At 45.7% G+C, this 144,179-nt stretch overlaps 1 protein-coding gene across 1 annotated transcript; it reads right to left on the bottom strand.

Moving 5' to 3' along the window:
- Nucleotides 1–76,609: 76,609 nt before the first annotated feature.
- Nucleotides 76,610–136,438, bottom strand: LOC147898857 (uncharacterized). Its single transcript, XM_087379240.1, has 7 exons — nt 136,232–136,438; nt 134,001–134,054; nt 110,591–110,635; nt 110,216–110,467; nt 84,218–84,370; nt 83,518–83,669; nt 76,610–76,754 (listed from the first exon to the last, which is right to left on the bottom strand). Exons 1-7 carry the CDS (start codon nt 136,436–136,438, stop codon nt 76,610–76,612), a joined length of 1,008 nt encoding a protein of 335 aa, XP_087235366.1.
- Between the last annotated feature and the right edge of the window lie 7,741 nt (nt 136,439–144,179).

Genomic DNA, 144,179 nt, shown 5'->3' with positions numbered 1-144,179 from the left:
CCTTCCCCAAACGTCCCACCACTCTGATCATCTGCTAGTAAATCCCATCAAGAATCCCATCCATCTTAGGGTCTCTCTCAGTGAGCGGATGAAGTAGGCCTCCAGGTCCTACACGGTACCGAGGTGCATGCTGCCTCGCTGCATCATCATCCTCAAAGGGACACCAGTCCGAGAAAACTGCTCCAACCAAATGATGTCCCTCTAAACACGAAGTCCCTCCCACCAGGACTCAGGGATGGCTAGGTCGATCTCTCTCATCCGCTGCCTTGCCCCTCGCAGATGTGCTATGGCACCAAGCCTCGCCTCTGCCTCCATGGGTAATCTGCTCCATTTGCCAAAAGACCCGACAGGACCACTTTCCCACTGTGCCGAACCAATGTGCATCGGTTGTCCAAGCATATGCCCCTCTTGATCTCGGATCTCTAGGTGCCACATAAGGGGCTGACGCTCGAACTCCTCTCTGCATCTGGGCGGAGTACGAATGAGACCCCTTGCTAGTCTCTTCCAGAGACCCTGTGAAGGCTCTGCATCCCTTCCCTGTAAGGGGGGCCTCTGAGAAGATCCACCTGTGTGAAGGCTGCCACTGTCTTAGGGTGTGTGGGGTGTTCCTAAAAAGCCCTCTCTGTAAGATGAGCTTCCAAGGCTTTGGACCTGGGGTGAGGCCACGAACAACCAACTTGCCCAGAATGGCTCTACTCTGCATCTCTGGATCTATGATACCCAAGCCTCCCAGTGCCTGTGGATGATCACTGTTTGCCAAGCTACCCGAGCTCTAGTATTCCGCGTGCCGTCCGATCCTGCCAAAAGGAAGTCCCAAACCAACCGTCAGAACTGCCCAATGCATCCTCTGTGAAAGCACCAGCAGGAGGCGCTATACCAGGCCGTGGCAAGAAGGACCTGGTTTGCCACTAAGGCACGTCCTACTAGGGAGAGCTTGGCCGAGCTCCAGTAGCGAAGCTTGCGCCAAACACTCTCAAGGACTAGGGCGATCTGCTGCTCTGCTATAATGTCAATACCAACCTGGCAACGGAGGTATCTCGCTGTCTGGCCTCACGGTATCCATCTGAAGCCAAAGTCTCTCCCCCACTCACGGATCTCCTGTGTCTCCTCATAGCCCGTGAAGAAACCTATAGACTTTGTCTAGGTGATCCATGCACCCAAGGCCTCGCAGTAGATAGCCAGGGTTCCCCTGACTCTCTCCAAACTCGCTATGGTGCCCTCAACATACAAGGCCGTGTCATCTCCGAACTCAAAGTCAAGAAGTTCCTCTTCCTGTCGGATTGAGAGCCTCAACCTTGTGAGGCCCGCCACCTGTGATCTCGAGTAGTAGCCCAAAGCCTCCGCCACGAACAAGAAGAGGAAGGGAGCTCCAAACTCGCTGTGGTGCCCTCAACATACAAGGCCGTGTCATCTTCGAACTCAGAGTCAAGCAGTTCCTCCTCCTGTCGGATTGAGAGCCTCAACCTTGTCAGGCCCGCCACCTGTGATCTCAAGTAGTAGCCCAAAGCCTCCGCCACGAACAAGAAGAGGAAGGGAGCAAGTGGGCAGCCCTGACGGACCAGGCGCGAGAAAGGAGAGGCCTCGCCCGTGTGTCCTCTGATAAGCATCTGGCTAGAGCTCCCTGCATAGAGCAATGAAACTCCTCTAACCCATCTGTCCGAGAAACCCAATCTCCACATAGTGCTCTTCAAGAAGGACCACTCCACCCTGTCGTAGGCCTTCTCAAAATCCAAGAGAAGGATGGCCAGCAGCTGTGACTCCTCCCTGAACCAATCCACTGCCTCCCAAAAAGTGAAGATGTTGTCCAGGATGCTGCGCTCCTGGACAAACCCTGTCTGTGTGTCGTGGATGATGTTAGTAAGATGGGGCCGTAATCGCAAGCTCAAGACCATGGCAAGGATCTGTAAGCGGTATCAAGCAGAGTGATCGGTCTCCACTGCCGGATGTCTGACCTATCTCCCCCTTTCGGGATCAAACAAATCCACCCCCTGCTCAAGGACTGAGGGAGGGAACCTGTGTCGAAAATCTCCTGGCATGCTAGTCGGAAAGGGGTGGAGATAATCTCCCAGAAGTTTGGGAAGAAGGCCGAAGTCGACCCATCCTCGCTAGGACACTTCTGGATCGGGAGAGCCTTGAGGGCTTCCCAGAGCTCCTCATCTATGAAAGGCTCCTCCAGCCTGGCTGCATATATCTTGTGAGACTACTGCTGGAACATGATCCCAAACTACCTCTCGGGCCACAATACCAACTGGAGTCATCCTCTCTGTCTGAAAGAGCTAGCTGTAAAAACCTGTGGTTAGGTCTAATATCTCCTGCGGGTTAGTGTGCATGATGCCCTGCAGATCTCGGAGACGCTACAGCTGTGTGCATGCCGATTGGGGCCCAGTGGTATGGAAGAACTGCTTCGTCATCATGTCCCCCTGCTGTACCCACTGGGCCCGAGAAGAGTGATAGGAGGACTCAACCCGCCTAATCTCCGTGTCCTGAAGCTCAAGGCGAGTGCTCTCAAACTTGTCGCTAAGCCATTGAGAACCTGGGTCCTGCTCCCTAAGCCGCTCTATGGAGGCGAGATCTCTCCTCAAAGCCCACTCACGCTCCTAAAGCATCCTCCTCCGCCTAGGGGCGTGAGCCTGTAACTCCTCACTGCTCCTCTGGATTGCATCGGCCACCCACGAAGCCCAGCCCTCGCCCGGTGTCACCTCTGACTGCTCCCAAATCCTTGCCATGACCTCATGGATCTCCTCGTCCTGCACAAGGTCTTCTAGAATGCGGACCCCGTTCTGGGGGAGACCTCAATGAGGCTGATCTAAGTGAAGTACTATGGGAGAGTGGTCTGACATTGTGGTACCTGCCAAAATCCCGATAGAGCCGCCTCTGTGCAATGCCCAATCCCCAATGTAGAAACGGTCTAGTCTCTCAAGCAGTCCATTGTGTCTCCTCTGTCCGAAAGAGAAGAGAAGGCCATCTAGTATCCTGCTCAAATTTGGCTCTCGCCACGAGTCCCTGCCAGTGATCATGAAAATGAACTGCTCCTAGGTGCTACGTTGTGCTGCTGGCATCTCAGAGAAGGAGGCGCCGCCCTGCTTGTCTTCCCCAAAATATTGAAGTCCCCTCCAACAATCCAGGAGTCTACATCCGGAAGACACTCTGTTAGCCTCCTCCAAAAGGTGGGGCGGTGCTGTCTGCACACTGGGGCATACACGTTTGGGATCCCAATCCTGAACTCTCCTGTCCTGACTCCAATCCAAACTGCCCGTCGCTCGCCTTGATCGTAGACCTCTGGAGCCAAATTCTGTGAAACTGAAATGCAGACCCCGTCGCTCCATCCTACTGCAGGGGACCACTCCTCCACACCTCGCTCTGGGAGGAGGTGGTGATTCCGGTCTGATATCTGCTGCTGAGAACATATGCTCTTGGATCAAAAGGATGTCCATTGTCTGTCCTACCATTGCCCTCTGCAACTCCTGTCGGAGTATCAGGTACTACGGTTGGCTATGAGCACGGTCGTGGAGCCCGTGCACGTTCCAACTCACTATGGTCCAGTTGATGAAGACAAAGGTGCAGAGAACAAGGCTCTCTTGTGAGTGGGTGCATGTTCAAAAAAGACTGCCTTATGTGACTTTGTCGAGGGTTTGGAGGGCGAATAGTCCGTGTCAGTACGACGATGTACTAAGGTGGATATCGGCTCAATGTCGATCTTCCGTGCCCACTTCATCATGAAGGAGACTTCCACCTCGAATCGCTCTGCACACTTTTGTGGAGGGGCCAGTAGTATGCATGATCCACCGTTGCCTCAAGCGGCAATCTGATAACTCCTACCGCCAAACCACACATCGGCTCCTCTCGCGTGAAGCTCAATTGAAAATTCACCTCCGCACCATGGGCGTACCATCATGCGTGAAATCTGATCTCCCATAATAGCTTTAAACACCTGTGGGGTCCACTTCTGCAACCCTATGGAGGCAAACTGGAAACTCCAAACGGGGTGTGTCTGAGAGCCCACTGCGTTGATCAAACCCCCCTTCTGTGGCTGTAGGATCATAAGCGTTACCTCCACCGGTAAAGGATAGGAGTCCCGGATCTCTAAGTAATTCCAGGGTCCCAACCTCCAGAAGTCCCGCGGTAAGGGACGCCCAGGCTAGAGGTGGGGGGCTACTGACCTAGAGTACCTAGAGGACAAGCCCCGTCCCTCTGGCTCCCTCCCTGAATGGGCCTGATGCTGCGGCGAGGGAACAGAAGGGAACGTCGTCTTACCCTTGCCTGCTGGCAGGGGTGTCAAAGCAGGGTACGGGAGGGAGGTTGAGGAACCTGCTACGAAGATGGAGAGGAGGTGGGGGACCGGAGGGAAGGGGGCGGGTGGTGAGAGTGATCACAGCAGGGTGGGGGGAACCCAAGGGGGGGAGTGGAGGGGAAGAAGGGGGAGGGAGAGGGGGGGGAATAGGGGCGATCACAGGCTCCCCCTGCTGATCAAGCTCACTGGGGCTCTGGATCCGCTCCTCAACCGCTGTCTGGCTATCGTCCGCCATTGCCACATCAGGAACTCCTGAGGCTCGCTATTGATGCGAGAGTGGATGCAGACGCTACACCTCTACCACGTGAGGATCATCTGGTTGGGCGGTGGATCCCCACGCAAGGGCTCCTGCTGTTGTTGCTCCTCCTCAGGTGCCTCGTGGCGGATAACCTTGTCTCTCTCTCTCTCTCTCTCTGCATTTGGCCCTCTGCTTGCGGCGCTTGCGAGCCTATTTGCTTGGTTTCTTTTTCTTTTTAACGTGGGTCTAGTCCCCTTCGGAAGGGGTCACCTAGGGGGTCTGAGACTCATGTTGCTCTTGTCTGAGGGGGCGCGAGACTCTGGTCTGCTGGCTCTGCCTACTCTGTGGGGGAGGGGAGGGACGCGCTCGGCCATGGCCACGGGGGCAATCTCTGGCTAGGTGACCCATTTGTCTGCACCGAAGACACTGGCCTGGTAGCCTAGAAATCTCCACACGCTGGTAAAGTGTGCCTCCTTCAAGGGTCTCTAGGAAGTCAACTCTGAGAGGGACTCAGGACTCATTTACATCTCCCTATATATGCAATTGTTCACGACTCTGGCGCGAATGATGATTGTTGCTTCCTTGTGTTCATTCTCTAGACTTCTCTTTCTGATGTGGCCATCACCACCCTTGCATAGTACACTCATATAACGCGATTCACTGCATTATAGCCTACGACACCAGCACACCCTTGCATAGGGCACTCATACAAGGCAATCCACCACATTAGAGCTTACGACACCCATATGCTCTCTTTGCTTGTCACACCATGAAGAAACATAGTCGTAGGGAGAGAAGCAAGCTAACACTAGGAACGGAAAGGAAAGATAGCAAGCATCATAAAATGGAAAGGAAATGAAAGCAATGAACAAGTACTCACATGTAGACCAAAGTAGCTTGTACTTGAATGAGTTGAGTGATTTGACAAGTGACAAGTACAATGCCTTTATAGGATAGGCACACACACACACACAAAGTACCAAATGTATATGGGATAACTCCCAATATAACACGTGGCACTCCTAGACACCTAGTACTATAAAACTCACACTAGGACTCACTAGAACACACAAAAAATGACTCAACTTGACTCCATTTCCTAACACTCCCCCATGGAGGAAAGGTGAGTGACAACTGGAATGGTACCAAGAACATGACAATGACATCGAATTGTGCAATGAGAACTAGACATGGCTCCCATGCTAACTCAGAGGCAAGTGAGCATGGCTTAGAGACTAGTGAGCATGGTATAGACTTAGAGGCTCACCTAGCATGGCTCAGAGGCTCATCATGCATGGATGGATGACCAACTCAGAGGTCTAGGAGACCAATGCATCAACATCCTGGAACTCACATGCCAGGCCTGATAAATAAGCACATCCCCCTCCTGGCTTCAGGGACTAATGAGGGACATGGAGCCACACACCATAAAAAAACCCATACATCATTTTAGGATTGACTCAACACACATGATTTATTGTATTCATTTTTAGGAACATCCCCAGGGCAGAGTACCCAAATACAACATGCTTAGAAAACAAATGGATCATCATCTTTATCGTCCTCTGGAGGGAAAGAAAGAAAGAAAGTGTATTATTGTCCACTAGAGGCCAAAATGGGCCCATGGGACATCAAGAACTCTGCATACAAGATAGCACAAAATCAACGTGCCCCAAAGAAGAGGCATCGTCGAATATCATCTAAGTGCTACGCAATATAATGCAAGTGAAAGTACATAATGTCAAATCTGAGCCTAAATACAGAGTAAACTAGATGCAAGGAAACCGCCCCCGGGTGCAAAATGGGGGGGATGAGCACAATATGCCAATGCAAAGATACAAGTCCAGGTGTCACGGAGTCTGAGAACCAAAATAATACTGGAAATCCTGTCCATCGACTCTGCCTCCTGCTATGAGAGTACAAATCTGGGCAAAGGTGAGGTGAGCGGCTGGTGGGGCGAGATCTCCATGAGTAAGTCTCCTCCGAAATGCTGCCATCATCCTGGATCGTCTGGAAATGAAGCGGCGAGTACGTCCCCTATGTAACAAGATCCTGCGGCGTCTACAAACCATCTCATATGTACATCCACATGGTGGAGGCATGTGTCCTGTGTGGGCTCTGCCGTCCTCGTGCTCCTCCTGGTCTCTGTCCTCTGGTATGGCGTGTGCCTGAGCTCTATGAGGCTGGGCTCTATCACGCTCCGGTCTGTGCTCTCTGAGGTAGTCTCGCCGAAGCATAGTGGCCTCCCTGACATAAAGGGCTAGGCAATGCTGATCCTCGTAGTCCATCACTCGTGAGAGAGGTCCAAAGCCATCCGTGAAGAGACAGTGGAATCTACCTCTGATCTCATAATATAGCGGGCATCTGCAAATGAAGTGCTCCTCTGACTCCACCTCTCCCATGGTGCAACAAGGGCAGATCCTGGTCTCTCGGCCTGGTCGCCGTCCATCCTCCATGCGTCGCATCCTACCAGCCTCTATCTCGAGCTGATGCGAAGAGACTCTAAGCTGGCCGAGGGCAATCCTCAGTGAGTGGGACATGTGGGTACCTGTATAGCCTGGTGGGATGACAAATCCATCCTCTGAGATCCGAAGGAAGTGGTCACGATATGTGGCCATCTTCACCGGAAGCTGCGTGGGATAAATCCAAGTGCGATACGTATGAAGCTGCAGCAAGTCTGCTCTCGTGACCTGGCTAAGCTCGTGGCGAGTCAACTCGAGATGAGGGGCATCTATGCTGTATCGGAACGGAGGCAGTCTATCCATGTCTAGTCCAAGGGATGTGAGCCACCTAGTGAGTCTGAAGTACCAGCAGTATCGGGTCCCTGATCGTGCCAACTCCATAGAAGATGCAAGTGCTAACCATGGCAACCGAGCTCTGCCTGCTGCTGAGTCCCCAAACTCCCTGACCCTGTGCAGATACATGACCGACTGAAACGCTGCATCCAATGCAAGGGGAGTAGCTCCAAACTCTGCTAGCATGATCTCGTGCGGAACTGTAGCCTTGGCCCTAATGAGCCGAGAGAACATGATGATCTGTAACCTCTCTACTCGTCTCCAATCTGCAGCGCCGAGGTCTCCTGCCCAGAAAGGAGCTGCATACATCGCAGCTGGTCTCACCACTGTATCAAAAAGCAAGGATTTCGTATCGGGATGCTGAAAGTGGGACTGAAAACACTGACGCTCAAGATGAGCCAACGAAGCATACCCTTTACTAATCCTATCTCGTGCTGCATATGTCATGGTGAAGACCGGTCCCCTGAAAACTGCCCCCAAATAAGTGTACTCTCTAACAAGCTCAATGGGCTGTCCGTCATAAGTGAAGCAAAACTCATCCGTGCTGTAAATACGATCAGAGGTGTTGAAAACCATAACCTTGGTCTTGCCAAGGTTTACGGTCAACCCCCTGTCCTGGCAAAACCTGTGGAGTGCCTCAATATGTGCCTGGAGGCCTTGAGCAGTAGAGGAAATGAGAACCACATCGTCCGCATACAGGAGGATAGGAATGGAGGATCCTGAGAGAGTAGAGCCCACACTGCCTGTCATCTGTACAAACATCTCTAGCTCATCAATATATAATCCAAAGAGAGTAGGAGAGAGCGGGCAGCCCTGCTTCACCCCAATCGTGCTGCATACCTCCTCTGAGAGCGCCTCACGTGTCCGAGCCCGACCAGTGACCCTCTCATACAAAGCCATGATAGCCCACTGTATCTCTCCACTAAAGCCCATCTGGCGAATCCTCTGAAACAATCTGAATCGCGGAACTGTGTCAAATGCCTTCCTGAAGTCCACGAAGCAACAATAAAGCCGTTGCCTTCGTGACTTCGCCTCCTCCACCAGTGCCCTAAGTGTGAGGATGTGGTCAAGTGTCGAATGATCCCTACGAAATCCAGCCTGCCCTCTGGCTCTGAGTCCTGTCGTCTCGGCATGGTCATTCATACGGCTTTCCAAAACTGATGCAAAGATCTTGGCCATAACGTGGCCGATCATGATGGTCCTGTAATTCGACGGCTCCATAGGGTCCCCCGACTTGTGGATAGGTACTATGGTATTGCCTAACCAGGACTGTGGTAGGCCTGTACAAACAGACTCATTAAAGAGACGGGAAAGAACAGAATCCAAGGCATCAATCCCATGGATTACATACTCCGCTTGCAATCCATCATGATCCTTAGCTCTCCCGTTCTTCAATCGGTGGACTGCTGCACGGACACTCTCTGGTGTGAAAAGAATAGATGAAGCTGGCCTAGGGGAATGGGATAAATCGATGGCTGGCTGATCTGGAACATCGTATAGAGCTGAAGTATATGCAGACCAGACACGTGGATCTGTAAGGGGGCTCTGAGACTTCGAGCGGAGGAATTTTCTCCAGAATTCCTTGGAGTCACAGCTGAAAAGCAAGCTTCTCAGCTCCTCCTCATTCTGGGCTAGAAATTGGCGTTTCTTGCGCCTAACCAACCACTTGTAGTCTCTCTTGGTTTCGGTAAGGAGGGGAGACTTCTCCTTGGTCTCAAGGTGAAGTTTCCTGCGGAGTTCCTTACACTCCTCGTCATACCAACCATTGCAAGGAACAAGACCAACCGGTGGGGGACTAGACGAATGACACGTGGCAGGGAAGGACATGTGGGCGGCAGAAACGAGTGAAGAATGTACAAGTTCCCACCGGTCCTGCGTGGATGGTAGAGCATCTAATAGATGAGGACGGAGTAGGCGGCTGAGGTTCTGGCTATATACATCATCGAACTGGTGGTCGAAATGAACCTCATAATAGGATTGGCGGTCGTGATGACGAGGGGGGGGTGGGTCATGGGAGACATGAGTCAAAGTAAAGTGGATGAGTGCATGGTCGGCAGAGGGCATGAAGGGGCTAACAGTAAGGCTATGGATGGAAGGGACTAGAGTCGGGGGACCTATGATGTAGTCGATCACGCTAGTGCCACGCCCAGAAGCAGAAGAGAATGTAGGCATGGAAGACTGTGGCCACCTGGACAAGCCGTTATAAATGACCATACTGTGCGAGGTGAGGAGCTCCAGTAACTGACGTCCCTGATCTGTGGGCTGTACTGTGCAGTCTGATGAAGTCCGACAGAGGCTATCATTGTGAGATGCCGGAAGTATGACCGGATCCTCCATGAAGTCATAAGTGAGGGCCTGTCTGTTTGAGGTCCTCGCGTTGAAGTCTCCTAAGAGGATGACTTCTCCGCGATGTGAAAAATCTGCAATGTCCGCTGAGAGATCCTCAAATATGGACTGGCCTGGTCCAGTGGAAGAATAAAACGACTGCGCCGGGGGGAAGTAGCAAACTGCAATAAAGAGATCTCGCTGAGGGACTCTGCGGTGGATGCGTACCCACAAGAATCGGGCATGTGAATCCGCTCTCTCCACTGTGATGATCCGATCGAGATGCTCTCTGTACAAAATGGCCACTCCTCCAGATCCTCTCACTCCAAATGTTCGAGTGTGCTTTCTGAAGGCAGATCTCCATGTATATCCTGTCACTCGTGGCAAAGGTCTCTCTGGACTCTCGTGTGTCTCTGTGAAAAAAATGATCTCTCTCCCAAAGAAAGCCCCCCGTAGATTGCCTGGCTGTGCTGTAAAAGAACCATTGCAGTTCCATACAGCGATGCGTAGACTATCTGACAGGTGGTGTGTCCCATGAGCCCTGTCCCGTCAGGCGGTCGGAGCAGGAGGTGGAGGTGGGGCCATATCTGCTGGTCTGTCATCCCTAGGCACTGTGGGAGCACGCCTCAAGGTGCCTGTGATGAGTCTGCCATCCCTGATCACTGCCCACTTGCCCTGAGCTCGGGTTGCGTCTCTCTGAGGCATGAGCGCCTTGCGCTCCTCAACCTGTATCTGAGTCAGATCCTCGTCCATGGAAATCTGTGGGTGGTCTCTGAGTGTCCCTCTCCTCCTGAAGGCAGCTAGACGTGCCTGGGCATCTCTGAATCTGATAATGAGGGGCTGCTCTCTAGTACGATCTCTCCCGACTCTATATGCTCCTACTATGCCATGATCCTGTAGTCCCAATGTCTGAGAGACAAAGGTCACAGCCTGTGTCATCGTGGACTCTGTCTCCGAGGGCAAGATACCACGAATGCGAATGTTGAGGGCCTTTGTGGCCCTCTGCTGTGACTCGGCCAATGTAGCTGATACAGTCAATCTCTGAGGCTGTGATGGTTGACGGCGGACGACATCCACCCACTCTGTGGCTCTCTGGACCTCTGTCTGAAGGGAGGTCAAACGCTCCTCAACCGCTGCTACTGCTGTAGTGGGAGATGTGTCTAAGTGCTGAACGCGAGTCTCGATCTGTTGCACTCGCTCTGTGTGTCCATGAATCTCTCCAGCAAGAGTCCTATGAGTCGCCTGTAAGACCTGAAGATCTGTTCTAATAGACAAGATCTCCCGGTCCTGCTGTGTCACTCGATCAGTAAGAGATGCAACCTGAGCTGTAAGTAGAGCAATGGTCTCGTCCTTCCTGTGAAGTATCTGAAGGGCATCTCGGAGGTGGGACTGAAAGTGCTGAAGCTCTGGTAGGATGTGCTGGCAAGGACAAACAGTGCAAGGCATGGAAGGAGAAAGAGAGGGAGAAAGGGGGGAAACCGGTAAGGTGGGTAGCGGGGATGAGGGAGAAGGCTGGAGAGGGAGAGAGAAAGCGGGTACCGAGGATGGAGAGGAGGGGAAGGCTAAAGTTGGAGAAGGGGTAGGAGAAGAAGGGACCTGAGAGGGGAGGGGTGAAAAAAACTGCGGGTACAAGGTGGCTATGGGTGGAAGATGAGATAATGGGGCTGAAACCGGTGTACCTGTGACTGGGAGTGCGGCAAGTGCGGGCACTGCGCTGGGCGGAAGATGAGATAGTGGAGCTGAAACCGGTGTACCTGCGACTGGGAGTGCGGCAAGTGCGGGTACTGCTCTGTCCTTTGAAGAGGATGCAAGTCCTCTTCTACTATAGTGCAGCATGTCGGTCGTGGAGGCCATTGATGTTGCTGCTGTTGCTCCTTCTGTAACATGCTCGGCGATGTCGGCCATGTTTAATTACGGGAAACGGGAAACCGGCGGCATTGAAAAGCGGGAGATGGCGAGCGCTGCCAATGCGCGATGAGCGGGTGAGCGGGGTGGGGGGCCTGAGCGGCTGAGCTGCGAGGGGAGGGTCTGAGCGGGGTGAGCCGCTGCGAGGGGGAGGAGCTGCAAGGGGCGAGGGGCTGGGAGGGGGCTGCGAGGGGCGAGGGGCTGGGAGGGGGGTAGGGGGGAGCTGCGGGGGGGGAAGGGGGGGGGGGAGCTGCGAGGGGGGGGGGAGGGGCTGCGAGGGGGGGGGGGGGGGGGGGGCTGCGATGGTGCGAGGGGCTGCGAGGGGAGAGGTGGGAGCTGTGAGGGGGGGGGCGAGGAGCTGCGAGGGGGGGGGAGCTGCGAGGGGGGCAGGGGCTACGAGGGGGGGCTGCGAGGGTGCGAGGGGCTGCGAGGGGGGGAGGGGTGAGCTGCAAGGGGGGGGTGAGGGGCTGCGAGGGGGGGAGGGGTGAGCTGCTAGGGGGGGCTGCGGGGGGGGGGGAGGGGCTGCGAGGGGCTGCGAGGGGGAGAGGTGAGCTGCGAGGGGGAGAGGGGAGCTGCGAGGGGGGGGTGAGGGGCTGCGAGGGGGGGGAGGGGTGAGCTGCGAGGGGCTGCGGGGGGGGAGGGGTGAGCTGCGAGGGGCTGCGAGGGGGAGAGAGATGTCGGATTTGAGCAGTGAGAGCATGAACTTGTGTCAGAGAGTCATCATCTTCATCGTCGCTAGTGGTGGCTACAACCCAACTAGCATGGTCCTTAGTTCGCTATTGGGCAAGCTTCTGGTAGCATCTGTCCTCCGTAGTACATGATGAATAGATTGGAGATTCTTTGTTCTGGTGATCTTTTTCGAGAAGAAGAGTCACCATATCATCAAAAGTAGTTGTAGCAAGCCTAAGTACTTCAAGAGTGTTCTCAAAACAAGTGATTCCTTCCATACTCTTCATGAGGACAGCCATTTGGTCCTCATCTTCCGGGAAACACTTCAGGCTGAAAAGTTGTTGAACAAGAGATTACATTTTTGTTAAATGTGCACTCAAGGTATCACTATCCTCCATTTTTTTTTTTCAAGAAAGAAACTCGCTAGAGCAAGCTCTGTGCGAAAATACAACATGCTAAGCATGTAATAAAAACACCTCAGAGGAATGAGGTAGAAAGAAAGAAAGAAAGAAAGTGTATTATTGTCCACTAGAGGCCAAAATGGGCCCATGGGACATCAAGAGCTCTGCATACAAGATAGCACAAAATCAACGTGCCCCAAAGAAGAGGCATCGTCGAATATCATCTAAGTGCTACGCAATATAATGCAAGTGGAAGTACATAATGTCAAATCTGAGCCTAAATACAGAGTAAACTAGATGCAAGGAGACCGCCCCCGGGTGCAAAATGGGGGGATGAGCACAATATGCCAATGCAAAGATACAAGTCCAGGTGTCACGGAGTCTGAGAACCAAAATAATACTGGAAATCCTGTCCATCGACTCTGCCTCCTGCTATGAGAGTACAAATCTGGGCAAAGGTGAGGTGAGCGGCTGGTGGGGCGAGATCTCCATGAGTAAGTCTCCTCCGAAATGCTGCCATCATCCTGGATCGTCTGGAGATGAAGCGGCGAGTACGTCCCCTATGTAACAAGATCCTGCGGCGTCTACAAACCATCTCATATGTTCATCCACATGGTGGAGGCATGTGTCCTGTGTGAGCTCTGCCGTCCTCGTGCTCTTCCTGGTCTCTGTCCTCTGGTATGGCGTGTGCCTGAGCTCTATGAGGCTGGGCTCTATCACGCTCCGGTCTGTGCTCTCTGAGGTAGTCTCGCCGAAGCATAGTGGCCTCCCTGACATAAAGGGCTAGGCAATGCTGATCCTCGTAGTCCATCACTCGTGAGAGAGGTCCAAAGCCATCCGTGAAGAGACAGTGGAATCTACCTCTGATCTCATAGTATAGCGGGCATCTGCAAATGAAGTGCTCCTCTGACTCCACCTCTCCCATGGTGCAACAAGGGCAGATCCTGGTCTCTCGTCCTGGTCGCCGTCCATCCTCCATGCGTCGCATCCTACCAGCCTCTATCTCGAGCTGATGCGAAGAGACTCTAAGCTGGCCGAGGGCAATCCTCAGTGAGTGGGACATGTGGATACCTGTATAGCCTGGTGGGATGACAAATCCATCCTCTGAGATCCGAAGGAAGTGGTCACGATATGTGGCCATCTTCACCGGAAGCTGCGTGGGATAAATCCAAGTGCGATACGTATGAAGCTGCAGCAAGTCTACTCTCGTGACCTGGCTAAGCTCGTGGCGAGTCAACTCGAGATGAGGGGCATCTATGCTGTATCGGAACGGAGGTAGTCTATCCATGTCTAGTCCAAGGGATGTGAGCCACCTAGTGAGTCTGAAGTACCAGCAGTATCGGGTCCCTGATCGTGCCAACTCCATAGAAGATGCAAGTGCTAACCATGGCAACCGAGCTCTGCCTGCTGCTGAGTCTCCAAATTCCCTGACCCTGTGCAGATACATGACCGACTGAAATGCTGCATCCAATGCAAGGGGAGTAGCTCCAAACTCTGCTAGTAGAAAGAAACCAAGGCTGAGGCTGAAAATGCCAACTCAACCCTATAGAAGTCTCAGCAAAGAAGGGAGAGTGTCTCCAATCTCTGAGAAAAGTAACTCTCCTGGAGGAGGCTGCACGAGATGATCCCTGCATGGTCACCCAAATGGCCATCAAAGTGTGTATCGTATCTGTCCAAGTACTGGTCAAGATCTGAGAAAGGTGAACCTGAGAACCCTCCAAAGCCTTAGTGCATCTCGCTCTCCAAATGTGCCATGCTGCAATGCTAGCTAAGATCTTCCATGGAGAGTCAACTGAGGAATGAGCAGCCCTGAAGAGAGTGGCCAGAATATCCTCTAGAGAGCACGACTCCACAAGGTGTCGTTGGATGTGAAGAGCCCAAGAGGAGTCAAGTCTCTCAAAGAAGACCTGGGGCCCTGAAAGAGTGAGCCAAGCCACTGATCCCCAGATCATATAGAAAGGTAGGCGAATAAAAGTGCTGAAAAGTCTTGCCATCCCCTTCCATATGATTCTCCCCTGTCTGCAATCCCAAAGGCAGTGCTGTATTGTCTCCAAAGCAGAAAGGCAACGAGGGTCCTCAATAACATCCCATACCAAGTAGGAAATTCTTCCAATGCCAAGTAGGAAATTCTTCCCCCGTGAACTTCTCCACGAGCAATGAGGTTCAAGAGAGAGGACTCATTGTGGGAAATGCCAACTTCAGTCTTCAGTTATACAAGGAATGTGCCAGGCTGTTTCAGCACTTTAGGAGTGGGAAAGCATGATGGGCAGACGAGCAATAGTGAAGACGATCATTGAGAGCAGTTTGCTGCTGTATATGGCGGACAGAAAGCAGTTAGCTGAACAGGAATGGCGGGCTGTAAAGGGCGGACAGGTGGAGCAAAATGACGAGCTGTAAATGGGGGACAGTCGGGCAGAAAGACGTGCTGTATAATGGGCAAAGATGGCAATGAGACTGACAGAGAATGGTGGACTGGAGTTGCAGAGATGGCAGGATAGAATGGCAACCAAATGGGCAGCACGAATAGTTTCAGCGGTCGAATAGGATTGAACAGTTGAAGTAGCAGTCAACGCAGCTAGTTGCCAGCGCCAAAGTGTCTTCAATGGCACCTCCAATGTCGATGTAGATCAGCTCATGGAGAGGCTAAGGGTGAGGGAAGGGAGCTCTATCTTGGAAGAGAGGGTAGCTTTCATTTGCGGGCCTTCCTCATCCTCTAGATTGAGCATGGAGAGTAGGGGAAGGGCTAGATACATAGCTATGATACCACATGAAGGAACATAATGGTAGGGAGAGAAGCAAGCTAACACTAGGAATGTAAAGGAAAGATAGCAAACATAATAAAATGGAAAGGAAATGAAAGCAATGAGCAAGTACTACATGTAGACCAAAGTAGCTTGTACTTGAATGAGTTGAGTGATTTGACAAGTGACAAGTACAATGCCTTTATAGGATGGGCACACACATACTAAGTACCAAATGTATACGGGATAACTCCCAATATGACACATGGCACTCCTAGACACCTAGTACTATAAACCTCACACTACGACTCACTAAAACACACCAAAATTGACTCCATTTCCTAACACACCAATGACCTCTGGCCTCCGGTAACACCTCCCGAAGGGATAGGATTGATGGAACTAGATAGGAGGCATGCTAGGCTAGGCTAGATAGAAAACATAATGAAATGGAAATGGAAAGCAAAAGGAAATGAAATGCTAGAAAGAAATGAACAACCTAAGGAAAGTACTCACATAACCAAAGAGGCTTGAGGCTTGATTAATTTGACAATTGAAAGTGCAATGCCTTTGTAGGATAGGCACACACACACACTTAGTACTAAATATATATGAAATAACTCCCAATATGACACGTGACACTCCTAGACATCTAGTACTATAAAACTCACACTATGACTGTCACGAGGACGTGAAGTTATGAACCGTGACTAACTTTGGCTTAGGGGGCTAGCCCAGGGGAAGTGACACTTCCCAGAAGTCCCTAGGTGCACACACTAGGCCTACTTGCTAGGGGCAAGGCAAGGTTTAGAGGGGTCTTAAAGTTAGGCCAAAGGAAACCAATGTTTCATTGGTTAAAAGGGGTTAGGACTTTAATATGAGGGGCAAACCAATGTTCCATTGGTTTGTGCGGATTAGAGCATTAATGAGGGGGCCATGTGGCAGCCCCTCATGCACACCTACCCCCCTTGCTCTCCTTCCACCTTGGTTTTTTATGAAGGTACGGGTTTTTCAACGTAGTTTTTCTCTCTCCCCCCCCCGTGAGCATTGGCACTCATTTGAAGGTCGTATGGAAATCTCACGCATCTCGAGGCAGAGTCCGTACGGCTGTACAGACTGTAGGAACTGGATTTAATGTATCCGTACTTGCTGTAGTCCTTTCAACACTGCTGTACGGGATCCAAGGCTGATTGTACGGCCTTTCAACGCAGGCCATACGGGATCTTTCACGTTGCACGAATCCCAAGGCCATAATTGCACGTTGCACGAAGCATTTGCTACTGTTGTACAACCTTTGGCTACTGTACGGACGGATTTTCAGATTGTATGGGCTGTTGTACGGTTGATCGTATGATTCCTTGCACACACCCCAAGGCAGGTTGCTAGCTGATCGCTTTCCTCTCCTACCCGTGATCCTCTTGTTCTTTCTCTCTCTCTCTGATTCAAGTCCATTATCTCTCTCTTCCCTCCCCTCTCCAAGCTGCCATTTCCTCCTGTTAGCCTCTACATTGGATCTGTCGCACATGGAGGTTTCCTGGACTGGATTGGAGTTCCTCGGAGCTGATCTAAAGCTGGATTGAAGTTGTTTGAAGTTGGTTTGAGTTCTCTTGTCGCTATCCCTTTCATGTGATTGCATTTGGTGATTTTTGGAAGCTTGTTGTTGCTCCATTTGTTGTTTGGAGCTTCCTCTGGACCTTACAGGCTTAAGCAGACACTCAGTTACAGAGGGTGTGCCTAGGAGAGTGCCAAAGGGGCAGTGTAATGCATTTGGAAGCCTTGGGGCTGCTTGAGCATTTTGGGAAGTGTATGGATGCCCGGTCATTAACAGTTGGTTACAATCTTTGTGGAATGCTTGGATACCTTTACAATTGGTCATGGACAAATGGTGAATGCCTTAGCTTTGCCTTGGCACTTGGGTACTAGTGTGTGCACTAGGATGGAATGCAGGTTATAGCCAAGGTTTGGCATGGACGGTGGAATAGCCCGTGGAGCAGAGCACAAGGGTGAGCCCTTGTTGGATGTCCAATTTCATTCCTAAAGAATAAATAAATACCGGAAGGGGCACCAAGTGTTTGGGGCCAGTGTGGCGTCTTGTACTTCGTTTCATTGAGCAGGGGCACTCTAGCCTCCATCCAGTTATTTCTCAAGTTGTTTCTAAGTGGTATTGTTTAAAGTTTAGTAGTTGGAAATGATGGAATGTGGCTGTGAATAATGAACATACAATGCAAGTTATGGTCTACTGCCCTTTAGGAAACTGAAGGCCGGTTACAATAACTCACTAAAACATATCAAAACTGACTCAACTTGACTCCATTTCCTAACACCCCCCCATGGAGGAAAGGTGAGTGACTACTGGAATGGAACCAAGAACATGACAATGACGTTCATTGAACTATGCAATGATGGTCTAGAATTAGACATGGCTCCCATGCTAACTCAGAGGCAAGTGAGCATGGATCACATGCTCAGAGGCTAGTGAGCATGGGATAGACTCAGATGCTCAACTAGTATGGCTCAGAGGCTCATCATGTAAGAGTGCTGGCATCTGTGACAAACAGCCGGAGCAATATGTCTGTATGCGAGTAACTGGCCAGATGGAAAAATGCCAAGGAGAACTCGCCAAAGGAAAAGCTGTTGCCGAAGAGGGACTTTGTAATGCCAAAGGAGATGCAGCCTTTTTCTCCACCACTTCATTGGGCGATCCATATGCCAAACAGTATTTGCTCTGTGAGAAATCCAAGGCGGAGGTAATAACACTTTATACAGAGATGACACTGTGATATGTGAAAGCTTCAAAGGACGGGCGTATGAGAAAGAAGAGCGTAAAATCCAATCCTCAAGCCTATTCTGAAGTTCCAAACAAGGTACCCGCAAGTACGGTTGAAGCATTGCTGAAATCCTATGCCATAAAGGACGATAATGAGCTCCCAAGCCGTATTTGCTAGCAGCCATAGAAAAGGATAAAATTGTGCCATCATCCTGAAGTACATCCGCCACAGATGAAATGCCTTTGAAGGAGAGAAAATAAGAACGTATGGGTTCTTGTATGGCCAAAGGAGGGTGGAATCTTTTGACTAAAAAATATTCTCAGCCCTCAAAGAGTTTCCCGACAGAGAATCTCTGCCATGCCATTCCAAGTGGGATAAGATATGTTTCCAATCAAGAAGCAGGCGAGAGACAAATGGGCAGCCTCTGATCTTGCCTTGGATAGAGCCAAATAAGAAATCCCACTGAGTAGGCTGCCAATGCCCAAAGGCAAAGGTATGAATATGTAATAAGAAAGAACGGATCATGAAAGCCCAAGGCTGATCTCCTTGCATAAACTGTATCATCATTTTCCCTTTGTGAGCAAGTAAATGCATTTGAATATTGAGAATATTCAGACCCCCGTGCATCTTTGGAGAACAGAGACGATGCATAGAGAGTAATCTGAGACTTTTCTTGCCATTTTTTGAACACCAGAAAATTTCCATGATAGTTGACATGAAAGAAGCTAGATCTGCCTTAGTGAACATAGTGAGAGGCAGATAAAATTGTATGTATGCTATCAAAATGGATTGCGTAATTCGCAAGCGAACATGTAATGGCTAAGTTGCAAGCTTCCAATATTCAAGTTTTGCCCTTAACTTTGTTAGCACCCAATCAGTTTGTTGGGAATGGGTGAGTCCCCAACCTAGAGGATAACCAAGGTGTCGAATGAATTAAGAAGCGGGGACAATTTCCCCAGGCCACAGAAGGCTGTGCCATTCCTGTGCATGCAACGGCAACAATTTTGATTTCTGAAAATTGACCCGAAGACCAGCAGCCAATCCATATGTAGAAAGAGCCTGCATAATCATGGACAGATCAGCCCGCGTATTTTTTGGAGTAAAGAATGAATCATCAGCATATGCCTGAGCGATCATGCCATGACTACCAGGAATCTCCAAACCGTGCAATTGGTTAGTGTCCAAAAGGTGGTCCAGATATTGAAGCCTTGGATGAGTGGCCATGGCAAAAAGTAAAGCACTTAGGGGACATCCTTGCCTAACAGAACAGCCAAGAGTCCAGGATGGAGAAATATCCCCTGAAAGTATGCAGCAGCTTTACTATCTTGATATAGTCAAGTGATGAGTTGCTGCATTTTTGTGCCAAATCCCAATGCCTGCATAGTCAATGAAATAAAATCCCACTGAACAATATCAAAGGCTTTGGCAATATCAACTTGCAATAACAAAACATCCTGCTGCGTGTATTTGGCATATTCGATTCCAACATAAGCATTAGCAATGTTATTTGTGATATGCCTACACTTGACAAAGCCATATTGGGCAGGATGCAACCCATCATGTAAAAACCCCTTTAGCCGGTCAACAATCATTTTGGTAGTGACTTTGTAAATGACTGGCATAAGAGTGATAGGTCTCCAGTCTGCTAAAGACTCACAAATTTGCTTTTTTGGAAGGAGTTTAACAAGACCTCTCTTCCATGTGTCTAGAATTTTCTGATTTTGCCATGCAGCATTTACCATATGTAGCAATGTATGCTTCAAAATAGGCCAATATTCGAGAAAAAACTCGACTGTTAAACCATCCCATCCTGGAGATTTCCATCTGCCACAGGATTTGATTGCATCTGACAGTTCCCTCTCAGTAAAGGGTTCCTCCAATTCCAAAGCTTGAGTGGTGGAAATAATAGGAGAAACATGTTGCAACAGTAAATTTCGTGCAAGCAAAACCTGTTGTGAGGGAGGAACTGCAGAACCAAATTGCTGAGAGAAAGATGCACACAAACAGAAGCAAGCTGTGACCGTGAGGTGGTCCATGATCCATCAGGCATAAGCACCCTGCAAATTTCTGTTTTGAGTCTCCTCTGATGTAAACTTTTGAAAAATTCTTTGGAAGAGCAACCTTTATCTGTAAAGGCTCTTTGTCTTGCTCTAGTCTCCCATTTGGCCAGTTTCCTGTAATCATTTAATTTAAGACAATGTCTGGCCTGGCATAGTGTTGTTTGCTCATGCATGGACAACGAACGATGATGGCTGAGTTTAGTGAGGTCTTGACAAGCGGATTTGGCCTAAGCAATGGTTTCCCTCAGAGTCTTCATGTAAGACTTGCCATAAGCTCTAATCACAACTTGCATTTTGGAAATAAAAGAATCCCAGGCATCATCAATATGAGTATGGCTGCTAGAGGACAGACAATGAGATGCTTCAGTAACCATTGCCTTGAAATCAGCATGTTGCAAATAGCTATTGTTTATGATTAGATGTCTCCTTTGTGGCAATCTGTCATCTGGCATATCATGAAAGGATAACCGCAACCAAAGAGGTGCATGGTCTGAATGCACAAAGGCATAGTCAATCCACATTTTACATGTAAAATCCCCATTTTGTTGTGGAGCTACACTATACCATCGATCCAGACATGCCTGATAAGAAGAAAGGGCATTATGTTGAAATGTGTAGCCAGGTGACAAAGGCTGCAATTCTTTCCAAAGGTCAACCAAATCCAGATGCAATAGTAATTGAGACCATGCATGCCTTTCAGAAGTTAACATATGGTCATGTCTGGAGGTGTTGTCACCCTGTTGTGGAGCATTATTGAAATCCCCACATATATAGGCATGATATCTCCATGGATATTGTTGCATGGCATCCCAAATTGCAATTCTTTCTCTAGAGGACTGAGGTGCATAAATAGAAGCAAATTCAAACACCTCTCCTCGAATAATGCATTGAAGAACAACCCATCTGTCTTTGTTGTCATTTAAAGCAATAACTGGTTGAAGCTCATGTTTGATCAGAAGGACTACCCCTGAGAAAGAGTGCTCCCCAGCATAGAAAATATCATAACCACAGTGGTGTCCTGTCTTTCCTGCATAGACATGTTGGTTGTGTTCTTGTAATGCCACTATGTCAGGCTGAAATCTATGGATGTACAGCCACACAGATTTCCATTTCCTACTATCACACATCCCCTGGCCATTGAGTGTAAAACATTTGATATGAGCAGTCATACTTACAGATATTTATAGTAATATAACAACTATGTACAGCAGCAAAATTTATGGTGTCAGCCTTGCATTTCTATCTCAGGGTCAAGGCCTCTCCCCTGAGAAGAAGTAGCCACTTGAGGAGTAGACAGCAAAGCAGCAACCTCTTCTTCAAGGAAGAGTGTTCTGCTAGCTGTTACTGCAGCCCATGTAATCCCAATTCCTGTATTTACCTCTGGGGTATTTCCACTAGTAGACGCACCATTCCAAGTGCGGGGGGGGTGGAATTCTTCGAGCAGAAATAAATTTTCTCGGACTTTGCCATCCATCAGTTGGAGGTTTTTGTCCTTTAGTCAAGGGTTGAATAGCAGGAGGTGAATGTGAAAAAACATTCCCATTTGAAACCACTGAAGCTTTGCCTTTATCCTGACTTCCAGAAGGCTGTCTATTACCTTTGTTTTTATTTGCAACTGAAGTAGGAGCATCCTTAGTAGGTATTTGAACCGGCAAAGTGGTATGAGGCATTTTATGCTGATTTATTGGACACTGTGAAGCCATGTGTCCAAATTTTTTGCACTCAAAACAAGCCCCTGCAAATAAACCCCATTTGAGTTTATAAAAAGCACACTATCACACATCCCCTGGACATTGAGTGTAAAACATTTGATATGAGCAGTCATATTTACAGATATTTATAGTAATATAACAACTATGTACAGCAGCAAAATTTATGGTGTCAGCCTTGCATTTCTATCTCAGGGTCAAGGCCTCTCCCCTGAGAAGAAGTAGCCACCTGAGGAGTAGACAGCAAAGCAGCAACCTCTTCTTCAGGGAAGAGTGTTCTGCCAGCTGTTACTGCAGCCCATGTAATCCCAATTCCTGTATTTACCTCTGGGGTATTTCCACTGGTAGACGCACCATTCCAAGTGCGGGGGGTGGAATTCTTCGAGCAGAAATAAATTTTCTCGGACTTTGCCATCCATCAGTTGGAGGTTTTTGTCCTTTAGTCAAGGGTTGAATAGCAGGAGGTGAATGTGAAAAAACATTCCCATTTGAAACCACTGAAGCTTTGCCTTTATCCTGACTTCCAGAAGGCTGTCTACTACCTTTGTTTTTATTTGCAACTAAAGTAGGAGCATCCTTAGTAGGTATTTGAACCGGCAAAGTGGTATGAGGCATTTTATGCTGATTTATTGGACACTGTGAAGCCATGTGTCCAAATTTTTTGCACTCAAAACAAGCCCCTGCAAATAAACCCCATTTGAGTTTATAAAAAGCACTTCCCATGTCCACATTATTCACCGTGACTGAATAAGAGTCTGGTGTGGGATTATCAGTATCCTAGAGAATGCAAAATCTGTTCGAGTTGCCATTTGGCCGTGGTGGGCAGACCACTTTACCTAAAGATGCTGCAATTTTAGGCAAGAGTGAGGCCATACATTGTGGAAAGTCGACAACTTGTACCCAAACCGGGCATCTGTGTCGGATTAAAGCTTGAAAATCCCTTGTGGGAGACCATGGCAATACATGCACCATTTGCTGCCCAAAAAAAAGAGAGGTGAATGTTCCAAAAGCATTTGTCTGTGTATTTCATCCACCATAATAACCTCAAAAAAGCCCCTGGCTGCATAGTGGACTTTATGAACAAACGAGCCAGCCAGCGTGCGTGTCAACCAATTGCCTACCTCTGCGGCAGGGGGCATCCGACCTGGAAAAAATAATATGACTGCATTCTTAGCATATTCTCTGACTGGATCCACTATTTCATCTACCTCAACCATGAGGCCAACTGAAGGAACCGAGTCTTTCCACTCTTTCCTCGTGTCTGCAAATCCTTCATGCATGACATCATATACCAGTTGGGCCTCAAGAGTATCATGCATCAGGTCATGCTGACCCTCAACCTGCTTTTGCTTCTTGCAGTGAATTGAATGCTCCTTTTGAAACATTTTTTCATAGGAATATTCAGCCATAGCTTTGTAAGAGATGGAACTCAGGAATGAAGTACCTGTAAAAGGGTAGTGGAAGCAAAAAAAACCAGTCCCAAAGAAATATCCACACGAAGCCCACGAAGAAGAGAAAAAGAGTATATTGGTAAGGAGATAGAAGAGAAAGAGGGATGTAGAGGTCGAGTGAAGATAGTAAACAGTCTTGTAGAGGAAAAAGAGAGAAAAAAACAGTAAAAAAACCCCAGATGAACTATATTTCAGAGGAAAAGGTAAGATTTTGGCGATGGGAAAGGTGCAGTAGACCCAGGGACTGAAGAGGGGAGAAACGGGAGCGAAGGCCTGTAAGATCAGTGCGTAGCTATAGTCCGGAGGTAGAACCCTGCGTGGAAAACAGTCCAGGAGCCGGGTATGAGTTGAGAGCAGCAGACTGCAACAGACGAAAGTGGTCCATACAGGCCGTGCAGCTGTACGAAAGCTGTACGGAAATCTGACGGGCTGTACAGTGGCTGACGACTGCTCCAAAGAGCCGATTTCAGGGCGTTGATGCAGTGCAACAGGTTGCTGGTGTTCACGGGCTGGTTGCGGGGGGCTTTGGAGCTGATCTGCAAGGCGTCTCCTCTCTCTCCCAAGAGCACACACAATAGCTCTCTCTCTCTCACACACACACACACACACTTTTTTTTTTTTTTGGGTGAAACCATTAAAATATATTATGAAACATTCATTTACATCAGGGCAGTGCTCAAGAAAAGAGCCAAAGCCCTATCCATCAGAAGCAGTAAAAGAAAAGCTGAATACAAGAAACATCCAAATCTTCCTCATGTAAGGCATCATATAAAGACTGCCGCAATGAGGCTTGGAAGAACTCATAAGGATGCTGAAGGGGAGAATTCAGATATGCTTGATTTTGCTGCAGCCAGAGGATCCATAAGGCCCAGTATCTGATACATTGGAAGAAAAGAGAATATTGTGACAAAGAAGCTGATAGTTTGCCATACATCCAAAAAAACCACAATACATGCGGAATACTCTCAGGAGTATGATGAAATCTTGGACAAAGAGGTGAAGCAATCCTTCTTTGAGCCAATTTCACTCCCACTGGAAGAATACCAACAATTCATCTCCATAGAAAGAGTCTCTGCTTCAATGGCATTTTCAACTTCCATATCAATTGCAATTTTCCTTTCCACCAGGCTAATGACTTATTCAAATGCCATAGAGAATTAGCATGATGAGCAATCCAAGGAGGAGGTAATATCAATTGATAAGCCTGTATAGAAGTCAATAAATGCAAAGGCCGAGAGGATATTCTTGGACTTGAAGACTGAAGGTGCCAATCTTGAAGCCTGTCTCTTACATTCAATGTTGGAATCGGGACCAAAGGGAGTAAGAGATCGGCAATAGCTTTCCAAATAGGTCTGTGATGCATCCCAAGATTGTATTGTCGACATGCTGCTGGAAAAGAGAGAATATGTCCCTGCGTATCTACCACGTCATCAATGAAACGGATGCCCAATTTCATAAGATTGTAAGCTCTGATTGGTTGTTGTACAGCAAGGGGAGAGGAAAACACAGCACTCCAATGAATGCTTTCCATTCTGAGTGAGAAAGCTATAGAAGCAGGATGGGGAGACCATTTGATGTGAGAGAGTACTTGCTTCCAATCCTGAATCAAGGAAGTAGAAAATGGACAACTAGGGATTTTACCTTGAAATTTGCCAAGTACTACTTCCGATGGATCAACTAGCCAATGTCCATAAGCATTTGTGCGCATCTGACCACACAAAATTGCCAACATGATAGACCAAGGCTGCTCTTGTTGAAAAAATGTCTTTAGCATAGTGATCTTTCTTGCCAACACATGAAATTTGATGTTTATTATATTCAAACCACCATGCATTCTTGGTGAGCAAAGCAATTCCATTTTGAGCAACCTTAAAGCTTTTTTATGAAGCTTAGTTTTCCAAAAAATCTCCATGGCTTGAGACATAAAGGAAGTGAGGTCTCGAGATGACCAATGTAATAGAGGAAGGTAGAACTGGACATAAGCTAGAACAATGGACTGGAAAATTCGAAGCCGTACATGCAGAGGCCAAGTGGAGATCTTCCAATATTCTGATTTGTCCTGAAGTTTGTTGGACACCCATGATATTTGATGCTTATTTCTGATTTTCCAGCCAATGGGATAGCCCAAATGTCTTACTATGTTTTCCGGATAAATAATCTGGCCGGGCCACAGGATAGCATGCCAGTCACAATGCTTGAGAGACAAGAGTTTTGATTTCTGAAAATTAATTTTAAGACCAGCTGCCAACCCAAAATCTGAAAGGGTATCCATCAAGAGGCGAAGCTCCAAAGGATTGTTCTTTGGCATGAAGAATGAATCATCTGCATAGGCCTATGCAATGAAGGGTCGTGAACTAGAAATCTGAAGCCCCACTAACTGTCCAGTATCAACCAGATGATCCATATAAAGAAGCAAAGGATGTGAAGCAATGGCATAGAGCAAAGCACTGAGAGGGAATCCCTGTCGAACTGATCGTTCCAGAGTCCAAGACTCAGACAAATGATTCCCTATAAAGCATTGTGCAGTGGAATCTGAGTAAAGCCAATATATGACATTAACTAGCTTTGGCCCAAAACCAAGTTTAAACATGATTTGAGAGACATAATCCCACTGTACTGTATCAAATACCTTCGCCACATCCACATGTATGACCAAAACATCTTGAGCTGAATATTTCGCATATTCCATTGCGATGAGAGTATTAGAGATATTGTCATGAATATGCCGTCTTGGTACAAAACCATATTGCCTGGGATGAAGTCCATCATGAAGGATATACTTTATCCGATGTACCAACATTTTGGCAATAAGTTTGTATTAACCAGCATCAAAGTGATGGGCCTCCAGTCATCCATTGTCTCACATAGAGGTTTTTTGGGCACAAGCTTAACGAAACCATGCTTCCAAGCTGAGGGAAGATGTTGATGCTGCCAGGCTACATTAATGAACTTCAAAATTGGACCCTTCAATTCAGCCCAGAAGGCTACAAAAAATTCAATCGTTAAACCGTCCCAGCCAGGGGATTTATGTTTACCCAAATGCTTGAGGGCTTCATCCAATTCAATATCTGAGAAAGACATTTCCAGCATTGTAGCTTTTTGCAAAGAAACAATAGGAGAAACAAGCTCTGTAAAGCCAATGCAACCTGAGGTGTAGAAGAAGAGGGCTGAGAAAAAAGAAACTGAAAATGATCCAGACATTGTTTTTCTAGCTGAGATAAAGTCTGGGTCCAAAGACCATCTGGTTTCCTGACCCTCATGATAGATTGACTTTGTCTATGTGCATGTAAATTCCGAAAGAAAGATTTCGAGGAACAACCCTTATCTAGCATAGGTGTAACTCTAGCCCTGGTCTGCCATTTGGAAAGCTTTCGTTTATCATTGGCATCAATTATGGAGGAAGCACAAGACAATAAATGCTGCTCAGAAGCAGATAGAGACCTTTGATGGCTAATCTGTACCAAATACTGCTTGTATGATTTTGTCCACTGGATATGCTGTCTGGTTTCTGCCATGTACCATCTTCCATATTCCTTAATGACATTTTGAGTACGATGTACAAAAGAGTTCCAAGCAAAGTCCAGATCCTCCTGAGCATGGGATAACAATGGCCTGCAAGCCAGTCTGATCATTTGCTGGAATTTTTCATGAGAAAGATATAATTGATTGACCTGTAAATGTCTGACTGGAGAGAGCTGCAAGTCATCCAGAGGCATTCCAAATGAAAGGGTGAGCCAAAGTGGAGTGTGATCAGATAATTGTTGAGAATAATCAGTCCACATGTGACATGTATATTCATCATATTGCTGAGCATGAATAAGATAACATCTATCAAGCCTGGCCCAATATTCTGTAAAAGCATTATGATGATATGTAAATCCCATAACTGAAGGGTGACTTGCTGTCCATAAATCTGCAAATTGAAGCGATGAAGTCATATGTTCCCATTGCTGGATTTCAGAGGGCAGCATATGGGATTTGTGCGTGGTATTGTCCTTCCAGTGAGGAGAATTATTGAAGTCACCACAAAGTAGAGCATTTGAGGACCAAGGATATTGCTTTATGGAGTCCCACATTTGAGCTCTAGAAGCTGAATTTTGAGAGGCATACAAGGAGCCTATTTCAAAAATCTCTCCATTGATCATACATTGGATAATCATCCATCGACCACCAAGATCATTACATGCTATCCAAGGTTGCAGATCATGTCTGGCTAAAATGCACAGCCCAGAGAATTATTCAGATCCTGCATAAAATATATCATATCCTGAAAAGAACCCATGCTGGCCAGCAAAAGAATGCTGATTATGCTCTTGCAGACACACAACATCTGGATGAGTTTTATTTATATAATGCCATAGGAGCCTCCATTTATTCTGGTTGCAGAGGCCCTGTATATTATAAGAAATACATTTAAGAGAAGCACGCATGAGAATATGTACAAGAGATGAACAGTCCTCAAAAAGAAAGGAAGGCATCAAGTCTCTGCCATTGCCACAGGGTCTTGCTGACCCTCAGCATCCAATTCCCTGACTAAATCATCTTCTTCACAAAGTGGAAGACCCTTCTTGACTACATTAACCCATGCCTTTGAGATGGGGTTGCTCGAAGAGGTAGAAGGTTGTCCTGGAGAAGGAGCAGAAGCATCCCAATTACGAGATTGGAGACGTCTTTGTTTGAGAGGCACCGTCTTCTTTGCAGTCTGCCAACCCTCGTGAGAAGATGAATTATTTTCCACTAACTTATTTTTTTCTTTATCCTTATTTTGAGCTGAATTGGCCTGGCTCCCTGTATGAACTGAAGGCTTTACTCCTTTAGCTTCAGTCTTTTCCACATATGTCTTCTGGCCTCCTTTATTAGATGGCAGAGGAATGGCTGCTGGAGGAGGCGGATGAAGGATAGAGGGACACTCCGAAGCTAGGTGCCCAAACTTGTGACAAGAGAAACAAGCTCCAGCAAAAATGCCCCATTTTAAAGTGAAATATTTCTTTCCCAAATTAATACCCTCAATCTCAACTGCAATAGCAAAGGGGGTTGGTCGATCAGTATCCCATAAGATGCAAAAACGATTTTTATTACCTGTGGGACGAGGGGGACAGATCACTTGTCCCAATGTCATGGCTAAGCCTGGAAGCTCTATTCTCATGTAATCTGGAAAATCAACCACTTCAACCCATACAGGGCAATGATGCTTGATGAGATTCTGATAGTCCTTATTAGGGGACCAGGGCATGATGTGCACCATTTGACGACCAAAAAATAAAGGGGACATTTCCAGCATCTTTTGTTTTGTCAAGGCATCCAAAAGATGAACTTCATAAAATCCTCGGGAGGCAAAATAGACTCCTTCTACATAGCATCCACCTAAGGAGAGAATTCACCCATTGTCCCACATCATTAGGCGAGGGTATTTTGCCTGGGAAAAAGATGATAACTGCAGTTTGAGAGAGCTTCTTCAAAGGATGCACAAGAGAAGGCAACTTCATCTTGTAAGTGAGCTCCGGAGCAGGTAGAATCCATTCTCTTCTACTTTGTTGAAAATCATCATTCAACATGTCAAACACATAGGAAGCATCTTAAGATGAAGGAGCTATGGGGGGCGAAGTTTCCCTTGATTGTCTTTTAGGTTCAGGAGAGAGTGCTCTCTTGACATAATACTTGCTTGTTTCTGCCATGGAGGCTAAGCGATTCAGTAGGTACCAAACGGAGAGAGGCAGACGGGGCACGACGAGGACTGACAGGCTATACGGACTTATGGACTGACAGGCTGTATGGACGTACGAAGAAGCTGACAGGTTGTACGGAAGGATTGACAGGTACGGGACTGACAGGCTGTATGGAACGAAAGACAGGCTGTACGGAAAAAGTGAGGGGTGTACGGGAAGACTGACGGTGACGGTTGCACGGAAGATCTGACGGGCTGTACGGACGCAGGGAAGGTAGTCTGCAGGAAAGGTATGGCTATGCAGGCATGTACGAAGCTCAGTTCAGAGACGCGAAGAGGTAAGCCAGACGGGTGTACGGGAAGATCTAACGTGCCATACGGGAACCGTACGACGGCCGTACAGATGTACGGACGGGGAGACAGGCGCCACGCGATCCCTTACAAGGATGAACAGTAGGGGCAACGAGCTCTCACACCTGCACAGCTCTCACATACACACCACACACTTTTTTTTTTTGGTAAAACCAAGATAGTTATATTATAAAACATTCATTTACATCCAGGCCGTGCTCAAAAGAGAGCTACAGCCCTATCCATCAGAAACAGTAAAAGAAAAGTTGGATACAAGAAACATCCAAATCTTCCTCATGTAAGGCATCATATAAAGACTGCCTTAATGAGGCTCGGAAAAACTCATAAGGATGCTGAAGAGGAGAATTCAGATATGCTTGGATGCGCTGCAGCCAGAGGGTCCATAAGGCCCAGTATCTGATCCAGTGGAAAAAGAGAGAATACTGTGACAAAGAAGCTGATAGTGTGCCATACATCCAGAAAAACCTGTAGAATCTGTGTGCTGGAAATCTGAGAGATAAAAAATAGGAGATTCTATCTAGAAGGTCTCTGGAATATGAACAAAACCACAATAAATGCGGAATACTCTCCGATGCAAGGTGACATCTCGGACAGAGAGGTGAAGCTATTCGTCGTTTAGCCAATTTCACTCCCACTGGGAGAATACCAACAATACATCTCCATAGGAATAGTCTTTGCTTCAATGGCATTTTCAACTTCCATATCATTTGCAATCTTCCTTTCCACCAGGCTAATGATTTGTTCAGATGCCATAAAGAATTAGCATGATGAGCAATCCAAGGAGGAGGTAATAATAATCTATAAGCCTGTATAGATGTCAATGACTGCAAAGGCTTAGAAGAAATGCTTGAACTCAAAGACCGAAGGTGCCAATCTTGAAGCCTGTCACTGCCATTCAATGTCGGAATCGGAACCAGAGGAAGTAGGAGATCAGCAATAGCTTTCCAAATAGGTCTATGATGCATAGCCAGGTTGTATTGTCGACATGCTGCTGGAAAAAGGAGAATATTTCCTTGCATATCTACAACGTCATCAATGAACCGGATACCCATTTTCATAAGATTGTAAGCTCTGATGGGTTGTTGAACAGCAAGGGGAGAGGAAAACACAGCACTCCAATGAATACTCTCCAATCTGAGTGATGATTCTAGAGAAGCAGGATGAGGAGACCATTTGATGTGAGAGAGGACTTGCTTCCAATCCTGAATCAAGGAATTAGAAAATGGACAACCATGGATTTTACCTTGAAATTTTCCAAGTACTACTTCCGATGGATGTACTATCCAATGTCCATAAGGATGTGTGCGCATCTGACCACACAAAATTGCTAACATAATAGACCAAGGCTGCTCTTGTTGAAAGAATGTTTTGAGCATAGTAATCTTTCTTGCCAACACATGATATTTGATGTTTATTATATTCAAACCACCATGCATTCTGGGTGAGCAAAGCAAGTCCATTTTGAGCAACCGTAAAGCTTTTTTATGAAGCTTGGTTTTCCAAAAAATCTCCATGGCTTGAGACATAAAAGATGAGAGATCTCGAGATGACCAATGTAATAGAGGAAGGTAGAACTGGACATAAGCTAGAACAATAGACTGGACAATTCGAAGCCGTACATGCAGAGGCCATGTGGAAATCTTCCAATATTGTAATTTGTGCTGAATTTTGTTGAACACCCACAACATTTGTTGCTTATTACTGATTTTCCAGCCAATAGGATAACCCAAATGTCTTACTATATTTTCCGGTTGAATAATCTGGCCTGGCCACAGAATAGCATGCCAATCACAAAGCTTGAGAGGCAAGAGTTTTGATTTCTGAAAATTAATTTTAAGACCAGCTGCCAACCCAAAATCTGAAAGGGTATCCATCAAGAGGCGAATCTCCAATGGACTGTTCTTTAGCATGAAAAATGAATCATCTGCATAGGCCTGCGCTATGAAGGGTCGTGAACCAGAAATCTGGAGCCCCTCTAGCTGTCCAGTATCAACCATGTGATCCATATAAAGAAGCAAAGGATGTGAAGCGATGGCATAAAGCAAAGCACTGAGAGGACATCCTTGTCGAACCGAACGTTCGAGAGTCCAAGACTCAGACAAATGTTTTCCTATAAAGCATTGTGCAGTGGAATTTGAATAAAGCCAATATATGACATTAGATAGCTTTGGCCCAAAACCAAGTTTTTGCATGATTTGAGAGACATAATCCCACTGTACTGTATCAAATGCCTTCGCCACATCCACCTGCATGACCAACACACCTTGATCTGAATATTTGGCATATTCCATTGCGATAAGAGTGTTAGTGATATTGTCATGTATGTGCCGTCTTGGAACAAAACCATATTGCCTGGGATGAAGTCCATCATGAAGGATATCCTTTATCCGATGTACCAACATTTTGGCAATCAGTTTGTATATTACCGGCATCAAAGTAATTGGTCTCCAGTCATCCATAGTCTCACAAAGAATCTTTTTGGGCACAAGCCTAACCAAGCCATGCTTCCAAGCTGAGGGAAGATGTTGGTGCTGCCATGCTGCATTAATAAACTGCAGAATTGGACCCTTCATTTCTGGCCAAAAGGCTTTGAAAAATTCAACCGTCAGACCATCCCAGCCAGGGGATTTATGTTTACCCAAATGCTTAAGGGCTTCATCCAATTCATCATCTGAAAAAGGCGTTTCCAGCATTGATGCTTTTTGCGGGGAGACAATGGGAGAAACAAGCTCAGTAAATCTGTTACGAGCCAATGCAACCTGAGTTGCAGAAGAGGATGGCTGAGAATAAAGAAACTGAAAATGATCCAGACATTGTTTTTCAAGCTGAGAGAGAGACTGGGTCCAGAGATTATCTGATTTCCTTACCCTTGATTGGCTTTGTCTGTGTGCATGTAAGTTCCGGAAAAAAGATTTAGAGGAACAGCCCTTATCTAGCATAGGTTTAACTCTGGCCCTAATCTGCCATTTAGACAGCTTGCGTTTGTCATTGGCATCAATTATAGAGGAAGCACAAGACAATAAATGCTGCTCAGAATCAGATAGTGATCTTTGATGACTAAACTGTACAAGATACTGCTTGTATGATTTTGCCCACTGGATATGCTGTCTGGTTTCTGCCAAGTACCATCTTCCATATTCCTTGATGACAGAAACCACATTAAAGGCACAAAGTACCATCATTATCTTATCATCATTTCAAACAAAGAGTTTTAACCCTTCCAGTGAGGAGAATTGTTAAAATCGCCACAAAGTAGAGCATTAGAGGACCAGGGATATTGCTTTATGGAGTTCCACATTTGAGCTCTGGAAGCTGAATTTTGAGAGGCATACAAAGATCCTATTTCAAAAATCTCTCCATTGATCATGCATTGGATAATCATCCATCGTCCACCTAGATCATTATATGCTATCAAGGGTTGCAGATCATGTCTGGCTAAAATGCACAGCCCAGAAAATTGTTCCGATCCTGAATAGAATATATCATATCCTGAAAAAAACCCATGCTGTCCAGCAAAAAAATGCTGATTATGCTCTTGGAGACATACAACATCCGGATGAGTTGTATTTATATAATGCCAGAGAAGCCTCCATTTATTCTGGTTGCAGAGGCCCTGTATATTATAGGAAAAACATTTAAGAGAAGCACGCATGAAAATATATACAAGAGAATGATCGGTCCTCCAAAAGAGCGGGAGGCCTCAAGCCTCTGCCATTGCCACAGGGTCTTGCTGACCCTCAGCTTCCAATTCCCTGATAATATCATCCTCTTCACAAAGGGGAAGACCCTTCTTGACTGCATTGACCCAAGCCTTTGAGATGGGGCTGCTTGAAGAGGTAGAAGATTGTCCTGGAGAAGGAATAGAGGCATCCCAATTACGAGATTGGAGAGGTCTTTGTTTGAGAGGGACCGTCTTCTTTGCAGTCTGCCATCCCTCATGAGAAGATGGAATGTTTTCTCCTAACTTGCTTTTGCCTTTATCCTTATTTTGAGCTGAATTGGCCTGGCTCCCTGCATGAACTGAAGGCTTTGCTCCTTTAGCTTCAATCTTTTCCACATATGTCTTCTGACCTCCTTTATTAGATGGCAGAGGAATAGCAGCTGGAGGAGGTGGATGAAGGATAGAAGGACACTCCGAAGCAAGATGCCCAAATTTGTGACAAGAAAAACAAGCTCCAGCAAAAATGCCCCATTTTAAGGTGAAATATTTCTTGCCCAAATTAACACCCTCAATCTCAACTGCAATAGATGAAGGGGTCGGTCTATCAGTATCCCATAATATGCAAAAACGATTTTTATTACCTGTTGGACGAGGGGGACAGATCACTTGTCCCAATGTCATAGCTAAACCTGGAAGCTCTGTTCTCATATAATCTGGAAAATCAACCACTTCAACCCATACAGGGCAATGATGCTTGATGAGGTTCTGATAGTCCTTATTGGGGGACCAGGGCATGATATGCACCATCTGGCGACCAAAAAATAAAGGGGACATTTCCAGCATCTTTTGTTTTGTCAAAGCATCCAAAAGATGAACTTCATAAAATCCTCGGGAGGCAAAATAGACTCCTTCTACAAAGCATCCACCTAGGAGAGAATTTACCCATTGTCCCACATCATTAGCAGAGGGAATTTTGCCTGGGAAAAAGATGATAACTGCAGTTTGAGAAAGCTTCTTCAAAGGTTGCACAAGAGATGGCAGCTTCATTTTGTAAGTGAGTTCCGGAGCAGGTTGAATCCATTCCCTTCTGCTTTGTTGAAAATCATCATTCAGCATATCAAACACATAGGAAGCATCTTCAGAAGAAGGAGCTATGGGGAAAGAGGCTTCCCTTAGTTGTCTTTTGGGTTCAGGAGAGAGGGCTCTCTTGACATAGTACTTGTTTGCTTCTGCCATGGAGGCCAAGGGATTGAACAGATATCAGACAGGGAGAATCGGACAGGGCACAAAGAAAGGCTGGCAGGAAGTACGGATGCTGGGATGAAGCACTGTACGGACACAACAGAGAAACTAACAGAAACTGTACGGACAGATTATAGAGATTGCAAGAAGGACCGACAAGCTGTACGGGATCACTGACAGGCTGTACGGGACAACAAACAGTCTGTACAGAAGAGTTAACGACTGTAGGAATTGATTAAACAGGAAAAAGACGGACAGACTGTATGGGCTTTAGGAAGGAAAACTGCAGGTAAAAGCTGACGTGCAGGGTAGAAAGGATCGGCGATGATACGGTAATCTGACGCAGAATCCGTACGGGAGCCGTACGACGGCCGTACGATGGTACGGACAAAAGGATGGGCGCCAAACAACGACGGGCGACGCTGACCAGCAATCACGATCGACGCTCACCGTCACACACCGGCAGCCAACTCTTGTCGAGGCTCACACCACGCTCACCGTCCACCTCCTCACGCTCTCTCACGCACACATACACACACACAGACACACACACACACCACCAAACACCCTTTTATGACACACACACATACACAAACACACATCGACTCTCTCTCACACACACACTCACACACACACACACACACATTTTTTATAGTGAAATCTTTATATTTCTTTGTGGGAAACCTCAAGAGAGGTAAAAACCCACCAATAAGTACAAGGAAAAAGTTTTACAAGTAAAACCTCAGAGCAAAAGTCCTGAAGTAGCCAAGTAAAAAAGTTACATATCAAGCTGGAGGAGAATCAAACACAACATCCTCCAGCTTCAAATTGTTGCTCTGTAAAAACTGATGCAGTGATGAAACTACACCATCAATAAAAACAAGCTGTTTTTTGCCCTTATGATTCTTCTTGATATAGGCTGGTACCCGAAATTTTTGAATCAAAGGGTCAAAAATCTGTTGTAACATGGGATGGAAAGATTCCAGTAAAAAAGGTACTTCTGTATCCCTGACAGAAGAAGACTCTGACACAGGCATCAAAAGCGTAGGAGCTAACTCAACGTGTCGAAGAGGGACTTTGTAATGCCAAAGGAGATGCAGCCTTTTTCTCCACCACTTCATTGGACGATCCATATGCCAAACAGTATTTGCTCTGTTGGAAATCCAAGGTGGAGGTAATAACACTTTATACAGTGATGACACTGTGATATGTGAAAGCTTCAAAGGACGGACATATGAGGAAGGAGAGCGTAAAATCCAATCCTCAAGCCGATGCTGAATTTCCAAATGAGGTACTGGCAAGTACGGTTGGAGCATTGCTGAAATTTTATGCCATAAAGGAGGATAATGAGCTCCCAAGCCATATTTGCGAGCAGCCAAAGAAAAAGATAGAATTGTGCCATCATTCTGAAGTACATCCGCCATAGATGAAATGCCTTTGAAGGAGAGAAAATAAGAACGTCGGGGTTCTTGTATGGCCAAAGGTGGGTGGAATACTTTAGACCAAAAGAGATTCTCTACCCTCAAAGAGTTGCCCGAGAGAGAGTCCCTGCCTTGCCATTCCAAGTGGGATAGAATGTGTTTCCAATCAAGAAGCAGAGAAGAGACAAAAGGGCATCCTCTGAACTTGCCTTGGATAGAGCCAAATAAAAATTCCCACTCAGTAGGCTGCCAATTCCCAAAAGCACATGTATGAAGATGTAATAAGAGAGAGCGGATCATGAAAGCCCAAGGCTGATCTCCTTGTATAAACTGCATCATCATTTTCCCCCTGTGAGCAAGTAACTGCATTTGAATATTGAGAATGTTCAGACCCCCGTGCATCTTTGGAGAACAGAGACGATGCATGGAGAGTAATCTGAGACTTTTCTTGCCATGTTTTGAACGCCAGAAAATTTCCATGATAGCTGACATAAATGAAACCAAATCTGCCTTGGTGAACATAGTGAGAGGCAGATAAAATTGTATGTATGCTATCAAAATGGATTGTGTAATTTGCAGACGAACATGTAATGGCCAAGTTGCAAGTTTCCAATATTCAAGTTTTGCCCTTAACTTTACTAGCACCCAATCAGTTTGTTGTGAACAGGTGAGTCCCCAGCCTAGAGGATAACCAAGATGTCGAATGAATTGAGAAGCAGGGACAATTTCCCCAGGCCACAGAAGGTTGTGCCAGTCCTGTGCATGTAAAGGCAGCAATTTTGATTTTTGAAAATTTACCCTAAGGCCAGCAGCCAATCCATATGTAGAAAGAGCATGCATAATCATGGACAGATCAGCCCGAGTATTTTTTAGAGTAAAGAATGAATCATCAGCATATGCTTGAGCAATCATGCTGCGACTACCAAGAATCTCCAAACCGTGCAGCTGGTCAGTGTCCAAGAGGTGATCCAGATATTGAAGCAGTGGATGAGTGGCTATGGCAAAAAGTAAAGCACTCAGTGGACATCCTTGTCTGACAGAGCAAGCAAGAGTCCAGGATGGAGAAATATCTCCTGAAAGTATGCAGGCAGCTTCACTATCTTGATATAGCCAATTGATGAGTTGCTGCATTTTGTGCCAAAACCCAAAGCCTGCATAGTCGATGAAACGAAATCCCACTGAACTGTATCAAAAGCTTTGGCAATATCAACTTGCAATAACAAAACATCCTGCTGTGTGTATTTGGCATATTCAATTCCAATGTAGACATTAGCAATGTTATCTGTGATATGCCTACGTGGGACAAAGCCATATTGCGCAGGATGCAACCCATCATGTAAAAACCCCTTTAGCCGAGCAACAATCATTTTGGTAGTGACTTTGTAAATTACGGGCATAAGAGTGATAGGTCTCCAGTCTGCCAAAGACTCACAAATTTGTTTTTTAGGAAGGAGTTTAACAAGACCTCTCTTCCATGTGTCTGGCATTTTCTGATGTTGCCACACAGCATTCACCATATATAGTAATGGATGCTTCAAAATAGGCCAGTATGCTAGAAAAAACTCGACTGTTAAACCATCCCATCGGGGGGATTTCCATCTGCCACATGATTTGATCGCATCTGACAGTTCCCTCTCAGTAAAGGGTTCCTCCAATTCCAAAGCTTGAGTAGGGGAAATGATATGAGAAACATTTTGCCACAGTAAATTTCGTGCAAGCAAAACCTGTTGCGAGGGAGGAGCTGCAGAGCCAAATTGCTGGGAGAAGTGATGCACACAAACAGAGGCAAGCTGTGACCGTGAAGTAGTCCATGATCCATCGGGCATAAGCACTCTGCAAATTTCTGTTTTGATTCTCCTCTGATGCAAACTCTTGAAAATTTCTTTGGAAGAGCAACCTTTATCTGTGAAGGCTCTTTGTCTTGCTCTAGTCTCCCATTTTGGCAGTTTCCTGTGATCATTTAGTTTAAGACAATGTTTGGCCTGACATAGTGTGGTTTGCTCATGCATGGACAACGAACGATGATGACTGAGTTCAGTGAGGTCTTGACAAGTAGACTTGGCCTGAGCAATGGTTTCCCTCAGAGTCTTCATGTAAGACTTGCCATAAGCTCTAATCACCATTTGCATTTTAGAAATAGAAGAAGCCCAGGCATCATCAGCATGAAGATGGCTGCTAGAGGAAAGACAATGAGCTGCTTCAGTAACCATTGCCTTGAATTCAGCATGTTGCAAATAACTATTGTTTATGATTAGGTGTCCCCTTTGTGGCAATCTATCATCTGGCATCTTATGAAAAGATAACCGCAGCCATAGTGGTGCATGGTCTGAATGCACAAAGGTATAGTCAATCCACATTTTGCATGCGAAATCCCCATTTTGTTGGGGAGCGACACTATACCAACGATCCAGTCGTGCCTGATAAGCGGAAAGAGCATTATGTTGAAAAGTGTCGCCCGGTGACAAAGGCTGCAATTCCTTCCAAAGGTCAACCAGATCCAAATGCAAAAGTAGTTGAGACCATGCATGCCTTTCAGGAGATAACATATGATCGTGGCTGGAAGTGTTGTCTCCCTGTTGTGGAGCATTATTGAAATCCCCACATATGTAGGCATGAGATCTCCACGGGTATTGTTGCATAGCATCCCAAATTGCAATTCTGTCTCGAGATGACTGAGGTGCATAAACTGAGGCAAATTCAAACACCTCTCCTCTAATAATGCATTGGAGAACAAGCCATCTGCCTTTGTTGTCATTTAATGCAATGACTGGTTGAAGCTCATGTTTGATCAGAAGGACAACCCCTGAGAAAGAGTGCTCCCCATGGCCACCTATGGGGAAGGGCCTCTCCCCGCCGTCAGGCCCGGAGGGATGGACGAGGGTGAGGTCTGTGTTGGCTTCGGGGCTGCAGGTGGTGCAGGTGGAGGAGGGGGGGATTCCTTCTATATCATGCTCAAGGAAGAGAGTGGCGCGGAAACCACTGGTGCGGGGGGGGAACCTGGAGGGGGTGGGGGTCGGAGAATCGAGGAGGAGAGGGGAGGGGGGGGAGGGCGGGATGAGGGCTCAGGGGGAGGCTGGCTGACCTTCTCCTTCCCCTTCTCCTTCCCCTTACCGGGCTGCTGATGAGTAGGGATCATCTAGGGGGCTCTTGCTGTGGCTGGGAAGGTTTTTTGGGGCCTGCTTTGTTGCCCTTCCGTTTTCGTTTGACTTCCGTCCAGCCTTCCCCTTCGGGAGGGGATGTTGCTGACTGGAGCGGAGTATCCTGAGCTGCCTGACTGGGGGTCTTCTGAGGTTCCGTACCCATGAAACGAGGACATGAGCGAGCCTGGTGCTCGAAGTCGTGGCATCTCAGACACTGGTTTGGGCGACCAGTGACCAGAATGCGCTGCGTCACCACACCTGTGTCTGTCTCTATCTCGAACTCCGAGGGGATGCTCTGTGGATCAAGGACTGCCACTTTGACCCGTGGCACCCCTTGGGCTGCCGCCGCATCAATGTAGGTGTCCTGCATAGGCCAACCAAAGTGCGCCCCCAGGTCCTTGATGATCGGGCGAAGCTCGGTTGCGAGACCTGGGAAGATAAGGGTAACTGGGTGTCGAGGAATACGAAAGTGGGCGTCGAAGTCCGCTACACTGAAGCCCCTGTACCAAGGGACCATGAGAATGATCTTCCCACCCACAGAAGTAGGGGATCGTCGGACCATGTCGCTCGCAGCCTGTGATGAGGAGAGCTTAAGCAAGAAAATGCCACGTCCCATGAGTGCAACCTCCTCAATGTGACTGTCCTCGAGGTAGAGGGTGGACTGCAACCAGTCCCTGATGTCTGCTCGTGAAGGGGAGTAGCCAATGACCCTCCCATAAACTGATGTCTGGGAGAAGTCCATGGCGGCTTGCTTCACCAAGGAGACCTGGTGCTCTGTCAATGTGATGCGATAGGCTGATGGAGGGAGGGGGGTCCGTTTGGGCCACCGGTTCCGGGCACGTAGCTGCCATATCGCTTGACTAATTGCGAACTCCCAAGGTGGGGAAGGAAAAGGAAAGGAAGGGGGGAGGAATGGGAAGCGAAGCGGGGGAGGTGAGGTGAGGTGAGGCGAGGGTGGGGTGAGGTGAGTTTTTAAAAAAAAAAAAAAAAACGGGAGAGGTGAGGTGAGGTGAAAAAAAAAAAAAAGTGAGGTGAGGTGAGGTGAGGTGAGGCGAGGGTTGGGTGAGGTGAGTGGAGTGGAAATAGGTGAGGTGAGTGGAAAGGGGGTGGGGGCGTGGAGCGGAGCAGGTGAGGCGGGTGGGTTAGGTGAGCGGAGCGGTGGTGAGGTGAGCGAGCGAGCGGGCGGGTGGCGAGGCACGAGGAGCGGGCGGGAAAGGCGGGGTGGGGTGGGTGAGTGGAGCGGAGTGGCGAGGAGTGAGGCGGGGCGGGGTGAAGGAGCATGGCGAGGAGAGGGGGGGAGCGTGGCGGAGAAGCGATGAGGCGAGGGGGAGGGGGAGCGTGGCGGAGAGGAGGAGAAGCAAGGCGGAGAGGGGGCGGCTGGCTGCGCGGCTTGCTAGCGGAGGGAGAGGGAGGGGCTGCGCAGAAAGCGAGGGGGGGGGTAGACGGGGCACGACGGGGAGGGAGGGAGCTTGCAGGAGCGAAAAAACTATGGATTTGCCACTTCTTTAATTTGCGAAGATCATTTTGATGGATGAGATGAACCGCATAAGCACAAGAATCCTGTTCAGAGGAGGTGAGCTGCCTATAAGAGCTGATTATATCCATTTGTTGCTTGTGAGATTGAGCCCATTTCAGCTTAAGCCTGAGGTTTCCCATGTAACTCCGTCCATAATCTTGAATAACAGCCTGCAAACGATGGGCAAGACTGATCCAAGCGAAATCCATGTCCTCCTGAGCATGTAAGAGGAGGGGACGGACAGCCACTCTCACCATCTAATATTAATATTAATTAATAAGCACTATTGACATGGAGCAGGCGACGACCAAAAAAAGGCATATCATCTGTCAAATGTGCTATAGATAATGTCAAACATACTGGAAAGTGATCAGATAGCAAGAGGGAATGATCAACCCATAGTGCACATGTGAAACTAGAATACTGCCGAGCATGCAACAAATACCATCTGTCAAGTCGAGCCCAGTAATGAGTAAAGGCATTGTGACGGTATGTATAGCCCATATCTCTGTCCCTTGTTGAGAGCCATAAATCTTCTGCATGCAAGAAAGAAAGCCTATCCTCCCAATGTCGAAGCTCAGTGGGGATCATGTGAGAACGATGAGTGGTGTTGTCTTGGATGGCAGGTGAGTTATTAAAGTCTCCACATAAAAAGGCATTAGACAGCCATGGATATTGTTTGAGGGAGGCCCACATTCGAGCTCTTGTCGCAGAAGTTTGAGAGTCATAGACAGATGCTATTTCATAAAGATCAGCATGATAGATGCATCTGATCACCATCCAGCGACCCTGGGGGTCATTGTAAGCAACCGTGGGCTGCATATCATGTTTCACCAGCATGCATACCCCCGAAAAAGACATTCTACCAGCATAAAATATGTCATAACCAGCAAAGTGGCCTTGCTGGCCAGCCAAGAAGTGTTGGTTGTGTTCCTGTAAAGAAATTACATCGGGGTGCATTCTATGTACATAGTGCCAAAAAAGTCTCCACTTATTGACATTAAAAGACCTTGAACATTGTATGTAATACAAGTGATGGAAGTAGACATAGAACATATGTACAGCCAAACCAAAAAGCATAGTAAAAGTATAAGTTGTTAGGCCTCAGCCATGACATCGAGGTCCACCTGGCCTCCTGGATCATTGGCTCTATTATCCTCATCATTGTCACATACAGGGATGCCCTTCTTGAGCACATCAACCCATAATTGAGAAGTGAGGCTATCAGCAGGGGTAGAGGCCTGACCAGGGGTGGAAGTAGAGGCATCCCTCCAATACACACACACACTTTTTTTTTTTGGTGAAACCAAGATACTTATATTACGAAACTTTCATTTACATCTGGGCAGTGCTCAAAAGAGAGCCAAAGCCCTATGCATCAGAAGCAGTAAAAGAAAAGTTGAACATCCAAATCTTCCTCATGTAAGGCATCATATAATGATTGCCGCAATGAGGCTCGGAAGAACTCATATGGATGCTGAAGGGGAGAATTCAGATATGCTTGATTACGCTGCAACCAGAGGGTCCATAAGGCCTAGTATCTGATCCAGTGGAAGAAAAGAGAATACTGTGACAGAGATGTTGATAGTTTGCCATACATCCAGAAAAACCTGTAGAACCTGTGTGCTGGAAATCTGAGAGATAAGAAATAGGAGATTCTGTCTAGAAGGTTTCTGGAATGTGAACAAGACCACAGTAGATGCGGAATACTCTAAGAACTAAGGTGACATCTTGGACAAAGAGGTGAAGCTATCCGTCTTTGAGCCAATTTCACCCCTACCGGAAGACCCCAAATGCTTATGGACATTGGCTAGTTGATCCATCGGAAGTAGTACTGGGCAAATTTCAAGGTAAAATACCTGGCTGTCCATTTTCTAATTCCTTGATACACGACTGGAAGCAAGTACTCTCGCACATCCAATACACACTTTTTTTTTTGGGGATAAAATCCAGTGCATTGTATTTATATTGTCATAACTTTACAAGGGGGAAAGTCTCCAAGATGGAGAGTATCCCACAGATCAGAAGCATAAAAAGAAAAGCTCAATACACACACACACTTTTTTTTTTTTTGGGTAAAATCAATACACACACACACACACTACACCACACACACACACACAAACACTTTTTTTTTTGTGAAACCAGTAACTATATTATTAACATGAGATCAATGTACATGACATTAGACTCCAAAAGAGAGCCTAATGGAAGAACTCAAAAACAGTCAGAAAACACTTCAAGGTTAGTAGCATCCAAGTCCCTCGCAGCATCATAACTATCATATAAAGATTGCTTGAGGGACATTCTGAAGAAAGCATATGCCTGAGGAAACTTTTGTCCCATCCTAGAATGCAATCTCTGTGTCCAAATGGTCCATAGTACCCAAAAACGAGTCCAGTGAAAGAAAAGGAGGAATGGAGACATCTGAGATGAGAAGCATCCAAACATCCAGAAGAGTTTCCCGAATCTGATAGAGGGAAACCGAAGCCGCAGCAAATGAGAGACATGAGTGATCAATATCCGAGAGTGCGGGCAAGACCATAACAAATGGGGAACTGTCACGGTGATGAGAGCAACGGGGGCAGGAAGGGGAAGCAATGCGACGTGCTGCCAATTTCACCCCAATGGAAAAAGCTCCCACTATACATCTCCAAAAGAAAAGCCTTTGTTTCAATGGCAATTTGGCTTTCCAAATTTTCTTGAGTCGTGATTGCCACCAAGATAAAGGCCTATCCAAATTCCAAAGAGTGTTGGCATGCTTATCAATCCATGGCGGTGGAAGAAGAAATCTGTAGACCATCGAGGAGGCCAGATTATGCATTGAAAGCGAACAGGTAGCAGGAGATAAGGAAGTCAGATTCCAGTCCAGTAATCTGTCCTGTACAAACACAGTGGAGGAACAGGAACAAATGGCTGCAACATAGTTGTAAGTATTCTCCAAATGGGCCTATGATGCAAACCCAAGGGGAATGTCCTGCAAGCTTGTGGAAATAAAAGCACATAACCTTGTTGATCGACAACATCTCCGACAAATCTTATGCCCAATTTCATAAGATTATATGCTTTAATAGGTGCCTGTAAAGCGAGAGGCGATTCAAAGACCTTCCTCCAATGGATGCTTTCCAAGCGAAAAGAATTACCATGATGGGAAGAAGCACCTGTCCATTTAGCATAAGAGAGAATTCTCTTCCAATCATGAATAAAAGCAGTAGAAACAGGACAACCAGGAATTTTCCCCTGAAATGTGGTCATGACTGCTTCCCAGTGATCTGTAATCCAATGCCCATATGCATGGGACGTCATGTTTCCACACATAGCTGCTAACATAATAGCCCATGGCTGTTTTTGATGAAAAAAATCAGCAATCATAGTGCTCTTTCTTGCCAACATATGAAACTAAAGATTGAGAATATTCAGTCCCCCATGAGTCTTAGGACAACAAACAGACTGCATGGGAAGTAGTCGCAAAGCCTTTTTGTGAGATTTGCTTTTCCAAAATATCTCCATAGCCTGGGACATATAGGAAGCCAAATGCTTAAAAGACCAGGGAAGAAGAGGCAAATAAAATTGCACGTATGCCATAATGATAGACTGTACTATCCGAAGTCGAACATGTAGAGGCCAAGTGGACAAATGCCAGTATTCCAGCTTCTTGTTGATCTTTTGAAGCACCCATTTGAGCTGTTGTTGAGGGGTAATATTCCAGCCAATGGGATACCCTAAATGCCTCACAATAGTATGGGAAGAGAGGATGCGGCCTGGCCAGAGAAGTGCATGCCAATCAGCTTCTTTCAATGCTAGAAGATTCGATTTCTGAAAGTTAATATGGAGTCCAACAGCTATGCCAAAATTATTCAGAGTATGCATCAAATGAGAGAGGTCACTTTGAGAATTCCTGGGCATGAAATATGAATCATCAGCATATGCCTGTGCAAGAAACGGCTGTGCCCCTGGAATTTGCAAGCCATGAAGCTGCCCTGTATCTGCAAGATGGTCCATATGCAACAATAACGGATGAGTAGCAATGGCATACAATAGCCAACTAAGAGGGCAACCTTGTCTCACTGAGCGGGTCATAGTCCATGTTCTTGACAACCCACCACCAAGCAAACACTGCGCAGTGGCATGAGAATAGAACCAGTAAAGAATATGGACCAGCCGAGGGCCAAATCCCAATTTATGCATGGTCTGAGAAATAAAATCCCAATGGACAGTATCAAATGCTTTGGCAATGTCCACTTGTAGAATGAGAACATCTTGTTTAGAATATTTGGCATACTCAATTGCAAGCAAAGCATTGGAGATATTGTCAGTAATCTGTCTTCTGGGAACAAACCCATACTGCCTGGGATGAAGTCCTGCTTGCAAGATAAATTGAACCCTGAGGACAATCATTTTGGCAATGAGTTTGTAAATGACTGGCATAAGAGATATGGGCCGCCAATCAACCATTGTCTCACACAACCTTTTTTTTTGGATCAATTTGACAAGGCCATGTTTCCAAGGAGGAGGAAGAGATTGTTCTACCCAAGCATGATTGATCATAAGAAGCAGAGTGTTCTTGAGATCACCCCAAAATACACGGAAAAATTCAACAGTCAATCCATCCCAACCAGGAGAGCTGCCTTTACGTAAATGACTCAAAGCATCATCCAGTTCATTAAGCATAAAGTGCTGCTCCAGTGCACGAGCCTGTTCCGGGGACAATATAGGCTGAACATGCATCAGAAATTGAGACCTAGCTGCATTCATTTGCATTGAATGATCAGGCTGAGGAGAAAAGAGATGCTGGAAATGACTAGAGCATTGCGATTCCAATTCTGATTTGGAGGTGGTCCAGGTGCCATCATCTTGCCTGATCCTGCAAATGTCCTCCTTTCGCCTATCCGCATGCAGGCTTTTAAAGAAGGCTTTGGAGGAGCAGCCCTTATCCAAAAGGGGTTTCATGCGAGCTCGGATTTGCCACTTCTTTAATTTGCGAAGATCATTTTGATGGATGATGTGAACCGCATAAGCACAAGAATCCTGTTCAGAGGAGGTGATTACATCCATTTGTTGCTTGTGAGATTGAGCCCATTTCAGCTTAAGCCTGAGGTTTCCCATGTAACTCCGTCCATAATCTTGAATAACAGCCTGCAAACGATGGGCAAGACTGATCCAAGCGAAATCCATGTCCTCCTGAGCATGTAAGAGGAGGGGGCGGACAGCCACTCTCACCATGTTCTAAAATTGTTGATGAAGCAAATAAGCACTATTAACATGGAGTAGGCGACGACCAAAAAAAGGCATATCATCTGTCAAACGTGCTATAGATAATGTCAAGCATACTGGAAAGTGATCAGATAGCAAGAGGGAATGATCAACCCATAGTGCACATGTGAAACTAGCATACTGCTGAGCATGCAACAAATACCATCTATCAAGTCGAGCCCAGTAATGAGTGAAGGCATTGTGACGGTATGTGTAACCCATATCTCTATCCCTTGTTGAGAGCCATAAATCTTCTGCATGCAAGAAAGAAAGCATATCTTCCCAATGTCGAAGCTCAGTGGGGATCATGTGAGAACGATGAGTGGTGTTGTCTTGGATGGCAGGCGAGTTGTTAAAGTCTCCACACAAAAAGGCATTAGACAGCCATGGATATTGTTTGAGGGAGGCCCACATTCGAGCTCTTGTCGCAGAAGTTTGAGAGGCATAGACAGATGCTATTTCATAAAGATCAGCATGACACATGCATCTGATCACCATCCATCGACCCTGGGGGTCATTGTAAGCAACCGTGGGCTGCATATCATGTTTCACCAGCATGCATACCCCCGAAAAGTGCATTGTACCAGCATAAAAGATGTCATAACCAGCAAAGTGGCCTTGCTGGCCAGCCAAGAAGTGTTGGTTGTGTTCCTGTAAAGAAATTACATCGGGGTGCATTCTATGTACATAGTGCCAAAAAAGTCTCCACTTATTGACATTGCAAAGACCTTGAACATTGTATGTAATGCAAGTAATTGAAGTAGACATAGAAGGTATGTACAGCCGAACCAAAAAGCATAGTGAAGGTGTAAGTTGTCAGGCCTCAGCCATGACATCGACGTCCACCTGGCCTCCTGGATCAGTAGCTCTATAATCCTCATCATTGTCACATACATGGATGACCCTCTTGAGCACATCAACCCACAGTTGAGAAGTGAGGCTATCAGCAGGGGTAGAGGCCTGACCAGGGGTGGAAGTAGAGGCATCCCAATGGCGAGATTGTAACGGTCGTGGCTTGAGTGCAAATACCTTTTTGGGTTGCTGCCAGGCACCCTGGAGAGAGGCATGAGATTCTGAAACTTTGCCCTTTCCTTTATCCTTTTGCTTGGCTGAAACCTGAACCACATTTTCTTTGGGAGGGGCAGATTTAGATGCCATATCCCCCAACTTGCTAGGCATAGCCTTAGGCCCTGGACCATAACTTGGAGGGGTGAGGCTAGGTGGCCAAACTTATGACATGTGAAACAAGCACCTGCAAATACTCCCCATTTTAAGTCAAAATATTTTTCGCCCAAGGGAACATCCTCTACCTCTACCGCAATGGAAGGAGGGGTTGGGTGATTTGTATCCCAAAGAACACAAAACCGATTTCGATTACCCGAAGGACGGGGTGGGCATACAACTTGCCCCGAAGTAGCTGCCAGACTTGGTAACTCAGCCCTCATATAATCCGAAAAATCCACTACCTCAACCCATACAGGGCAGTGATGTCGAATGAGACCGTGATAATCCTTATTTGGCGACCATGGCATGACATGCACCATTAGTCTGCCATAGAATAGAGGGGACATCTCCAATATCTGCTGACGATATGAGGCATCCAAAAAGTGCACTTCATAAAAACCTCGAGAAGCAAAGTATACTCCTTCAACAAAGCAACCTCCCTGCTTGCTGAGAAAACTTTCGGAGAGGAGCGACCAATGAGGGCAGCTTCAGCTTATATTTAAGGGCCGAGGGAGGTTTGGCCCACTCCTTTCGGCTGTGATGAAATTCATCCTTGAGCATGTCGAAAACATAGTGAGCATCTACAGAGGCTGAAGTAGAGAAATCAACTTGCTGTCTTTTGGAGTCCTGGGACAGGTCCTTTCGGGAATAGCTTTTAAGATGGTCCTCCATGGAGGTAAGCAGGGCAAGATCGATGAAGTGGCAGAAAAAACCAGAGCTGTACAACAGGGTTTGTACAGGCAAACAGCACGGGAAAAATACAGGGCAAACAGTACGAACAAGATGAGACTGTACGGACTGTACGGATAAACGGGACTGTACGAGCTGTACGGGATGCTGACAGGGCACGCGGAGGCTGTACGGAGGAAGACGAATTGGACGGAGATGCTGACGGGGCGCACGGGGACAAGACTGTACGGAAAAGGACGGGGGTGTACGGACGTACGGAGGGGAATTCAGAAGGGAATAGCGACGGCGATGCACACACACACAACTGGAACGGGATTGCTCGGGGTTGCGCAGGAAGAGGCGGGCTTGTTCGTATGGCCGTACGGCACCTGTACGACGACCGTACAGGTGTACGGACAGGTGGGGGAGCTGTACGGGACCTCCTCTCTCTCATGCTCTCGAGCTCTCTCTCACACACACACACCACACACACACTTTTTTTTTGTGAAACCAGTAACTATTTTATTAACATGAGATCAATGTACATGACATTAGACTCCAAAAGACGGCCTAATGGAAGAACTCAAAAACAGTCAGAAAACACTTCAAGGCTAGTAGCATCCAAGTCTCTCGCAGCATAACTATCATACACACACCACACACACACACACACACACACACACTTTTTTTTTTTTGTAAAACCAAGATACTTATATTATAAAACATTCATTTACATCCAAGCTGTGCTCAAAATAGAGCTACAGCCCTATCCATCAGAAACAGTAAAAGAAAAGTTGAATACAAGAAACATCCAAATCTTCCTCATGTAAGGCATCATATAAAGACTGCCTTAATGAGGCTCTGAAAAACTCATAAGGATGCTGAAGAGAAGAATTCAGATATGCTTGGATGCGCTGCAGCCAGAGGGTCCATAACGCCCAGTATCTGATCCAGTAGAAGAAGAGAGAATACTGTGACAATGAAGCTGATAGTTTGCCAAACCTCCAGAAAAACCTGTAGAACCTGTGTGCTGGAAATCTGAGAGATAAAAAATAGGAGATTCTATCTAGAAGGTCTCTGGAATATGAACAAAACCACAATAAATGCGGAATACTCTCCGATGCAAGGTGACATCTTGGACAGAGAGGTGAAGCTATTCGTCGTTTAGCCAATTTCACTCCCACTGGAAGAATACCAACAATACATCTCCATAGGAATAGTCTTTGCTTCAATGGCATTTTCAACTTCCATATCATTTGCAATCTTCCTTTCCACCAGGCTAATGATTTGTTCAGATGCCATAAAGAATTAGCATGATGGGCAATCCAAGGAGGAGGTAATATCAATCTATAAGCCTGTATAGATGTCAATAACTGCAAAGGCTTAGAAGAAATGTTTGGACTTGAAGGCTGAAGGTGCCAATCTTGAAGCCTGTCACTGCCATTCAATGTCGGAATCGGAACCAGAGGAAGTAGGAGATCAGCAATAGCTTTCCAAATAGGTCTATGATGCATTGCCAGGTTGTATTGTCTACATGCTGCTGGAAAAGGGAGAATATTTCCTTGCATATCTACAACGTCATCAATGAACCGGATACCCATTTTCATAAGATTGTAAGCTTTGATGGGTTGTTGAACAGCAAGGGGAGAGGAAAACACAGCACTCCAATGAATACTCTCCAATCTGAGTGAAGATGCTAGAGAAGCAGGATGAGGAGACCATTTGATGTGAGAGAGTACTTGCTTCCAATCCTGAATCAAGGAATTAGAAAATGGACAACCAGGGATTTTACCTTGAAATTTTCCAAGTACTACTTCCGATGGATCTACTATCCAATGTCCATAAGCATGTGTGCGCATCTGACCACACAAAATTGCTAGCATAATAGACCAAGGCTGCTCTTGTTGAAAGAATGTTTTGAGCATAGTGATCTTTCTTGCCAACACATGATATTTGATGTTTATTATATTCAAACCACCATGCATTCTGGGTGAGCAAAGCAAGTCCATTTTGAGCAACCGTAAAGCTTTTTTATGAAGCTTGGTTTTCCAAAAAATCTCCATGGCTTGAGACATAAAAGATGTGAGATCTCGAGATGACCAATGTAATAGAGGAAGGTAGAACTGGACATAAGCTAGAACAATAGACTGAACAATTCGAAGCCGTACATGCAGAGGCCAAGTGGAGATCTTCCAATATTCTAATTTGTCCTGAATTTTGTTGAACACCCACGACATTTGTTGCTTATTGCTGATTTTCCAGCCAATAGGATAGCCCAAATGTCTTACTATATTTTCCGGTTGAATAATCTGGCCTGGCCACAGAATAGCATGCCAATCACAATGCTTGAGAGGCAAGAGTTTTGATTTCTGAAAATTAATTTTAAGACCAGCTGCCAACCCAAAATCTGAAAGGGTATCCATCAAGAGGCGAATCTCCAATGGACTGTTCTTTAGCATGAAGAATGAATCATCTGCATAGGCCTGCACTATGAAGGGTCGTGAACCAGAAATCTGAAGCCCCTCTAGCTGTCCAGTATCAACCATGTGATCCATATAAAGAAGCAAAGGATGTGAAGCGATGGCATAAAGCAAGGCACTGAGAGGACATCCTTGTCGAACCGAACGTTCGAGAGTCCAAGACTCAGACAAATGTTTCCCTATAAAGCATTGTGCAGTGGAATTTGAATAAAGCCAATATATGACATTAGATAGCTTTGGCCCAAAACCAAGTTTTTGCATGATTTGAGAGACATAATCCCACTGTACTGTATCAAACGCCTTCGCCACATCCACCTGCATGACCAACACATCTTGATCTGAATATTTAGCATATTCCATTGCGATAAGTGTGTTAGTGATATTGTCATGTATGTGCCGTCTTGGAACAAAACCATATTGCCTGGGATGAAGTCCATCGTGAAGGATATCCTTTATCCGATGTACCAACATTTTGGCAATCAGTTTGTATATCACCGGCATCAAAGTGATTGGCCTCCAGTCATCCATAGTCTCACAAAGAAGCTTTTTGGGCACAAGCTTGACCAGACCATGCTTCCAAGCTGAGGGAAGATGTTGGTGCTGCCATGCTGCATTAATAAACTGCAGAATTGGACCCTTCATTTCTGGCCAAAAGGCTTCAAAAAATTCAACCGTCAGACCATCCCAGCCAGGGGATTTATGTTTACCCAAATGCTTAAGGGCTTCATCCAATTCATCATCTGAAAAAGACATTTCCAGCATTGAGGCTTTTTGCGGGGAGACAATGGGAGAAACAAGTTCAGTAAATCTGTTACGAGCCAATGCGATCTGAGGTGCAGAAGAAGATGGCTGAGAATAAAGGAGCTGAAAATGATCCAGACATTGTTTTTCGAGCTGAGAGAGAGATTGGGTCCAAAGACCATCTGATTTCCTTACCCTCATGATAGATTGGCTTTGTCTGTGTGCATGTAAGTTCCGAAAAAAAGATTTAGAGGAACAGCCCTTATCGAGCATAGGTTTAACTCTGGCCCTAATCTGCCATTTAGACAGCTTGCGTTTGTCATTGGCATCAATTATAGAGGAAGCACAAGACAGTAAATGCTGCTCAGAATCAGATAGAGATCTTTGATGACTAATCTGTACAAGATACTTCTTGTATGATTTTGCCCACTGGATATGCTGTCTGGTTTCTGCCATGTACCATCACACACACACACACACACACACACACACACACACACACTTTTTTTTGTGAAACCAGTAACTATATTATTAACATGAAATCAATGTACATAACATTAGACTCCAAAAGAGAGCCTAATGGAAGAACTCAAAAACAGTGAGAAAACACTTCAAGACTAGTAGCATCCAAGTCCCTCGCAGCATAACTATCATATAAAGATTGCTTGAGGGACATTCTGAAGAAAGCATATGCCTGAGGAAACTGTTGTTCCATCCTAGAATGCAATCTCTGTGTCCAAATAGTCCATAGTACCCAAAAACGAGCCCAGTGAAAGAAAAGGAGGAATGGAGACATCTGAGATGAGAAGCATCCAAACATCCAGAAGAGTTTCCCGAATCTGATAGAGGGAAACCGAAGCCGCAGCAAATGAGAGACATGAGTGATCAATATCTGAGAGTGCGGGCAAGACCATAACAAATGGGGAACTATCTCACGGTGATGAGAGCAACGGGGGCAGGAAGGGGAAGCAATGCGACGTGCTGCCAATTTCACCCCAATGGAAAAAGCTCCCACTATACATCTCCAAAAGAAAAGCCTCTGTTTCAATGGCAATTTAGCTTTCCAAATTTTCTTGAGTTGTGATTGCCACCAAGATAAAGGCCTATCCAAATTCCAAAGAGTGTTGGCATGCTTATCAATCCATGGCAGTGGAAGAAGAAATCTGTAGACCATCGAGGAGGTCAGATTATCCAATGAAAGTGAACAGATAGCGGGAGATAAGGAAGTTAGATTCCAGTCCAGTAATCTGTCTTGTACAAACAGTGGAGGAACAGGAACAAATGGCTGCAACATAGTTGTAAGTATTCTTCAAATGGGCCTATGATGCAGACCCAAGGGGAATGTCCTGCAAGCTTGTGGAAATGAAAGCACATATCCTTGTTGATCCACAACATCTCCGACAAATCTTATGCCCAATTTCATAAGATTATATGCTTTAATAGGTGCCTGTAAAGCAAGACACACACACTTTTTTTTTTTTTTTGGTAAATCCATGATCATATTATCAGCAAAATTTACATGAGGGTCTCAAAAAAGCAGAGAGCCTCAACAGGAAATCAAAAGCAAAGAAAAACTATTTCCAGGCATGACTGAGGAAGATCTCCAGTGTGTGTGTGTGAGAGAGCGACGGAGAGAGAGTGTAGCCTGCGCCGCCAGCTCCAGCCTGCGCCGCCCGCTCCAACCTGCGCCGCCTGCTCCCCCTGTGCCGCCTTGCTCCAGCTCGCGCTGCCCTGCCCTTGCTCGTGCCACCCTGCTTCCGTCTGCTTACCCTACGCAGCCTGCTCTCTCTTCTTTTTCCTTCCTGTTTTATATCTCCTACCTTTCACTTTCTGGTCTCTTCTTCCTCCCTATGGCTTCAGATGCTGCTATCTTAACTACCTATGTGCGCAAGGAGCGCACACAAGAGGTTAAAAGACGCTGTCCTGATCTCACTTCAGACGCAAGTATGGATTTAGAGGCCCAATATGTCTTTGATACTCTCAAGGATGACTTCCTTCAATCTCGCCAGGATTGGAGCAAGCCTGTTCCCCAGGTTACCTATAAATTGCAGCTACCATCCTTGGTGCAGCCACTTAAGAAGCTTGCCCACACTGCAGTCATTATCTTTTTTCCGGGAAAGATACCATCTGCCAATGATGTTGCGCAATGGATTCAGTCCATCCTCGGAGGCTCTTTTGTGGAGGGAGTGTACTTTGCCTCTCGTGGGTTTTATGAAGTTCACCTCACCGATGCTTTGCAGAAACAGCGTGTGCTTGAATTTTCTCCTTTGTTTTATGGCCGGCAAATGGTGCATGCTATGCCATGGTCCCCTAACAAGGACTATCAAAGTCTCATTCGGCATCACTGTCCTGTTTGGGTGGAGGTAGTTAATTTCCCAGACTATATGCGAGAAGAACTGCCCGGATTGGCTGCTGCACTGGGCCAAGTTATCTGCCCTCCTCGCCCTGCTGGGAATCGTAATAGATTCTGTATATTGTGGGACACGGATACCCCTACTCTCCCCTCCATTGCAGTGGAGGTTGAAGGTTTGCCGATGGGGCAAAAGTACTTTGAATTGAAATGGGGAATTTTCGCAGGTGCCTGTTTTTCATGCCATAAGTACGGGCATTTGGCCTCTGAATGCCCTACTGTCTTGCATCCTCCTCCAGCCACTGCCATACCTCCTCCAATGGTTCAGCCAGCTCGTAAGCAAGAGACTATTGGGTCTAAGAATCAGGATAAAAATGCCTCTAAAGCTGGAAAAGTGGCTTCACAAATCCCAGCCATATTCAAAGCCAAGGACAAAGGTAAAGAGAAAGAGAAGGCTCCTGATATTGATGGCTTTTTACAGCCCAAGCGGGTTCTCAGGCAAAGACCCCTTCAATCTCGCCACTGGGATGCATCTACTCCTACTCCAGGCCAAGCTTCTACCTCAGCCACTCCCTCGCCCTTACTCAATTGGGTTGGAGTCCTTAAAAAACATATTCCTGTCTGTGAATCTGAGGAAGGGCTATCTTTTGACCCAGGGAAGGAAGGGCTGCAGCCCATGATGGCAGATGATTAGCACTCTTTGGTTGTACATTCTTGGCCCTTTCCTTTGTATATATCCTCATGCCTGATAAACTTCTCTGTGTTACTTTCAATGTACAGGGTCTCTGCAATCCCTCTAAGTGGAGGTTAGTGTGGAATTATGTTTTAACCAGGCAGCCAGACATTCTCTGTTTGCAAGAACATAACCAGCATTCTATGGCAGGCCAAGTTGGCCATTTTGGGGGTTATGATATTCACTATGCAGGTACTAAGCTTTTCTCGGGTCTATGCATATTGGTCAGACATGAGCTGCAGCCCCAGCTTGCCTTTAATGACTGTGATGGCAGATGGATGGTGATTCAATGTGATGTCAATGGTGATATTTGGGAATTTGCCTCGGTTTATGCTTCACAAACTTCTGCCTCCAGAGCCTCCATGTGGCATGCTATTGCTTCTTACCCATGGCGATCTTGTGCTCTTCTTGGTGGAGACTTTAATAACTCCCCCATGTCTTCTGACAATACTACTCAAAGATCTCATATGATCCCTTGTGAAAAGCAATCATGGGAAGAATTACTCACCACGACACATGCGCAAGATTTATGGACAGCCATGCACACTGGAATTGGGGGCTACACCTATCATCATAATGCCTTTACTAACTACTGGGCTCGCCTAGATAGATGGTATTTACTGCAGGCTCAGCAATATACAGATTTCTGCCTTCATATTGAGATTGATCATTCCCTTGGTCTCTCTGACCATGCTCCTTTATGGCTGCACATTCAGTTTGGTCAGCCCTGGGATGACATGCCCTTGCATTCCATTCGGATGAAACATATCAATAAAGGCTATCTGCAGCATGCACATTTTCAACAATTGATCCGACATGCCATAATTCCCCTTGCAGCACATATCCATTATGACAGTAATTTTGCATGGCAACGCCTTGTGGACAGGCTTCAGCATGCCATACATGAATATGGGAGTCATTTCATGCCTGATTGGAGAGCTAAAGTTCGGCATGCTAAAGCAGTGGTTCAATCTTTGACTGTACTTTTTCAGATGCAGCCCCTTTCTTCCCAACAAATGGACACTCTCGCTCAGTCAAAAGCTCTTTTGCAAGCTAATGACCGACGTAAATTGGCCAAGTGGCAGGTTCGGGCAAGGATGACTCAATTTTTGGATAAAGGATGCTCTTCTAAATCCTTTTTTCAAGGGTTACATGCTTTCAGGAGAAAGACATCTTGCCTCAGAGTCCGCAAACGGGATGGGGAATGGACTCGGTCTTTCTCAGAGCTTCAACATGAATGCTTTTCTTATTTTCAGAAGCTATTTGCACCCCCTGATACTACTTCTTTGCAAGAATTACAAGCTCGGGAGATTCTTTTGCATCAAGTGCATCCCATTATCAACCCACAGGAAGCTCTCAAACTGGATATGCCTTTCACTGATAAGGAGCTTGATGATGCCTTGTCTCATCTTAGCCCTGGTAAGGCTCCGGGGTATGATGGTCTCACAGTGGAGTTTTTCTTACACTTTTGGGAGGATCTTAAAGGTGTCATCCTACAAATGATTAATAACTCTTGGCACACAGGAGTACTCCCCTCCTCATGGAAGCATGGCATAGTTAAACTCATTCCCAAGAGGAAATTGTGTGAGCATCTTATGGATTGGAGGCCCATCACATTGATGCCCGTTATTTACAAACTCTTTGCTAAAATGCTAGTGCACCGCCTTCATCAAGTGCTCTATGAGGGCTTGCATCCTTTGCAATATGGTTTCGTCCCTCGGAGGCAGATTCATGATAATATTGGCAATGCTCTCATGGCTATTGAATATGCAAAATATTCTGAACAGGATGTTTTTATTATGCAAGTGGACTTTGCCAAAGCTTTTGACACGGTCAACTGGGACTTTATCTCACAAACAATGGCTAAGATGGGCTTCGGGCCAAAAATGGCTAATGTCATCTACTGTTTATATGCTGGCTCTACAGCCCAATGCATCCTTGGAAATCATCTTTCGCAATCTTGGTCCTTGGGTCGTTCGGTCCGACAAGGATGTCCACTCAGTGCCCTGTTGTATGCCATTGCCACTCACCCACTTCTCTCATATTTGGATCATCTTACCGCACAAGGTCTTCTCACTGGTCTTCAGATTCCTGGAGCCCCTTCCTTTATTGCTCAGGCCTATGCAGATGATTCTTTTTTTATGCAACATAATTCTCCACAGCAGTTGAAGACTATTATGGACACTCTTTCTTCATATGGCCTGGCTGCTGGCATGAATGTTAATTTCGATAAATCTAGCCTCATACCGTTGCATTCATATGATTGGCATACTCTTCTATGGCCTGGGCACATTATGCAGCCCTGTGATGTGGTCCGCCATCTTGGTTACCCTATTGGCTGGCACATCACTAGGAAACAACAGTTAAAATGGATTTTTGATAAGCTTCATGCCAAACTCCATTATTGGAAGCTCTCCACTTGGCCACTCCATGTTAGGCTCCGGATTGTCCAGTCGATTATTATGGCTTATGTTCAGTATTATTTGCCTTTGATGCACTGGACTTCTCAAGACATTTCTGCCTTTATGTCTCATGCTATGGAACTGTTATGGAAAACAAAGTCTTCTGCTAAAGCTCTAAGACTTATGAGGATGACAAAAGTCTGTTCCCCAAGGATGCACGGTGGATTGAATGTGCTGAATATTGCGCACCATGTCTTGGCCAGGAAAATTCCTCTTCTACTCACCTTTTTTCGTCAGAAGCAGCCATGGACTCATATGCTTGCAACCATGTGCACGTCCTTACGTACTACTGCACATGGTGCCTGGATCACTGATTTTTGGGAGGTCATTTTGGGCAGATTTGTAGGCTCTATCCCGGGTTGCCCCTTTGCTACTTCACTTATTAGCGATTGGCAACAGGTCCTTTCGCATGCTCATTGGGCCCCTTCCGTTTTATCTCATGCCAATTCCCTTCGGCAAGAAAGTATTTATTGGAGTGCTGTTTTTGATCCTCCATTGGCCCTCCAAGAGCCGATTCGGGCATATAATCTCAGCAAATTGGGGATCAGGTGTATAAATGACGTTGTTGATGCTACTGGTCACATGCTTTCCTTCCCTCAAGCCATGGCTTCTTATCCACTAGCCATGCATCACAGGTTTATTTGGGGAAAAATTGCTGAATTACTGCAGCCTTTTCTTCCCATCCCTCCTTTATCTAACAGGGACCGATTACATGATTGGCAGTTACACCCGGTGGGCTCAAATTCTCGTCCTGTTCCTCTTCCTAACCTAACGGTCAGCACGACATACTCTTTCCTCCAGCCGTCACCATGGATTCACTTACATGCTAATTCTCTTTGGCATATGGCAAAATCACTTGCTTGGTGGCGAAAGACTCTCCGCAATTTATGGAGAAGCAAATTGCCTCTCAAGCAAAAGCTTTTCCTATGGCGTTGTCTTACAGGAACCTTATCCGTGGGGGTCACTCTGGCTCAACGAAGGATTGCATCTGCTTCCTGTCTTCGATGCATGGCCCCTTCTGAAACGGTGTCTCATTTGTTTTGGATGTGTTCCAGCACTAAGACCTTCTTATGCAAAATTTCCATGTCGCTTCGCCTTCGTTTCCCTAACTCACCTTTTGGGAAACATTTTTGGCTTTTTGGCAGACTTCCTGCAACCCTGGTCCATTACTCTTTATTTTTGAACTGGGTCAGATATTGGGCTTTTTGGACCATCTGGCAGGATCACAACATGCGATATTTTGGGAATCTGTTCTTGCAATCTTATGAATATTTCAGACTCTCCCTACGGCAATCTATCTATGATGCTTGCCATCAAGGAGAACACACACACACACTCTTATATAGAGCACACACACACATATGAGTACCAATACATATGGGATAACTCCCAATGTGATACATGGCATCCATAGGACACACTAGACTAAACTCACACTAGGACTCACTAGAATAAACCAAAAGTGACTCAACTTGACTCCATTTCCTAACACTCCATGCCTTGCAGAGAAGAAAGGGGCCATTTTCAGATGGGGTACCAAAGAGATTGCAGCTTTTGAGAATCTAAATGAGAAGCTTTGCTCCGATCCTGTTATCGTATTGTCTAATCTTCGCAAACCTTTCGCTGTCCAAGTTGATGCATGTGGGAACAACGTAGGTGGGGTACTTATGTAGGACTGGCATACGAGAGTAGAGTGCTCCAGGGCGCTGAAATGAATTTTGGCATATATGAGAAAGAGATGTTGGTTGTCATACATGCTCTTTCAACCTGGAAGCATTATCTTTTAGGTGCTGATTTTCATGTTCATACCGATCATCACCAATCCTTGCGGTACTTTCTCACTCAAAGAAAGTTGTCTGAGAAGCATATGAGGTGGGCAAATTTTCTTTCTATGTTTCATTTTCAGATTGTGCATGTGCCTCAGAAGAAGAATGTTGTTGCAGATGCACTTTCATGAAAGTCCACCCCAGATGTAGTGTCTATTAAGCCGCAAGTTTCAGCTGTTACCATTGCATATCAGGATGAGCTTGATGCCATGAAGGATCAATATGCCAATGATGCTGATTTTGCACGGATTTATGATCATTTAGTCGATGGCTAGAGGCATGAGCACTATACTCTCAAGGAGGGTTTTCTGATGATGCATGGTAGATTCTGTGTCACGAAACACTTGAGGCCAAAAGAGTTGACAGAGAGTCATGCCCCACCCTATGCAAGACACAAAGACATTGATGCCACCATCAAAGCTATGGAGCATTATTTCTTTTGGCCAGCATTGAGGAAGGATGTCGAGGCATATGCAGGACATACATCACCTGCCAGAATGTGAAATATGACAGACAGAAGCCGGCTGGACTGCTGCAGCCATTACCTATTCCCGATCGACCCTAGCAAAGCATTGCCATGGATTTTATCTTTGATCTTCCTCGTACACCATCGAGACATGATGGAATATGGAACATTATTTGCAGATTCAGCAAGAAGGCCCACTTTATTCCTGTATGGAAGAAGATTACAGCAGACCAGATGGCGAGACATTTATGTCTCATGTGTTCAAACATCATGGGATGCCTCAATCGATTGTTAGTGATCAAGACCCATGGATGACAAGTCTTTTCTGGAGAGGTATCTTTGAGAATATGGGTACCATACTGAATTGCTCATCCTCTTTCCATCCGGAATGTATGGGCAGTCAGAAGAACCCAACTCCACTGCCCTTGATCTTCTCAAGTGTTATGTTTTGGATCAGCAATCAAAATGGGAGAAACTTTTGCCACTTGTTAAGTTTGCGTACAACCACACTGTACATTCATCTACAGGGAAAGCAGACCCTTCAAGATTGTGGCAGGAGAACGGAAGATACCTCACATTTTGCATACAAAGAAGAAGATTTTCAAAGTGGACAGATTTGTGGAAAGTTTGGATGTTGCTTAGCAGAAGGTCAAAATAGCCCTCGAGAAAAGCCAGGAGAAGCCCAAACGGGCAGCAGATAAGCATCACCACGAGTTACTCTTGAAAGAGGGCGATTGGGTGCTGTTGCATTTCCAGAAAGCATGACTCAAGAAGATGGAAGGCAAGGACAAAGTGTACACAAAGCTGAAGATGAGGTACTATTGTCCTTTCCAGGTTTCTCAAAGGATTAATGACGTAGCTTGCAGGCTGAAGCTACATGCAAATTGGACCATATACACAATGCCTTTCATGTGAGTTTATTAAAGCCTTTCCATGGCGATGTGCCTGCTGACCTGCTTCATGAGGATCAGCCCGAGGTTGAAGAGCTGGAAAGAAAAGTAAAAGGTAAGTTTATGGAGGAAGGTGATTTGGCAGAGTCACCTTAGATTTTGTAGCTCTACCTGGATGCATTTCAGCTTGAGCCCACTGCGGCTCCTATAGGTTCAGCAGAGCAGAGATTTGGAGCATTGCCTGGTGCTCGAGAGGAGGGGTAGCACCTCCCCTTCCTTGATTCAGACTGCTCATGTATCTGGAGATCGTTTGGTGGCACCGATTCACCGAGATACTGCTTGCTGAAAGTATTTTTGCCATGAGCTCTCCATGATGGGTGTTCTAGACACTCCACACAAAGGATGCATTGATGTATGGATGAACTTGCGTGCTCTCCTCTACCATATTTTCATTGCAAGGTTGTATTTTACAAATGATCTATATTCCGGTATGGGCTATTTCGGCCTGTTTTCTTTATGTCTATAAACTTTCAGCAGCAACCTGAGTAGGTTGTAGTTTTAAGAGGAGGGTAGTAGGTTGCAGTTTTAAGAGGAGGGTATGTCACGAGGACGTGAAAAGTCTAATGTAACTCAACCCAAGGTAACCCGGGGTTAACCGTCGTGGTTAAGTCAAGTAATAGTTTGGCCGTGAGGGGATGGCTAGAGGAAGTGCAAACTTACTAGAAGTTCCTAGGGTCAAATTCTAGGTGTACCACTAGGTCCTAGTAGGGGCGAGGCAAAGGCACTAGAGAGGGGTCTAAAAGTTGGGAAGGACAACCAACATTGTCCTTGGTCAGGTGGATTAGGACTTTAATGAAGGGCCATTTGTCATGCATGCACATGCATACCCTTCTCCCACCTACCATCTCTGTCCCCTCACCCCCCCGGAGCATTCCAGGCCTAGCAGAAGCTCTCTTGGCTGATTTCGACTCTCTTCCTGGCTCTTGTTGTTGCTGCTTTGGCTCTTCCTCCAGCTCCTGCACGCAAACCGAGGCATCCCAAAGGTTGGCACAAAAACCTAGGCAATGCGTGACTATTTGGCACAAACTTCTAGGCATTGTACGACACATTTAATGTAGTTCGTACAGCCGTATGGATCTATACGGACCTGCAACGCAATTTTTGAGGCTGCTGTACAGACTTCTTGGCACGCATTTAGAGGTGAGCATGGATCCCGAAGTGATTTGTGGCTGGTTAGAAGCGAGGTTCGAGGCCCGGATCCCAAGGTTGAGGCTTTGGGGCAGATCTACAAGCCTATGTTCCTCTTAAACTCCTTCCTACCAATCTTCTGCTCTCGATCTATTCTTTCTCTGTTCTCCCTGAGGCTGGAAGACACCTACACCCCACTGGGAACCTGGTTAGGGGATAGGCATGAGGATTGAGCTCGCCCTTCTACCACCACAGACGGTGGGTATTTGGTTATTTTCTTCTTTTTTATTGTTATTTTTCATTTTAAAGTTAGCTACAGTGTATTTCTTGTGTTTGGAGTCCTCTCTGGTCCCCACAGGCTCAAGCAAGCACTCAGAAGCAAAAGGGTGTGTCTAGGGAAAGCCCAGAGGGTCAGTGTGTTGCATGTGAAAGCCTTCAGGCTGCTTGAGTACAGTTTGCTAGTGACATGGATGCTTGGATGCCTTTTTTGCAAAAAAAGAGACTTCTATTAAGTAAGAAAGAAACTCGCTAGAGCAAGCTCTGTGCGGAAATACAACATGCTAAGCATGTAATAAAAAACACCTCAGAAGAATAAGGTAGAAAGAAACCAAGGCTGAGGCTGAAAATGCAAACTCAACCCTGTAGAAGTCTCAGCAAGGAAGGGAGAGTCTCTCCAATCCCTGAGAAAAATAACTCTCCTGGAGGAGGCTACTCGAGAGGATCCCTGCATGGTCGCCCATATGGCCATCAGAGTGTGTACCGTATCTGTTCAAGTACTGGCCAAGGTCTAAGAAGGGTGAACCTGAGAACCCTCCATAGCCTCAGTGCATCTGGCTCTCCAAATGTGCCATGCTGCAATGCTAGCTAAAACCTCCCATGGAGAGTCAACCGAGGAATGAGCAGCCCTGAAGAGAGTGGCCGGAACATCCTCTAAAGAGCACGACCCCACAAGGTGTCGTTGGATGTGAAGAGCCCAAGACAAGTCATGTCTCTCAAAGAAAACCTGGGGCCCTGAAAGAGTGAGCCAAGCCACTGATCCCCAAGTCATATAGAAGGGGAGACAAACAAAAGTGCTGAAAAGTCTTGCAATCCCCTTCCATATGATTCTCGCTTGTCTGCAATCCCAAAGGCAGTGTTGTACTGTCTCCGAAGCAGAAAGGCAACGAGGGCAAGTAGGGTCAGCCCCGAACCTGGATCTCCAATGGTTCACTGCTATCCCACCATGAATTGAAAGCCAAAAGAAGAGAGTGATTTTTATATTTCGGTGGGATTTCCAGAGCCTCTGCCAAAAAATTTTCTGCAAGTCTGCAAAAATCTGAAAATTCTCCCAATGAGGAGCTCTGGTGGGCCTCCAACCCCTACAGATGAGCTGGAATTTCCTGGCATTACTGACCTGTAACGAAAGAAGGGGATGCCCTTCTCTCGGTGCCCTTGATCTATCCACTCCCATTCTGTAGGGTCCACTGCAAAAACTTAATTAGGACACCTCCACAGAGCCATAGCCTCCATGAGCCCAGGGCAATGAGTAGAGTGTCAGGATCCAAGTACCACTATGAAAGAGAGCCATGCTCCATGAAGCCCACTATCCTGACTGGCTGAAACGGTACCTCCAACAATATATCGTGTGTTGACTTGGACAGCCTGCCCCCTGAAGAAACATCAAAGACTAGGGCATTCTCATGTGTGTTACGTAAAGCAATCACCTGCAAAGGAATGCCCAATCTGGAAAATGCCCCCATCCAGGTGGAACAAGTAATAGGCATGTCATCTATGTCCACCCAATCCAAGGGCAAGGCTGCATCAATCTGTTGAACTCTCCCTGCACTCCCTCTGAGATTATGAACCACCTTGGCCTGTTGGTCTGCAGGAAGCCTCCTGAAGGCTTTCCATGCTCCCACAGTAGATGCAGGGCCCCTCTCCCATCTGGGCCACTGCATGTAAAGAGAAGCTCCAAGTGGTGTGCCATGCTCATCCAAAATACTGTCATTCCACATGATAGGCTGCCTTTCAATCTCTTCACGGGTGGACGGGGGAATCCTACGAAGAGTACTCCTGAAGCTGGCCCATGCTTTCAGGATAGCAACCATAAGAGGGGAAGAAGGCGATCTGAGGTGGGCTGTGTTGAAAACCCATCTGGTACTGTGTACCCAATCATCTCCTGGAGTGGGTGTGCAAGACTGTATGCATCTGATAAAAAAGTCCTTCCAAGGCTTTTGCCTTGGCATAAGTCCTCTCACAACGACCTTGCAGAGTAAGGCTCTGCACTGTAGATCCGGGTCAATGATATTCAAACCCCCTTCTCTTGTAGGAAGAATCAAGGTCTCCCAAGCCACCCTGGCTGTAACATCAGTTGTGCCATCTAGACCACTCCATAAAAAGTTTCGTACGGGCCTCTTGAGCTGAGTGATACAATCCCTAGAGTGGCACCAACAAGAGCATATAAACCATGCTGTGGCTAGAAGAACTTGGTTAACCACCACCACTCTGGATGCCAAGTCAAGTTTGGCTGAGCTCTAGAAAAAGAGCTTTCTTCTGATGCTCTCCAACACCGGAGCAAACTGTTGTGAAGGAGAGCTGCCCACCCCAACTTGGCAGCCCAAATATCTGACGGAGACACCCCTCTGTACCCAAGTGAAACCAATATCATTACCCTAATCTGGGGTGTCATCATCGCAAATCCAAAAACCATTGGATTTATGCCAATTAATGTGTGCACCTGCAGCCGTGCAAAATAAATCCAAGGCTGTCCGGAAGGAAGTGTCTTGGGGGAGGCATCCAAAAAAACAGCCGTGTCATCTACTAACTCACTATCCAGGAGCTCTTCTTCCCGGTGGAGAGGAAGCCTCAGTCCATAAATAGCAGCTTGAGATCTAAGGTAGATACTCATAGCTTCCACCACAAACAGAAAAAGAAAAGGGGCAAGAGGACATCCCTGGCGGACTCATCTACCGATCTGAAATCTGTCCCCTCTTACCTCCCCAATAAGCACCTCTGGCTATGGGCTGATCTGTAGAGAAAGGATACTCCTCTAATCCATGCATCTGAAAAACCAAAGCGAGATAGAGTACCCTCTAAAAAATCACAGTCTACTTGCTTGGATGCCTTTCAGTTGGGTGAGGTTAGAAGTGGATGCCTACGATTGCCTTGCCAGTTGGATTTTAGTGGTGCACTTGGATTAGATTCCCAGAAGAGAGACAAAGAGCATTTGCAGAGAGGAACAGTGCAAGGCTGAACCCCTGGTGTAAAGCATTTCCATTCAAAAGCATTAAATAAATACCGAAAGGGGCGGCAAGGCATTTGGGGCCAGTGGGTGTAGTATGTACAATTTTCACTAAGCAGGGATATTCTAGCCTCCCCATTGTTGTTGTTGTTGAAGTTTATTTCGAAGTATTGTTAAGTGATTGAAGTGCCTGAAGCTTGCATTGTGGCTATTTATGAGGTTTATGACTGAGTAGACGAGGATTACTTAAGTTTCTTTAAGGCTAATTTTATCCAGATCCTTGTAACACACTTTAATTGCAGAGTCTTAACTGGAGCTTTCCTCATCCTTTAGCTCACTTACAGCCTTGCAAGGTGTATTTTCTGTAGAGGAGTCTGGGATAGAAGAGATGCATCATGGCATAAAGAGTGAGAGCACAAGTGAGGCAAAATCCATTGTATTAGAATGAAGGAATGACCTCCATTTTATAGAAAGAGAGGATGGTGTAGGCACCTCTCCCATATCAGTGGCAATCAGCCCCTACATCAGTGGGACTGGCCTAAATCAAAGGAACATCCCATGTGGGGGCCTTTGGCTTACATCATCACTTAGGTCACACACTAAACACATCATAGTACTAGATGTGCCTCTACAACACACACACACACACACACATGTGACTCCCCTAGATGCACACATGCACCATAGAGCAAGCCCTTGACCATAGTTATCCCAACATACCCCCCCTCAAGGGTTTGCCTCTTGCAATGTCAAGGATATATCTAGTCTCATAGTTTCTCATGCCATCTCATGGTGGTCACACATGGCCATCTCATGCTGGTCAAGGATAAATCTATGTCTAGGATCTCATGCTAGCAAAGGTGCCCCCAAGGGTCAAGGTTTACAAAACTGGGATAGACCAAACACATATCATATGGCCTACATCATATGGTGGCCACAGGTGATTTACAAAAGACAAAACATATGATATTCTTTTTGGAGTACTACTCCAGGCAGAGAACCTCAAAATTTGACCAAGTGATGATAAACAAAAATTCAAAGACAAGTTGCTTAAAAGGCAAAGTCCTTGTCTTCTACTACAAAGTTGGATGCTTCTTTCGCTGATGGAGTTCTCTCTTCAACCAAATTTGTCATAGTCCTCTTTTTCTCATTGTAAAACTTTTCAGAGTGATTATTCTTTTCACAGTATGAGCAAGGGTTGATTCTATAACAATCCTTCTCAAGGTGATTGTTTTTCCCACAGTGTTTACAAGCCTTGTACTTGCTCTTTGAAAACCTCACTGCAAGTGCCTTTGTATGCATTTTGCCCATTCTTGAAGTGTTCTTTCTTTCCTCTTCTTGTAAGGCACTAATGATGCCTTCTAATGAGGGTTGAGGAAGACTCTTTAAAGTCATAGTCAAAATCCTGAGGCATGCTCTTTAAAAGCACTGCCATAGCATCATCCTCAGTGATAGGGGAATTAATTGAAGCTAGTTGTGTCATAATACTTCTCATAGTGTTGACATGGGTAGCAACATTATCTCCCTCCATTTTAAGTTCAAAGAACTTAATTTTCAGATTTAATTTGGAAGTATGAGAGCTAGCACCAAACAATATGTCTAACTTGTGCCATGCTTCAAGAGGAGATTCCAAATCTGAAATGTGGTGTACATAGTCATCACCCAAACCTAATGCAATGATGGCATAGGCTTTCTCAATTCTCTTTGCATCTGCAGGTGTAGAAGTAGATTCAGTGGCTTTTCCTTTACCTTTTGTTGTAGTTGATTCACCTTCCTGAGAGGTTTGAGTTCCTTCCTTGACTAAGTCCCATAGATTTTCCTTCATAAGCATAAACTTTATCTTCATCCTGCCAAGTATGGAATCCTTGGCCTTTAAAGTTGTCAATTTTATAAGTAGCCATGAGAGGGTCTTACCTTTGTCAAGCAATGTCTACTCCCTTACAAAATGACTAATCTTGTGGAATAAAGAAATCTCCCTCACCATACAAATGTAGATTGCTAGAGATAAATTCAGAGAATCCTAATTGTTTAGCATACTCACACCCTGTTGGCTTCTCCCAAAGTTTCTTGGCTGGGGTCTTCTTCACTTTGATTAGCATTTAAAGATCCCTCAGAGCTTGGCATTTTTGACAAAAGATCAGTCCTAACTGAATTTTAAACTGAAAATGCATTCTCTGAATTGTACTTTGGCATTACTTCAATCCTCAAGCATCACTCTAGCATTTACTCTAGCATCAAATGTCCAAAACTGTCAAAAATGCATTGCAGTAGACTAGCTCAACTTGGAGGGCACAATTCACACAACTGAAACTTTCTGTGCAAAACTAAAGCTTGAAGATCAAAGTAAGTTCACCACAAACTATTGCTGAAATAATACACCTTTTTGTCTGGGAGAGTTGCGCCTTTTTTTACTGTCTTTTCTCAGATTTTCCCTTGCTCCAGCAAGCATTGGCCTTCAAAACTCATCAGCAGAAGGCTCTAGGCATGGACCAGCTTGTGCTAGGAGGGCTTAGGCAATGGTTGAGCAGAGGAGCAGAATTGCGCGTTTTTTTGTCAGAGTTTGCTTGAATCAGTGCGGGTGGAATACTCCAAATCTAGGGAAATGCTCTGGGCCAGAGGGGCGCCCCATTGTGTAGAAACTCCAGCTGGAAGGGCTTGGCAAAAGTCGCAAGGAATAGGGAGAACAGAGCTAAGCCATTTCTAAGAAGGAAGTAGGAAGAAAGCTCAAAAAGAGGTGTTGGAGAAGATGATGAGGTGGCACTACCAAAATGAGTTCTACAAAGCCTACCAGCTCTGATTCCAAATGTAGAGGAGTGTGGGATAAAAGAGATGCATCATGGCACAAAGAGCGAGAGCACAAGTGAGGCAAAATCCATTGTATTAGAATGAAGGAATAACCTCCATTTTATAGAAAGAGAGGATGGTGTAGGCACCTCTCCTATATCAGTGGCAATCAGCCCCTACATCAATGGGATTGGCCTAAATCAAAGAAACCTCCCATGTGGGGGCCTTTGGCTTACATCATCACTTAGGTCACACACTAGACACATCATAGCACTAGATGTGCCTCTACAACACACACACACACATGTGACTCCCCTAGATGCAACATGCACCATAGAGCAAGCCCTTGACCATAGTTATCCCAACATTTTCTGCATCAATTGGAGGTGTCTACAGTGGCAAATGTTGTGTATGATTAGGGTTTCACCCTTTCCTTTCCACAAGCCCGGAGACAGTATTGTTTAGGGCTGCATCAGAGATCTATCTCGTGTATCATTACTACCTTGTTGCAACCTTTTCAGCCTGTCCCGGCACCCCCAAAACCTTTATTGCAATCAAATCGCAGCCAATAAAGAGCTGTGGAGCAAATCACAGCAGCTATTTGATCACTTGGATTAGTTTGCAGCAGCAGGTTTGGAACAATTTGGCAGGCTGCAAATCCGATTCGCAGCAGCCGCACAACCATTTGGGAAGGCATGGATGAGCAAAAGGATGAATTCGCATGAAGAAAAGAAGACTGGGAGAGAGAGAAGAAGACAATACACAGCACCTTTGATGGTTCTTCTTGGACTGGTTCTGTAGGCTCTGGTCCTTGGTACTTCTTGAGAAGCCTCACATGAAAAGCATTGTGAATCTTCTAAGTCTTAGGTAACTCTAGTCAATATGCGACTTCATTTATGGGCTCACTAATCCGAAAGGCCCATAATATCTAGCAGACAGCTTTGGGTATACTTTTCTTTTTCTTTCATCTTTATGAGACAGGATTTTTCAAGCTTAAGTAACACCCGATCTCCTTCTTGGAGATTCATCTCTCTACTATGTTTGTATCTGCAGCCTTCTTTGCTTTTTGTTGAGATCTTTCAAATATTGTCCAAATCTGGAAAAAGGTTGTGTCCAAGTCTCAAACATACCGATCAGCTACAAATATCTTGCCTTTTGTTCTGAGGATAGGTGGCAAAATCACCTTCCCATAGATAACTTCGAATGGGGCTTTTCCAGTGGAGCTATGAAAGGTGTTATTACATGCAAATTCCATGAGCGGAAGATACTTTTCTCTTTCGGCTTTTTGTTCAAACACATAACACTTTAGAAGATCTAATACCGTAGAATTGGCATTCTCGCTTTGTCCTCCGTCTGAGGTGAAATGAAGATGAGAAATCCAAATTTGTACCCATGTTATCAAACAATGCTCGCCAAAACAAACTAGTCATCTTGGAGTCTCAATCACTTACAATCGACTCAGGCATCCCATGCTGTCTGAATATTTGTGCTAAAAACAGCCTAGCCATATGGTTTGCCTTAATGGTTTTTCTTACTGGGTAAGTGGGCTTGCTTACTGAACCTAGCGATTATTGTCCATATCCTATCATTCTCATACCTAATTTGGGAAGGTCAAAGATGAAGTTCATAGCAATACTCTTCCATGGTCCCTACGGTATGGGCACTGGCATGAGAAGTCCTAGGGTCTTGTGTCTGTTGTACTTCACCTTTTCACACGTGAGACATTCCATCACAAACTGGTGTATATCCTTTCGCATTCCTAGTCAAAAGAAATATCTTTCAATGGCTTGTGTAGTAGAAGAAATACCCCGATGACCCGCATAAGGATGGATATGACATTCTTTCAAAACTTTTGCTCTCATATCTTGAGTCATGTGAAGGTGATCATCTGTCATAAGGAAACCATCCTTTAGTGTGTATTGACTGGATGATTGTCCATGCTAAATATTTATCATAACCTCTCCGAAATATGGATCCTATAAGTAAAGGTCTTTCATGGCTTCTAGGTCCCTATAATGAGCTATGGTAAAATTGTTCACACGGGTTCTTCTCGATAAAGCATCTGCTACCCTATTTCGGGCTCTTGGAGTATAGAAAATCTCGAAATGAAACATGGACTATAAATTTGTCCATTTTTCATCTTCTTTTATATAAAGCTTCAAGTATTTAACCTTGCCCACCCCTAAGCATTTTATAAATACCTCAACAATTTTCTTTTCCTTGCACAATTCTTCACATTGAGACCGCATCACTTCCTTTTCCTACAAACAACCAATGAAAATCAAATGGTTTTCCTTGTAGTGCTATTTGACAAGACATATCTATACTAAAGCTTGCACAAAGAAGATCAATTTACTCTAAAATCTTCATTTGTAAGCAGAGAAAAAATATAAAATAACGAAGTCTATTCATTAGTTACAAGACATATTTCATAAACCACTTCAATCCAGGAAATTCATAGTGATAAATTAGATTCTTAAAAAATCGAAATAGGATACATCAAACAATTTTTGGAATATGACGCCAAAGTGAGTCTAAAATGAGTGTTCTAGGTAGTCTAGTGGTGTTTTATAGTCTAGTGAGTCCTAGACATGCCACGTGTCATATTGGGAGCTATCCCATTCTACATTGTGACTTTCTAGAGTCTAGTGGCACACCATATAGTGTTATACTTGTCTATTGTCTAAGATATCAGTCAATATCAAGCTCTCTGATATCATGTGAGTACTTGTCCATTGCTTTCATTTTCTTTCCATTTCATTTCCATTATGGTTGTTATCTTTCCTTTCCATTCCTAGTGTTAGCTTGCTTCTCTCCCTACCACTATGATCTTTCATGTGGTATCAGAGCCATGTTCCTAGCCTTGCTCTATCTTTCCCTTTCCCTTCCAAGAGGTTTGAGGTGAGGGAGGCCAATGAAGCCACTCTACCTCCTCCTCCTTGAAAGGCTGCCCTCTTCTCTCCTTCCTTGAGCTCTCTTCTCCACGCCATGATCTACCACCTCTCCTCTCCTTTCTTCAGCTACATCTTTCTATGACCTGCGGACGATGTGACGCTTCTATCCGAGCCATGTTCCTAGCCCTGCTCTCTCTTTCCCTTTCCCTTCCAAGAGGTTTGAGGTGAAGGAGGCCAATGAAGCTACCCTACCTCCTCCTCCTTGGAAGGCTGCCCTCTTCTCTCCTTGCTTGAGCTCTCTTCTCCACACCATGATCTACCACCTCTTCTCTCCTTCCTTCAGCTACATCTTTCTGTGACCTGTGGACGATGACGCTTCTATCTGGATCTAGAAGCAGAATCACAGCTTTGTGTCTTCAGCAAAGTTGTAGAGGAACACACACACACACTCTTGCCTCCCAAACGGGTCCATCCTAATGGAGGAATATAGACCCACTCTTGGATAAAACGGAGGCCATTCTAGGTGAGGACAAACATACCTTTGGAACAACGGTGGATCTGGGATGCCACCATGAGAGAACCAAGGATGACCCCATCAAGATACAAGCACTTGTACCACAATAGAGCGGCACACAAGTCTAAACACCCCCTAAGGGTATACACCCCATCTTATTGAGAATAATTGATGGGACCTCATGCCTATAATAGCATATTAAAAAGGAACGGAAAAGGCATAGCAACACGGCAATATCTTGAAATTAATTTCGTTTTTACATCATTGCAATCCGAGTTTTATTGTGAAAAGTTACAGCTCTTGCAAAAAGTGACGAAATTTGTTTTTGTGCGCGAATTTTGTTCTGAAGCTCAATGATTTAACATCCCAAGCATGATGCAGCCAGCTCAACGTGGAGCTATCCATCCTCTTCATCGTTGACCTCTGATCCAGTCCACCATTTTCTCCTTCTGCCCGTCACTTGATGTGAGCTCTTGACATTACATTGCGGTGACTCCTTCACATGACTACTCCAAACTTTGGTGAAGACTTCCCGAGCTAAATGTGAGTTCTCCGATACTACTCCGACACACTCCACTACAATGATCTCTCTGATTAGTGCATTACATCGAGCTTGATGTAGACCACTCTCTACATCAACAAGTGACTTCTTCAACATTGCTTATTCAATCGGTGCCTGAGGTACTTCGCATTGATTGACTTCCCAATTGGTCGTGGTACCTAAGGCTTCTACTTCGACATTGGTGACTCTCCTTCCTGCATTTTGAGAGTCATCATGTAATTGCTCCATGTAGCTACCCATGAACTTCACTGACACATATTTTGGGGCATTCCTGCCTAGCACTTCATCGACTCGCAAGGATGTGCACACATGTGCATTAGCTACTTGGAGGACATCTCTTTCACAAAGACATATTTTTATTTATTACTACACGCTTGATGTATTTTGGGATCCTCTGCCCTGGGTAGTCCCCCTAAAATGATATGTATTGAGTGTTTGGTTTTCATTGAGTCTAAAGGTCCTTTGCCTTGGATAGTCCTCTTAAAAAGATGTATTGGTTTTCCTATTTTGGTGTGTGGCTTCCTAACATTCTTGTTATGAAGCCAAGAGAGGGATGTATGTGGGAGCCATGTATTGGCTTTGATAGGTCTCGTTATCAAGCTTGGCCGAGTCCCAGGATGTTGATGTATTCCTAGACCTATGAGCTGGTCATGTAGCCATGCTATAACGTGAGTCTCTGAGCATGTTGAGTCTCAAGCCATGAGAGTGCTTGGATCAACCTCTGAACACGCTCACACTTTAGCATCTGAGTTACATAGGGTGAATAGTTTGATGACCGTCATTGTCATGTTCTATTCTTGGTTCCATTCCAATAGTCCCTCACCTTAGACCATCATTGTCATGTTCAGTTCTTGGTTCCATTCTAGTAGTCTCTCACCTTGCCTTCATAGGGGAGTGTTGGAATATGAAGCCAAAGTGAGTCTAAAATGAGTGTTCTAGGCAGTCTAGTGGTGTTTTATAGTCTAGTGAGTCCTAGACATGCCACGTGTCATACTGGGAGATATCCCATAGACATTGTGACTTTCTAGAGTCTAGTGGCACACTATATAGTGTTGTACTTGTCTATTGTCTAAGATATCAGTCAATATCAAGCTCTTTGGTATCATGTGAGTACTTTTCCATTGCTTTCATTTTCTTTCCATTTCATTTCCATTATGCTTGTTATCTTTCCTTTCCATTCCCAGTGTTAGCTTGCTTCTCTCCCTACCACTATGATCTTTCAACAATGTCCTTATGATTGCTTCAATGTATTAGAGATGTACAATGAATGTATTTTCAATTGCAGGGACTTTCTTCAAAGCGTATTCCAGATTTTTTCAATTGATCTCCAAAGTAAAATGTACTAGTCATTATGCACCATTTCATTGTCTCCTTTTGTATATTGCTCCAGATTTGGACTCATTGGTGCTACTTAAGTGATTTTGCATTTTGATATTAGGGCTTCTCCCTTCAATCATGTTGTAATTTGCATTTTGGGACAAGCTATTACTCTCCCATTCCTTTTTATTTTGGAGACATCTTTAGGATTTTAATTTATCATTCCATGAAACAAAATCCCATTCCTAAACTTGTTTTTCTTCAGAAGAGTGAAAATACTACATCTCGAGATTCCCAAACGTCCTTTTCTTGAGCAGTGTCAAAATACTACATTATAAACTATCGGCTACTACATTACAATCGTGGCAAGCTTGTAGATCGAGCATGATCCTCACCCCCCTCTCGTATTCATTGCATCTATAGTTGGTGTTGCCATTGCTTCTTGTCACCATTATTTGTTTCCTTTGTGTGAAATTTCACAAATTGTTGAAATTTTGGCATCCCCTAGGATTAGGTGAAATTTTGGCTCCAAAAGTAAAAAAATTTGCTATAATTTTGATTTAAAATAAGCTTTTTTTAGCCATTTTAGGTTATTGCCAAAAACTACACTATAGTACACTATACTAGGCATGTTCGTCACTTTTTCAAGAGGGGCCATGGAACAAAAACCTGGTCTTCATCCTTTCACTATCTCCCCCTTAGCGCTCTTGATAGCCTAAACTTGCACCTGCTGACTTCTCTCAAGGAAGAGGGGTTCTCATCTCCCTTCTTCTGGTGCAGCGAATGATGTCCTCTCCTAATGTCCTAAGGTCCTCATGAAGACTCTCAATGCGAATACCTCCAAGAGCCATCAAAATCTCACGGCCGTCAAAATACTTGTGTACTGACGACTACTTTGTTTTCAGAGGGCAAGAAAATGAGCTTTATTACTTGATTTATTTGAAGGTTTTCATAGGACTTAAATGTATTTTGGTCATACTCAGGCTGGCATAGTCAATCCGGAGAATGAAAATTACGAAGTTCCTGTGATTATGAGTGTGATCATGGTCCCACCTTCTCTTGAAAGCCAATCTCTTGGCCATTGTTGCGCCTGAAGAGAATGTTTATGTCAATTTGCAGAGTTTAGCATGTGGTGGCCTAGTAGAGACCTCCTTTCAAAAGACGAAATCAATCTCTTCTCATATTGGGGTCATAGAGGTTTAGAATCCCAATCTAAGAGCTCCCATGAGAACTATGATTCCCTACGAGCTCTGGCTAGAATCAAGACTCCGTGTGTGATAACAGTGGAAAGTACGGAGACTGAAAGTGAACTGCATACCCCATCTTGTGATCTAAGGGCACCGACCAAACAGTATGCCTTGGACCAAAAAGTATGCCCTAGTAAGAGTTTACTTGTTCTGTCACGCTTTCCGTCGTTGAGTTTGGGTTCTTGTGTAGACACATACAATGATATGGTGGTGTAGGATAGACTAGGACTTAGTCTATTTTGGTGTGTAGTACTTGGATACTATATATACCAAGTACTTGTACTTCATTTGCATTGAGCATTCTATTGGCGTTTCTGTGTGACCACTTCTTGTTCACTTGTGTTCACAACCTTTCTCCATTTGCTCCTTCATGTGCTATGAGAGCTCTCGGTTCCTGTCTTGCTTCCCGTCACCAAGCAAGTTCTCCGATGTCAGTGTGCTGCTTCTCCTTCCATCTTGCTTCCTGCTCTTGTCTGGTGTTGACGCACAGATCCAGCCCGCATTATCTATCAAGAAATCCGTACAGCTGCCATACATTTGACTGTACATTTTGCATGGAAATTCGTACTAGCAGCCGTACATCCCCACCTGCTTGTCCGCACGTCCCACCCACCGTGCATTTCGCACCTGCCCGTCTGTACAATTGTAGCCTACTCATGAATCTTGCTTTGGCCTGTGCACTTTGCTCCGCCGTGCATTCAGTTCCATCCACTCTGTTTGTGTATTGCTCTAGCTCGTACTGGTTTTCTTTGGCGTACAACTTTTCTTTGGCATACATTTTTTATTTGGCGTATAGGTTTCTTTGGTGTACAGCTTTTCTTTGCCATAAAACTTTTCTTTGGCGTACAGGTTTCTTTGGCGTACAACTTTTCTTTGGCGTACAGGTGCATTTGGGGTTTTTTCGATGAGCCCACAGGAACACATTTGCACTTGAGGTGCATTCTGTGGGTTGATTATAGAGCAGTCAGTTCCACTTTGCAGTGTTTGATGCCATACGTGCAATGATTGCACAGAGCAACCAGAGGCACTTTCCGTTCAGTTGCATTCTTCTTTGCAGGTAAATTTGCAATCAGTGTTGTTTTTGCAGTTAGGATTTCTCAGGAGAGCTTTGGTATTATGATGACCGAGGGTGATAAGTTGGAAGGATCAAACTATGCCTTGTGGTCATTCATGCTCAAGAACATTTTGGTTGGCAAGAACTTATGGGATATTGTAAGTGGTGAGGACACTAGGCCTCTTGCTGCTAGTACTAGTTCACATCCTCTACCACCACTTTTGCTACTCCTGCCACCACTTCTACTACTCCTTTTGCCGCCACTTCTACTGCTGCTCCTTCTTCAGCACTTTTGAAGGAGCAAAAGAAGTTTGATCATCGTAGAAATGCCCAGGCATTGTTCTTGATTGCCTCATCAATGAAGACGCACATTATGACAACCATAAAGTCATGCATAGATGCAAAGGTGCGTGGGAAAAGTTGGCAAACATGTATCATGTCAAGAATGAGACAAGGGTCATTGCATTGACCAATATGATCAAGGAGCAGAAGATGCAAGGTCAGACAATCATAAAGCACATTACAAAGATCACTGATCTCAGAGAGCAACTAGCAAGTGTTGATGAGGAAATAGACTAAGCACATGACTCCTAGAAAGGAGTGGTTTAAGGAAATCTCACTTGTTCATGGCACACAGATTACATGTGCAAATGATGCATCACAAGACATCACGAGAGTGGGAGATATTCCCATCCTTTTGGATTCTGGCAAGAAAAAATACATCTGTGATGTTTGGTATGCCCCAAATTTGAGAAAGAATTTAATTTCAGTTTCTTCTATTGCCCAAGATCAACACATGCTTGTTAAGTTTCAAGATGATCAATGCAGGATCAAGGATCACAAGAAAGGGTATGAAATTGTGGCAACATGTACTTATGATAAAGGGCTATACAAGCTTGATGCTCATTCCTATGTACAACAAGCTTTGGCTGTCTTTTCTTCTCCCAATGATTTATGGCATGACAATGAAATGGTTCATGGAATGCCAAAATTACAGGAATTAGAAATGAAGTGTGTGAAGGGTGTGCTCTTGGAAAATTATACCGTCTTCCTTTCAAGAAGGATGGCTCAAGTTCAATGAAAGCCCCTAGAGTTTTGCAAATCATATACAGTGATGTATGTGGTCCCATGAATGTGACAACCCATAGAGAGGCAAGGTATTTTGTTACCTTCATTGATGATTATTCTAGATTCACATGGTTCTTCCTCATGAAGACTAAATCTGAAGTGTTTTATTAGTTCAAAGAGTTCAAAGCCTTGGCTGAGAACCAAACCAATTCAAGGATACAAACACTTTGTTCACACAATGGGGGAGAGTACAAATCAAATGCCTTTGAAGGGTACTTGGAGATTGAGGCATTTGATGAATCTAACCAGCGGATACCCAATAGGGGTCGTTTGGAAACCACCTGGTTGACTCCCCCTCCCGAGAGAGAAGATTCCTACACCGCAGATTCCATCCCAGAAAACCATACTTAGATTGTGTTTCAACTATGTCAACCGTACTTAAGCAATCAGATAATTATAGTCGACGGTACAATTGTTGAAGGAAAATGGGATCAAGCATCACAAGACCGTGCCACACACATCGCAGCACAATTCTATTTTAGAGAGAAACAATAGGACACTTATGGAAATGACAAGATGCATGCTGAAATGCAAGAAAGTGTCAAAGGCATTTTGGGGAGAGGCCATTACTACAGCCACATACATATAGAATAGATGCCCTACAAAAGCATTGGTTAATGTAACACCTTTTGAGACGTTTTATGGCTCAAAGCCAAAGGTTCATCATTTCCGAGTGTTTGGCTCAGTTGCTTATGCTTTGATTCCATCTCACTTTAGATTAAATCTTGATGACAAAAGCATCAAATACATTTTTGTTGGATATAGTGCTGAAAGTAAAGGCTTCAGGCTCTATGATCCAGCAAGATAATAATCAGCAGAGATGTTGCATTTGCTGAAAATGAATGCATGCAGCCCACTAGTGTGGATTTGCCACCTTATGATGATGCTCCTTTGGATATAATTCAGTTTGAGGATGATGATATGGGTTATCCCAAGGAAACTCCTTCTTCCTCTCATACTTCAGCTAGTTTGCCACATGTTGAGGGTGATTCTTCCTCAAATGTTCCAGATGGTGAGGGAAAACAGCCCAATGTTTGGATACATTATCACCGTTGTAAAGTCAGTCAACCTCAGGATACAACTCCAAGTGGTACAGCCAACGGTAAAGCTGAGAAATCCATTCCAAAATGGGCAAGGTTGATCATTTAGGATGCAAAGGATCAGCCTACTTTGGGGAGAACAAGGGCAAGCAAAAAAAGTGCGCATGGATAGGTCAATTTCGCATCGATGACCTCCATTATGGAAGCTGAAATTGAGCCTCAAAGGTTTGAGGATGCACAAGGACATCCTTCATGGTAGCATAGTAGGCGAGGAGTTTTGAAACGCCAAGTTTCGAAACGGGTTTCGGAGTTTCGGAAACATTTCGAGGCAAACTTGAAAATCTGTAAAAACGTTTCGTGCATAATAGGATATTTAAATATCCTTTTTTTTTCAGAAATATTAAAGCATTTTAGACTATTACCAGCATCAGAAGTCCAATACAAGAAAAAAACTCATGGAGCATAGTGCACAGACATTTGATATGTCATTTAGAACTTGAAATTGGATGCTTGAAACATATTACTAATTTCTAAATTAGATAATTAACAACACATCATTGTAGATTCAAGCTTCAATGGTCATATTTCAGAATTGAGAAAGATACATGGAATCATGAATCATGATTCATGTCCGTATTGCACTTGGACAGGCTAAAGGCAAATGTACGGCTGAAGATCGATTTCAGCATACGGGCGGCGATTTGAGACGTACGGGCAGCAAAAATTCAATGCAACACCATATTTTCCAGAATAGGGGAAAATTAGGGTCTTTTGAACATTGCAGGTTTTTTGGGTGCCCCGAAACGCGGGTTTCAGATGCAAAACCATCGTGGGCATGACTTGCATCATGCCCATGATGGTCAAGCAACCTCTCTCATTTCTAACAACTAGAGTTGCATTGCCATTGGCAACAATCTTGTCTTTCATGCTCGCATGAAACACATTGAAAATCATCATCAATACATACGGGATTGTATTTTCGATGGCTTCATTGACCTTATCCATTCTTTCACTTAGGACAATATGGAGGATATCTTCACCAAAAGCCTGTCAGCACCTCCTTTCACACATCATCGATAAGGCTTGGGGATCGGAGACATTGAAATAATGTCAAGGGGGGTTGTAAAATGACATTGTTTCTTTTGTACTCCCATAGGTTGCTATATTCACAATTTCACACATGGATGAATTTGTGCAACCATGGTACTTTAGGTATAACAAGTGCTTTTGAGATCATTCCAAAGTACTTCAGCCATATCATTGATGGGAGATTTGTAGACACATACAATGATATAGTGGTGTAGGATAGACTAGGACTTATGTCTATTTTGGTGTGTAGTACTTGGGTACAATACTTGTACTGCATTTGCATTGAGCATTCTATTGGAGTTTCTGTGTGACCACTTCTTGTTCACTTGTGTTCACAACCTTTCTCCATTTGCTCCTTCATCTTGGAGTAGGAGAATGTTGATTGGTCCATGAGTGATTGAAGTATGAAGCTTGTCTCTGATGAACTTCTTGCAGAGTGGGTAACAATCATGCCCAATCCCTAGATATTTCATCTGACAATACTCATTGGCTTGGGAGAGATTGGTCAAACCCACCAATCTGGTAGTGCAGGCGGTCGCACCTTGGGTGTAGAAAGCAGGGCCACGTCTACATATAAACCAAACAGGGAGGAGTTTGATTATTTTTTCACATGAGTTCGATCTTCGGCTCTGTGGACTCTTTGGAAAGACATGAATCATTGAGTCTTTAGAGAGCCTACTTCTTCCATGTACTACTATTCCCGGATGTCGCTCAGGCAATCCTTTTATGATTTCCTGTCTATTTGTCAGTTAGATTACCCTCTCTATTGTCTTACAATGACAATTTCTGATCTTGTATTTGCTGGTCTCCATTTTGGGGACAGCCTCTCGTAATAAAAAATACATGCATTTCGCCAAAAGAAAAAGAGGTGTGTGGGTCTATGTACGGTGATGTCGATAATATGAACCAAGCATCCACTTTCTAGGGTTACAGCTAGGGCTGGTTCCTATATAACCCATGTCCCTTTGTATTTTTAGTTGTTGATGAATACACATCCTTTTGTCATGATGATCCAATCTCTTGTCTTCTCTAGCACTAGGGTGGATCAAACACCTTCAAGAAAACCAAGGAGAGCTACAAAACCCTCGTAAAGTTTTGTTTATTTTCCAGCTTTTTATTGTTGATGAACATTTTACCAACTTCAAACAAACACCTTCAAGAAAACCAAGGAGAGCTACAAAACCCTCGTAAAGTTTGTTTATTTTCCAGCTTTTTATTGTTGATGAACATTTTACCAACTTCAAAGTCTAAGCAATTGGTAGCAATTACTCGAGTGGATGATGCATAAAAAATTGGACGGTAAAACACAAACAATTCATCACCAAATGGTTTGTTTTATGCATATGAAAATAGGTGAAAACTTACCTTTGCCACGAGTTGCAGGCTTTCCAAGGCTTTATCTCGATCATGTGCTATTGACTTTTCCCTGGTTTCATACAACTCTCTTACATGCTCTATCTCAACTTGGAAATATCTGAAACATGATGCCATGAAATAGTTGCTAGAAGATCCTCCCAAAGCAAAAATACAATAGAACAACAAAGTTTTCAAACATATACATGTATTTGTAACATATACAAAACACAAATTGAAACAAAAATCAAGAACATATCTTCAAAGTAGAATAATTGTGCAACTATCCTTATAGACCAACGAAGTTTTCAAACATATACATGTATAAATAAAATATCCAAAACACAAATTGAAACAAAAATCAAGAACATATCTTCAAAGTAGAATAATTGTGCAATTCGAATGCATGCACACCAACAAGTCACACTTCCCAATCCTAATTTGAGAAATCCTTACAAAATCTTGACCAAGTAGCTATTCTCACACATAGCTTTCTATTGTAAAAAGCAACATTAGATGAAACCTCCTCCCCCCATCCCTCCTCCTCACGCACACTTTTTTGTAAGACGCAGTATTTATTAGGAAAAATATGCATTCATAGCTGTCTCAAACTGAGACAACTACTACTTAGAACTTAAAACAATAGTAAAACACTTCTAACTGGGCCAAAGGAAGGTCTCCAGAAGAATGTGCATCTTGGAGAGATCAATGCAACGAGGGACGGAAGAAACGATAAATATCCAACCAAGACTGCTCGTACAATTGAATGTTACAAGCATGTTAAAACAATCACAAAGCCCAATAACGGCACCAATAGAAGAACTGGTCATAATCAGGCCTCGAGGAATATCTGCCAAATAACCAAAACTGCCTACCAAAGGGTATCCTAGCTCTTAGTCTGGGAAGAAAATCATGAGCAGCAAGACAAGTCCAAAAAAGATGTTGCGGCAAAAAAGGTTGCAACATATATGAAAGAGTATGCCAAACCATATTGTGATGCAAACCAAAACAAAAATGCCTCCTAGCTTGTGGAAAAGAAAGGACATAGCCCTAACCAGCCACTACTATCATCCACTGTAGAAATCCCCAGACGATGCAAAAAATACGTCTTTTGAGGCTCAAGATGTGCTAAAGGAAACACAAACACCTGGCTCCAATGTATACTCTGCAAATGGAGGGTGTTACCAGAATCTAGAGGTCGACCTGACCCATACAAATCAGCCAAAAGTTGTTGCCAATCAGGTATGAGGCGAGTAGAAAAAGGACAGCCATGAATCCGACCCTGGAAAAGCGACCAAAAATAACATCCACAATAGCCGAAATCCAATGGCCAAAAAGCATGTGTGAAGATAGCAGTAACCATAGCACACTTTTTTTGGGGGGGTGAAATTTTTTATGCTTTATATTACACAAAATCTTCCCTTGAATGGGGAGCTCAACATTACATCAGCACAAGATCTCAGTATATGATGACAAGTATACATTGTAGTCTATGTAATGAGTTTGCCGACAATCAAAGAAAGATTGCTACTGCAGAAAGGGCGGGAAAAAAAGAAAGTACAGCAATGTGGCACACCACCAAGGCCATATATGTTTCAAGATACAATCCTCATCCATGAAGGTAGGATGGAGAAACAAATCTCTCCTAAGAAGGAGCCCTCTTGCCAAAGCTATCAAGTGGAGGGAAATCCATGGCCTGACACATGAGTGTGAAGAATCCCCACACTCGAGGAAGGAGAAGGAGAGGAAACCCCCTTGCCTCTATCAATGGAAGAAGTATGGAGTGCAGTAGAGGCAGAGGGCTGCTTGGATAGAGGACTAGGAGTCCGAGTTCTGCAGAAGTGCCACGACTGGCTCTATCCATGGCTATATCTTTGGCAGTAGCTGCGGCATCAGAAGGCCCCTCTTGACTTGTAATTGAAGAAACGAAAGCCTCAATCATGACCAAAACAGGAATGTCTCCTACTACGATCAAAGAAGAGCCTAAGCCACGAGAGGTGTCCTCTTGTGCTGGTGGAGTTACAACCCTAACTGCAACCCAATGGGGGACGACATAATAGCTTACTGTATTGCTGAAGGTCTAGTAGCACACAGTGCAAGACGAGGGTGCAGGGTGCCGAGGGTTCAATGCGAGGACTTGCACCCGAAGACTTCTAGGTCCTTTTTTCCTCCATGGGCAGTCTCTAGTAAAACGCCCATGGGTCCTACATATCCTGCACTGATCCTGTTTGCTTGAAATCTCCATCCTCTAGCGGAAAAATGATCCAACTGGTCGCTAAAGCATGATGTCGTCATCCATGATGTTAGGGTCAGCAGAGACAATGCCCTAACTTTAGGCACCCCATCGGCCTTAACCACTTCCATTGAAGAAGAAGGCAAGCCTGGAGGGGGGGGGGATCTCTGTGATCACTCCAAAGGAGGCTCCAATAGTGGCAAGGTGTCGATGTGCACTAGAGGAAGGCCGAGTAGTCGGATGAAGAGAGATGTGACCTAATGTCCTCCTTAACATGATCAAAACCCAGAGTGAAAGGTGACATAAAAGTCCTCCTAGAGGCTAGCGCCAAGGGATTAACCTTAAGTAGTGAAGCCGTGGCCTCAAGAGAATCAAAATCCACTACGAAGAAGCCTCGACCAAGTAATCATTCATCTGAAAGGTGGGGAGCAAGATCTTTTGGTAAGGCCGCAAGCCCAGTCCCTGGCTTGCGATCTGGAAGGATGGGACTCATGGATGCAAATGAAGAGCGAGGTAGAGCTTCCTATCTCCACATCCTTCTTGAGCTACTGCTGCAACTCGTCTGTTGAGAAAATAATTGTTTTCGTGGCCCGTGGAAGCAGTCGAGGATTGACTGACTGTGTATCCATTCATCAATCTAGGTGAGGAGGCTGAGTCGAACATGGTGAAGCTCTATCTGACAACTCCTTGCTGCGGGTGGGGATGGAAAAAGAAGGGAATGGAGCAGGACTAAGGAAGGGGTAGGGGATGAGAAGGGGGGAGGCCTTGCGGCAATCCACCTATGAAGCGAGAGAAGAGGGTGGGGTAGTAGGTAGGGGCAAGAGTGGGGGGGGCGGGGGGGAGGCTAGGGAGATGGCTAGAGAGGGGGCTGGACAGTGGAGGGGGCAGCAAGGGAGGATCAGAGAGGAGCGATTAGTGCATATGGTTTGCTATCCTAGGCTCTGAAAATCATACGTGCAACGTGAGTTTTGCAATACATGTTGGAACATGCTTATGATGGCAGTAGATGCCAGTGCTATCACTTCACTTTGTACATGTATTAGAATTTGTGGATGTGTTTGTTCACACTTACATGCAATCGAGGTCGCTTGCCATTATTAAAGAGGGGGTATGTCACAAGGGCATGAATTTTTTATTGTGAAATTGACTTGTTGCTAACCTTAACTATGTGGGCAATACTTTGGAGAATTTAGGTGCAAGATTTACGTGCCAAAGGCCCCTTGGTATTAAATGTTTGGGCCTTTGGAATGTTCCAAAGAGGGGGCAAGGGCTAAGTAGTTTGTGGATTGCCACGTGGAAGCCTCCAATTCCAAAGGCCGTATGTGCATACAAATGGAAATCAGCTGGATCACATCGCGTGGTCGAGTTGGGAATGGAGGTTCTGGGACTTGAAGATCATGTCTCGTGGGCGTGGAGTTGGAAAGGAAAGGAACTTTGACAGCCTAATGGTGGTTGCTAGAGGACACGATTTGATCCCTAGAGGGTTCTAGGGCTGGTCGGGGTCGGTGTTTTAGAGCATGGGCTGACCACCAAGGCTTGGATGGAGGTCCCGATTTGAGCGTGGAAGCCAGGCTGCTCACAAAGCTCTACCTTTTGCCCATGAACTATTTCATGAGGGGTTGGGTGGACATAAAGGCCAGCTCTATGGTTGCAAGCGGTTGGACAAGGCTACTGGTCGTTGAGCACTATCTGTTGTCACCAACTTTTGTGGGCACATGGCCAATCATAAAGGCCTGGATTTGCATCGCGGTAGTGTTCTTGAAGAGCAGGCTGGTCTTCGAGAGATGCCTTGATGAGGCACCTTGGAAGAGAGGCCCCGGTTAATCACAAGGCTCAAGCTTCAGATTGTGAATTAGCTTTGGGAGCTTGTCTGGTCACAAAGAGCCGCTCTAGTTAGCTGCGAGCTACTTTAGAGAGCAGGCTGGGCACATAAGGCGCCACCCCCTATCTGCAAACTATTTTTGGAAGAACTGGTAGTCATAGTGGAGCCTATGTCGTGCAGGGGTACTCACTAAGACAATGGAGGGACCCACTTCACACAAGCTTTGGGTGGTGTAGGACTTGCAATTGAATTCTTTTGCTCATTGTTTGGGTTTGGAAGTTGGATCCCTCACATTTATTGTAGCTCATACTTTGGCCGCGTTTGCTTTAAGATGAGGTGTTTTGTTGGAACTCACTTGTTTTAGAGGACTCTAAGATGAGGTGTTTTTTTGTAATTATCTTGAAGTACCCCACCCCCCCTCACCCCAACCCTCCCTCCCATTTGTTGATCAGTTGTATCAGTTCTTGTTTAGTCCACATGGGAAATCCTCTTTTCCACAGCATCTTAGCTAGAAAAGAACCTCAACTTGAATTCTTTTGCATTAAGATAAAACATTTTGTCAACTTTTTTGTAGAGAGAAGAGTTTGAATGGGAAGAATGATTCATACCTTAACATTTCATCCTTTTCCGCCATTTTTTTCTGCAATACAGATTTAACATGCTCAGCTGCTGTTTTTGCATCTTTTTCAACTTGTAGCTGCTCTTCAAGGTGTGAAATAGTAATATCTTGGTCTCCTATTTCTCTTTGCAAGGCCTGGACCTGGAACAAAATGTGATCTTTGAAGCAATTCTGTTTCTCAAATGCACTCCCATGAGATTCACTTTCAATCTGACCAGACAAAGCAGATAGAAATATTCTCCTCATTGTGGCATTCTTCGAAACAAATTCTGAGTTGAGTATCTAGGTCTGCGCAAAGTTCTGAAGTGTGCAATAAACACAGAACTGCCAAATCACATAGCAAAACAGAAAAATGAAATAGGCTATAGCAGGCCAGGAGAAGCATATCAAGGATTGTTTAATAAAGGAGTACGCGGGTTTTTTCCTTGCCAAGGGGTCAAAATCCCATGCTAGTAGTCTTCTGTCAAGAGTAAGGAGGCAGGGTTTTTGGTGGCTCAAATATGAAGAATCAATTGTTGAAACTTATTTATCTATTGATGATAGCTAGCATTTTCATTCCTATAGCAATGTGTCTTTCTCCCTTCTCATAGACCATTTTTATAGATATCAATTCTGAAAGAGCAGTGAACTTTCTGACTCCAATGGCCAAATATTGAAGAAACATTAAATTAAATGCCAAGTCCAAGCACCTGATCAGCTTCCTTGCACAAATGCGTTGCATAATCAGCCTCCATAGCTTCCATACTGGCAGTCTTTTCTGCTAAACATTTCTTGAGACTCGATAGCTCTGACTTCAACTCTTTTATGGTATCATTTTGGCTCTCAAGCATTTTATCTTTTATCTGTTGATAATGCAGTGCATCACATCAACAGAGGCATGTCCAATTGCCATGATAAAATAGAACGACACTGCCAACTCACCTTTCAATACTTTTAACCAGCTCAATCAAAAACGAAAATGGTTTGTCAAGAATAAGAAGATTCCATGGTGTCATGATTTTAAAAAGAATAACACAAATCCCCATACATATTATAAGAAGGGGGAAAGAAACAGGCCTCAGTCCATCTCTCAACATAAAAGCATGCAACATAGTCGCCACACTGAGAAATCCTTGTAGTATGTCTGCTATCCAATTGCCATGAAAAAAATAGAACGACACTGCCAGCACAACTTTCAATACCTCTAATCAGCTCAATCATAAACGAAAATGGTTTGTCAAGAATAAGAAGATTCCATCGTGTCATGATTTTAATAAGAATAACACAACTCCCCATACATATTAAAGGAAAGGGGAAAGAAACAGCCATCTCTCAACCTAAAAGCATGCAACATAGTCACCATACTGAGAAAACCTTTTAGTATGTCTGCTATTCATATAAGATTCAATTCTCATTACTGGGCATGAGCATGAAGTCTGAAAATTCTAGAACTACTGGTAAGTTTTGGGTTTTGAAAGTCTCGTGTCATAGAGTTTGTCGGCTCTCCCTCATCATCCGCTCCTTCTTACTTGAATTAATTCATAGTTGAGTTCTACAGGAATGGCACATTCTACGTATATTTTGACATATTCCATGTCAGGACCATTTAGGAAGAAATTGGTACGGTAGTACTTGATTTGATGAATTTTTTTGGTAGCCATGTACTTTGCCACATGAGCTGTGTTGCCTTACCCTACAATTTATATTTTTATTTTCAATATAAATGTAATATAGCCTTGTGATTCATTGCAAACCTCAAGCAAATAGGCTGGATGATAAGATAGCTCCACGCTGCCCACGCTGCTGCTGCTGCTCACGCAGCTCTAGATCTGCTGCTCACGCTGCCATCGGGATTGCTGTCAAGCTGCTGCTCACGCTACCCTTGGGATTGCTCACACTGCTGCCCGCCATTCTGCTCCAAAGAGTCGCCTCTTCTGCCTACAAGTTCCGCCAGTAAAAGCTGCCTGCCGATATCTCCCGATTATTGACCCTCTCAATGGTTGATCAGAATTAAAGTTACCGGAATGTAACATTTGGGTCTTTTGCAAGACTTATATACATTTGTTTGTGATTTGTACATTTATTCGGGAAGCTTTGCTACACTCAGCATTTGTCCTCTGATTTGAGGACTTTGACATCACATTGGTGACTCTCCATTCCGTCATTTTGAGAGTCACCATGTGAGTGCTCCAGGTAGCCGTCCCAAGGACGTCACCGACATATATCTTGGGGCATCCCTGCCCAGTGCTTCAGCGACATTGTCATCGACTTGCAGGGATGTGCACACGTGTAGTGGCTACTTGGAGGACATCTCTTTCACAAAGAGAGATTTTATTTATTACTACAGCTTGGGGTATTTTGGGGTCCTCTGCCCTAGGTAGCCCCCCTAAAATGATATGTATTGCAGATGTATTGGTTTTCATCGAGTCTAAGGGTACTCTGCTCTAGGTAGTCCCCCAAAAATGATTGTAGTTGGTTTTATTTTTGTGTGGCTTCCTACCACTTCATGTTATGAAGCCATGGGGGGATGTATTGGAAGGAGTTCTTCCATTGATGAGTTCTCCATTGTTGAGCCTCTGAGCCATGGTTGGTAGAGCCTCTGAGCCTGTTGTGCCATGCTCTCCAGCCTCTGAGGCATGCTCTTAGTCTTTTGCATCCATGCATGTTGGGCCTCTGAGCCACGTTAGATGAGCCTCTGGGTCTGTTGTACCATGCTCACTAGCCTCTGAGCCATGCACACTTGCTTCTGAGATTGCATAGGCTAATAGTTGGATGTTGTCATGGGTGTCGCTTCTCTCCTCTATTCTCTCACCTTGCCTTCATGGGGGGCTGTTGGAATATGAAGCCAAAGTGAGTCCAAAATGAAGCCAAAGTAAGTCAAAAAAAGTATATGCCACGGCAGGAGCCGGGAAGGCATTTCTTATTAGCAGCATACAGACGTGCACACCTTCTTCAGGAGGAGACTGGATGAGCAGTATTAGGTGGATTTTCACCACAGCACACCTCAGATCACCTTCGTCCCCTCTCATGGTTGCCATACTAAAAGCATGGGCCAGTTTCAGCAGCACTCTTCCGCAGATTCCTCCTCCCTCTCGTGAAAAGATTGATAGGCAACCGATCATGTGGAATGACAGTATATTGGATGATCATGGCAGACAACTTAGTGCCTCACTCTACATGTAGTGGTCCAGGTGGGAGAGGGGACCCACATCATCTTTGGGGTCATGGAAAGCTTTCCGCAGGCTTCTAGAGGAGACCAAATCTCAGTTGATAGGACATCTCAGACGGAGTGCAGGGAGGATCTTGTAGATTGAGGTAGCCCTTCCAGCGGATTGGGTAGACACATAAAATATGCCACTCACTTGCTCCACTTGAGTAGGTACTTTTACGAGAGGCGGTGTTCCTCTTAGGGTTTTAGCCTTTCGAGATGCACAGGAGGATGCTTTAGTTTTTAGTGTGCATGATGGTGACAGATTGCTCAGGTCCATGAAGGACATCTTGCTTGAGTATGCTTTTCAGCCTGTCAAGGTTGTAGGGCTTTTGGTGCAGAGATTAGATTCAGAGTGGTTCCTCGACCCAGACCCCTAGCTGGATCTTGGAGGCTTTGGCTCTACGGGGGAGTTCCCATTAGGTATTTGCAGTGAGACCCTGGAGAGTGGGAGTGGATTGACGCAGGGCATCGAGAGAAGAGCATCCTCTTCTTTTGTTACACGTTCAGTAATGCCAGGAGATTCTAGCTCAATAGTGAACCATTGGGAGACATTTGATATCACTGCGGATTTGCAGAGGTGCTTCTAGAAGAGACTCTGGAAATCCCACAGGAATAGAAAGATCACTCTCTTCTTTTGGCGTTCTATCCATGGTGGGATTGCAGTGAACCTTTGGAGATCCAGGTTCGGAGCCCACCCTACTTGCCCTCGTTGCCTCTCTGCTTTGGAGACTATTCCGCATTGCTTATGGGATTGCAGACAGGCGAGGATGATTTGGATGGGTGTAGCCAGGATTTTCAGTCACTTTGCCCACTCCCCATTCTTTATGACATGGGGCTCAGTGGCTTTCTCTTGAAGGGCCTTAGGTATTCTATGAGAGACTTGACTCCTCTCGGGCCATTTCGATTCGACGTCTTTAGGTTGAGTCATGTTCGTTGGATGTGATACCACACCTTCCTTTTGCAGCTGTACATGCCTCTGTGGATACCTCTTGGGAGATTCTAGCAAGCATAGCATCCTGGCATATCTGGAGAGCCAGATGCGCAGAGGCATTGGAGGGAACTCAGGTTCATCCCTCGCACACATTGGCTAGTATCTGGACAGACACCGTACATACTTTGATGGCTGTATAGACGAGTATGCAGGGAGACTCCCATGCAGCCCCAGACACCGTACACCACATTGGCTAGTATCTGGACAGACACCGTACATACTTTGATGGCCGTATAGACGAGTATGCAAGGAGACTCCCACGCAGCCCCAGCTAGGAGGGCTTCTTTCTTAAGGGAATGGAAGGATTCTCCTTTCTTCTCTGAGACTCCTACAAGGTTGAGGTGGCACTTTCAGCCTCAGCCTTGGTTATTTTCCACCTCACTTTGACAGGGTTTATTTATCCTCATGATTTCATGATGTATTCCGCTTAGAGCTTGTTCTCACGAGTTTTTTCTCTTACTTGATAGAAGTCTATTTCTTGAAAAAAAAAAATGCGTGTACTAGGTGTCTAGGGGGTCTTTTTTTTTTTTGCAAAAAGAGACTTCTATTAAGTATTAAAGAAAATACGGGATACACCATGCAATGCATGAAGAGCTCAAGAGCCAAAAAGAAAGGATTGGGGCTGATAGTGCCATCTCAATCCGGTAGAATCCTTTGAGAAAAAGGGAGAACCCCTCCAAAGTCGAAGAAATACAGTCCTCCTAGAAGAGGCTGCCCATGAAGGGCCCTTCATGCTAGCCCATATGGCTATCAAAGTGTGAACCATGTCAGTCCAAATACCCGTGAACACCTATGATGGTGTATCTAGGTGCCATCTAAGGCCTCTGTACATCTGGCTCTCCAAATGTGCCAAGAGGAAATGCTAGCCAAAATCTCCCAAGAGGTGTCCGCTGAAGCATGAGAAGCTCTGAAGGGAGTAAGTGGTACATCTTAAAGAGAGCAGCGCTCTATCACTTGCCAGTGGACCGAGAGTGCCCAAGAAGAAGGCTCACCCTCATACAACACCTGGAGCCCAGTAAGGGATAACCATGCCACCAAGCCCCAAGTCATGAAGAAAGGGGAAGTATGAAAAATGCTGAGTATCCGAACATTCCTCGCCTGACTGCAGTCCCAAAGACAATGTCGCACTAACTCCTTAGCAGAATAACAGTGAGGGCAAGTGGGAGCAACCCCTTTCCAAACATTCCTCGCCTGACTGCAGTCCCAAAGACAATGTCGCACTAACTCCTCAGCAAAATAACAGTGAGGGCAAGTGGAATCAACCCCAAATCGTGATCTCCACAAGTTCACTGCACTCCCTCCATGAATAGAAAGCCAACATAAAAGAGTGATCTTTCTATTTTTGAGGGATTTCCAGAGCCTCCTCTAGAAATTGCTACGCAAATCTGCAATGATGAAGAAGCTGTCCCAGTGGGGGGCTCTGGAGGGAATCCAATCCCAACTGCTCAGCTGAAATTTCATGGCATTACCAACCGTGAAACGAAAGAAGGGAATCCCCCTCTCTTGGTGCCCATGATCTATCCACTCCCACTCTCCTGGGTCCCACTGCAAGCACCTGATAGGTGCACCTCCATATAACCACAATCTCCAAGATCCCAGGGCCAAGACTAGAGGGTCGGGGTCTAAGTACCACTGCAAGCCCGCTCCATGGTCCACAAAACCAGCAATCCTGACAGGCTGAAAGGCAACCTCTAGAAGAATATCATCCGTGGATCTAGAGAGTATACCTCCATCCCCAACTTCAAAGACCAGTGCATCTTTCCCGAGACCTCGAAGAGCGATCACTTGTAGAGGAATTGCTGTTCTCGAAAAAGCTCCCATCCAAGTGGTGGAAGTAATAGGCATCTCAACTGTCCATTCCACTGGGATGGCTGCATCTATCTGCTGAATCCTACGTGCTGCCCCTCTGAGGTGACTCACAGACTGTAGTCTCTCGGTTAGAGAGCTCATCCAGGTGAAAATGACAGCTGAACCCAAGGTTGACATCCAAGCAGAGATCCAAGAACATCACCTTCGGAAAGAGAATGCTATGAAGATTCGAATAGGGGGAATATCCGATTGGCATCATGAGAATGACACTTTCGATGAGGCCATCAAAAGAATCAAGGCAGCAGTCCCGGCCATTGATTGGTCAGCAAGCCCAACTGATGACAAGAATGATGATGAAGAGGAGTCTTCCCCAGTTTATTTATTGCCCAGGAATGGACACGTTGTCATCACCTTCAACTCGAAGACACTCAGGAAGAGGATTCTACAACAATCCTATAAGCTGAAGGGGACAAAGATATGGATTGTTGAGGAGCTTACAAGAACCCAACTGAAGAACAAAGCTATCGAGCTTGCTAAGGTTCGGGCAGCCAGGGAATATAAAATTTCTTTCTTTCTTTCTTTCTCTTTGGGTTTTGTTTTCTCATGCTTGTATGATGTACTTTACCCTTAAGCTTTTGCTTTGGGAGTTTCTTTCATATGTAATAGAAGTTTCTTTCTTTGGAATAAAAAAAGAACCTATAGAAGAAACTTGGCTATTGATGTGCTAGTAGCAGTTGCATCAAGAAGCATCTTTTCACCTCTAGAAACAATATCCGACAAACCCTTGCTGCCAATCAAAATGACCTTGAGCATAAATGACCAAAGTGAATAATTGGCGCCATCCAAAGCTTTTCATGTGCGGCCTTCACGAATGAAATGCCACTAAAGGCCTAGCAGACTCTTCCAAGAAAGAACTGTCAAGAGATATTGACGCACATAAACCATTTTTTGTCACTACTATGAAATTATCACAACCGCACTCTATCCATCTTTCTAGGAGAATTTCAACTGAGGGACCATGCCTCCATCTCTCTCAAGAGGATGGATTTGTCTCATGGACAAGGGGAGACAGAGCAAACATCTACCAATTCCAACCCATCACACTGTCACATATAACTTTGTAGACCTATACCAAATCCGAGTCTTTGTCTCAAACAGCTTTGATATACAACATTGTTGACAACTTTATCTTCTCAATGCCCACAAACTACTTAGATTCCACGATCAGCATTTTTCCATTCTTTTTGAGCTTGCGAAAGATTATCATAGAGTGGACTAGAGTGTCATATCGGGCACGATGCACAAGGATAATTTTTTTGGAGAGATGGATTCAAGAAGGGCTTTCGGTACTCAAAGAGCTCAAATCATGTATTTACTAGGGGACACATGGGAGAGGCCTTCCGACTCTCAAGGTTACTACAACATGGATGGCCCCTTTTCTTTTTCTCTTTGTGGCAAAGTCCTTACACTACTATTTGGCAAAGGCCTTTGCCACAATAGCAGGATCTCTAAGCTGGCAAATACTAACACTTTGTATGCAAAGGGGAAACCTCAAGTCTAGACAAGTTTAAATGCCCTTGGATTGGGATTGTCTCATTTACGGAGCACCTCATCATCAAAGGGATCTATACACCTCTATTCATGGAGGGATTGCAATGAACCTATGGAGGTCCGAGTTCGGGGCTGACCCTACATGTCCTTGTTGTTGCCATGCTGCAGCTGCATCAGTTCACTATTGCATTTGGGAGTGCAAACAAGCGAGAACGGTCTAGAAGGGTGTTGCTAGAATCTTATGCACTTTCCATACATCACCCTTCTTCATGACCTGGGGCTCAATTGCTTGGCTATCTCTGACGGGGCCTCAAGTCTTCTTCAAGGGACATGATTCAAATGGGGCTTTTTCTATTCGACGATACATACTAGAGTCATGGTCTCTCCAGGATGTCTCGTTCAGTCCTTTCAGAGCTACACATGCTTTTGTAGACACTTCATGGGAGATTCTGGCTAGTATTGCAGCATGGCATTGGATGGATCCCAAGTTCACCCATCTTAGACATTGGCTGGTATTTGGACTGATACTATACATAAAATTAAAGGCCATCTAGGCAAGCATGGAGGGCTCATTGAGAGCAGCCTCAACACTTTCTTTTAGAGTACGGAGGGGATCGCCTTTCTTCTATGATTCTGCTTCAAGGTTGACGTGGCAATTTCAGCCTCAACCCTAGTTATTTGCTAGCTCTTTTTGAGCTTTGGTTTTTCTCATGCATGGCATGATGTACTCCTGCATTGAGCTTGCTCCTGCGGTACTTAATAGAAGTATTTTTTCGGGGAAAAAAAAGGGACCTGTACTCATCCATGTAATCAATAAAGGACCCTTTATGATGAATCTCTATATATATCCACAACTGTTTTCCCTTGGTCCTTTTGTACATTATTTGGAAGGTCATATATTTCTCTTTTTAGTGAGTTTTCGTAAAAAATATCTCGTTTTGTTGTCTCTTGGATGCGTCTCAGTCTCAGTTTCCCTTATATCTTAAGTTTCTAAGGTGTATCTACCGATACAGTGCAGTGCAAAACTAAAAACCGTGACGCACCACAGAGAACCAAAAGAAATATTGTATCACCGTTAACTATAATCTCATTCAAGCTACATGGGATTCAGCATTGGTGTCAAGATGACTGCAAAGGATTGTTGGTGGGTTTCTTTGCAGACTTGGCATTCGAGTTCTTGTTCCCAAGAGCGATGAAGGCTCTGAAACCCTGATTAGTGCTCACGTAGCATTTACACCAAGTCTCTAAGGGGGAGAAACGCCAAAGCATTTCAACAGGAAAACTTCCTTTTTTCTCATGGGTCAAAATCCCCAAAATCAAGCCTTTGTCCTTTGTTCATTTTGCAAACCAAGGATCTATTCCTCAGTTTTTATGGCCTATCAAACCGTGCTTTGGTGAATGCTAGACAATGAAAGGTAGAAGTTTGGAATATATGTGTGTGTATGCATCCATGTGCGAGGGCTCGGCATCTTGCTGCCCTCTAAACATGTAGTGCACCAATTCGGATATCCCATTGGATGGCATATTTCATTGCCACAATAGAGACAGTGAGTGCTTCAAAAGCTCTTTCATAAGATTAATTATTTAAAATTGCCTACTTGGCCACTTCACGCTCACCTTTAGATTCTGCAGTCTATTATCGTGGCATATGTGCAGTTCCATTTCCCACTTAGTCCATTGAGCAATTTATGTCCAAGGTCATGGATGTCTTTGGCACACCAAAACTGACCATAACATGCTCCACCTCATCAAGTATGGTTATGTTTGTATACCCAAGACACATGGGGGTTTGAACATCCTAAATATTCACACTAGTGTTAGTTCGTAAAGGCCCTCTGCCTCATCAAGTATGGTGATGTTTGTACGGCCAAGATGCAAGGGGGTTTGAACATCCTAAATATTGACACTGATGTTTTAGCTTGTAAGGCCACGCTGTTGCTCAACTTTTTGGAGCAACGTCATCCCTGGACGGTCATGCTTTCTTGTATGATTGGTTCTCTTCGTACATAGGCTTCGGCCATTGGATTTTGTTGGAATATGAAGCCAAAGTGAGTCAAAAATGTGTGTTCACCCATATTATCAAAGATAGCTCGCCAAAAGATAATCGAGCAGCTGCTCCTCCCCGCTCCCTTGCTGCCCCCTCTCCCTCAGCCCCTCCCTCACTCTCTCCCTCGCCCTCAGCCCCTCCTCATCCCCCTCCCTCCCTCCTCCTCCTCTCCCTCTCAGCCCGCCCCCTCCTTGCCTCTCAGCCCACCCCCTCCCTGCCTCTCCTTCCACTCCCTCTCCTCTCCCTCTCCTCTGCCTCTCAGCCTGCGCCCTCCCTGCCTCTCAGCCCGCCCCCTCCCTGCCTCTCCTTCCGCTCCCTCTCCTCTCCCTCTCAGCCTGCGCCCTCCCTCCCTCTCAGCCTGCCCCCTCCCCTTCAGCCGCTCCTCTGTACCCCCTCCCTTCCTCGCCTTCTACCCCCCACTCCCTTCCTCGCCTCCTACCCCCGCTCCCTCCTCTCCTTCTACCCCGCCCCCTCCCCATTCCCTACCCCCGCCTTCTACCCCGCTCCCTTCCTCCCCTCTTCCCCGCCCTCTACCTCGCCCTTACCCCTCATTTCCCTTCTCTCCGCCTCTACCCCGCTCCCTTCTCCTACGCCTCACCCCCCCCCCCTCTTCCTCGCTCCCTATCCCCCCCGCCTCTCCTTGCTCTCCTCTTCCCCCTTCGCTTCTACCCCGCTCCCTAGACTCAGCCCTCTCCTCTCCTAAGCTCTCTCCTCTCCTCCCTGTCCCCCCCTTCCTATCTCCCCCTTCTTTCCTTCTACTGCAGCGATTTTTTGAGCGGACGGAGCTTCAAAGGTGTTCGAATCAGCCTCCTCACCTCGATTGACGATGGATACAGACAAATCCACATGACGTCATGTGCACAGCTTCAGATTTTTACGCCACCCTTCTTACAGCAGATCCTGACTCACAGGATAGAGAGGATGCTAGATAGGTTATTTGGCAGAGCATCCCTTTGTTGGTAAAACCGGATATGCATGTTTTGCTTGATGCACCTTTCACCAACACAGAGTTTAGGACTGCACTTTCAGCCCTTCACAAGGGCAAGTGCCCAGATTCGGATGGCCTCACCCCTTCTTTTTTCATTGCATTTTGGGATATGATTGGAGACTACATTACATCAGCCCTACAGGGTATTTGGGACTCTCGTGAGATGCCCGGGTCGCTCACAGAGGATCTCATCCACCTTATCCCGAAAGGAGGTTGCAGAAATTGAGTGTCCCGGTGGAGGCCTATCACACTTTTGGGGCCATGTTACAAGATTCTAGCCAAGGCAATCAGCCTCCGATTGCAGCCCCTTCTCCTAGATCATATTCATGACACTCATACGGGATTTGTGCATGGCAGAAGCATTTTTTATAACATTTTCTCTTTTTAGCCATTCTACACTTGGATTTTGAGAAAGCTTATGACAGAGTAGATTGGGGTTTTTTGGAGGGCACCCTTCTACGTTCTGGCTTTACTGATGCTTGGATCAGAGGTGTTTCCTCTTTGTACAGATCAACCCATAGCCAGGTACTTATTGGTGGGGTAAGGGGTGAGAGATTTCAGATTTTCAGATCAGTCCGTCAAGGATGCCCCCTTGCTCCTTTTCTTTTTTTGTTCGTGGCTGAAGCTATGAGTATCTATGTTAGATCTCAAGCTGACATGTTTGGGCTGAGACTCTTATCAGAAGGGAAGAGGAGCTACTCGACAGTGAGTTGGCAGATGACACAGCAGTTTACTTGGATGCCACACCACAGACGCTCACTTCTTTCAGGACAGCATTGGATTTATTTTGCTTGGCAGCGGGGCCGCAAATAAATTGGCATAAATCCAATGGCTTTTGGATCAGTGATGAGGACACTTTAGTTTGGGGGCTTGACATAGGATTCACTTGGGTTCAGAGGGGTGTGCCAGTCAGATATTTGCGTTGCCAGGTCGGCTTGGATATTTCTTCCACGTAGCAGTTTGCTCCCGTGTTGGAGAGCATCAAGAGGAAGCTCCTTTTTTGGAGCTCAGCCAAGCTGGATCTTGCCTCTAGAGTTGTGGTGGTCAACCAGGTCCTCTTGGCCACGGCCTAGTTTGTTTGTTCATGCTGGTGCCGTCCTAGGGACTGCATCACTCAACACACGAGACTGATCAGAAATTTTCTTTGGAGTGGGCTTGATGGCACAGCAGATGCGTTAGCCAGGGTGGCTTAGGAGACCCTCATCCTCCCTACACAAGAAGGGGGTATCAACATTATTGATCCAGATTTACAATGCAAAGCTTTACTTTGCAAGATGGTGGTTCAGGGACTTAAGCCAGGGCAGGAGCCGTGGAAGGCATCTTTTATTAGCAGCATACACACGTGCATACCTTCTTCAGGAGGTGACTGAATGGGCAGCATTAGATGGATTTTCACCGCAGCACACCTCAGATCACCTTCGTCCCCTCTCATGGTTGCCATACTGAAAGCATGGGCCAGTTTCAGAGCACTCTTCAGAGGATTCCCCCTTCCTCTCATGAAGAGATTGATAGGCAACCGATCATGTGGAATGACAGTATATTGGATGATCATGGCAAACCACTTGATGCCTCACTCTGCATGTAGTAGTCCAGGTGGGAGAGGCGACCGGCCTCATCATTGGGGTCATGGAAAGCTTTCCGCAGGCTTCCGGAGGAGACTAAATCTCAGTTGACAAGACATCTAAGAGGGAGTGCAGGGAGAATTTTCAGTCACTTTGCCCACTCTCCATTCTTTATGACATGGGGCTCAAGAGAGAAAGGGGGAAGAAAAAGTGGAGCCTCAACAAATTAAAAAAAAGCTAGAAATATTTAAATAAAGAATTTAAACAAGGTGAATGATATTTAATCATTCATAAGGCCTGCAAAAGCGAAAAAGAATACATTGGAGATGATGTGTAGGTAGACTCTGGGAGATAAAGGAAGGAGAGAGAGAAGGGGGGAGGGGGGAGAGAGAGAGAGAGAGAGAGAGAGAGAGAGAGAGAGAGAGAGAGAAAGAAAGAAAGAAAGTGTATTATTGTCCACTAAAGGCCAAAATGGGCCCATGGGACATCAAGAACTCTGCGTACAAGATAGCACAAAATCAACGTGCCACAAAGAAGAGGCATCGTCGAATATCATCTAAGTGCTACGCAATACAATGCAAGTGAAAGTGAGAGAGAGGGAAGAGAAAAAGGTGGAGGATTTCAAGGGAAAGAAATAGAAAATGGGGAGTTGCACAGGGCCTTAGGTATTCTATGAGAGACTTGACTCCTCTCGGGCCATTTCGATTCGACATCATCAGGTTGGGTCATGTTCTTTGGATGTGATACCACACCTTCCTTTTGTAGCTGTACATGCCTCTGTGGATACCTCTTGGGAGATTCTAGCGAGCATAGCAACCTGGCATATCTGGAGAGCCAGATGCATAGAGGCATTAGAGGGAACTCAGGTTCATCCCTCGCACACATTGGCTAGTATTTGGATAGACACCATACATACCTTGATGGCTGTATGGATGAGTATGCAGGGAGACTCCCGTGCAGCCTCAGCTAGGAGGGCTTCTTTCTTTAAGGAATGGAAGGATTCTCCTTTCTTCTCTGAGACTCCTATAGGGTTGAGGTGGCACTTTCAGCGTCAGCCTTGGTTGTTTTCCACCTCATTTTGAGGGGGTTTATTTATCCTCATGATTTCATGATGGATTCTGCTTTGAGCTTGCTCTCGCAGGTTTTTTTCTCATACTAAATAGAAGTCTCTTTCTTGAAAAAAAAAAAATTGTGTGTTCTAGTGTGAGTTCTAGTCTAGTGTGTCCTATGGATGCCACATGTCATATTGGGAGTTATCCCATATGCAAAGGTGTTCATATGTGTGTGTGTGCTCTTATATACGAGCTGTACTTGTCTAGTGTCAAATCAATCTACGAGCTCTTTGGTCTACATGTGAGTACTCTCATTTTTGTTCATTGCTCTAGTCATTTCATTTCCATTTCATAATGTCTCCTTTTGAGTATCACTCCCTCTCTCCCTAGCCTGCCCTCTCTCTCTCCCTCTTTCCACTATGTTTCTTCATGTGGTATCAGAGCCTCCCTTCCTACCTTCCCCTTCTTCTTACTCTATCTAGAGGATGAGAGAAGCCCGCAAATGGAAGCTCCCCTCTCCTCTAAGGTAGAGCCTCCCTTCCCTTAGCCTCGCCATGGTTCCTCGCCATCAAGTACTCTGGTGTCGTAGTGATTGCTCCTGGTCCTCGTTTGTGAGTTCAGCTCAATCCCGCATCAGTTTGTGATTCTCCCTCAGCATTGGCGGACATTCCTCGTCAGTTGGTCGCCAGAAACTTGTTTTGGAGCAGTCCAGCGGCTGTTTTTTGACCTTTTGAGGTCCGATTTTGAGGTTTTTTGACATTTTGGCACTGTCCAAACATAAACAACCGTATCCCACACCATTTCAAGAAAAAAAACATCACTTTTTAATCCGTACGTCCGTACAGATCTCTGCAGGTGGATGCGCGACAGTGCCAAGAGTTCGTACAACTTGTCAGAAGGCGATTAAGACAGTTTTAGGCTACTTTTTGGCATTTTTTGCTCAGATTTGGACTCCCGTGACCTCCAATAGTGATTTGAGCTTCTCGAGCTTACCCACAAGTCATTTCGACTCTACCGACACTCCGCTACATTGAGTTTTTTTTTTTGTGCAAAAAAGAGACTTCTATTAAGTAAGAAAGAAACTCGCTAGAGCAAGCTTTGTGCAGAAATACAACATGCTAAGCATGTAATAAAAAACACCTCATTAGAATGAGGTAGAAAGAAACCAAGGCTAAGGCTGAAAATGCCAACTCAACCCTGTAGAAGTCTCAGCAAGGAAGGGAGAGTCTCTCCAATCCCTGAGAAAAGTAACTATCCTGGAGGAGGCTGCTCGAGAAGATCCCTGCATGGTCACCCATATGGCCATCAGAGTGTGTACCGTATCTGTCCAAGTACTGGCCAAGACCTGAGAAGGGTGAACCTGAGAACCCTCCATAGCCTCAGTGCTTCCGGCTCTCCAAATGTGCCATGCTGCAGTGCTAGCTAAAACCTCCCATGGAGAGTCAACCCAGGAATGAGCAGCCCTGAAGAGAGTGACCGGAACATCCTCTAAAGAGCACGACTCCACAAGGTGTCGTCGGATGTGTAGAGCCCAAGACGAGTCATGTCTCTCGAAGAAAACCTTGGGCCCTCAAAGTGTGAGCCAAGCCACTGATCCCCACGTCATATAGAAGGGGAGGTGAACAAAAGTGCTGAAAAGTCTTCCAATCCCCTTCCATATGATTCTCGCTTGTTTGCAGTCCCAAAGGCAGTGATGTACTATCTCCGAAGCAGAAAGGCAATGAGGGCAAGTAGGGTCAGCCCCGAATCTGGATCTCCAATGGTTCACTGCTATCCCACCATGAATAGAAAGCCAAAAGAAGGGAGTGATTTTTCTATTCCGGTGGGATTTCCAGAGCCTTTGCCAAAAAAATTTCTGCAAGTCTGCAAAAATCTGATAATACTTCCAATGAGGAGCTCTAGTGGGCCTCCAACCCCTACAGCTGAGCTGGGATTTCCTGGTGTTACTGACCATGTAACGACAGAAGGGGATGCCCTTGTCTCGGTGCCCTTCATCTATCCACTCCCATTCCCAAGGGTCCCACTGCAAAAACTTAATTGGGACACATCCGTAGAGCCACAGCCTCCATGAGCCCAGGGCAATGAGTAGCGGGTCACGATCCAAGTACCACTGTGAAAGAGAGCCATCCTCCATGAAGCCCACTATCCTGACTGGCTGAAACAGTACCTCCAAGAATATATCATCTGTGGACTTGGATAGCCTGCCCCCCGAAGAAACATCAAAGACTAGGGCATCCTCATGTGTGCTACGTAAAGCAATCACCCGCAAAGGAATGCCCGATTTGGAAAAAGCCCCCATCCAGGTGGAACAAGTAATAGGCATGTCATCTGTGTCCACCCAATCCAAGGGTAAGGCTGCACCAATCTGTTGAACTCTCCCTGCACTCCCTCTGAGATTATGAACCACCTAGGCCTGTCGTTCTGCAAGAAGCCTCCTGAAGGCTTTCCATGCTCCCACAGTAGATGCAGGGCCCCTCTCCCATCTGTGCCACTACAGGTAGAGAGAAGCTCCAAGTGGTCTGCCATGCTCATCTGATAGGCTGCCTTTCAATCTCTTCATGGGTGGACGGGGGAATCCTGTGAAGAGTTCTCCTGAAGCTGGCCCATGCTTTCAGGATAGCAACCATAAGAGGGGAATAAGGAGATCTGAGGTGGACTGTGGTGAAAATCCATCTGGTACTGTGTATCCAATCATCTCCTGAAGTGGGTGTGCGAGACTGTATGCATCTGATGAAAAAGTCCTTCCAAGGCTCTTGCCCTGGCATAAGTCCTCTCACAACGACCTTGTAGAGTAAGGCCCTGCACTATAGATCCGGGTCAATGATATTCAAACCCCCTTCTCTTGTAGGAAGAATCAAGGTCTCCCAAGCCACCCTAGCTGTAACATCAGTTGTGCCATCTAGACCACTCCATAAAAAGTTTTGTACTAGCCTCTTGAGCTGAGTGATACAATCCCTAGAGTGGCACCAACAAGAGCATACAAACCATGCTGTAGCTAGAAGAACCTGGTTAACCACCACCACTCTGGATGCCAAGTCAAGTTTGGCTGAGCTCCAGAAAAGGAGCTTTCTTCTGATGCTCTCCAACACCGGAGCAAACTTTTGTGAAGGAGAGATGCCCACCCGAACCTGGCAGCCCAAATATCTAACGAAGACACCCCTCTATACCCAAGTGAAACCAATATCATTTCCCCAATCTGGGGTGTCATCATTGCAAATCAAAAAACCATTGGATTTATGCCAATTAATATGCGCACCTGCAGCCGTGCAAAATCTAATCCAAGGCTGTCCGGAAGGAAGTGAGTGTCCTGGGGGAGGCATCCGAAAAAACAGCCGTGTCATCTGCCAATTGACTATCCAGGAGCTCTTCTTCCTGGCAGAGAGGAAGCCTCAGCCCATAAATATCAGCTTGAGATCTAAGGTAGATACTCATAGCTTCCACCACAAACAGAAAAAGAAAAGGGGCAAGAGGACAACCCTGGCGGACTGATCTAGAGATCTAAAATCTGACCCCTCTTAGCCCCCCAATAAGCACCTGGCTATGGACTGATCTGTAGAGAGAGGATACTCCTCTAATCCATGCATCTGAAAAACCAAAGCGAGATAGAGTACCCTCTAGAAAATCCCAGTCTACTCTGTCGTAAGCTTTCTCAAAGTCCAAGAGTAGAATGGCCAACCTTTGGCGGCTCTGCATGGCCCATTCTGAGGCCTCCCAAAATGAGAAAATATTATCGAAGATACTTCTGCCATGCAGAAACCTTGTCTGCGTGTCATGAATCAAATTTGGAAGAAAAACCTGTAGCCGCAGACTGATCGCTTTCACCAGAATCTTGTAAAAAGTGCCCAATAGAGTGATGGGTCTCCATTGTGACACTAGATTCCTATTACCTCCCTTTGGGATGAGATGAATGAGACCGTCTGTAAGTGAGTCAGGCATCTCACCAGAGTCCCACACGCCCTGCAAGGCTCATGTAATGTGATCCCACACGCCCTGCAGGGCTGATGTAATGTGATCACCAATCTGCAGTCCTGAATTCTTCATTCGTGAAAGGTGCATCAAGAGAAACAAACATCTCATCCTTCACCTATACTGAGATACACTACCAAATAACCTCTCTGGCATCATCTATGGCCTGTGTGCCCGATCTGCAGTAAGAAGGGATGCAAAAAAATCTGAAGCTATGCGCATGACGGCATCAGGATCTGACTGTAACACCCCGTCTGAGTCAACAAGCGCGAGACACTATCTCTACTATGTCTAGGCCCATGAGTAGAGAAAAAGTGTTTGTTGACCCTGCCACCCATCTGAATCCAAAAGGATTCCCGTGCATGAAAGGCATACTCTGCTCTTTGATCCAACAATGTTTGTATATGATCCCTTGCTGTAGCAAGGCGCTCCCGAATCAGAGCATCTGTGGGCCTCTTCTACTCTTCCCTCTGAAGGGACACTAACTGCTGGAGTATACCAATCTCACGTCTCCTGGAATCAGCGGCTGTATGATAATAGTCACTAATTCCGGATAACGCTACGGCTACCTGAGATGGGCGAGCAACTCCACCCTGTATGTGAGAAACCCAAATCTGTAAAATATCCTCCATGAGGCTCTCCTCTACATAAAAAGCATCTGGAATCCTGACACTGACAGAAAGTCCTCTCCGATGAGCCTTTAGAACCTACAACACCACTGGAAAATGATCTGAAGTGGAAACCCCAGTAGAAATGCATACAGATCCACCTCTGTCAAGTGCCCAATTGTCTACATAAAATCTATCAATATGTGCATGGATGGGCATGTGTACTCTCCTGTTCGATGCTGCAACTCATCTTCTAAAAAAATGACGGTTCTCGCAGCCGGTGGAAGTGGACGAAGATTGGCTGAGTGGGGATCCATTCGCCAATCGAAGTGAAAGGGCCGATTCAAACACTGAAAAAGCTCCATCCGTGAAACTGCTGCCCAGGACACCCTAGAACACGGGCGTAGCAAGGAGAGCAGGAGATGGAAGGAGAGAGAGGAAGAGGAGGAAAGGAGTCGGGAGGGCTGCGGGGAGGGAGAAGGAGGTAGGCTGCAGGGGGTGGAAGGCAGTAGGCTGCGGGGGGAGGCGGAGTGGAGCTGGCGGGTTAGGAAGGGAGGGGGCGGGGAGGGAGAGGGAGGGCGGGGGAGAGGAAAGGAAAGGAGGGGGCGGGTTATGAAGGCAGGGAGGGGGCCGGCGGAGAGGGGGAGGGTGGACGGGGGAGAGGAAGGGAGGGAGCTGGTTAGGAAGGGAGGGGTGAAGGAGGGGGCGGGGGGGGAGGAGGGGGGCCGGGAGGGTAGGGGCAGCAGGCGTAGGGGGAGAGGGGAGCGGGCAAGGGGAAAGGAGGGGGCGGGGGAGAGGGATGGAGCGGCGGGGACGGCAGGGGCAGCAGGCGGGGGGGGAGAGGGGAGCAAGCGGGGGTAAAGGAGGGGGGGGGGGGAGAGGGAGGGAGGGGGGGGGAGGCAGGGGCAGCAGGCGGGGGGGGAGAGGGCAGCGAGGGGGGGGAGGGAGAGGGCAGCGAGGGGAGGGGGCAGGGAGGGGAGAGGGCAGCGAGGGGAGGGAGGGAGAGGGCAGCGAGGAAGGGGAGGGAGAGGGGGGGGCTAGCGAGGAGGAGGGTGAGGGAGGGGCTGACAAAGGGGGCAACAGGGCCTCACGGGGAGGAGCAGCAGCTCGATCTTGATCCACCCCTTTGTCCTGTCCGGTACATTGACTTGAGGCTTCCGACAGTGGGAAATACTCTTTTCACACCTCGTCATCTCCGACATTGCGATATTGCGGTGTTTGACTGTCCCGAACAGTCAAATATCATTTCTCTAATCTTGGTACACTTCGGTGACGGCTTCGATTGGTGTGCCATCTCTACTACTCATTGCCTCTCCAAATGCGCATGAGCCACTGAGCTGAGCTGCCCTCACTTTGCTCCCGATTCGTGGGTGCCCCCAATTTGTTGGTGCTCACGAATCTAATTTGAACTGCTGCCCATGATTTGCATCTTCAACTGGGCAGTTCCCTTGAGCACTTTTGCTCATTTTTTTGAACCTCTTATGCACATTCAATCACTCTCCGATCGGCACATTGAGAGTTATGACGTGATCTCCCTTAGTAACTGCTCCGATAGCCTTCATCGACACATCATTCGAGGGCATCCTCGCCTGGTTCTTCATCGACATATCTCTTTGCATCAGGATGTGCACACTCTTGTGCGGTAACTACTTCAGACTCATGGGTTCTCTGCCCTTGCTATGCATAAAATGAATGAAGTCTTTAATATTTTTTTACATATGTTTGAGTTAAGGTTCTCTGCCTTGAGTAGTCCCTCTAAAAAGAATGTTTGAAGAGTTAATAAAGGTCCTCTGCCTTGGATTGTCCTCCTAAAATGATGTATTTCTTTTATGGCGTGTGACTCCATGTTTCTAGTTAGTCCCTGGAGTCAAGAGGGGGATGTACTGTGGGAGCCATGTATTGGCATTGATAGGTCTATTTGTTTATCAGGCCTGGCTTGATGAGTTTCAAGATGTTGGTGCATTGGTCTCCTAGAGCTCTGAGTTGGTCATGCATCCATGCATGATGAGCCTTTGAGCCATGCTAGATGAGATTTCTATGTTCTGCTCACTAGCCTCAGAGCCATGCTCACTTGCCTCTGAGATTGTGGGAACCATGTCTAGTTCTAGACCGGCATGCACAATTTTGATGACCGTCATTGTCATGTTTTGTTCTTGGTTCCATTCCAGTAGTCTCTCACCTTGCCTTCATGGGGGGGTGTTGGAATATGAAGCCAAACTGAGTCAATTTGGTGTGTTCTAGTGTGTTCTAGTGTGAGTTGTAGTCTAGTGTGTCCTATAGATGCCACGTGTCATATTGGGAGTCATCCCATATGCATAGGTGTTCATATGTGTGTGTGTGCTCTTATATAAGAGCTGTACTTGTCTAGTGTCAAATCAATCAAGTATCAAGCTACAAGCTCTTTGGTCTACATGTGAGTACTCTCATTTTTGTTCATTGCTCTAGTCATTTCATTTCCATTTCATTATGTCTCCTTTTGAATATCATTTCCTCTCTCCCTATCCTACCCTCTCTCTCTCCCTCTTTTCACCATGTTCCTTCAGATTCCTACTATTCCAAATGTTTATTTTGGGCATTTATATGGTCGCATTCCTAAGAAAGGAGATTAAGAAGCAGATACCAGGGAGAAGATATCGCTGCTAGTTATCATAGCGTGCCAAGGAGAACATTAAATCCCAAGAGGGAGGAGAAGATTGAGGTGAGGATATCCACGGAGGGGGCAAGAGAAGGCATAACAGGTTGTGTAAAGCATCCAACAAGCTATGTGTGGAATTTGCAGAAAAGCATGAACACAAATAGAGGCTGGACACAGAGAGAATGGAGGATTAGAGCGAGGAAAAGACCAGGAGAGGAGGGGAGTGGGAAAATTAAGGAAAAAGTGCAGGATCAGCACGTCTAAATAACACAATAGCTTCTATGTGCAGGAACAAAGTGGAGACAGGTTGTGAACACAAGTGAGCAAGAGTGCAAACACAAGAAAGCTCCAATAGAAATGTTCAAATGAAACAATACAAGTACTTGGTATATATAGTACCCAAGTACAACCGGTCAACCATAGGGTTGACTTTATGCCTACAACACCATATCTTTGTAATCTCTTATAAATCCCCCCTCAAAGATATGGCTGAAAGTACCCTGGAAACATCTCAGGTGTACCCTGCAGTACCTAAAGTACCATGGTTGCACAAATTCATCCAGATGGATATGCAACCCATGGGAGTACATGAAAACTATTCCATGTCAATGTCGTAAGAAAAGATCTGTTGACAGGGCTTTGGTGAAGATATCCGCCACATTGTCCTCAGATGGACAATAGATGAGATCGATGAAGCCATCAGAAATACAATCCCGTACATAATGATAATGATTTTCAATGTGTTTCATGAAAGCATGAAAGACAGGATTGTTGGCTATGGCAATGCAACTCTGGATGTCATAGAAGATAGAGTTTGCTTCGCCGTCCTGTGCATGATGCAAGTCATGCAAAAGCTTCCTTAACCACATTAACTCTGTAGTGGCTGAATTTGCAGCTTTGTACTCTGCTTCACTGGAGGAAAGAGAGACTCGCTTTTGCTTCCTACTGAGCCATGAGATACAGGCTGAACCCAATGAGAAGCAATAGCCAGTAGTGGACCGTCTGTCGTCAATGTCCCCCGACCAATCTGAGTCGGTGAAACCACTCAGCTTTAGATCACAATCTGAAGCATAATGCAAGCCAAGAGAGAGAGTGCCATGGACATATCTGAGAACCCTCTTTGCTGCATTCCAATGTATGATCGTGGGAATATGCATGAACTGGCTCAAAAGCCCTTAAGCGTAGGCAATATCAGGCCGTGTGGAGCATAGATATATCAAACTGCCAACCAACTGCCTGTATAAAGTGCCATCAAACTTTTCAGCAGTATCATGCTTACTCAGCTTGAGTCCCTTTTCCAATGGAGTAGCCACATGCTTACAGTTCTCCATTTTAAATTTCTGCAACAACCCCTTCGAATACTTTGTCTGTGACATAGAAATCCCATCATGGGTTTGCCAAAACTCAATGCCAAGATAATAATGCAATAGGCCCAAATCTGTCATGTCAAAGTTGTGACATAAAGCGGACTGCACTGCTGTAATTTGCTGCAAATCACTGCCATTGAGTATGATGTCTTCCACATATAGTACCAACATGACCAATTCTGATTTTTGCTGCAGAACATACAGATTTGGCTCTGTATGAGTGTTTACGAAGCCCTGGGACAGCAAAAACTGATGTATCTTCTGATACCACGCACGAGGTGCTTGCTTTAGCCCATATAGAGCCTTCCTAAGCTTACATACCTTGTGCTCTTGTCCCTTCACCTCAAAACCTTGGGGCTGATGTACATAGACCTCCTCTTTAAGATCTCCATTGAGGAAAGCGGTCTTGACATCCATCTGGTATACTGACGAACCATAAAACGCAGAAAGAGACATGAGAGAACGAATGGTGGTCATCTTGGCCACTGGAGCAAATGTCTCCTCATAATCTATCCCCTCCTCTTGTGCTTACCCCTTGGCAACCAAACGGGCTTTGTATTTCTCAACTGTGCCATCTGAATGGTATTTCACCTTATAAATCCATTTCGTGCCAACCACATTTTTCCCAATGGGCGCATCAACCAAGTCCCATGTGGCATTCTTCTCAATGGATTGAATCTCAGCTTCCATAGCTTTCTACCATGCCGGATTATGCTGAGCATCTTTGAAGCTCTGAGGCTCATTTTCAGCTTCCATCCCTGAGGTCATCAAAGCAAAATTGACCTTTTGCTGATTTTTCTGAGTGCTGGCCCTGGTTTTCCCCAAAGTAGGCTGACCCTTAGCATCTTCTATGGTCAACCTTGCCCAACATGGAATAGATTTCTCTGCTGTACCACTTGGAGCTGCATCAACATCTTTAGTGGCCTCACAACGTTGATAATGCCTCCAAACATGAGGCTGTCTATTCTCATTAATTGGCTGCAAATCTGAAACATTTGAGAAAGAGCCATCCTCAACATGTGGCAAGCCATCTGAACTATGAGAAGTAGGGGAAGAATCAGGAGACTCCGTCTCATCATCCTCAAATTGGATGATGTCCAAAGAGGTGTCATCGTATGGTGGCAAGTCTGCACTAGCAGGCTGCATGCACTCATTCTCAGCAAAGAGAACATCTCTGCTGATTATTACCTTCCTGGTAGCGGGATTATAAAGCCTAAATTCCCTGTTTTCAGTGCTATACCCCAAGAAAATGCATTTAACACTCTTGTCATCAAGCTTTGTCCGATGTGCATCTGGAACCAAAGCATAGAAAGCCATATGACTAACCTTTGGCTTAAAGCCATACAAAGCCTCAAATGGAGTCACATTAACCAAATCTTTGGCAGCGCATCTGTTCTGAATATAAATGGCTGTCACAACTACTTCTCCCCAAAAAACCTTTGAGACTCTCTTGAATTTCAGCATGCATCTCGTCATTTCCATGAGAGTACGATTCTTCCTCTCAGGGAGTGAATTCTGATGTGGTGTGTTAGGGCATGTCAAGTGATGTTTAATCCCATGCTGCCTTAAAAATTCCTGGGATGCATGTGACATGTACTCTCCCCCTCTATCCGAGTTGAGTGTTCCAATTCTAGAATTGGTTTGGTTCTCAGCCCTAGCTTTGAACTCCTGAAACCAATAGAACACCTCAGATTGAACCTGGAGAAGTCATCTATAAAGGTCACAAAGTACCTTGCTCCTCTATGCGTGGGAATAGTCATGGGGCCACATACATCACTGTGCACTATCTGCAACACTCTGGTTGCCTTGACCCAATTCTTGCCTTGTTTACTGAATGGCAAGCAATGCAATTTGCCAAGCGCACACCCCACACACACTTCATTTGCTGGTTGCTGTAATTTTGGCATTCCCTGAGTCATATTATTGTTGTACAAGTAGAACAATGCCCTGTGATGGACATGTCTAAACCATGCATGCCATAAATCAGCCTGGGAAGGGTTTGCTACAGCCAATACCTTCTGATCATAAGGCTGAGATCAAGCTTGTATAAACCTCTGTCATATGTGCCTCTTGCTACAACCTCATACCCTTTCTTTGGATCCTTGATCCTGCATTGGTTATCCTGAGATTTGACCAACATAGGTTGATCATGGGCAATGTTTGAAACTGAAATCAGATTTTGCCTCAAATCTGGAAGATACCAAACATCTTGGATATACTTAACTTTCCCATTATCAAGCTGAATGGGAATGTGTCCAACTCCGATGATGTCTTGAGAAGCATCATTAGCACATGTAACCTGTTTGCCATGAACATGTGTGATGCTCTCAAACCACTCCTGGCGAGGAGTCATGTGCTTAGTAGCACCACTGTCGATATACCATGTATCACTTGCAACAAGGGAAGCATCCCTTGATTGATTTTCAGCATTCAAATCCCCCCTGGCATCCATCTTCTCATTAAATGCAACAAACATAAAATCTCTATCACCTTGGGCAAGATGAGCTTCACCATGTGCATCTGAAGCACGAGTTTCAGTGGGCACAACAAAATTACTGCTAGAGCTGTCCCTTTGCCTCTTCTTTTCATTGGCAATCCTTTTGTGACACTCTACGATGTAATGCCCTGGCTTCTTGCAATAATTGCATTTGCCCTTTTTCTGATTTTTCCTTGAACTGCTTACATTCCCCTCCTTGGTGTATAGCTGTGTTTTGGCTCAAACTTTTTTTGAAATTTGCCTTTTCCACCCATGGCAAGCGCTTGCTCACCCTGACGAGAGACTTTGGTAAAATTTGAGCATCTCTCCTCTTCCTGCAACAAAAGCCCAACTAACTCATCGAACGAGACTGCCTTGAGAACAATGGTCAATGAAGTGATGAATGTGCCATATGAGGCGCTAAACTATTGAGAGTAATAGAGACGAGCTTCTTGTCTTCTATTTCCTCATCAATACTTGCGAGCTGATCACGTAGATCAGTGATCCTGGCAATATGATCAGTGATGACCTGGCCTTCCTGCATCTCGAGATCCTTGAGCTGATTTGTCAAGGCCTCATTCTTAACATGATACATGTTTGCCAATCTTTCCCATGCTGCCTTTGCATCCTTGCACGACTTGACAGTTGTCATAATGTGCCTCTTCACATTTGTGGCAATCAAAACCATCACTTGGGCACTACGGCGGTCAAACTTCTTATGCTCCTCCGTCGATGCTATGGAACAGCAGAAGAGACTGTAGCAGTCTGCTGTCTGCCTGTAGTCTGACGCGAAGAAGCTGTGCTGGATATAGATGAGCCTGCTGGCCTCACCTCCCAAGCCCTTACCAACCAAGATGTTCTTAAGCATGAATGACTACTACAAGGCATAGTTTGGTCCATCCAGCTTGTCACCCTCGAACAAATTGCCAAAACTGTCTGAAAGAGTCGACATGATGCAAAATGGGATACCCACAAGCTACAAATGTACCTGCAAAAAGAACTACAAGTCCCAAAAGTGCAATTGGCTGCAAATGTGCCTGCAAATCCCAAACTAATACTAGCTGTAAATGCAAAGTACGACTGGCTGCTCTGAAATGCCACTGACTGCACAATGCAATCGCTGCAAAAATGGCATCAACCAATCACTGCACTCTGCTGCAATTTGAAGTGCAATCCCAAACTGAAAATGCACAACCCAAATCTGAAAGAGCCCACCCACGAGTGCTCAAATGCATCCGACGGAGCTCAAAAGCATCCACAACTGTAAAGTAACTGCAAATGCGTCCAACAATGTAGAGTATCTGCAAATGCACCTGAGGGTGCGAGAGTATGGGCTGCAAAAACAGTCCCGAAGCGAAATACACAGCTCAAACCACTTACTGAAAGTGCACCTTGGCCCGAAACACCTATAAAACACTCCACTGACTGTGTGGGCAAGCTGTAGATGACAAAGGAGATAAAGTGAGCTACTTGGAGCTGAATGAAGCTGTCGGGAGTACTTCTGAACACAATACATGTGTAGAGAAGAGCCTGGAGAAGTATGGAGATGCCTGGAGCTACTGGAACACACCCGGGAAAGACTGGAGCTGAAAAAGGTTCAGATTTGAGCAAAAACACTGAAAAACTGCTCGAATCGCCTTCTAACAAGTCGTATATGCTCGAAATCAGGTTCTGACAAGTCGTACGGACTCGCGGCACTATCGCGCAACTATACGGACAGATCCGTACGGACTATATGGACGAAGAAAAAAAAACATTTAAAAAAAAATCGTTTGAAATGGTGCGAGACAGGCTTGTTTGTATGCGGGCAGCTCTGAAATTTCAAAAAACGTCGAAATCTGACCTCAAAAGGTCAAAAAACAGCCGTTGGACTATTGGAGGTACCTCAAGCAAAAGCTGGAGAGCTGAATGTGAGAACTAGGAACGCGCACTGGAGCACCAAGCTTGCGGGTGTCTGGAAGCAAGCGCGGGTATGGACTCTAGAGATGGAAGCGCTCTGATACCAAATGTAGGAACAAAGTGGAGACAGGTTGTGAACACAAGTGAGCAAGAATGCACACACAAGAAAGCTCCAATAGAAATGTTCAAATGAAACAATACAAGTACTTGGTATATATAGTACCCAAGTACTATCGGTCAACCATAGGGTTGACTTTATGCCTACAACACCATATCTTTGTAATCTCTTACACCATGCTAAACTTCTTCTTTTATCATTCCACCCAATAACATGGAACAAATATCAAGAATGTTTAAATTAACATCCTACCCAATAACATGGAACGAACTAAAACAAGCAGGATGTACAAATGTGAGGCCTTTTTGTCAAATTTGTTAATTGAAACTTTCAGAAGGAAGAAAGGCATAAACATTTTATAAATCGTCAAGAAGCAATAGTGCAAATCTCAGAAGACATAGGTTATATTGCAAGTATCAAAAGATTACCCTGAGGGCATCTTTATTTGACATAACTTTTTCAAAATGCTCCGAAACCATTGAGGACAGCCTCTTCTTTTCCTCTAGAAGCACATTGTTTTGTGACTTCAAGGATTCCAGTTCTTTCTCCGTAGCCTTCACAGCAAGAATATCAGCTTCAGATATCTGGATGCGCAACTGTTCCACCTCCATTGCAACTTTTTTGGATACGATGGTTTGGGCTCTCAAATTCTCAATCTCCAGTTTTAGATCCATAACTTCCTGCAGCAATGCATCTAATCAAATCTTGTTGTTTTCAATTTTTCTTATTTCTTTATATGATACAAGCCATCGCGATAATTGTAAGGAAACAAATAAATAAAAAACGCATGAAGAAATTCTCACTGCTTCGGATGCTTTCCTCTTTTCCAATTCCTGCAACTTGGACCTCTGCAGAACACAGAAGATCCATAGTTCAAGTTTCCACATGGATATAGAAATAACCATAGACTAAATGTTGCATTAGTAACAATTTAACGGATGTCCACAAGTAGTAATGAGGAAACATAGATGTGGGTAGTATTGTCTGTAGCAAACACTTCCCAGGCTAATTTATGGCATGCTAGGTTTGGACGTGTCCATCAAATAGGAAGCATGCAAAAACGATAGCATTATATGGCAAGTATGCAGGGTAATCTAGATGACTAGCATGCAGACGATCAAAGAGTGAATGCCACAGGGACGTGCGGATAAAATGATCCTTGGCTAGAGATGGATCACCAAATACTCTATGGTTTCTATCTTTCTATAGAGTCGAGAAAGCCCAATATCAAACCCAAGCGAAAAAAAATTCATATCCCTGCCTAACAAGGTGGATCCCAAGTAGCCAAACATGCTTGCCAAAGCAAGAATTGGGAAATTGTGCTTGTAGAAGTAGCTATAGCAGTTGTAAAAAGTCAGAAGTCTCAAGGGAATGCCAAAAGAGGTCAGCCATGGACTTTGTTGACGCTAAACATCTCTGACAAATAGTGGGAGCAATATGCCGACGTGCCAAAAATTGCCCAAATGGAATAACTCCAAGCATAACCCACCATACGAAAACTTGTTGGTGAAGAGGGAGTTTGCAATTCCAAAGTTACTACAATCTTTTCTGCCACCACTATGCATTTTGAGTCATAGAACAAATATGATTTGCATGATCTGAAATCCAAGAAGGAGGCAGCAAGACCTTATACAACTTGGCAACTGTGATATCAGCCAATAGTAACGGACGACAGCCCAGAACCTATGAGTGAAGGGACCAGTCTTTAAGGCGATACATGAGCTCAAGATTGGGCATTGGCAGAAAGCCTTAAAGCATCTGAGAAAGAGTATGCCAAAGAGATCAATAGTGCAGCCCCAATTCAAACTGTCTAATTGATGAAGGAAAAGATAGCATATTACCAGCATCACCACAATGTGGATCCCTTTGGGCCAAATAAAATACGGGTGTCTAGGCTCTTGCAAAGCCAGTGGATGAGCAAACACCTTAGACCAATGGAAACTCTCATCATACAAGAAGTTTCCACCAAGTGAGTCCCAACCATGCCATCTGAGATGCAAGAGAATTTCTTTCCGGTCTTAAAACATCAGGTCCCAAAATATCCAGGAAGAAAATCCCATTGAGTCGTCTACTAGTGGCCAAAAGCATCAGTGATCAATTGTGAAAGCAAGTGACACATCATGACAGCCCAGGGTTGATCCCCTTGCATGAACTCAAGCATCATTTTCCCTTTATGAGCCAAAAGATGTATGTGAATATTAAGTATATTTAATCCCCCATGCATCTTTGGCGAATAGAGGAACTCTATGGAAAGTAACCTAAAGGCCCTTATGGCCATGTTTCGACCACCAAAAGCCCTCCATAATATGGGACATGAAGCATGTAATATATTGCTTGCCAAACATCATCAAAGGCAAAAATAATTGTATGTACGCTGCCAAAATCGATTGGACTATGCAGAATCAAACATGCACTGGCCAACTGGCTAACTTCCCGTATTCCAATTTCTTTTTAAGCTTGGTGAGAACCCCATCCGTTTGCTGGTGACGAGTGGCAATCCACCCCAGAGAACCAACATGACGGAAAATCTGCACACATCGGACAATTTTCCCAGGCAATAGAAGATGATGCTAATCTTTTGTACGCCAAGGTAAAGCTTAGATTTTTGAAAATTCACTTGCATGCCAACAATGATAAAGCTCGCATGAGTTGCAAAAGATCCTTCTCAATATTCTTGCGAATACAAAGGGATTATCAAAATATGTTTGCGCAATCATTGGCTTTCAATCATCTCTAAAACATGCAAGCTACCTGTAGCCACTAGGTGATCCATGTATTGAGGCATCGGAAAATTGGCTATTGCATATAACAACACACTGAGTGGACATCCTTGACATATCGAATGGTGGAGAGTCTATTCATCAGAAAGATCCCCAAAGAGAGAGCAGATAGCTTATAGCCAATAAATGATGCGCTGCATTTTATCCCCACACACCAGCAATTGTAAGTCTGTGAGATGAAATCCCATTGCACAGTATCAAATGCTTTGGCATTGTCCACTTGTAGCAAGAATATGCCTTGCTGAGTGTACTTTGCATATTGTACATAAGCATCGGCAATACTATCTATAATATGTCTATGGAGAATGAACCCATATTGGGTGGTATGTAGACCATCATGCAAGAATCCTTTGATTCGATTAACCACCATCTTAGCAACTAGCTTATAGATGACAGGCATAAGCGTAATGGGCCTCCATTCAGCAAATGATTCACACAAATTCTTCTTAGGGAGCAGTTTGGCCACTCTCTTTTTCCATGCAGTTGGCATTTGTTGAGTTTGCCAAGCATGATTGATCATATGTAATAATATAGGCAAAATGGCATCCTAGTATTCAAGAAAGAACTCTACAATGAGACCATCCCAACCCAGAGAGTTCCATTTGCCACATGACTTAATATTGTATCTATTAATTCCCTTTCTTGGAAAGGTGACTCAAGCTGCATAGCCTATGCAAAGGACACTATTGGATGGACATGCCAAAGAAGCTCATGTCCTGCCAACAATACCTCATGTAAGGGGAGATGAAGATGCCAAATCGTTTGGTATAGTGAGTCACACAAGCGTGGGCCAACTGCACCCATGAAGAGGTCCAACAACCATCAGCCACTTTACACTTTAACCTTACATATATTTTCAGATTTTATCTTCTAGTGCAAGCTTTCAAAACAGCCCTTAGAAGAACAAATCTAATCAAAGAAGGCCCTTTGTCTGGACCTAATCAAAGAAGGCCCTTTGTCTTATCTTACTTTCCCATTTTTCAATTTTCATGTGGTCATTGCATTGTAAGAAATGCCTAGCCTAACATGACATGCACTCTCATTAGGAGATAAGTCCCGCATCACTAATTTCTGTCAAACTTTGACACTGCTTTTGGCCTTAGCAATAGCCTCCCTTAAGTGATGCATGTAATTCTTCCCATACTCACGAATTACATATTCCATGTGAGCGGTAAGGGCAGTCCATGCATAATCAAGATCAACCAGGCTCTGTGCCCAAAGAGGTGCAATGGTATCGCGCACCATGTCCTTGTATACATCTTGCTGATAACTATTATCTACTATAGGGCATCAAACTAATGTGCATTAACCATATACGAACAATCCAATCATGCCTGATCAGTAGATTGTGTTTTATACTAATCTGCAACCAGGCATCAAGGCTCGTTTTCTTTCCATGAGTCTACAAGACTTAGGTGAAAATACTAGTTGAGTCCAATTCTCATGCCCAAAGACCAGCATATGTGTACAACCAGATGTATTATCCCCTTGCTGTGGAGCATCGTTGAAATCCCCGCAAATAAAGCATGGTGCCTCCAAGGATACTACCGCATGGCCTGCTTGTTGGGAAGTGGGAGAGTAGAATTGCATTCCAATGACAAAGAAAAGATGTGTAGGAAGGCATGCTCATTTTCCACACCCTTGGCTTTGCATGCTGTGAGAAACTTCCTCACATGAGCTTCCGCATCCTCATGTAGGTGGCCTTTGAACTTTTGAGTCTTCACATGGACTTTGTTGAGTAACTCCAAAAGTCTTGCTTTTTCTGCAGGACTGAGAACCACCACACTCACCCCGGGAGCTGAGGTGGAAGGAAGAGCAAAAGGGCCTCCCGATGGAGCAATACTCAATGTGCGTACTAAGGAGACATATGGTGGGGTGGATGAGGAGACAACACCCTGTGCAGGAGACCACACTGGTGCAGTTACTACTTCTGATGTAGCCATAGTGGAGATAGACGGTACTGCATATGCTACAGGCCACCGTTGCGAAAGTAGATGGTGAAGACATGGGGAATGTGGGGGTGAATAGGGATGCACAGGCAGTTGGAAAGGAGAAGGAAAGGGTCAACAAAGCCATGTAGGATGGATAAGCAGGGAAGGGTAAAGATAATGGCAATGGTAGGGACATCATAGCAAAAGGTGAACCCACGGGTGTCACGGATGTAGAAACTAGACTCGAAGGACCAGGGTTATGCACGGTAGACAAAATGGCAGCTTGATCACTAGATGTCAAGTCCGGCCCAGAAGTGGGTACTACTCCCGTTGAAGTGGCTACAGTGGCTACTGATGAGGACATCATTGCAACAAGAGCTAAGGGGCTGTCTTGACCTTGATGCGCGTCTGAGGAGCCCTCGTCCTTAGTACTTTCTTCTTTCACCCGTTCCCCGCTTTGTACTTGTTCTCCAGAGTCGGGATCTGACCACCACCGATCTTGTTGGTCCAAATTGATGAGAATCTCGATGAAGTTACTTGCTCTGGCTACAGCTCCAATAGGTTCACTTTGTGCTCTTCCTGAGGACTTTGTGAACTTCTATCTCACGTAATACTTGTTGTATCTAGTTTGGTCGGCCGGAAGTCTCCTCTCCACTCTTCTTAAGTACCTCCTAGTTCTCTCACTTGCTCCTTAAAGGGTATCAGAACTACTCGTCATAAGAACTCTCTCCTCTAGGACCCTAGAGCTCCACTTCCCTCTTGCTACTCAACACCAGCAGTGTCCCACCATGATTGCCATAAACTGTCTGAGGGGAGGGGTTCCTATCCTTCCAGAGATCTTACCGGAGGCCAAAGGCCGCTAGCGTGAGAAGCATGAGTGTTGCACTGATCTAATGCAATGGATCGCGCGGAGTGCACCATGCAGTGGTGTGTAGATGTCGTAGGCTGCACTGCAGCGAACAACGACGTACGAGTGCAGTATGCTAAATGACAATCACATGAGAACTCCACCACATAAGCATACGAAGAAACATGGTCATACACTAGTGAACAATCCCCATATCGGAAAGAGACAAAATGAGAAAGTGACCAAGATGGCCAAAGTACTTATCACTAGACCAACACCTACAGGTCACAAGTCACAAGTCACAAGAACACATAGATCTATCCCCATAGTAGACAGAGGGGTACACACAGGTCTCTCCACACTCCCTCCTTGGCGAGCTCGTAGCTCTAGCCTCTATCTCTCCTCACAATCTCCTTTCTCCCGCTCCAATGCCGAACGCCGACTCCTCAATCTTGAATGTCCAATCCCCTCTCCACCTTCGCCTTCATCCTCAAACCCCGCCTTGGAGGGTCCCTTCTCTGCTAAGAATCTCCCCCTTTCTCCCAATTGGTCATCCTCCTATCTCCTTAGCTGTTGAGGATAGCCGTTGCGCCGCTGGCTCTCTTGATGGCTACGGCAACTTCCTGACTCCTTGACTCGCCAGCCTCTTCTAGTCAAGATGGTGTAAATTCTCCATGTGCAAGTGAGTTGGATCACCACACCACTGAACCACTGTATAACTGTAAATACTCCTAATTGCTCCATGTGCTAAGCTCTCTCCATGTGCGCAGCTCTGGATGAGATCGCCTTGGGCATGGTACTCTTGGTTGACATGTGATGACCTGTGGGTGACATGTGTCGACCTGTGGTTGACATGTGTCGACGCATGGTCGCCTCCGATAGTACTCCTGGATGAACCCAACCCCTCGTGTCGTGTGGCTGACCTGTGTTGACACATGGTCAACATGTGGTCAACTCCTGTCGACATTTGGTCAACGCCTGTCAACATGTGGTGAATGTGGTGAACGCCTGTCGACATGTGGTCAATGCCTGTCGACGTGTGGTCAGGGGTGTTTCTATTGTAACAGACCAGGAGTTTCCCACCAAGACCCGGCTCTATCGTGACCATTTCTTGAGAGTATCGGAGGATAGAGTGATGATCAAAACCCAATACTTGGAGGACTAACGCATTTTACATGCCCTTAGGATTGCCATTGAACAAATGCCGGTCTCATGCCATCACTTGAGGATTGAGATAGGGAGAGCACCTTGGGGGAGATAGAGATGGAGGAGCATTTTCTATGTACCTATTTGGTCTACTATGAGATCCAAGGACGCTATCACTACCTCTTCTAGGAGGGAAATGGATTCAGGCCTCTCCCCCGACTGATTCACTTTCAGGACCAGGTCTACATTGGGCTTTATTTGATGAAGATGAGGCAACATAGAGAGATCTCTCTATGTGCCATAGGAGACAGAGGTAGGCCAAGCCCAACGACATGTCACAGATTTCTACACATTCAAGTCTTCCCCTAGGCATGTTGGGGGTAGAGGAGGAGGAGATCTACGACATGAGGACAGCATGGATCAGTGAGATGAGACGACAACGAGCAGATACACAGCCACAGACACAAGAGCCACACATGATGCAGCAACGGGTCAGAGCACGCACGATGGAGGTTCAGCCCATCACAGCCCTACTTGGTGGAGACCACCCACAGGATACAAAGATCTCGGAGACCACACCCCCTGCCACAGCGTGAGATGACCAGACAGACTCAGATACTAGATATCTTTGCTGCTCATAGGAGAGCCACTATGGCACCTGGCTATGCCTTCTGAATCCGGTTCTCAGTCTAAATTTAGCTATTTGTCCCTAACTCTGGACTTGAGTTTGTGTTTTGTTTTGATGAGTTTAGTTTAGTCTTTAGTATAGTACTCAGCAAAGGGCCTTTTCCCTAGCCCATAGTGGCTTGTATGAGCATGTGTCACTCTGACATTATACTTTGTCTCATAGGCCCGTGAGGCGGACCGACCTGCTTCAGGTCAGCGCAAGCTGCTCCAAGCCTTGTCCCAGACCTCCATGCTTGAGGTGGAGCTGTTACAGGCCACAAAATCCAACTGGGTTCTGTCGTGGGTCCATATATGCATCACAACCAGCGCCATATGGCAATAGAACTCATGGGGCCTACCGAAAGAAGTCCGAGGTGAATCCAGCAGCAATAATCAAACAAAGGAGCGTTTGAAGAGGTCCAATGGCCCCAAAAACAGCAAGAATGTGCCACGAATCTATCTGCACCTGCCTATCTGTGCCACCACCAAGGAAACATGTCAGACAATACAAAGCAGAAATTTACAGAGAGAATTTGATGTTGCTCAACCAGATTCACTGTCAATTCAATATTATAACATGTTTACTCCCAAGAAATCCCCTTTGAGGGTTATGCACCCCGTTAATAATTATTACAGGTCCTCAAAAAGGCAAATGTAATGAGCTATGATCAAAATGCAGGATGAAAATAGCCTGCTGATTCAGGAGGTTAAGCAGTTGAGAGACATCGTGAATGGACTGTGTCTCAAAAGGTGTAAACAATGGAAAATAAAATTGACACTGGATATGCCAAAGTCCAAGCATGGAACAGCAGATAGAGAAGAAAATACCTGAGCATAAAATGCACGTACAGACAGAGCAGTGGAGCAGGTCCAGTGTTTGCACCTTGACCTCAAATTCCCCTATGAGAAATCTTTTATGTAAAGCTTTTATTCTTTTCCAATTGGTCCTAGAGTGCCTGGGAGTCCATGTTGCACACCCATAAAGGATCACTGTTTGTACAAGCATAGTGTATATAATTTTTTTCATTTCCCAATTCCACAGGTTTGCCTTCCTGCACTTATTTTGGAAGCTGTACAAAGCTTTCAAACCTCCCAAAATTCTTCTTTCTACACACACATTCCACTCGTAGTGGTCAGAAAATTCCAGCCCTAGCTATCTGAATGAGTTCACTAATTTGAAAGGCTCCCCTTTGAAGTTGTCATCAAATTGTTTATTGTGACTCCCAATCATCATGACTTGTTTTTTGGCTATGTTGGCCTACATCCCTAAGTGCCTGCATAAGTACCCCAGTGCATCCAAATGTGCTTGCTCTTAGCATAGAATGCTACATCATCTATGTAAATAAGCAATAGTAAAGAATATCTTGCAATTTGGACACCTTCTCTGCCGTGTATTTTCACCCAATCTTCCATGGAGTTCATCAATAAAAAGACCAAAAATAGTTGGTGAGAGGGGACAACCCCTATGTCACGGCTTATTACAAAACTTTCCCTTTGGAGCATGACCCATCCACAAGTGATTGCACTTGGCCAAAATTTTCTCATATGAATGGTATGTAGCCTCTCAAAGTTCGTGAGGGTCTTAAGCTTTTCCAGAGGTTTTTGCATGGAACCATGTCAAAGGCTTCTTGGAATCTACAAAGCGACAAAAGACAGCTTTTTTTTAATGCTTGGCTCCTTCGATGTAGCCCTCGTGGCAGCCAAATGGTCTACTATTGAGTATTTGGAGCAAAACCTTGCCTAGGGGATCGACGCTCCTGCGAGCTCCCTCCCTCCCCGTCGCTCCCCGTCTACCTCCCCCTCGCCGTCTGCGCGGCCCCTCCCCCTCCTTCCGCTAGCTGCTGCCGCGCAGCCAGCCACCCCCTCTCCTCCACACTCCTCCTTCTCTCCACCATGCTCCCCTCCCCCGCTCCTCACAACCCCTCCGCTCGTCGCTCCCCACCCTCTCCGCTCCACGCCCCCACCCTCCCGCTCACCCGCTCCGCTCCACGCTACCTACCCCTTTCCGCTCCACTCTCCCCACCCACCCGCCTCACCCGCCTGCTCCACGCTCCCCACCCCTTCCGCTCCTCGCTTCCCCACCCACCCGCCTCACCCGCCCGCTCCTCGCCCCCACCCTCGCCGCTCAGCCCACCTCACTCCCTCTCCACTCACCTCACCCGACGTCCTTTCCACTCACCTCACCCTACCCTCGCCTCACCTCACCTCCCCTCACCTCACCTCACTTCACTTTTTTTTTTTTTTCACCTCACCTCACTTCACCTCACCTCCCTTTCCACTCACCTCACCCTACCCTCGCCTCACCTCACCTCCCCTCACCTCACCTCACCTCACCTCACCTCACCTCACTTCACCTACCCTCTCCGCTCGCGCTTCGCTTCCCATTCCTCCCCCTTCATCTTCCTTTCCTTCCCCACCTTGGGAGTTCGCAGTTAGTCAAGCGATATGGCGGCTACGTGCCCCGAACAGGTGGCTCAGACGGACCCCCCCCCTCCATCAGCCTATCGCATCACTTTGACAGAGCACCAGGTCTCCTTGGAGAAGCAAGCCGCCACGGACTTCTCCCAGACATCAGTTTATGGGAGGGTCATTGGCTACTTCCCTTCACGAGCAGACATCAGGGACTGGTTGCAGTCCACCCTCTACCTCGAGGACAGTCACATTGAGGAGGTTGCACTCATGGGACGTGGCATTTTCTGGCTTAAGCTCTCCTCAGCACAGGCTGCGAGCGACATAGTCAGACGATCCCCTACCTCTGTGGGTGGGAAGATCATTCTCATGGTCCCTTGGTACAGGGACTTCAGTGTAGCGGACTTCGACGCCCGCTTTCGTATTCCTCGACACCCAGTTACCCTTGTCTTCCCAGGTCTCGCAACCGAGCTTCGCCCGATCATCAAGGACCTGGGGGCGCACTTTGGTTGGCCTATGCAGGACACCTACATTGATGCGGTGGCAGCCCAAGGGGTGCCACGTGTCAAAGTGGCAGTCCTTGATCCGCAGAGCATCCCCTCGGAGTTCGAGATAGAGACAGACACAGGTGTGGTGACGCAGCGCATTCTAGTCACTGGTCGCCCAAACCAGTGTCTGAGATGCCACGGCTTCGGGCACCAGGCTCGCTCATGTCCTCGCTTCACGGGTACGGAACCTCAGAAGACCCCCAGTCAGGCAGTTCAGGATACTCCGCTCCAGTCAGCGACATCCCCTTCCGAAGGGGAAGGCTGGACGGAAGTCAAACGAAAACGGAAGGGCAACAAAGCAGGCTCCAAAAAACCTTCCCAGCCACAGCAAGAGCCCCCTCAGATGATCCCTACCCATCAGCAACCCGGTAAGGGGAAGGAGAAGGGTAAGGAGAAGGTCAGTCAGCCTCCCCCTCAGCCCTCATCCCGCCCTCCCCCCTCCTCCTCAATTCTCCGACCCCCACCCCCTCCAGGTTCCCCCCCCGCACCAGTGGTTTCCGTGCCTCTCTCTTCCTCGAGCATGATACAGAAGGAATCCCCCCCCCTCCTCCACCTGCACCACCTGCAGCCCCGAAGCCAGCACAGACCTCATCCTCGTCCATCCCTCCGGGCCCGACGACGGGGAGAGGCTCTTCCCCACACGTGGCCAGCTCCCCTCCCTCCGGTTCAGACTCCTCATCTTCATCCCCAAGCCCAAGGGCTGGCTCCTAGAGCTCTTCCATTGGAGTTCTACCGAGCAGGTCCTTGGGACTACTTGGATGCAGCGGGTATTGGCTCCTTTCCCGCATGCCTAGACATCAGCATCTTCTTCCTCCGCAAGGGGGCGAAGGGTAAGGTGTCCATTCTGGCTCTGCACGATGGTCCTAGCTATTCCTTCACTATCTCCAGTGAAGGGAGTGAGCAATGGACGAATGAAAATGTTTGGGAGACGATACGAGACCAGACCCAGGAGCAGGTGCAGGACTGGATTGGTAGAAGAGCAGCGGAGCTTCTTCAGCAACAGTGGCAGGAGGGTGATGTTCGTCTGCGTTGGCGCCACAGCGCCAAACGTTTCCGACTCCTGGTCATTATTAGGCCACCGCTGGAGTGGGCCTACGCGGATGGGCTTCGTCCCTGGAGGACTTCAGAGGTTGCGCGCTTCTACGGCATCTCCCTGGCAGAGGCGTCGAGCTGGTTAGAGAGAGCTTACCACCACGGGACGAAGGGCCTTTCCCCTCTGCTGAAGGTTTTAGAGGATGGGTCCGATGATCCAACATCCCCTTCGAAACCTTCACAGAAGCGCCTCCGTCTCCACACAGGACATCCCCCGACCACTTCGACCTCGACCGCAAGCAGACAGCTGTTTGTGGCCCACCTTCCCTCCTCATGAGTTTACGCATTATCTCTTGGAACGTTAACGGGTTCCACTCATCAGGCACCCGTAGCCCCAGGAAGATGGTGCTCAGACAGGAGCTCTAGCCAGCCTTGGTGGGAAAGGTAGATGTGCTCCTACTACAGGAACACAAGCTTTCGGCGTCACAGACCAGTATTTGTGGGAAGGTCCTCACAGGACGCTCCCACACTTACTGGGAACCTTCGATTGGCGAGCAGGGGAGAAGCGGGGGTGTCTGCACCTCCATCGACGCTTCTCTAGTTCAGCATGTGTTTGGTTTTGGCACTTTGATCCCAGGACGTGCGCTTTGGGTGGGCCTGCATATTGAGGGATCCCGCATCGGTATCCTCAATATCTACGCACCGACTGATCTCAGACGTAGATCCGTTTTTTGGAGATCCTTGACAGACCTGTTGCCAAAGATGGACTCTTGGATTGTAGGAGGGGACTTCAACAACCTTGAGACCTTAGAGGATCAACAGGGAAGGGGCCCAGAGTTCCTCGGTATAGCTCAGGCAAAGCAGGCAGATTGGGACTCCTTCCTCTTTGCAGTGGGAGGTCGGGAGAGCTGGAGGGAGCCATCCTTTCGCAGATGGCCTGAGAGTCTGGACTTCTCCTGGGGCTACAGGAGGGAGGGAGGCAGACTCTTGGAGCGGCTGGACCGTTTTTATGTTAGTGATTGGGCGCTTGGCAGAGGAGGAGAGTCAGGAGTGGTTCCAGGGACGACACTTTCAGACCATGCCCCAGTCATCCTAGTCCTGGACTCGGCCTCTCAGTCCTCACCTCCACGCTCATGCCGGATCCCAGATTCCATCTACACCAGAGCAGCGGTTCACAGCAGGATAGTGGACCTTTGGGAGCAGGAGTGGGACCCCACCAGGGATATTGCAGCACAGGTAGCTCAGGCGCTTGCTGAGTCTAGCCGCATTTGCCAGCAGGAGGCGATTCAGGTCAGACAGCGGTGTTGGGCACGGGAGAGGGGTCTCAGACGTGATCTCGCCTCGATTCAGAGGATGCAGCAGTCCTCTCCTGGCTCTGAGGAGCTCAGATAGCAGGAGGTTCGGGCCCGAGCCATGCTAGAGGAGATTACCCAGCGTCGATCAGAGTTTTCATTTCATGCTTCCAAGTCCTTCTGGGCTAGGAAAGGCGACAGGATGTGCAGCGAGTTCTTTAGGACTCATGGACAGAGGTCAGCAAGGGAGCAACTCCGTTCCCTTAGGACGCAGGATGGTAGTGTCAGGACAGATCCAAATGAGGTCCGGGACTTGGCGACAGACTTTTACAGATCATTATTCCAGCAGGAGCCCCCAGACCCTCGTGGCCGCATTTGCAGAGAGGAGGTGTGGAGGTCTATATCGAGACTCGTGCAGCCCAGCATGAGCGACACCCTTCTCGCTCCTTTCACTGTTGCAGAGTTGCAGAATGCGGTGAGTGCTATTGATGGGCAGAAATGCCCAGGTGAGGATGGCCTCTCTAGAGCTTTCTTCACCACCTTTTGGGAGCAGATCCACCGACCCTTGCTCGCAGCCTTCCAGCACATCTTCTCCAGTGGGCAGATGCCAGAGAGCCTTGCGACAGGCCTGATTTGCCTCATCCCCAAAGGGGGGGACTGCCAGGAGATCAGACAGTGGCGCCCAATCACCCTCCTTCCGACTGCCTACAAAATCCTCGCCAAGATGATCAGCAGTCGCATCCGCCCCCTCCTACACGACTTGATTCATGACACCCATACTGGTTTTGTCCAAGATCGCAGCATCTTGGACAACATCTTCACTTTCTCAGAGGCGACGGAATGGGCCCAGCACAGTGGCCAGCACCTTGCCATACTCCTTCTCGACTTTGAGAAGGCGTACGACAGGGTAGACTGGTCCTTCCTGGAAGGTACACTCGCTCGGTTCGGTTTCCCGGACGAGTGGATCAGAGGTATTGCTAGCCTTTATAGATCAGCCTCCAGTTGGGTTATCATTAGCCGCAGGATGGGGGAGAGATTCACACTCGAGCGCTCGGTGCGACAGGGCTGTCCATTAGCGCCTTACCTTTTCCTATTTTTTGCGGAGGCCATGACACACTTCCTTCGAGCTCGTACCACTGGTCTTCGCGGGATGCGTCTCCCTATTCGAGAGGATGCCGAGTTGTTGGACTCCGAGTATGCAAACGACACAGCTCTATATGTGCAGGATGATGTCGAGTCACTGGAGCGAGTGAGACTATCCCTAGAGATTTTTTGCCTTGCGGCTAGGGAGAAAATCAACTGGCATAAGTCAGTTGGTTTTCTTACAGATCCGGGAGCCAGCTCACAGTGGGGTATTTTCTTGGGGTTTCGCTGGATCCATAGAGGACAGACGACACGTTAGCTGGGATTCCAGGTAGGCCTGGACATCACACCGGCTCAGCAGTTCTTGCCGGTCCTAGCCTCCATACGATGGAAGCTTGCTTTCTGGAGCACGGCTCGGGTTTCCTTGGCAGGCAGGGCCCTTGTGGTCAACCAGGTCCTTCTTGCCACTGCTTGGTATGTGGCCTCTTGCTGGTGTTTTTCGAGGTCTTGTGTAGCCCAGCTGAGGAGATTGGTGCGGAACTTCCTATGGTCAGGTTCAGACGGGTTCCGGCACCACCAGAGCTAGGGTCGCCTGGTAGACGGTCATTCTTCCATAGGCAGAGGGCGGCCTTGGCATTATAGATCCAGAGCTGCAGAGTCAGGCACTTCTTGGCAAGCTAGTCATTCGCGGTCTGACCCCAGGAGGACAGACGTGGAAGCTCTTGCTACAGCATGGTCTCGGTGGGTGTACTCCCCAGAGAGGGGGTGTTTGGCAGCCTTCCATTAGATGGATCTTCACTTCAGCTCCTTTGACTCAGCCCCGTTCCCCTATGCCATTTACTATTCCCAAGGGTTTAGCCCGTGAATCATCAACAAGGCATATGTTGAAATTAGCTTTTTGCATTAGTGGGAGACCCATTCTTCATAGAGCTCCTTTGATAGGACATTTACACCTGCTCTACCATCCACTATCGCTTGGACTTCATTATATGCCTTGTGGATCAAAGGCACAGTAATGTTGCGTATGTCAGCTCTCTCACCCATCCGCACAGGGATATCTTCAATGTCGTTCATAGGTGGAGGAGGATTGATGAGTTCAATTCATCCTTCAAAACTCTCCCAGAGATTGGGACAATTCCCTAGGAGGATTCCGATGGGAATTGACATAGGGCAACTTAGGAGGATGCTAGAGAGTGCGGCTCCTTCAAGTTGACGTGGCAGTACATTATTTGTGGAGTCTGTTGTTGGAACAGAGGCTCGAGTACAGTATCAATACTTTGTGGGGCCAAGTCATGGATTGGGTCTTGAGCTTGTTTCTCAGCCTCAATTTGAGCTTGTTTCTCAACCTCAAATTGAGCTTGCTCCTTTTGTAACCATTGTTGAAGTGCCTGAAAACAAGCCTTCTCCACCTCTGCATTTGGGTATGGAGCTTGTTTTATTGGAGGCTTGGGAGTTGATGTGGATGAGCTCGGTTGCTCATTGCTTGGCGAAGGTGGAGGCACTTGTGCTTTCTTTTGAAGAAGTCGCTTTGTTGGATTGGAATGTTAGGGTCCTTGGTGGCCTCTTTCTGTTGGCGTGTAATTACATTTATAGGTTGTGATATTACACTTGCCGAGGACCCTAACTTTGATGGTCCACCTCAATGATGCCAATTGGGATGTCAGGCTTAATCTCTGTTTGTTGTGGGATTTTATTTTTCATGGGACAATCCATACAGGCATGTCCTATGCCACAATCTCTACAGAGTGGTTGGAAAGTAGCGAGGCTACCACGATGAGGGCACTCTACGATCCGATGATTTTCTCCACAACCGTAGCACTTGATTGGTGCTTGATATGTGTTGGGAGGTACTTGATTTGCATAAAAGGTCGCAGGAGTCCGCTTTTCCCTTCAATTCACAATCTTGGATCTCCCAAAAAAATCCTATCAAATCTTACTGGGACATCCTTGGTTACAGGAAGCATCAGTCCTTCATGACAGGGGAACTGATAGACTGACAATCCAGAATTGTGACACCGCAATCAAGGTGAATGTGGGGATAGGAGCTATAAAACCAATTGTGCCTAGAGCATTGGATGACACATCTTCAATGACAATCTCAAGCAAATCAGCTCCCTTGCAACAGCATGCCCTAGCGGGCGATTCACAAAGCAATGTAAATAACTGGATACAAACATTGGCAACCATCGACAACTACTGTTCATTAGACCCCATCTTCTCGCAGATTGATGCTAGGATGAGCCCAGGCGAGCTGGCAGCAGCAGTAGGTACGGCACGTGGGATCCAGGCTCGACGAGCGGAGATTGATGCTGCCATCCCTGCATGCTGGAGGATTCCCGTAGGCACCGGGGACAGCTCTTCCCGGGAGATGAGAGGTGGCTAGGACAGTTCACTCCACGAGGCATTCCTTTGGTGGTGGCAGGCCTCTTCTCGGATTCTTCGGTACATTTCTTCTCCATCACTGATGACAGTCGCCTACAGAGCAGAGAGGCCGTGATCGACCCCCAGCTTCCCTGGCAGCGCCTTCGCATTGTAGGGCTGCAAGGGAAGACTTGGCATATAGACCCCCTGATTATGCAGGACCAGGATTGGAGACTCTGGATATGGGAGGGCCGTTCCTTGTCAGAGGTGGAGTGGGACCCAGGGGAGTGGCTTTGGCCACCGTCGGAGACCTCAGAGAACCCTACCCCCTTCTTTTCTTACAGTACACGCACGGGCCGGCGTGCTCTTGGGGCTCTCCAGCGTGGGCTACCCACACAGGCACATAGGTGGTATGCCCAGGGGATATCCTTGGTCTTTCTTCGCACCTTCTGGAAGACTCTTTGGGCCAGTTGGCGTCCGAGGAAGATCTCCTACTTCCTTTGGATGGTGGCACACAAGGGGCTTCCAGTTGGTAGCTGGCAAAGAGAGATGGGGCAGGAGGGGCATTGTCAGATGTGTCTTCAGGAGGAGTCCCTGAAGCATTGCCTTTGGAGCTGCTCACACGCGCAGACGGTTTGGAAGGGAATCATGGGGATCTTAGCTAGGGCTACACCCGAGCTAGGACCGATCACTTGGGGAGCTGTTTGTGCTGGTGCAGCACTGAGCCGGGACATCACTTGGCCTATGAGTTCTCTAGAAAGGATCCCGTCTTTTTCATCACGCAGGCCACTTGGGCATACATGGACAGCTTCCCGTGGCATTTGACAGAGACAGATGCAGGAGCGACGCCTCGGCATCTAGTTTGGGAGATCATAGGGAGCATCACAGGCTGGCATATCTGGACTTCCACATGCGCGCAGACTGTAGGAGCTCAGACTTCTTCTACCACCCAGACCCTCACAGATATCTGGAGCACGATCATTCACACGCTCAAGGGTCAGTGGGATCAGATTCAGGGAGAATCCCGGGCAGGGAAGGAAAAGAGACGACGTTTCCTTCGCGACTGGGACCACCGGGAGCTATTCTTCCAGCACTCCACTCAGAGTCTTCAGTGGCATTACGCCCCTCCACCGTGGCTGTTTGTCCACTCTCCGATGATTATGCCCTAGGAGGCTTGTATTTAGATTTTTGACTTCTCGGGCTGAATCCGTTTTGTGATTACAGCCCGCTGGCCTTCAGGCCTTCTTGTACTCTCGCTTTCAAGTAATATAACTAGCACTACTTTTTGCGCAAAAAAAAAAACCTTGCCTAGGGGATGGTGCCCTTACCCCCTGTGTCTCCACCCATTTGCTGATTTTCTATAGTGCCATACAGCCTGGCCATTAGGTTGTTTAACATGATAGTGCAATAGTTTTTTGTCATCTTGCTGTCTCCTCCCTTGCGAATCGGTACAATTCTGATGAGTTGCCATTTTGAAGGAAACCCTTCCTCTCTGGGCCATGTTGGTAATTTTGTCTTCTCTCCCCTTCATGCGAGCATCTCTTTTACTAGTCCTTGTGTATTTGGAGGTTTTCCATTTCCTGACTTGTTCAGCCCTTTCCTTGTGTCCCCCTCCATTTTGATATTGTTTGCTGATTTGATGGAAAAGTCATGATTTCCTTTCTCTTCGCCCTACCTTTCATAGAGGTCAATGATGAACTATATCATGTCTTCCCATGTTGCTTTCCTCTCCTAAGGTTTATTGCCATGCAATTCTGGAAAATTTTGTTTCAGCTCCTCAAAACTTTCAATATGCTTTCTTTTAAGAAATAATCTTGTTTCTCACCACTGTTTGTATGCTCGGGCTTTTCCCTCTTTCTCTACTGTCTCTGTTGTTTTCCAAGTCCTATTTGCATTTTTACAATCCCGGTCATACAAGTGATTGCATGGCATTTCAATGCTCACTTGCTTTGCTTTTAACAAAGAATTTTTGGGCTGTTATCTGTAAGAAATCTGCTATGTTATTGTTCATTTCATGCCAAATATATGGCATTTGACCTTGTGATAGTGCTGTCTCCATTTCCCTTCATAAAGATGGGTCTTTTTGTCATCCACTCTCAGCCTCGTTTGCACGGTAATTCTCTGTTTTTTGACAACATTCTTGTCCCTATGATTCCTAGGGACATTGCTCTATGGTCGGACTCGAGAGTCTCCCCTTCAATCGTGAGGAAATCACCCAAATGGGGAGGCACCTCCTCACCCTATGTGGGATGCTTTTTGGATTGCAAATTTGCAATGGCACTTCATATTTCAAAGAAACGGAGGGATACACTTGCAAAACTCCTCAAGGATCAAGTGTAATTGACTATGTGATCATGAGCCCGCATGCGAGGTACATACTCCAATACCCTAGCATCCCTTGATGTTGTTTTTGAATGCTTTCTTTCTTCGTCATTTTCTTCTATTTATTCCGTCCATATGGGGTCTCTTCTTTGTATTGTAATGATGCCTTGCATTGAACCCGTTCTCGCATTAAAGTCCCCTGCCAAGATAAATGCATGCTCTTTAGAAAACCAAATGCATAAAAGGGCCTTCTTGGGATGGATGACTACTGTGTATTTAGATTGGTGATTTTTGGGGTGCAAAGTAACATGCTGCCAGCTTGACATTGCCTCTTTAGACTTTTGCTCGTATTTCCACCTACATAGATTGCTTATTTGGGTCTTCTTTTATCACCTTTGCTGTTTTTTTCAATTTCATTCTGATGTAGCATACTATCCCACCAAATCCTCTCCCTCCTATGTGTGGTTTTGTATTCCATATTGAAATTTTCATAAATCCCTTAATTTTTAGTGATTCATTCTCCCATGATTCCAAGACTATGAGTATATGTATTCTGCCATTTCATCTTTCAATGCTATGACATTGTCTAAAGTCCAGCCTCCCACATTCCATACTTTGATCCTAAGGGTCTTGAATCCCTATTTATGCTTCTCTCCCCCTTTTCCTGACAGCTTTCCCATCCTTCACATAGGCATTCTTTCCTTCCTTTTTGCGTTCCTAATGACCTCAAACTCCTTGAGTTTTTGAGTGTATTGATTCCTTGTAAGGTCTTTGTTTATCCACATGGAGTGTCCCTTAGGATGATGCTTGTGATTTAGTACTTTGAGGCCGGATGGTGCGTCTTGGAACTCGACTATTATTTGTCGTGGTTTTTCTCCTTTTCTTCTCACTCTCGATTCATTTTGCCATGTTGTTGCAGATATGTGCATGGTCTTTTGGAAGACATGCGTGATTACCTTTTCAATGTCCTCATTTTCACGCTCCTCTTACCACCCCATCTTACTGGCTGAGACGGGTATGATACCTCTTGAAGGGGAGACATTATCCCAATACATGGCCTACCTCAACAAAGTTGAGAAAATGGATGCTAGCAAGATACCTCACAAGGCATTGGAAAATACACAAACCACAAGATGGCACCAAGATGTCGGAGGCCTCCCGTATGTCTCCGGTACCGGTCGCCATCTCTATCATAGCTTAGTAGCGAACCCAAACAAAAAACAGATCAAAATCTAGTCTAGGTGGGTGTATCCCAAAGATCCAGAAGAACTTTCCAAAGATAGCATTTGGAAAGCGAGCTCGTAAACGCTGCCCAAGGAAGCTTTAAAAATCACGAGTATGGGAGCAATGCCAAAGGAGATAAGGCACAGACTCTCGTGGAGCCAAACATTTGCGACAAACAGCCGGAGCAATATTCCTGCCTGCCAAAAGTTGCTCAGATGGAAGAACTCCCAACAAAACTCGCCACAAGAAGACCTATTGTTGGAGTGGAATTTTTGAATTCCAAATCTATCTCAATCTCTTCCGCCACCACTTGGCAGTGCGATTCATTTGCCAAAGCTAATTAGCCTTGTGAGAAACCCATGGTGGAGGCAAAAGCACTTTATATAAAGAAGAGATAGTAATATGTGACAACCTCAAAGGGCGACAAGATGAGCCTGGAGAAGAAAGTGTCCAGTCCTGAAGACGGTCCTCAAGCTCTAAAGGCGGAATGGGTTGAAAACGCTAAAGCATTCCAGTAATAGTTTGCCACATGAATCTGTAATGCATACCAAGACCAAAGTTTGCAGCAGCCAAAGGAAAAGAAAGGGGAATCCCATCATCTGCAACAACTGAGTGGATCCCCTTCAAGCTAAGGAAATATGAGCGTCTAGGCTCCTACACTGCCAATGGAGGGGAAAAAGCCTTTGACCAATGTATGCTCTCTGCTCTAAGAGAGTTTGTCTACAAAGAATCCCGACCATGCTATTCCAAATGAAAGAGGACATGCTTCCAATCCAGTAACATATGAGAGAGACCAAGAGACAACCTTTGATCTTGCCATCAACACAACCCAAAATGAAATCGCATTGTGTAGGCTGCCAATATCCAAAAGCAGGAGTGGTGAGCTGTAAAAGCAAATGGTGTGTCATAGCAGCCCAAGGCTGAGACCCCTGCAAGAACTGCAGCATCATTTTCCCCTTGTGGGCAAGAATATGCACTTGAATGTTAAGGATATTCAACCCCCCGTGCATTTTTGGCGAACAGAGATGCTGTAGCGAGAGTAATCTCAAACTCTTCTTGCCATGTTTTGAACGCCAAAAAGTTTTCAGAACGGTGGACATAAAAGAAGAAAGTACTGCCTTGTTGAACATTATTAGAGACAAGTAAAACTGAACATAAGCCACCAGAATTGATTGAACAATTCATAACCTGACATGTAGAGGCCATGTTGCCAGCTTCCAATATTCAAGTTTTTTTTCCAGTTTTGCTAATATCTAGTCAACTTGTTGGCGACAAGTAATCGACAAACCCAAAGGATAACCCAAATGATGAACCATCTGATTGGGTGGAACAATTTCGCCCGGCCATAAAAGAGTATGCCACTCTTTTGAATGCAATGGCAATAGCTTAGATTTCTGAAAAATCACATGAAGACCAGCCGCCAACCCATACAAAGATAAAGCCTGCATCAAGCAATATATATTCTACTCTATATTCTGAGGAGTAAAAAATGAATCATCTGCATAAGCTTGAGCAATCAAAGTACTGCTCCCTTGACTTTCCAAACCATGAAGCACGTCAGATGCTATGAGATGATCCATGTACTGAAGCATGGGATGTGTGGCTATGGCATATAGGAGTGCATTAAAAGGACAGCCCTGACGGACCGAACAGCGAAGGATCCATGCTTCAGAAATATCTCCAGACAGTATGCAAGCAGCTTTGCTGTCACTATAAAGCCAATAAATAATATGCTGTAATTTATGCCCAAAGCCCAATGCATGCATAGTCTGTGAAATGAAATCCCACTGGACTGTGTCAAATACCTTGGCAATGTCAACTTGCAGTAGCAAAACATCCTACGGAGTATATTTGGCATATTCTATTCCAATGTAGGCGTTGCAATATTATCACTAATCTGCCTGTGAGGAACAAACCATATTGCGCCACATGAAGGCCATCACGTAAATACCCTCTAATGAAATCCACCACCATTTTAGTGACGATCTTGTCCCTTTTTTTCATGAATCCAACATGTACTGCTTTTCCCATGCATAGTTGATCATATGCAGCAAAGTTGACTTGAGGATATCCCAGTATGCAAGAAAGAATTCAACTGTAAGACCATCCCATCCTTGAGATTTTCATCTACCTTGGGATTTTACCGCATCCAATAATTATGTTTCAGTGAAAGGACTTTCCAGCTCGAAAGCCTGATAGTAGAGACAAAGGGAGAAACGTGCTGCAATAATTGAGTCCATGCTGCAAGAACCTCTTGTGAAGGAGCATTTGCAGTCCCAAATCTATGTTGTACGAAACGTTTCCATGCAGGAAACGTGGTAGTTTTGAAACATTTCTGAAACGCCACTTGAGTTAATAGGAAACGGCAAGAGTAGGCTAAATAAAGTATATTTCTGCTCACATACAGGAAGCTAGTAATTTAAAAAAACATGCACCATATAAGCTAGACGTGTGCGCAAGGCAAGCAATTGGATTCTTGGAGGGCATGGAGCAGATGATCCTTGAAGATGCGATTCGTATAGTGCATTGATGAATTAGTCATCACCCATGTAGATCGTCTAATCTGAGTCTTGTGTTACTTCTGAAGCCTTCGCTATGCACCCGCTATGCCTTCATTCATTTTGGAGCGAGATTATCCACACACTCAGAGGTCAGTGGGACCAGATCCAGGGGGACTCCCGGGCCGGCTGGGAGAAGCGGAGACGTTTCCTCCGAGATTGGGACACGCAGGGCCTCTTCTTCGAGCATACATCTCAGGGCCTTCAGTGGCGCTACTCACTGCCTCTCTGGCTGTTTATTCACACCCGCCTGATCCCTCCGTGAGAGAGAGCTTTTGATTCCTCTTAGGGCTGCGTCCGATTTGTGAACGTAGCCCCGTCAGCTGCAAAACTGACCCCATGTATTCTTGTTTTCTCGAAGTAATATAATCAGCACTGTTTTTTCGAAAAAAAAAATATTTCATTCATTTTATGCATAGCAAGGGTAGAGAACCCATGTGCCCGAAGTAGCTGCCGCACAAAAGTGTGCACATCTTGCTCGTCGATGATGTGTCGAAGATGCTCATCAAGCCATGAGAGTGCTTGGATCAAACTCTAAACACGCTCAGACTTTATCTGAGTTACATAGGGTGCACAGTTTGATGACTGTCATTTTCATGTTCTGTTCTTGGTTCCATTCCAATAGTCCCTCACCTTAGACCGTCATTGTCATGTTCTGTTCTTGGTTCCATTCCAGTAGTCTCTCACCTTGCCTTCATGGGGGGGTGTAGGAATATGAAGCCAAAGTGAGTCAAAAATGTGTGTTCTAGTGTGAGTTCTAGTCTAGTTGTCCTATGGATGCCACGTGTCATATTGGGAGATATCCCATATGCATAGGTATTCATATGTGTATGTGCTCTTATATAAGAGCTATACTTGTCTAGTGTCAAATCAATCAAGTATCAAGCTACAAGCTCTTTGGTCTACATGTGAGTACTCTCATTTTTGTTCATTGCTCTAGTCATTTCATTTCCGTTTCATTATGTCTCCTTTTGAGTATCACTTCCTCTCTCCCCAGCCTAACCTCTCTCTCTCCCTCTTTCCACCATGTTCCTTCAGTGAGTACTGTGGTGAGCCAAGCCATGTGGAGAAACATTGCTAGAAAAGACAGCGGCATGAGCAGGCAAGGAACTTGAAGGGAAAAGCCTGTATTGTGGAAGTTCAACCTCGGAAGATAAAGCTGAATTCGCTGCTGCTGATGTTTTGGATGAAGACTGGGCATTTTCAACCTTATTGTGCTTGTTCGCTTTGAGAGTATGCTCTTTAGCACGTCTTGAGTCCTCTTGGTTTGGTCATTTCTTTGTTAGTTGGCAGTGTTGTCAGCAGTTTATTGTGTTAATTCTTTCGGTTAGTTTTCTTCCCCATTTGGCTTTTGGGGGTGGGGGCTCCTATCATGAATTGGCATTCCCGTCTTTGAGTAGTTTAAATATAAGAACTTTTCGGTATTTTACTGAGCCAATACTTCTCGTGTTTGAATTTATGAAGAAGAGAGCACTGTCAGCATTACTGCTGAACGATTAGATAAAGCTTTGGGTGTTGAGTTTCTTGCATGCTGTGTTTTCTTTCATGGAGAGGCTTCTCGAAGGTCACTACATGTTTGAGGTCTTCCAACCAGAGCCCTCGCTTTTTAGTGGGATTTTTTAATGATTAGAGCTTAACCCTCTTAAGTTTTTCTCTTGCTACCTTGTTCCATGCATCCAACTTATACAATGTTTCCTTAAAATCCACATTCGTACATCACAAAAAGGGCATGATCTCAATGGGAACTGTATTATCAAATACAAATAGAAAGCTCCAAAGCACAATATTAAGAATAAATCTGAACCTAGAACTACATATTTTGTGAGTTGGGATGCCAAGAAAGAACTCACGTAACATTGCTTGAGATTACTGATATGAAGACCTCATTGTTCCTTGAGGATAGTTAAGAGACACACAAAAGCAATTTGGAACAGGACAAGGTTCTAGATATGTTGCATTTCTTAGTAAAAAATGGGGTAAGAGTTTTTCTACATTTCAATCCCACACAGGATACCTGTATGAGAACCACGTCCATAAGTTCAGCCACTAGAACTTCAACACCTTGACCCTGCTAAGAAAATTTTTAAATGTAAGGAACCTTTGACAATTTTCTCTGCGCAAACACAAAAAGTGGTTGATAAAATTTTCTATTGAAAAGGAAAACCATGCAGTTAATGGGCAAACACATATGCATGCATATTGGGACTTTAATTCTGGCTCATCCACATAACAATTTCCAAGCAGTTAGAGTGCACCTGTATTCACAAATTAACAAACAAAAGAGTGGAGAGGTAATGAAAAAGACAAAAGACAACTTTTTTGGTCATTGCTTGGATTAGTATTCATGACAAACCAAGCTTACAGATCTAAGATTGACTTTAGGATTCAGTAAAAGTTCTGCTGAAGCCTGAAAGTGCCAACTCTATAGAATCTTGCAGATATCCTGCCACACTAACTCTCATTTTTGTCACACCATCTCCAAAAAAATGAAAGACACCATGCTGCTTCTCTTCCCCATCCCCTTCCTTCTTGCTCCTCCAGCCTTTCCAGTCCTCACTTTTTCTCCCTTTTTCCCCCTCGATTTTCTTCTTTCCACCTGCTAAAATGCTACGTGTACATGTTCCACTTACTTGCTGGTAAAGCTCTGAGCTGTTATTTTGCTGTTTCAAACTGAAGTCCATAAACCCCTTTCCCACACAGAATGATCTCTTCTTCTTTGTCGCTTCTCTAACACTGCTCACAAAAAAGTTTCCATTTTGTTTTAGTGATGTTTATGCAGGTTTGCACTGCCTAGACAGCACAAATTTGTTACGATGATCACCCTAGTCGTTATTGCCCCCTCTCTCACCTGTTTTTCTTCCCTCTTCGTTCTTATCTCTCTTTCCTTTTCTCAATTAAACTCTACTTGATTACTTGTGCAAAGTACAATATGTACTAACATCAATGAGCTTACTGAAATCTCCATTCAATTCTCAACTCCTATTAGTTTTACATCAATGAGCTTATGGAAATTTCCATTAAATTCTCCTCTCCTATCAGTTTTCTTTTGTATTCTTTATACATTAGGCCACTTTGACAGTCTCCTATCTCTCTTCATGACACATTCTAGAAGACAGGCTGAATTGTGCAAGGTCTAAAGGGTGGAAGATTGGATGATAGGTTATGGTGCCTAAACAGTGAAAGGTGGATTAGTAATGGTCTTAAGCACGGGGGAGGCACATGGGGTGTGCAAGATTTTGTGGAGGTGGAGGGTGGGGACTGTTATCTTCTAAGAGATGGGAAGCTTAGATGTAAGCGATTTACTAGCCCAAAAGGTAGGTGATTTACCAGGGCTACCATGAGTGGAGCAGACTCAAATGAGAGTCCTACTCATGTACACACGGAATAAACAAATCATTCCAAGTCCAAGGGGTAATGAAGAAAAGTCCCAAACAGAAATGAAGAGGCGACAAAAGCTATGTGGGGGTAGGAGGCAATGGGGAAGCTGAGGCTAACTTACAAGCATGTGGAGGTTTTCAACAAAATGCTTAAAATCTGATCAGAAATGGCAGATAAATGACTTAATGGTTCAATCGTCACATGAGCAACATCTTCACTATATATACACCTTTGAATGGCTAGAATATATCCAATCATACAAATTTAGAAATTTTTGTTGTTCTGAAGTCCAAAAACCTACACAGAAAATAAAAGGAAGAAAGACATACTTAGCAAGCAAAGCAACACGTATGTCGTCATCAATGCCCAAGAATAAGTAGCTATAATGGGTTTCTAAAGACCCGTGGAGTCTCTTGGGCAAACCCAGTGCTTACTATAATACGTCAAATAAACAAAAGAGAAAGAAAACAAGAATTAAAGAAGAAAGGAAGAAGGAGACTAAATAGAATAAACAAGCAAATCAAGAAACAAAATAAACCAAAAAACAGGAAATCTCTCTCTCTCTCTCTCTCTCTCTGATGGCGATTTGGACTGCACCAACAGCTCCGAATGGGGGGTAAACCCCCAACGCGGTTGACCGTCAGGATCCTTCTGCGTCCCCCATCTCTAGCCCTGCTGTGTACCCGGTGGCTCCTGTTATTTGCCGCGCGCGGCGATCGCGAAAGAAGTTCCAGGTAGTTGCTCAATTCAGATCAAAAATCTGAGGCCACCATCAGCTCCGAAAGGGGGGTAAAACTCCAACGCAGTTGACCGTCAGGATCCCTTTACGCTCCAGCACATAGCATGCTGTTGTGATATCAGGTGCACCTGTTTTCTATCGCGCGCGTCGCCAGTCTTCATCCTGGCGTCCAACACTCTCAACAAAAGAGTCAACAGGAGTGGTTTGGCAGCAGCCTCCACTCCAATGACGAAGAGCTCTGCAGGAAGTACAAGTATGAAAAACTCTTTTTCTCTAACACCAACTAAAACAGGTACTCTGCAAATGACAGTCGGAGATGAGCCACCCCCCACCATTTTAGATGGACATAGCAGTCCCTTTTATTCCTGTTTAAGGAAACATTTTAGCAGCCCCGCTCATGTCAGTGCAAGGAGCTACAATAGACAATTTTCCTAATGAATCTGGAATTTGGGCGTTTCTAACAGCTCTGCAAAGCACATTGGATTGCCAACAGCAAGAGATACATGCACTCTCTTTGAAGTGCCAACACTTACAGTACAGAAATAAAGATTTGGAGCAAAAGGTGGCCATACAAGAGAGCTCCATAAACAGTTTGGAGGAAAAAAATATCAGTCAAGAGGAAAAATTATGTGAGCTGGAACAGACTTTGGAAAAGATGAAAGAAAATACGGCACCACAGCCTCAAATAGAATGCAAGCCACAGACAAACACCTTAGTGACATGGGCAAATATAGTAAATGGACATGCCTCGCCAGGTGCACATCTAGACAAGGGGGAAAAATCAGAAGATAAAATAGATGTTGATGAGTATAGAGAGAGAGAAAAAAGATCACAGAACATTGTCATACGAGGTCTAGTAGAAAAAGAAAAGGAAACACCCCTCTCACTTGCAAAGGATGTAGGGGACTTTTTTGTGGAGCACTTTGCCATGCAAGAGGTTGTGGTCTTTGGGGCACACAGAGTAGGGAGAAAGAGAGATGAAAATTCGAGTCAGCGAGCAATTGTTTGCACCATGCTTGACCCGCGCAAGAGAGAAATCATTTTGGACAGCAGCAAGATTTACTTAAAGGGAACATCTTTCTACGTGACAGAAGACCGCACCCCCAAGCAGCAAGAAGAAAGGAGACGTATGTATGAGGCCCGAATCAAAAAAAAAGAGCAAGGAGCTGAACAGGCCCTCTAGGAACACGCGGCCTATGGAACCCAAAAGAAGTTGAAGATCATGTTTTGGAATTGTAGAGGTTTCCCTTGGCATAAAGGGGCTGGATTGAATGAAGTTATGCATGATGCAGACATTATTTTTCTCGCAGAGACTTGGGAAAGGGACATATGCAGAATTCCTAAAATTAATGGATACGTGGTGCACTCCATCTGGCAAAAGCAAGTTGGCCTACGAGGGCAAGGAGGGGTAGCATGCATATACAAGGAACATATACAAGACATGATTTCCATAGCCAAAGATGACATCCACAAACGCTTCATATGGATCATGGTAAAAGGAATGCACTCACCACTTTACATTGCAGGGTGCTACATTCCTCATAGAGAATCTCCCTTCTACCAAAGACATGAGGTTGACCCAACCCAGCCACTTGGAGACCTGTGCTTGGATATAGCTATGTTCAACAAAAAAGGAAATGTTTTGCTCATTGGTGATTTCAATGCACGGATAGGAGATCTACAGTTTCACTATCCCACTCAGCAAGAATACATCAAGGAACATGAGATAGACATTGACCCCATTTGGTGTAGATGCTCAAAGGATAAGGAAGTGAATGCACATGGTAGGGCATTGGAGCAATTGATGAATGGAATGCACATGTTGGTGGTGAATGGCACAGCCCTTTTCCCAAAATCAAATACCCCTGGTTTGGAAGCTTGCCATCTCATTCACAATTTCTCACTTGGCTCAAAGTCCCCTGATTCAGATCACACACCACTATATGTGGAGCTTAATATATTACTTGCCAAGGCAACTTTAGAAGAGCGCAAAACAGTTGAATGCAACTATCATATAAATGAGGCAAAGAAGGTGGAGTACGCTGAAACTCTAGAGACGTGTCTGCTGGGAAAACAGAAAATTGGGTGGACAGAATTGAAAAATGCTATTCTCACTACAGCCAAGTCAGTTTTGGGTACAAAAAGAGCAATAAAGAATGCAAGAAAGGGCTACCATACAATGTTTGGTTTGATGCTGAGTGCAAGGCAGCTAGGAATGCACTAAAGGGGATCCCAATGGGGGATGAGAAAAGAGCAGCTAAGAAACAGCTCCATGCACTTACACGTAAAAAAAGACGTGCACATATTGTGAACAAGGAATGGACTGATGCAATTGATTTTATCAAACATCCTAGAAGAGCATGGAAAGGAATTAAACAAAGGTCAAATGACATTATGGGAGATTTTACAGAAACACAGATGCTGGAATATGCTCAACAGCTCTACACACATCCCAAGGCTCGGCCCATGGTGAGCATACCTCTCAGCAGTAATACTCAGGGTCTTTTCTCATTGAAAGATGTACAAGATGGCCTCAAGAAAATGGTAAATGGAAAGGCAGCAGACACTCTACACCTAGTGGCTGAACTCATTAAGTGGACCAATGAGCACACGCAAAGGCACATAGCAATGGCACTAAATCAGGCTTTGATGCATGGTTTCCCAACAGAATGGCAAGAGAATTGGATCAAACCAATCTACAAAGGGGGTGACCGCAATCAATTAACAAATTACAGAACAATTATGGTATGTTCCACTCTAGCCAAACTATATAGCACAATAGTAGAGGCAAAATTGAGTGCTTGGGCAGAGAAAGAAAATAAAAGAGCAATGGGACAAGCTGGTTTCAGACCAAAACACTGTACAGTGGATCACCTAGTCACTCTCCGAGTTTTGATGGAGGAAAGCCGCCTCAAGGGGAAGCCACTCTTCTGTTGTTTCATTGACTTTAAGAAGGCATTTGATACAGTGCCTAGGGATGTGCTATGGGAGAGAATGGAATGCATAGGGGTGCCCGAGGAAATAAGGTTTTCTGTCTTTAGACTTTATGAGAAAGTAAAATGTCAACTAAAATGTAAGGATGGGATGTCACAAGAGTTCTATAGTAATATGGGGGTAAAACAAGGATGTCCGCTCTCACCCACTTTGTTCGGCCTATGCATTGATAGACTTGAGGAGTTGGTGAATGAAGAAGCATGTAAAGATGAGTTATACAGCCCTCATCTAGCAGGTCTCGTGATTTGGTTGCTTCTTTATGCAGATGATGTGGTTGTTTTCACTGATAGTGAAAGTAAGATGCAAAAAATGATGGATATCTTCAGCATATTTTGTGCAGAGAGTGGGATGGCTATTAATGTCAACAAAACTAAACTCATATTTTGTGCAGCCCCCTCCAAATCTTATATAAAGGACAACCCATTGAGACAGTGCACTCATTCAAATACTTGGGTATTGAAATCCCCGCCAATAATAGATGGAACAGCTGTGTGCAACGGAGACTTGATGCAGGATGGGCAAAATACTTCCAATTTGAAAATGAGTGCAACAATAGCAATACGAGAAGGTGGCAAGTACGAAATATGATCTTTGGGGCATATGTGATACAGACAGTACTCTACGGAGTAGAGGTATGGGGTGGGAGTATATCTCCATCAACGTGGAATGAGATAGAGAAAATGCAAAAGTCTTTCATTAGGAGGCACCTGGGCATCAAGGCTACTACACCATACTCTTTGTTACTCCTAGAGACAGGATGTATACCCATAGAGCTACATGCTCTGAAGAGAGTACTCAGATACATCACAAAGGTCAAGTGCATGGATAATGAAAGGCTACCAAAGAGAGCATGGAATGAAAGTCAGAAGCTTCAAAAGACAAACAAGGGCAAGATTTTGACATCCGGATGGGCACAGGACCTAAAAAAATGGTTCAAGAAGTGGGAAGTAGAAGAGTATTTAAACTACTCTTCAAAGGAGATTGATGAAGAGGCTTTTCATTATGACCTGCTGAATGCACTACACAGGAAATGGCAAACAGCAGAAAACAAAGATAAATTTGAGTACTATCGCACATATATCAACCCCGAATATTGGTCAATTTATACAGGAAGGGAGACAACAACGCAGAAGTACATATGTACACCTATAGCAGTGCATAAACGGAGGGCTTTAGCCTCACTTCGCACCCGATCACACCAGCTGCAAATAGAAACAGGGGGATGGAAAAAGATGCCAAGGGAGAGTAGAATATGCCAACTATGTGATCAAGGTATGGTTGAAACAGAAGAACACATGGTAATGATATGCCCTCACTATGCACACATTAGGGAAGAGTTCAATCACCTCCTTGAGGGACATAACAAACTGGCTGATTTGCTGCATAAAGGGTCACCTTCAGCTTTAGGAACTTTTGTGTATAAGCTCTTCAAGCATAGGAATCCACCTGAATCCTAGAAGGTGGTTTCTCTTTCCACCCTCCCATCTTCGGGAGGAGCTTTCATGTACTTGTGATATTGTATTGCTCAGGTCCCATAGGCCGGTTTTGGTCTTCAGAGGACGATAATATATTCTTCTTCTTCTTCTTCTTCTTCTTCTCTCTCTCTCTCATACAGGAAAGAAAGAAAGAATTTACAAATGAATGAATTATATAAAACATTTAAAAATAAATGAACCCATTACACTTATGTACTACTTCCTACAAAGATGCAAAATTACATTCCTACCTAAAAAAGCACATGCATACTCAATCAAACTATCCTTTGAAACTAAAAGAAAAACAGGCTCTTCAGCTCCCCGCTTTTTGTTTTCAGCTTATGTTCAATACCTCTAGTAAAGTGATCAAATTACTACATTGAGCGATAAAAGACTCCTTAGTTCTACAAAGCCATGAAAATCTATGCAATTGGGAAGAAAAGACTCCATATTTTGCCAAATCAGAAATGTTTGAGTCAATGTGTGTTGGAGAGTGGGAGAGAAAAGATCCATCATGGCAAGAGGAAGTGAGAACACAAATAAGCCAGAAGAGTATGTTCCATTCATTTAAGAGGGAAGACTCTCTTTTTTAGAATGAGAGAGAGGGTGGCCTTAATCATAGGCACATCTCCTACATCAAAGGAGATAACTCCTACATCATAGAGGCACCTCCCCAAGATGGGGCGTTGTACTACATCACCACCTGTGTCATGGTCCATAGCACTAAGTGTGCTTCTCTATACACACACACTTTTTTTTTTTGGTGAAACCAGTAACTATATTATTAACATGAGATCAATGTACATGATATTAGACTCCAAAAGAGAGCCTAATGGAAGAACTCAAAAACAGTCAGAAAACAGTTCAAGGCTAGTAGCATCCAAGTCCCTCGCAGCATAACTATCATGTAAAGATTGCTTGAGGGACATTCTGAAGAAAGCATATGCCTGAGGAAACTGTTGTCCCATCCTACCCAAAAACGAGTCCAGTGAAAGAAAAGGAGGAATGGAGACATCTGAGATGAGAAGCATCCAAACATCCAGAAGAGTTTCCCGAATCTGATAGAGGGAAACCGAAGCCGCAGCAAATGAGAGACATGAGTGATCAATATCCGAGAGTGCGGGCAAGACCATAACAAATGGGAAACTATCTCACGGTGATGAGAGCAACGGGGGCAGGAAGGGGAAGCAATGCGACGTGCTGCCAATTTCACCCCAATGGAAAAAGCTCCCACTATACATCTCCAAAAGAAAAGCCTCTGTTTCAATGGCAATTTGGCTTTCCAAATTTTCTTGAGTCGTGATTGCCACCAAGATAAAGGCCTATCCAAATTCCAAAGAGTGTTGGCATGCTTATCAATCCATCGCGGTGGAAGAAGAAATCTGTAGACCATCGAGGAGGCCAGATTATGCATTGAAAGCGAACAGGTAGCAGGAGATAAGGAAGTCAGATTCCAGTCCAGTAATTTGTCATGTACAAACAGTGGAGGAACAGGAACAAATGGCTGCAACATAGTTGTAAGTATTCTCCAAATGGGCCTATGATGCAGACCCAAGGGGAATGTCCTGCAAGCTTGTGGAAATGAAAGCACATAACCATGTTGATCCACAACATCTCCGACAAATCTTATGCCCAATTTCATAAGATTATATGCTTTAATAGGTGCCTGTAAAGCGAGAGGCGATTCAAACACCTTGCTCCAATGGATGCTTTCCAAGCGAAAAGAATTACCATGATGGGAAGAAGCACCTGTCCATTTAGCATAAGAGAGAATTCTCTTCCAATCATGAATAAAAGCAGTAGAAACAGGAGCCCCAGGAATTTTCCCCTGAAATGTGGTCATGACTGCTTCCCAGTGATCTGTAATCCAATGCCCATATGCATGGGACGTCATGTTTCCACACATAGCTGCTAACATAATAGCCCATGGCTGTTTTTGATGAAAAAAATCAGCAATCATAGTGCTCTTTCTTGCCAACATATGAAATTGAAGATTGAGAATATTCAGCCCCCCATGAGTCTTAGGAGAACAAATAGACTGCATGGGAAGTAGTCGCAAAGCCTTTTTGTGAGATTTGCTTTTCCAAAATATCTCCATAGCCTGGGACATATAGGAAGCCAAATGCTTAAAAGACTAGGGAAGAAGAGGCAAATAAAATTGCACGTATGCCATAATGATAGACTGTACTATTCGAAGTCGAACATGTAGAGGCCAAGTGGACAAATGCCAGTATTCCAGCTTCTTGTTGATCTTTTGAAGCACCCATTTGAGCTGTTGTTGAGGGGTAATATTCCAGCCAATGGGATACCCTAAATGCCTCACAAGAGTATGGGAAGAGAGGATGTGGCCTGGCCAGAGAAGTGCATGCCAATCAGCTAGTCACATACTTTCACATGCTATCTCATGGTGATCAAGGATAAATCTATGGCTAGGATCTCATGCTAGCAAAGGTGCCCAAGGGTCAAGGTTTACAAACTGGGATAAAAGCCCCCCAAATGGTTCTCTCTCTTGCATGTACAAGGATTATAATCTTAGACCTTTGTGTGGACCTAGTTTCTCATGTCTGCAAGAGGTACGATAAAGGCAAAGACATATCACATGGCCTACATCATATGGTGACCAGAGGTGATTTACAAAGACTATAAGGACTAAAACACATAACCATAACATTCTTTTTGGAGTACTACTCCAGGCAAAGAATCTCAAAATTGACTACATTACCAAGTGATAGATGTTGGACTTTAGAAGATCCAATCTTTATCTTCCTATTACTTTGATAATGCTACCACAAATTTTTTTACTTCATTTGCTATGGAGGTTCTTTCTTTTTCTTTTTTCTTTTTTTTCAAAGAAAGGAACCTTCTATTAATGCTTGAAAGATTTCATACAAGAAAACAGCCCCGAAGGTGTTGAGAATGAAAAACAGGAAAAGGCTGAAAGAAAGCAAACCGGCCTGTTCCAGAGAAGCCAAGCTCACTGCCTAGGGGATCTCTGGAACTGGGCCTAACAGCCAAGTGGGGGGACTATACAGCCAGCGAATCCCTTGCGGAGTGAAGATGTGGAAAACACCTGTAGGCCAAGCCTTGTAGAAACGAGCACACCTCTCAATAGTCACCCTGGAGCCTGGAGTCCCACGCTCCCAAGTGGACCATAGAGTGTAAATGATATCCTGCCAGATGGCAACTAAGCTAGCCGAGGGTGGAACCGGGTGCTCTCCCATGACAAGACTGCAGCGAGCCACCCAAATGTTCCAAGCCGTGATGCTGGCTACCACCTCCCAAACACTGTCCTTCCTAGGAGGAGGAGGACCTAGGGTGTCAAGGGGGACTGCCTCGTGGAGTGCAATCCTCTGAATGCTTTACCCCTGTATCCGGTAGAGGCTGGGGAGATCTCATCAATCTGAAACGCGTGTCCTCCCTTTGTCAACCAAGCCACCATCCCAGGTGTAATCTCTGTGAAGACTCTGCATACGTGTCATGATCCTAAGGACTCTCATCCACATCCTCGCTGCGTTACGACAACTCCATAGGCAGTGCGGGATAGTCTCAAGGACACCATCTGAGCAGCAATGGCACTGCCTCTCCACTCGCATCTGCTCCCACCACC

Source organism: Dipteris shenzhenensis, chromosome 9 (assembly GCF_047967505.1).
Source record: "Dipteris shenzhenensis isolate YYH24624 ecotype China chromosome 9, Dip_SZ_1.0, whole genome shotgun sequence".
In the NCBI taxonomy this organism is placed as follows: domain Eukaryota; kingdom Viridiplantae; phylum Streptophyta; class Polypodiopsida; order Gleicheniales; family Dipteridaceae; genus Dipteris; species Dipteris shenzhenensis.
Note: the sequence above shows the minus strand (reverse complement) of the source record. Positions and strands in the feature narration are given on the sequence as shown.

Excerpts from the sequence above, each read along its gene's own strand:
- LOC147898857 (XM_087379240.1), bottom strand. The coding sequence starts at position 136,438 with ATGGTGGGGGGTGGCTCATCTCCGACTGTCATTTGCAGAGTACCTGTT. Across the intron at positions 110,468-110,590 it reads AGAGGAAAGCATCCGAAGCA|GAAGTTATGGATCTAAAACT; the intron begins GTGAGAATTTCT and ends GCATTGCTGCAG. Across the intron at positions 76,755-83,517 it reads GAAAAGGATGAAATGTTAAG|ATTTTCAAGTTTGCCTCGAA; the intron begins GTATGAATCATT and ends ACGTTTTTACAG.